Source organism: Mirounga angustirostris, unplaced genomic scaffold (assembly GCF_029215605.1).
Source record: "Mirounga angustirostris isolate CCGP_5_RB_7025 unplaced genomic scaffold, mMirAng1.0.hap1 SCAF_12, whole genome shotgun sequence".
NCBI lineage: Eukaryota > Metazoa > Chordata > Mammalia > Carnivora > Phocidae > Mirounga > Mirounga angustirostris.
The window spans coordinates 105,461,481-105,580,200 of record NW_026991720.1 but is presented as its reverse complement, the minus strand read 5'-3'; the positions used below and the strand labels follow the sequence as shown (position 1 = coordinate 105,580,200).

Here is a 118,720-nt window from a genome sequence, read left to right as displayed (position 1 = left end):
CCCTTTTTTTTTTTTTTTTACCGTTCAGCACTTTGGTCCTTACGGGACTTGTTTTTTGTGGGGTGTGAGGTAGCTGACTAATGTCTGATGGGTAGGTGATCGTTTCCCCACTGATGTGGCGGCCCAGGGTTCATCCTGCACCGTCTGATTTTTCTTTTGTAAGGGAACGGCTTGGCTCTGGTCACCTTGCAGGAGTAGCCCCAGGCTATGAAGTCAGGTCTGGAACCGCAGCTAAGCTGAGCCTGTCACGTAACTCTGTGCTCCTCCAGGAACTGAGGACAGACTAGCGACCGGCTCAGAGACCACTTCCCACTCTCTTCCCAGTCTGCCCGGGAGGCGGTCCGGAGGCTTTCCTCTAGTCTCTGGGCCTGAGATGTGAGGCTTTCTGCCCGTGCCCTGTGGGGTGTGGCTGCTATCTAGAATGGGCTCCCAGTCAGGGGAGATGCTGTGATTTGGGGGGCAGGCAACTGTCCCCTTTAGTTGGGATGTTGTCCTCGACAGGGCACAGGACAAGGAGTGGTCTCTTTGGTGCTCCTTCTTTGCTGTCAGTAACAAATTGCCTGAACGCAAACGTGGCTCTTCATACTCAGCCTGGCCTCAGCTCTGCCTGAGTGCAGGACGTCTGTCTGTGCATTTGTTAGGCAGGAAGCTAGACCGAGTAACAGGTGGATGGACCTCAGACGTCCTGGGGTCCTGCTGGAGAGCCCCAACCGAGGACCGCCCAGGCACCACCCCAGTCCACCCATCTAGCAGTCAGTTTGTGGTTACAACCTCCCGGTGGCGGAGGAAGAGTTAAGTCTGTTGTCTTGGTGCACTTGTGTAGAAAGCAGCCGTTTGTCCTTATCCCACCTGTGTCTCCAGAACAGAAACACTGTTGTGGTTTCCTACCCCTTGCAGGCACTTTGAATACTTCTAGAGAAAGGACAGTGCTTAGTTGGCTAACGATTATATAATCCAGGCCTGTCACTCAAATGTTGCAACCCTAGGACCCAAGCAACAGAAACATTGATATAAGCCCACACCCTAGACATTCCCAGCCTTTGTCTCTCTCCACCTGCCCCGCCTCCCTTGGAGTGTACTTTAATAAAACTTTGCTCTGCTTTCCCACCCTTTCCTTTTGCTGTCCTGTCATCCTTCCCTGGGGCGAAAAGAACCTTTCCTTTCCCATCTCACTGGCAGCCAATTCACACTCTTTCAGCTGGTGTAACTTTGTAACTGTCCGAAAACCCGTAGGACAAGTATCCCTTCCCCCCCCTACATTTTCTTTACCATAAACCTTTCCTCTTTCATATAAATCTTCGAATCTACTCATCCTCCCTCACAAAATAATGCTGTTCATTATTTGTTGAAATGCACACAGTTCGTGGACTTAGGCATTTGAGGGAGCAGACGTCTGTGTGTCGCATCTCCGCACTCAAATGTGGCCCGTTCCGTTTGTTCAGGTCTGCCTTCCCGTCCTTCGGGTGAGTTATTTTTCTCACACAGATCTTCCACCCTTTCTGTGAGATTTATGCCCAAAGAAAAGCCATGTATTTATTGGAAGGGTAGTCGTCATTACAACCCATGCTGGCTAAAACGTGAGATGCACAAAGTCCTGCTGTATCCAGCCGTCATTTGGTGAGAGGTCGGGGGGCAGCGAGCGCGCAGGGATGGCGTTAGGATCACCCCTTTCACACGAGGTCACCGAGGCTGGGCGGGTTGAAGGATTGGGCTGCAAAGGCCGGCCTGGGGCCGTCCCCCCACCATTCCTGGCGCAACTGCTACGCACAGAGGAGGCCGTCCCTCGCGCAGCTTCTGCGGCACCTGCCTGGCAGGTCACCCGATCCGGCCCGCCAGAGCCCTGGGGTGGCCTCCCAGGGGACACGTGCCCTAGGGGGGTCTGGAAGCGGCAGGACCTCTGCGCAGTCAACTCCCCGCCTCCACCCCCGCCCCGGGGCAACCCCGCGCCCTCCTCCCCCGGGGCTGCTTGGCTCTCCGGGGCTCCCCGCGCCCCTCCCGGCTCGCCCCCCGCCCGGCCTGGGAAGCATCTCCCGCTCGTGCGCGCGCTCCCGCTGTTCTTTGCGAGCGGACGGTTTGCCCGCGGTGCTCACACGAACACACGCACGGAACCCTGCACGTTTAACCGGAAGCGCGCCTCGATACTGCCCGTGGTTCTCGGACTTTCCGCAAACCCGGGTGCCTCTTGGAGGCCCAAACACCGAGTCCTGGGTCTTGCTCCGATTGGACGGCCTACCCCGGAGGGGCTGCGTTGATTGGCTGAGGCTCGAATCACGTGACAATCTGTAAACCAATTGCTGCGGCAATAGGGATGGGCTTTTGATTGGCTGAGATCGCTGGGTGCCCACGTGCAAGCAGTGGGGCAGGGCTGGGGTCACTCAGAGGGGGGCTCAGGAGGGGGGATGCTCAGCAGTGGGGGTGCTGGGGGCACTCAGAGGGGGGTTCAGGGAGAGGGGGTGCTCAGCAGTGGGGGAGGGCTGGGGCACTCAGAGGGGGACCCAGGGGGAGGGGGGTGGTCAGCAGTGGGGGAGGGCTGGGGGCACTCAGAGGGGGGCTCAGGAGGGGGGATGCTCAGCAGTGGGGGTGCTGGGGGCACTCAGAGGGGGGGTTCAGGGGGACTGGGGAGGCCAGGGAGCCTTCAGTGGTGGGGGCACTTAAGCCGCAGCTGGGGGGGAGGAGGGCTAGGTGTGGTATTCAGAGTGAGACTGAGGGGGACTGGGGGGTCGGAGGGCGGTCTTGGAGGGAAACCCAGAAGGCACTGCTGTGGGCTCACCAAGAGACTCACATGGGGTCTCTGGAGGGCTAAATAGAAGGGGGCTTCGCTGGGGCAGATTTAGTGGGGGGTGGGGTGGGGAGAGGGCCTCAGGGGGCCCTCGGCGGCGTGTGTGGGAGCTTAGGGAGCCCAAGGAGGGGGGCGCTCAGCATCTTCTCAACCACGCCCCTGCTTTTCAGATCCTTCCTGACCACTTTTCCTTTGTGATGACTCCCATCCTGCTTTTTGTTCCCGGGAGTCCTGGAGACCAGCTGCTGTGGGGCCCAGATTCCCCTCTTGCAGGGCTCTACCTACCCCCTGGCCCCCTTCCTCCTCTGCAGACTTTCCTAGGTCCTGTGCAGGGCAGCTCCTCAGAAGATCAAGCCCCCAGCCTAAATGACCGTGTGTCCAGCCTGGGCTACACACCCATCCCTAGCCCCTGAGCTGGGGAGGGGTCTCAGGGTACAAATAGAGCTTCTGAGAAGCCCCTACAAGGGAGGCAGTTCTGAGGGGCCTGTCCCACTATTTCCCAGCTGACTCACATGCCTCTGGTCTTCCCCGGCTGTGGTCCCTTCCTGGCCACTGCCTGCCTCCAGGCGAACCTTCTCGTAGTATACCCCCATCCTCTCCTGCTCTGACATCTCCTGTTCCCTCTGGGCTGGTGGCCTGGGGAACCCACTGGGAGGGTTGTGGTAGCGAGCAGTGCTTCTGGGGGCCGGGGCAGGCTGATGGCATCAAGTCTGTGCTCCTTAGGCTGGTGAACTACTAAGGAGGTGAACAGGATACGTTCTCTGCCCTCTTCGGGTCTCCAGCTGCGCCTAAGAACTAAGCTGCCATCAACAGGAGAGAAGCATACACGTTCTACTAAAGTCTTTACAGGTGCACGGGAGCCTTCACAAGAGAATGAAGACCCAGAGAAGTGACCAGAGCAGGAACGATCAATAGCAAACACTCGGGTGACAAAGAAACGCTTAGTGAAGAAGCGAAGTGACAGAGGGGTTGGGGCAGGGAGAGAATGTTGCTGGGAGTCACTGCAAGATGAGGCTTGTTTGCACAGATTTCTCTCCGCCTCATTCATCTCTGGTGGTAAGAATGTCTTCCTCCTGTGACCCCAGAGGGCACCTTTCATGTGGGAGTTCAATCTCCCGCTTTGAAGAATAAAAAGGAGGGTCAGAGTGGGCTTCTTGCCTCTGCTGTGTGTCGGGTGCCACTAACTCAAAGCAGTCGATATGTCAAATTGGCACATTTAGGAGTGACAGGCTCTGAAACTCTTTAGGAGGCCTGATCACATCTGTGGTCCCTTTCAAAGGGTTCCTGTCCTGGGTACGCTGCAGAGGTTCACGTTACAATTACAGGGAAAGCAGCCCTGGCCTTGGCTGACCGGACAAGGGGGTAGGGGGGCCAAGGCCACGGCATGGCCGGGTTCCCCCTGCAAACCCCCGGCATGCCCCTCAGCTGGCTTTGATCCAGCTCCGTGGGGGTTCCGCTGTGCAGCTAGAAATGGGTCCGTTCGTGAGCTGAGCAAGGCCTTGAAGGTGGGTGGCACCTGCCTGCCCAGCAGGGGTGAAGTCACAGGCCTGGGCCGCTGGTCGTGAGCCAAGACATCTGTGCTCTTCCCTGCAATCTTTCCTGTCCCCGTCGTTTTAGACTTGCAGAACAGTACAGAGCATTCCTGGGTGCATCCCGACTCCTTCAATTTACCATTTGTGCGTTACCCTTCGTATACATCCTATACACATCCAATTCCTGCAACCAAGAATTCTCTTACGTAACCACAACACACTGATGGAAACCAGGAAATTATAAGACATACGGTAGTATTTTCCACTCTGCAGACCTCACTCCGCTTGTCAGATCTCTGCTTCGTGCAGGGTGCCTGATGCATTTAACCCGGGATAATCTCTCGTTTTTGTCATAAATGATAACAATGCCTGGAAATATCATGGTTTTTACTTGTTAAACATCTACTAAGACAGGAGCTTGGAATATAGTGTATTACCATTCCCAGCAACACACCGATGGAAAGGGTTATATTTCCAGTTTTACAGTTGAAAAAAGAGAGAGACTGAGAGAGGTTAGTGCTTTGTTCACCTTTATGCTTCGGGGCTTGTGGACTGAATCTGAGTTGAGTGACGGCTGGGTGCTGGAGTGGAAGGTGGGCTTGCTTCTCAATAAGAGGGATGATGGGGTTGGGGAGTTTGCAATCACATAGAGAGGTGGAGGTGGGCCCAGGCCAGAGGGGAGGGGAGAGCCTCTGGGAGTGGAGCTGGGCTGTGCTAGGTGTTGTGTTGACTCGCAATTTCCTTGACCTGAATCTGTTTCTGTGTCAGTAAGGTGCTGATAAAATCCTCCTCTCTTCTGTGAGGACTGAAGGAGGTAGCACGTGGGGAGTGCGTGGTGTAAGGCCAATGGTAAGACATCCACCAGCATGGGACAAGTGAACACATTTAAATCTATTCCAAGCAAGAACTGCCCTCCTTGTCCCTTTGAACAATTTTCAGTGGAGAAGGGGAAAAGGGGCTCCGGGGAATTTCTCCAGCAACGGCTGTCGCCCGCCCCCTATAGGACAACGGTGTCAGCACAGCATCTTGGGACCCCCGCCTGGCCTGCTGGTGAGCCTGTGTCTGTGGGTGACTGGCCTGGTGTGGGCCGGTGTCTGTTCTTGATGTTTTGCACCCAAACAGGGGGGATGTGGAAAAGTCCTCTCCACGCTCTACACTTGAAAATATCCAGGGAAGAGGGCTGGTCAGGGGGTAGGTGGCAGGACCTTCCTTCAGACACAGAAACATCTTTCTCTGCTCCTCGGGGCACATTTGCCAACGTCTGGAGACATCCTTGCTTGCCAAACGGCGGGTGGGGTGCTACTGGAATCTACGAGGCCTGAGATGCTACCTGCATTGCATGGGATGGCCCCCAACCACTGGGGACAAGCCCCCATTATCCAACCAAAACATGAATAGTGCTGGGGCTGGGAAACCCCGACTAAGAGTAATGTGTAGAGTGATGCTGTGGGTTCTTCAAACAGGCTGTCTCTTTCCATCACCTCAGATCTGGCTGCTTCCAGCATGATTGTGTAAGCTTACTGCCAAATGCCAAAGACCAAGGTCCCTTTTATGTGGCCTGTGAGATGCCGATTACATAATGCCATTTAATAAACAAGAAATGGGCAAGACATGGAACTCTTGTGGAACTCTGCCTCATTCATCCCCACCCATTGGCAAAGCATTATTTCAACATCTCAAGGCAAACGAGGCCTTCTAAGTCACTGTGCGCCAGGCTGATCGCGAAGTGTGGAGCGGATTTTCTGCCCTTTTGCAGTGACGCATCCCTGCTACCCTTTGAGGTCAGCAGCCTCCTACATCAGTGCCTAGACAGGTAGACAGGTAGCGGGCCAGCCCAGGAAGCCCGTGGCCCTGCAGGCTGGTGCTCATGGGTCCTGCGTGAGCAGGGACGGGGCGGGACGGAGAGCTGGCAAGGACGAGAAGTTTGCCTTCACATCCCTGCAGGAGCCTCTAGAAGAAGAGTGTCCTGCCCTTCACCTTAAAGGAGATTTGATTTACAAAATACAGGAAGGCAATCCTCCCATAAATCCCATAAATCCCAGCTCCTTTCTGGGGTTCCCAGAGCACTGGTGTGTGGGTGCTGCTCCGGGTATGTTGTCAGGAGCTGCCCAGGAGGGCTCGGGGCAGTCTGGGAGGGAGGCAGGGAGGGCCTGAGAAGGGAAGGACTCAGAGCACCCCAAGAGGGAGGGGTAGCCTGGGAGGGCAGAGGGCACCCCAGGAGAGAGGGGGGAGGCCCAGGAGGGGCCGGGGCACCCCACGGGGGAGAGGGGAGGCCCCGGAAGGGGCCGGACCCCCCGCAGGCGGGAGAGGGAGAAGCCTGGGAGAACTCGGGGCTCCGCAGGAGGGAGAGGGCGGCCCCAGCCAGGCCGGAGGGGCGGGGCCGGGCGTGCACGCAGGCGCATGCGCCGCGCTGTCTTCCCCCCGCTCCTCCCCTCCCACCGCCTTCGTGTTTCCGGCCGCTCCTTTCTGCATCCGGGGCACGAACACTCTCCGTTGGGGCTCGGGCGGCGGCCCCCGACCGGAACCGGAAGTCGATCCCGAGCCCGGCGGGGTAGCCGGCGTCCGACCCGTCAGCGGCGTGTGGCGGTCCCCAGGGGCGGCGGCCGCGCTGCTCCCTGCGACCCGGTCCGGCGGGCGGGCGGGCGGCCCGAGGGCGCGGCACCATGAAGCTGTACAGCCTCAGCGTCCTGTACAAAGGCAAGCCCAAGGCGGTGCTGCTCAAAGCCGCGTACGACGTGTCCTCATTCAGCTTCTTCCAGAGGTCCAGGTGAGCGGGCCCGGCGGCGAGGCCCCGGGGGTCGGGGAGGCCCGCGCGGCGGGGGCGGGGGCCTGGGGGTCGGAGGGGGCCTGGGGGCGGGGGAGGCCCGCGGGGCGGGGGCGGGGCTCCTCGGGTCAGGAGAGGCCCGCGGGGCGGGGGAGGCCCGGGGGTCGGGGGCGGGGACCTGGGGGTCGGAGGCGGCCTGGGGTCGGGGGAGGCCGGCGGGGGCGGGGGCCGGAGGCGGCCTGGGGGCGGGGGAGGCCCGCGCGGCGGGGGCGGGGCTCCTCGGGTCAGGAGAGGCCCGGGGGTCGGGGGCGGGGACCTGGGGGTCGGAGGGGGCCTGGGGGCGGGGGAGGCCCGCGCGGCGGGGGCGGGGGCGGGGTCCTGGGGGTCGGAGGCGGCCTGGGGTCGGGGGAGGCCCGCGGGGCGGGGGCGGGGACCTGGGGGTCGGAGGGGGCCTGGGGTCGGGGGAGGCCCGCGGGGCGGGGGCGGGGGTCGGAGGCGGCCTGGGGTCGGGGGAGGCCCGCGGGGCGGGGGCGGGGACCTGGGGGTCGGAGGCGGCCTGGGGTCGGGGGAGGCCCGCAGGGCGGGGGCGGGGCTCCGCGGGGCGGGGGAGGCCCGCGGGGCGGGGGGATGGGGTCCCGGGGCTCGGGGGAGGGTCGGGGATGGCCCGGGGGTCGGGGTGGGGTGGGCAGGGGGCTCTCCCTCCCGCATGGAGCCCTGAAATGGCCTCTTGCTCGGTGTGTGGACTGGGCCTGCGAGGAATCCTCCTCCTTTCGTTGGAGAAAGGCTGATGCTGTACTAGACCATTGGTGTTGTGCTCAGCGCTTTCCAAATTCTCGTCGTAATAGAATCGCAAGGAGACTGTGAATAAGTACAGATTTCCCAGGTTCACGCTCAGATGTGGTGAACTAGTAGGTGGAGGCCCAGGAATGTGTACTTTAAACCGACGCCTTTCTCCCGGTGATTCTAACCCGGGCGGCTTAGGGGCCACACCTGGAGAGCCAGTTTATGTTATCTGATGGGGTTTTTCCCCAGTTCGGTAGGAGAGGTCTTGTTACGCTCCGTTTATGGATGAAGTCATGAGGCCGCAAGAAATTATACCACGGCCAGCCAGGAGTCAAACCCAAATTTTATGTTTTTTCTGATTAAGCTCTGATGGTGCAAGAGGGTGTGTGCTGAAGATTTGGAAGGAAGCATGGGACGTGTAGGGCTTACAAGCGTCTTCAGTATTTCTGGACACCTTAATTGCAAGGAGGTGTGTGTGAGGAATGCTGCAGACGCCTCAGCCCGTTGGTGGGAGGGGTGGGATGACTCAGGCACCGACAGAGAAGGACCCTCCGGGCTCCGAGTCCAGTGGCCGCTGCCATCTGGCTCTGTCCTCACTGCTCCTGGGCAGTTGTTGTTCTTGATCAGTGTTCTGCTGGCAGGATCGAAAACAGTTCCTGTTCTTGTTTCGTGGAAACGTTTAGCTTCTTTTGGGGCCTTTGGGAAGTATCTTCTTGACGCTTAGCTTTTTCTACCACGGCCTCTGCTCTGCGTTCTGTGTCGTTGCGTTTCTGTGATGGAACGTCTGGTGCCAACTTGGGTGTTTTTTTTCTTCGCTGCCCGTGTATACCGAAGGTGCTCGGGGGTTTTACTGTGGGACCTTTGCCTCACTGCTTTGGGATACCCCTGCCAGTTCATGATGGTTGACACACTCAGTACTCTGGGCTCGCCCCCACCAGCACCTCTTAAAGCAGCATGTCGTCCAGGCCTCTCACCTCCATTCTTCCTGCCTCGTGGCTGCCAGACCCTGAGCTGTAAAACCTTCAGATGGGTCTCCAGCTTTTCTTGCCCCTGTGTGCAGACTTGTGCAACGAATGTAAGTCCCCCCTGTGTCTGGACACCGTCGTGCTGTGAGCTGTGTCTCTGCTTGGTTTTATTGCAAGGACGTCCTTATTTGGAGACTTTTTCTTGGTGGGATGATTTTGATCACATCACTCTCGAAGGAATGCTGGGCACCAGGTATTGTGCTAAGTGCCATTCACTCCTCCCAGCGAACCTGGATTTTGTGGGTTTGGCATGGGGCAGGAAGTAACGGGCTTGGGGGTCACACGGCTCCCAGCCGGGGACGTGCACTCCATGGCCGGAGGTCTTCACTCCACAGAGGGGCTGCCAGAGAGTCTCGTGAGCCAAGCTGTTGTCACCTGTGACTCTCCCATTCTGGCCCACTTCTCTGTTGGGCCCATGAGTGTCCTCTTCTCTCTCAGCCTTTGTACAAGTCACCTCCTCTTCCTCCTTGGCCGACTGCTTGCCTTCCAGAGTGCCCTGGACGGGATGCCAGGATGAGCCAGCACGCCCGAGGCCGTGTTGCATGCCGTAGCCCGCATTCACCGCAGACGCGTGTCACCCCGCAGCGTGTGGCCTGCGCAACAGCCGTGTCTGGTTGTGCACACGCTGGCTTCTGCTGCTCCCCGTGTCCCAGACTGTGCTCTGACCACAGCGTTACCTTGACTAAAGCCTGTAGAAAATCCCCACAAGGGTGGAAGTGAGTTGTCCTGATGAGCGAGGTAGCAAATAGCTGTGGCTCGAACGGCTGTGAGGATTTGTAAGAAAACAGCGTCTCTCCTTAGTCACTGAGGTCGGGAGGGAAAGGAACGAGACCCAGAAGCCACAGCCCCTTGGTGTCTCCACTCGGAGGCCACCTTCCGCAATGCTGGGGACAAGGTGACAGGAAGAGGTAACATGTGTTATGTTTCTTAGCGTTCAGGAATTCATGACCTTCACAAGTCAGCTGATTGTGGAGCGCTCCGCGAAAGGCAGCAGAGCTTCCGTCAAAGAACAAGGTAAGAGGACCCGCTGCCTCGTGCCTGCGCCGTCCCACTTCGGGCAACCCGGAGCTCCCCACAGAGGCGCTGCCCCGCGCGGAGGCTGCCAGGACCCCGCTCCTCTGCTGGCCGGTTCTCTCTTCCTCCTCTTTGTTCTGTTTACGCACAATTCTGTGCCCACTGTTGGAGTCTGAGCTGCCTGATTCAGTTTTTACCCTAAAGCTTAGACTTGCTTCAGATCGGGGTCTAGCTCTCGTGGAGCAGTAAGTGGCCTTCCTGAATTCTTCTCTTTTCGCCCACATTGGACACATCGCAAACAAGGATTCCCAGCGGATGCGGTAATACCGCATCCTGTGCTGCTTAGGTTTTTGACCAGGAATCCGAAAACTCGTTACGTTTTCTTCTTGGTTCTTACGTTCACTTTTTCATAACTCCGGTTTCCTGTAAGAGTCTTGAGGCTCTTCTTTGGGAAGCCTGTGTGACACAGACGACCCAGGAAGGACAGCTGTGTCACACAGATCGCGGGAAGCTCACTGGGCAAGACTAGGGCCCCAGCCCCGGGGGCCGTGTGTTGGTGATGCAGATGTCCGTTACGCTCGGGGGAGGGGGGCCCCCCCGTGTGTGCCCTGCGCAGCCTCCCTGTGCCGCCCACACCGCAGAGGTGAGATTGGACCGTGAACAGTGGTGTGTGGTCAGTCTCGCTCCGGGCCTGCCTCCCTGGCGGTCGCCGAGAGCTGTGTCCTCCAGCACTGACCCAGCCTCTCCCGTTCTGGGGAGTGCGTGCGCATCGGCAGCACATTTGCACCTTGCTTACTTGGGGACGTAAAGACAGAACCCACAGAGCGTCAGCAGCGATCCTGACCTCCCCGGCCCTGCTCTCATTTATCGCTGCCCTCGTCTGACTTCAGGAGCTCACGTTCTCTCTCTACTCTTTGTTCCTGCACGGTTAGCATCAGGCAGTTCTGCGTGAGCGTGAGTCGTTGGGATGAGAAGTTTCTCATTTGTCAGCTGTAATCCTTACGTTCCTTTTTCTCTGGGGGTATGGTTAGCCGTATCCTGTCTGAAGCCTTTTGAAAGTGACAAAAATTCATACCAGGGAATGAGAACTATTTTGTAGAAGACCTGTAGAGACTGAACCTCTGGATAATTTGATGACTTTTCGCACAGTCCTACTGGAGAGCAGGGTCAGCAGGACTGAATTTTTTCTGTAGGTGGACCTTCTCTCTTCTCTTCTTCCCTCTCCTCTCCCTCACCCCTCCAGCCCACCACAGCAGGAAACCTGATGCCCCAAGAGGCCTTATACGGGGCCACTCTTGTAGGAACTTTTTTTTTTTATATAAAATTTTACTTATTTATTTGACACAGAGAGAGACAGCAAGAGAGGGAACACAAGCAGGGGGAGTGGGAGAGGGAGAAGCAGGCTTCCCGCCGAGCGGGGAGCCCGATGCGGGGCTCGATCCCAGGACCCTGTGATCATGACCTGAGCTGAAGGCAGACGCTTAACGACTGAGCCACCCAGGCGCCGCCTCATAGGGATTTTTAAGCAGTTGGAGGCTGCTCGTCTTGTCCGGGGTCTCCAGCTCAGGAGCAGGACAGAGCGTCTGAGAGTTGTGGCTCTCGGAGACACGGCCAAGCCGGAGCTGGGGCTCCAGGATGTGACTGGGAAATGCAGCCGGGACTGCGTCCCCTGGGCGGTTTTCTGCACCCTTGGTGGCTCCTTTAGAGCCTGGCTCTGCGCACCAGGCCTCTGGGCATTTACTCGCCTGAAGCCGGTGTTGGGCCCTGCTGGTTGCAGCGCTTCGTCCTGCGCTGTCCTGTGTGAGTCTCCCTGAGCGACAGGCAGGGGCTCAGCAGTGTGACACTTTCATGATCACGGTGAGGATGTCCAAAGCCCTCACGTCACCATGCGCGTATCTAACCTCTCCCTAGAATATCTGTGCCACGTCTACGTGCGAAACGACAGTCTCGCGGGAGTGGTCATTGCTGACAGCGAGTACCCATCCCGGGTAGCCTTTACCTTGTTGGAGAAGGTGAGTTGACAGTGTGGCCGGGCTGGCCTTGGCCACCACTCTGGCCACTCTTCCTGCCTCTGCCTTCCCCCGGGGTGACTGTGGTTCCTGCGAGCCACGGCCGACTCTGTGCTCGGCCCTCTGGCCACCCCCCTCGGTCAGGCCATCCCTGCACCCCGGGCGCTCCTTTCCCCCAAGTGGGTCCAGCTCCGCCATGGGGCTGAGTGCCACAGTGCTCGTCAGAAACCTCTCGAGGATGCTGGCCTCTGGCCTCGCTGAGCACTGATCCTTTCACAAGCACGTGAGATCTGCTGGTTGCTTCAATCCAAAGGATCTAGCTCCCTTTTTGAAGAACTATTTGGGAAAATGAGAGGGAAGGGACCTTTTGTCCTAGAATCGTAAAACCTGATAGAAGTGGAAACAGGTAGTTTAAAATTCTGATACTTTTATTTTTCTCCAGATGAGATTCGTGTCAGGTTGGGTACACTTCATTTTTAATTGCCAGAAATCTTAAAAACTTGAGCCTAGATTTGCCCCTGGCCGTGAGCTGTGCTCCTCCCTCTGGAGCCTGACAGCCTCTCTCGGGCTGTCCGTTCAGGCTCCGTGGCTGCAGGTGCTGATGGGCTCCTCTGTCCTGCAGGTACTGGACGAATTCTCCAAGCACGTGGACAGGATAGAGTGGCCAGTCGGATCCCCTGCTACCATCAACTACACGGCCCTAGATGGCCACCTGAGTCGGTACCAGGTAGGGTGGACAGAAGCCGCCAGGAGTGGCCCTGCGGGTCATGGCTCTGGGCGACTTCCTGGCAGCCTTGGTGTTGGTGTCCCCCTGAAACACTCAGGGCTCACACTGAGATCTGGAACCCGAGCTCCACAGCGGGCTTTCCCTTTTTTGCTGTGTGTGTGAGCAGCCTGTGGTTGGTGAACTTGGCAAACCCTGTCCGGCTCCCTTGGTTTGAGCTTTGTTTCCAGGTGGTCCCTGTACTCCTGATGTTGTTTTGGGCTCTTCCCTAGAACCCCCGAGAAGCTGACCCCATGACTAAAGTGCAGGCTGAGCTGGATGAGACCAAAATCATTCTGGTAAGCGGGAGCAGGGGTGAGTGCATCCTGGAGCTGGGTGGCGGGGGGGGATGGTGCCAGGTGCACAGTCAGGCTTGGGGTTGGGGGAGCCCTCATGCAAATGCTTCGCTGGAAGGGGTGGTGCCTGCCTCTCCCCAAGCGTCTGAGGCCCCAAAGCCAGACCACCCAGGCGACCTCGGGTCTACGCTGCCTGCACCCATCTGGGTGCAATATCCCTGTTGCACGAGAGCCCTAGCCGAGACCTGCTGTGGCCCTGATCCCTCCCCGCTGTGACGGTCTCTCTTCTGGGCTTTGCTTCCGTGCCGCTGCTGCCCGCCCCCCGCCGTTGGTCTCCAAGCCCAGCAGGTGCCTCTCTCCAGGGTGTGGGCTCTGGGGGGCAGGAGAAGCCGCCCGTGCTCGCTAAACACAGACCGGGGGTCCCCAGGCCCGGTCAGGAGAGCAGGAAGCCCGCGCCTTCCCTGAGCGCTCTGCTGGTCTGTAGCTGCTGCTTCAGCGTCTCTCTCTCCCTGTGTTCCTCCTTCTCTCTTTCTAACTCCAAGTTCTCTTTGGCACTCGCTGTGTCTGTTCTCTCCGCAAGTTTGGTCCCGTGGCCTCTGCCTGGTCACTGGTCCCTGGCTTCCCACCTGCCACCATTGTGTCCGGACAGTAGCCACCGATCTGTGGTTCTTCCGCTTACTGTCCCCCAGGATCTCCCAGGAAAGCTCTGGGGTCAAGTGCACACTGCCTGGCGCTCACGCAGGTGCCCCACGCGCCGGCCTCCCGACGCCACCGCACGGTCACGACCAGTATACGCGCCTCCCTGACAGGCGTGTGAGCCCTCGGGGCCGGGAGCTTGTCCCTGTCCACCCCGCTCCCAGTAGGTGGCATACGTGGGACACCAGTGCCCAGCAGCTAGTGAACCTTAAGTGAGTGGCAGAGGGGCCCAGAAAAACGCTGCGGGCTCTGGCTCGGCCTTAGCGCCCCGCGCCGTCTCCGGGGCTTGGACACTGGCCTGGGCAGGACCCAGGAAGCTGCGTTCTGTGGAAACCATCGGGGGGTGCTGCAGACGTCCCGCTGCGGATGACGTGGTTTGGGGGCTGTGGGTCGGAAGTGAGGTGTGAGGGTCTTCCGGTGTCTCCGTCTCTTCATGGGCTTCTCCGCGTGTTCTCCCCGAGCGCGGACAGCTGGCATGGCGGTGGCTCCCAGTGCCCTCAGAAACGGGCTTGCCGGCCGTGCCGCCTCCCCGTGCGGCCCTTCGCCTCGTTCACTTCTCGCGCCGGCAGCCGGAGTCGTGAGCTCTGTGTAGAGAGAGACGACTCGTTCCCCCTCCTGGGCCGGCCCCCGTCCAAGGGCCCAGGCTTGCGCTCCTTGCTCCAATGAAGCCCAGGAGGGGCTCGCAGGTGCTCTGGCGACGGCCGTCCGCGCGGGCCCTCCCCGAGTGCAGCGTTGGAACACGGGGCCCTTCAGGCAGCGGGAGGCGGTGTGTCCAGTGGGAGTCCGCGTGTCTACCGTGGCTGCGAGCGGGGTGGTGTTGAGCCTGTGCTCGGGGTGCCCGGGACGGGCTCCGGGTCCTGCTCGGCTGGGACGCTCCCGACGCTCACATGGGGGCAGGAGCCCACAGGAGAAGCACCTCCCGTGACGGAACCGCAAGAGGGGCTCGTGTCTGCTTGCTTCGTGGACACGGAGCGTCTGCTTGTTTCTGTGTCCAGCACAACACCATGGAGTCCCTGCTGGAGCGAGGGGAGAGGCTAGACGACCTGGTGTCCAAGTCCGAAGTGCTGGGAACACAGTCCAAAGCCTTCTATAAGACAGTGAGTGCCAGCCCTCCCGCGGGCTCCCGCCACCGACGAGTTCCTAGGACGTTGGGTGACGCGTGGGGAGAGCAGAGGGGGTGGCCCAGGCCAGGCAGTAGTGCAGGGTCTCGGGCACCGGGGGAGCCAACGTGGGCAGAGGCCTGTCCCCCCCCCCCCCCCCGGCTCCGGCTGCTCTCCCTGCGCCCCCGGCCTCGCTTGTTCCTGCTGCACGCTGAGCGGGGAGGCCTCCAGGCTTCCCAGAGCAGCCCTTCCACCTCTGTTCTCCTTGACAGAAGTGGCCGGGCACGCACCTGAGTTTTCCTGTGAGCCTGGGAGGGACACGGCCATGGGGCTCGGCGGGGGGCGCGCCTGTGAACCCGTTCTCTGAGGACATTCTCAGAACGAGCCCTGCGCACGGGGCCGGGTGGCGCTGGGGGACCCAGGCTGGTGCAGAGCCAGACGCTCGGTCCACCTGCAGGTGCTCTCCGTCCCCCCAGCCCACTCCGTGGCCCCTGCCTCCCGGCCCCCACCGCCCACCCCGGCCTGTGGGCCGCCGTGGCGCTGCCTCCGCCTCTCCAGCCCCGGTGTGTTTCTGTCCAGGCCCGGAAACAGAATTCGTGCTGCACTATCATGTGATGGCAGCCCGCGGAGGCCCCCGTGTCGAGATGGCCCGGACACCGGCATCAGACCCGCAGCCCCTGGAGAAGCAGAGCCGCCATGGAGAGACCCACGTGGGGACATATTTTCACTTGGGAGCTCCTGGCAGGAACTGAGGGGTCGTGGAAGGGCCCGGGGCTGGGGAGCATTCAAACTTACGTGTCCGGTGATTTTTGAAAAGCTCGTTTGAGGCCCCCAAAGGTGTATTCTTGGGCCAGATGAAACTATAAACTCTGAGTGACTCATAGACGCTGAAGGGGCTCGTCTCTAACCCCTGGGAAACCTGTGGGCCCGCGACTTGTGCGAGGCCCCCGGGGAAGTCGGAGCCAGGCTTGTTGGTCCTCGGTCCGCCTTGGGGTGGTGTTTGTGCGCTGACCGTATTAACACTCTAGTAAAGCCAGGGTGAGCCCCGATCACAGGACGGAGGGGGCGGAGCGGGGGATGGACCTACGGCGGGCACAATCGCGGGGGATGAGCAGGCCAAGGCCCGCGCTGGGACGAGCCAGGCGCACAGATGCACTTGTGCTGGACTGACTGCTTGCCGAGGGCGTGGCTCATCCACAGGACACAGATGCCTGTGGGGTGGGGGATGTCGGCCCTGCCTCACAGCTTAGTTTTGCCTTCCGGGTCACAGCAGCGGATATTGTCTCTCTCAGCCCGTGTTCACCTGCCTCTCTGGCAACAAGACTGTGTTAGCGACCACCTGGGGCCTGCGTGCCTTAGCAAGTGGCCTTTGCCGTGGCCACCGTTCCTGGCCACCAAGACCAGGTGCCAGCCATCCTGAGGACTCCCAGTGCCCCACGTGTGGCCTGATCTCCGCAGGAGCACTGCTGAGAGCGCCCCCCCCCCCCCCCAGCAGCACGAGCCCCAGCCCTGAGCCCTGCCCACTCCCTCAGGCCCCACTGCCATGGTCCAGACTGCCTTCCCTCATCTTGCAACGCTTCCTGAGGATGTGAGCCTGTGATGCACTCTTGGGACCTGGTCCCTTCAGAAGCCCCTGCTGGGGCTGTGTCAGACAGGGTCTCGTCCTCTGGGGTCCTTCCCTGAGCATGCTGGTTCTTGCCCTACCCAAGAGGTCCCGTTGTCCTGACACAAAGTGCCGGGCCCTGAATTCCCTTGTTTGGACCAGAAGGTGGCACCTTCGTGGCTTTGGAGGACCCCTGCGCCCCACCCCAGCAGGTTTACCCACCGGCTATCCTGCTCTGGGCACTGTGCTGGCCAAAGGAGTTGGCCTACTCCTAAAATAGCCTGCCCGAGGGACCCCCCTGGAACGCGCAGGCCCAGTCTGCTCACTGGTGCCCAGGGGGCTGTGACCTCCCCTTAGGAAGGACCGTGGTGTCTGACTCCAACTTTGGAGGTCGCTGGGGCAGAGCTGCAGGGAGGGCCATGGGGGGGGGTGGGGGGCTGGCTCAGGCCCAAACCAGCGTTTCCCCAGCTCCTGCGGTCCCACGTGGAAGCCTTTGGCAAAGAGTGTATTTTAGTAACTGCTGCCTAACTTCTCTGTTCTATCTGAAAGATTCTTATCTGGATAAAGTTGTCTTTTGAAATTCCAAAATAGTCCTCTGCTTTGTTCCAGCCTCAGGGGCCTCTTTCCTCGGGAAGCCTGCCCTCCCTGTGTGCACCTGCGGGGAGCGCCTGTCCAGGGGAGGTGGCGGCTGCCTAGATCCTGCCCCCGCCAACGGCCTTCCTAGCAGGAGCCAGGGGAGCCCTAGAGCCGACCTAGGGGAACCGGCCTGGGGAACTACTGCACAGCCACGGCAGCCTGCGCCATGTGGATGGAAACTCCTCGGGGGGGGGGGGGGGCAGCCCTGCAGGTGTGGGGGGGCATCCGTGCCTCCTGGGGTGCGTGCAGGCCAAGGAGTCTCCAGTCTGCTCCCAGTTTAGGGAATGAGTTTGCTCGCTGATCATCAGAGGGTCTGAAGACTTCTCTGCCTGTTTCATTGCTGGCCCTGGGCCTTGCTTTCAGCCTTGTGACCCTGGAAATGAGAAGCAGCCTTGGGATTTCTGGCTGGACCAAGGGCACCAGCTTTTTAGTATGGGGTCTTCTGAGGCCCAGGGAGCTTTGCTCAAAGCGGGGTGCCACTTAACAGGGACCAGCCGAAGGCTGTCTCATGGGCCCGGCTCCGTAGTTGCCCACCGAGCCCGCTGCGGGTCGCACCCCACACCTCTGGGCTCAGGAGCGTCCGGGGCGGGGCGGGGCTGCGCTGTGCATCCGTGGGGAGGCCTGGCCTGGAAAGTGTCCTCGGATTACAGCTGATAGGTGAGTGGAACCCTAGATACTGTGCCGGGACCCACTGCCGCTCGCTTGAGGGCTGTGTCCTAGATTCTGCGCCCTGCTCTCGGATCCTCTGCACTCCCTGGCACAGCCCTCCCTCCTGAGAGCACCTGCTGGGCACCAAGAAGCCGCAGTCAAGGGCTCCTGTCTTAGTGACCCCCAGGGCGCCCTTCTTACCAGAAGTCACTTGCACACACAAGTTGGGAGTGTTTATATCTCGGGTTGTTTTGAGGCCCACATTTCTGTCCCAGGAAAGCACGAGGCCTGAGGTACAGACAAGCATTGGCAGGGCCTGGGGAGCCAGTGTGAAGGGGAGGCTGCCCATCTTCATACGAGGGTGCACCCGGGTTCTGGCAGGGCCGCGTGGGGGAGCGGCTGGGCTGGGGGCTGGGGCTCGGAGGGGCCCTGGCATGAAGCCCCCAGCTGCACGTGAAGCCGTTTGTCCTGTTTTTCTTTTATTTGCAGTTTCCCGAGACAGAACAAAATAATGATTTTTTACACTTACAAGGCTCAGAAAGAAAAGACAATGGAACTCAGCAAAAAGAGAGAAGGGGGGGGGCCGGCCAGCACTGCGGGCAGCCGGCCCTCCGCAGAGTGGCCACACCTCCGACATCTAGCTAGACGAGCAGGTGTGGCCTGCTCGAGAGGGGTCATGCAAAAGAACTATCCCCCAGAAAAAATCCCCAAATTATCCCAGACAGGCAGCTCCGTGGAGATAACGGGAGGGGAGGAGGGGAGGAGGGCCCCGGAGGGGAGGGTGGTCAGGCCACACGCTGTCCCCGGTGAGCCCTGCCGCTGCCCGCGGCCCAGGGAGCCTGGCGGATGTTTACCCTGTGTCCATGGGTGGGGACAGCTGTCCCGAGCACAGCCGTGGACGGGCAGGTTGAGTGTCCATTCTGAGTGTCTGCTGATGGACAGTCCCCTGGGAGACCAGCATCCTGTGCCCCGTTCCCCACTCTGTGCCCTCCCTTGGCTTAATTTGTGGGGGAAGATAAAGAAAATCCTTGTTGCAAATGGGAGTTAAGGGGCAGGTATTGGAACAGCAGGGTCCCGCACCCTCTGCGATCACAGCCCGACCACCCCCCTGGCCAGCTACCCTGGGCGCTCTCTGCTGCCATCTGACCGCAGGGCCCATCCCCAAGCCTCGCCACGGTGCCCACCAGCACGCAGGGCATGCCTCGCGATGGGCCCAGCCTCTCTTCTCATCCCGTGGTCCCTGTCCCACCCTGCAGCCTGGAGAGGCCTGGTGGGGGTGGGGGGCCCGCCGCACCCTGCCCTTCAGGCCCGGGGCAGCCGGCCCTCCCTCTGCTCTGGGCCAGACTCCAAAAGCACCGTCCGCAAACACGTGCTGTGCCCACCGGGAGCCCAGGGTGCCACTCACCCGCTTTCTGACCCCCCTCCCCTTCCTGTGTCTTGACCAAGCCCGGAGCCCCTCTGTGGCCGCACCAGCTGGCGAGGGGAGAGGTGGGCAGAAGGGGAGGCACCCCGAACAGGAGGGAGGCCGGCCCGAGGGTTCCCCTCCCCAATGGGGCTGCCGCCAACAGTGTCCTCTTGGCCAGTCTCCCGCCAGGCGTGAGGTCTGCACCTCCCCGGCCCTAGAGGGACCGGAGTGGGAGCCCTGGGCCCGCGGGGGCGTCTCAGAGGGCTCATCGGGGCCCCGGGGGCCGGCCCGGCCTCTGCACTGCTCGTCCATGCTGGGGGCATGAGAGGAAGGGAGGGGAACAGCCGTGCTCAGGTCCCCCTGGCCCCAGGTGGCCGGCACTCCTGACGGCAGCCATGCACGGCGGGGGATGCAGATCTAACACACGCGGGTCCTCAGCCCGGCCCCTGTGGATGCGGTCACTGCCCCACCGGTCCCCGAGGGGCCAGGGGCGGACAGACACATGGAGCATGGGGGGGGTGCCCGTCGGTTCGAAGCCCCACAAATGCCAGTGATTTGTACAGCTTTTTCCTTTGTTTTGTTCTCCTGTTTCATCCAACATCAATTGTGTGTGTGTGTGGTGGTCGTCATCTTGGTGTTAAAAAGAAATTACGTCCGGTCTTGGTTTTCTGCAGACACAGGCACCAGGGGAGGAACGAGGCAGACACAAACATGCGACAGGCAGGCCACGGGAGGGCGGCCAGGCTCCAAACACCGAGTCTGTCCCGCGAAGCCGGCCGCAGCTCTGGAAGGGGGGGAGGAGGAGCGTGGGGGTCACCTCACGTTTGCCCCCCCCCCGGAGGAGGGGGAGGCGAGGGGTCAGCTCTCGTCTGCACCCCCCAGGGAGGAGGGGGAGGCGAGGGGTCAGCTCACGTTTGCCCCCGCCCCGGAGGAGGGGGAGGCTAGGGGTCAGCTCTCGTCTGCCCCACCCCCCAGGGAGGAGGGGGTCGGCGGGGGGGGCGGGTCAGCTCTCGTCTGCCCCACCCCCAAGGGAGGAGGGGCGAAGGCGGGGTCAGCTCTCATGTGCAACCCCCCCCACCACAGGACGGGGAGAGCAGGGATGGGGTGCTGCCTGCCTGCAGCCCGGGGGCGCCTCCCCCGGAGCCCCGCGGCGCCCCCCGGGGAGGGTCTGCGCCAGCACCCACCTTCACTGCAGCGGGGCCACGGGCGCGCCCGAGCAGTGGAAGTGCACGTTCTGCCACTTGCCGTCGCGACGGTGCCACACGCGCGTCTCCTCGGACTGGCTGGTGCGGGGCCGGCCCTGCCCGTCGATGTACTGCGTCAGGCGGATGTAGGCGATGCACGCGGCGTCCTCCCCGATGACGTGCACGTGCGGGTTCAGGATGGTCGTGTGGATGGGCTTGCTGTTCTTGGCGAGCACTGCGGGCAGGGGCAGAGGCGGGGGCTCGCGGGGCGCCCCCGGGAACCTCCGCTCTCGGCAGCGCACGGGGGGGCGGGGAGGGGGCCTGGGGTGGCCTGGAGGTCTTGGGGAGCCCTGCGTTGCTGTCGGGGGCGCGCCGCCCACGCCCTGCACCGGCCCCCCGACTCACGGTTCTCGAAGTAGAATCTGTGGAAGTCCATCCCTTCGACCAAATTGCCCAGAGCTTCAGGCTCGAACGAGGTCAGGCCTGGGTCACAGATTTTCCTGGGGGGCATACCCAGGTGAGGAGAGGCCCCTGCCGCGGCCCGCCCCTCCCTTCACCGCAGGGAAGCCCCCACCGCCCACCCCAGGCCTCCCGGGACCCAGTCCAGATGCCCCGCTCACGCGTAGGCCTCGAAGTCCCCGTTGTTGACGGCCTCGATGAGCTGCTCGGTGATCTTGATGACCTCCTGCTTCCGCGCTGCAGGGACACAGCCGCCCAGTGACCGACGACCACCCCAAGCGGCCCTGCAGAGGGCCTAGGGCAGAGCGTCCCCAGCCCCCACCCGCCTCTCCTCCCCAGGAGGGACCCGCGCCCAATCGGTCCAGCTCACATGGCTCCCTCCAAGGTCACCCACAGCCCCCACGTTTCCAAGTCCACCAAGCCGGGTCTTACATAGAAGGTCTGGAGAATGCAGAAAGGGAAGCAAAGCCCGCCGTGTGGCCCCCCAGTCCCTCCGGCCGTGTCCCCTGGGACTGGCCCTCCTGGCTCCTGCCCACCTGGATTCGGCTCACAAGCCCTTTGCGAATGCAACACGTCTTTAGAAACATCTAGTAACGAACTATAGAAATGATCCCTGTAAGGGCCGGCTGTGAAGCAGTGAGGGGACGGGGTCTGCAGGGTGAGGACTGGGAGCAAAGACCAGGGAGTAGGGCCAGAGGGGCCCGAGGAGGAGGACGCGGAGTCTCTCCCTGGAAGCCCACGGACAGCCGGCTGGCCTCGCACCTGCTCCAGTCTCCACCTGCGTGCAGTCCTGGGCCCGGGTGCCAGCTGCCCCCCGCCCCCCGGGCATCACCAGCCCACCTCACACCCTCCGTCCCAGGGCTCTGGGCTCCTGCCCGCTTGGCCTCTGCACCGGGACAGGCCCGGCCCCAGGGTGCTGGCCTGGGGTCCCTGTTGTCTCTTGAATCACAACTTATTTCAGAGAATAACATAGCCCCACACCCTGCGGATTCAAACCTGGACCGCTTTCATTGCCGCTGAGACTTTTTTAAAGAAATAAGCCCTTCCAGATACAGTTGTGAATGCCCGTGTCCCCCTAAGTCTCGTTCTTCACTCCCCCTCCCCAGAGAAGGACTGTCCTCAGGTGGGGGCTTAGCCGCTTCCGCGCAGATGTGTCCACCCTCGAACGTGCACACACGTCGGGTGTGCGCGCACACGGATCCCAGGGATCTCTCCAAGCAGCAGGCTGACGGTAAGCCTCAGACCCAGCCCGCGCAGGATGCCCGGAGCTCCTCCCCACGGGCTCCCTCCCGGGGCACGGCACGTCCAGCAGCTTCCCTGGCTCCCTAGCAGCTCTCTGCCTCTGCGGCTGGGCATCTGTCTGCACTCCGGCCACCAGTGCCATGGGGAACGGCACACGCGTGAGGTGATGCGCGGGCTCAAGTCCCAGAGCACAGGTGGCAGGGTCTCCAAGGGTGCACTCCGCGTTCTGAAGCATGTGCCCACAGCCCTGGCATGGGGCTGCCCGCGCGTCCTCCCCGCCGCCAGCACCCTCGGCTGTCCGCGTGCCCCCTCCCACAGATGCCCGCCTGAAGGGCGCCGTGTGCTGCACGGAGCCTGCATGGTGAGGGCAGCAGGAGCTCCGTGACGGCCGAGGGCTCGGGTGCACGCGTGTGCTGGTGTCACGGGGGAGGGCACGTTTGCACGTGGAGATTCGTGTGTGCACCGCCCTGCGGGTTTCTCCTATCTTGGAAAACCCTCCCTCTGGACCCAGCTGCATTTGCGCGAAGGTCCCGTTTCCATTTCTCACCGAACTCTGTGTCCGCACCGTGGCAGGGTTTGGGCTCCGGGCGGTCTCTGTGCAAGCCCAGGCCCCCACTGTCCGGTCGGCCCTGAAGCTGGCCTCCAGTACGGTGGGCTGCAGGCTCCAGGGACCCCACGCCCACCTGTCCCGACACCTGCCATTCTCCTCTCTCCGTCTTGGGACCCAGGGCAGGACAGTGTTGGGCATCTTGGGTCCCTCGGCATCACCGGTCTATGGCCTCCCAGCAGCCTGCCCACCTCTCTGCCCTCTGGCTGGGCGTTTCTGCTTCGGGGACGCTCATCCGCCCTCCCAGGTCCCTGTCACCACTGCAGTCCAGCTTTTCCCCGGCGACCCCCAAGCCAGCCCCCCCCGCCCGTGTGAGGGTGGACAGCGCCCGCGTGTCTGACACCCAACACCGGTCGGCCCCCCTTCTTCACCCCAGCAGCCCACGGGAGCCCTCCGCCAACAGCCCTGCGACCGGAACTGCCCGACACGTCCTCTCTTGTGTCCCGTGCACCCCGTACTGTGGTAAGTCAACCCGATCTTCCACTTAGTGAAGTCGTGTGGAGTGTTTTAAAGCCAGTTGTGATACAAAATGAGAGTATAAAGTCACCCAGAGGGAATCAGGGTGACAGCACGCATCGCGGAGCCTGGAGTTTGGGAACCAGCGTCACACGCATTCTGCAGACAAGCGAGGTGAGATCGCAGCAGGGCTGCTGCCCAGACCCACCCCTGCCCTGCATGGCAGCCCTGCCTCCCCCAGGGGCGCGCAGCGCGGGGGGCTCCCCGGGAGGTGAGGCCGCGAGCTGTGACCCCGCCCCAGGCAGCTCTGGCAAGGGTGTGGCGTGGGAGGGGTCCGGGGTGGACCGGAGCCCCTGCACGCCCTCTCCCGGGACGAGCTAACAGGCCAGGAGGCCAGGCTGCTGGCAAAGGGTCTGGGGGACCCCAGTGACCCCAGGCTGGCCCTAATCCGTGTCCCTTGGCAGCTGCAGGGGCACCGCGAGCCCCCAGCCACCCCAGGCGGGCAGCTGTGCAGGATCAGCCTGGATTGGGTGTAATCCCTGATTATGGGGAACACGGCCTGGGCCAGTGGGCACCGAGCCCATTTACACATGACGACAGCTGACGGCTACATGCCCCTAACCCACCCCAGGGACAGCCCCCCGCCGCCTGCACCTCAGTGCTGGGTGAGGCGGACCCGGGCCCCAGAGGTGGAGCTGGGGGCACCCCGGCTCTGACGCCCACGGCCGCAAGTCTGGAGAGCCAGTTCCGCACAAGTCCCCTCTCGGGGCTGATTCCACCCCCGTCCTTCACCTGCGGACCCCCCAGCACTCGAAGGAGCTGCGGTGCTGAGGACTCAGGGGAGGGCACATGCCGGAGCAAGGATGCTGCTCCCTGAGGGGCCTCAGCCCCCCTAGCGCTCACCCCCTCCCCCGCCAGTCCTGCCCTCCGCGCCCCCCCACACCCCTCCCTTCAGTCCCGCTCAGGGCCCCTTTTTGTGGCCCCCACGTCTGTAGTTTGGTTCAAGGCAGACCCCCAAGATCAGCCCAGGGTGCTCAGCGCTCACAGCATGCCCTGTCCTCAGAGCCCCCAACCTGGCCTCCTCTGCAGACTCCAAGGGCAGCCCGCAGCCCTGGGCGGGGGTCCTGTGGCGGGTGGCCCCCGCTGGGGGCACCTCTCCACGTACCCCAGCTTCTGCTTCTTCATCTGTGAAACCAGGGCCAAGAGGGGCCGGGGAGACGGGGACATGGATGCTGCCGACCCCTCCCCAGGCTCTGCTGCGCACCTGCCACAGCCCCCCCCCCCCCACGAGACCACCCCGCCTCTGTGACGGACCTCCAGTCCCCGGCCAAGCCAGCCCGGGAACCCGCACCTGCCCTCGGCCCTCTGGCCAAGCACAGAGCGCTCCTGGGGGGGGAGGGCGGGGGGGGCACTGCTGTCCAGCCGCCGGCCCATGCCCTCGCGGCCGCTGGGGTGGGCTCAGCTTGCCCGCAGCCCCCATGCCCCCCCACCGCTGCGATGCTCCGCTCCCCCTCCGCCCTGCCCTGGCCCCCAGGCCCGGCACTCACCCAGCCACTCCCCAGCCATGCCCAGCCCCTGGCCCGCAGCCTCTCATCCAACAGCACCTCCCTGCCCGGTGTCTCCCGGCAGGTGGGGGGGGTGCGGCCCTGGGGTGTCACCCATCCCTGTAAGTGATCCCGGTGGCAGTCGGCAGGCGGGCTGGGGCAGCCGGCTCCTCCCTCCCTGCCTGGGGAGGGGCCCCAGCCCAGCGCCGGCCCCTCACCCCCCCCCCCCCCGCCCTGGGCCCCAGCAGTCAGCATTGTCTGCGTCACGCGGGCCCACAGATCACAGGCGTGAGGCTCTAGTTCGCCCCGACTGCTTCTGATTCCTTCCTACACACACATTCACACATGCCCGTCCTCGGCCACAAACTCACGTTCCGAGGCCAGATGCCTTCATGTGGACCTCCCTGTGCTCCCCTTTCTGTCCCCTCCAAGCTGGCCCCTTCCCAGAGTGAGGGGTCCCGTACCACAGCCGGGGGTTCTCCACACCCCTGTGAGCCCCCAAAGAGCAGCTAGGGGGCCACTCAAGGTGCTACCTACACAAGGGGCCTGGGAGAGCTGGAGATAGGCAGGGTGGGGGGCCCTGGGCTTCCGGGGCCCCTGAGCCCCTCCTCACCGTGTTCAGGATGTCAGAGAGCCTGGGGGCTGGGGTGGAACAGACCAGACGTGAACAGGAGGCAGGTGGGGGCACACAGGACAGAGAAGCTATGGGCTGACGAGCCAAGCCAGAGAGAGGAGGGGGCAGAGTGGGACATGGGGGGACACGGAGGGCCGAGGGGAGACAGAGGGGGACACTGGGGGGATACCGGGTATAGAGGGAATGTGGGGGGATGAAGGCGGATGTGGGGGACACGAGGAATGTGGGGGCACAGAGGGTGACGTGAATGGACATGGGGTGAAGGTGGACATGGGGACAGAGGAGGACGGGGGGACACAGGGACACAAGGAATGTGGGGGCGTGGGGATGTGGATAGATGTGGGGGTGAAGGTGGACGTGGGGGGATGGGGGGACGTGGACACGAGGAATGTGGGGGCACAGGGGGATGTGGGGTGAAGGTAGACATGGGGGGACATGGAATGTGGGGGACACGGGGAGCATGGGGGACGGGAGGATGGGGGGACAAAGGGGGATACAAAGAAGAATGTGGGGGTACGGAGGGGGGACGTGGGTGGATGTAGGAGGTGAAGGTGGACATGGGGAGCATGGGGGACAGAGGAGGATACAGGGAAGAATGTGGGGGTACAGAAGGGGATGGGGGATGAAGGTGGGGGAGCGTGGGGACAGGGGGCACAGAGGAGGAGGCTCCAGGAATGGCCGGGCAGGTGCTGCGGGCAGAGGGTATCCCCCCCCCGCCCTGAAGTGGACAGAGGCAGCCCAGCGTGTGCAGAACCCAGTGGAAGACACAGCTGGTCAGGACGGCCCGCCTTCTCCCTTTCAGCCTGCAGGCCTGCGGTGGGGAGAGGCTTCTGAAATGGCGCCGTGTCTACACCTCCCTGGGGCCCCGCTGAGTGCTGTGACCGGACGGTCAGGCAGGCGGTCTGAGGAAGGCAGGAAGCACTGTGGACGGCCCGGGAGACCCCGCGGGGGGGCGGCGGCGAGGCCTGGGGTGGACTGCAGCGCAGGTGGGAGGGGAGGTGCGGAGGAGGGTGGCTGGGAGCTGCCCTGCGGAATTAGTGCCAGGCGCCCAGCCGGGCCGGGCCGTTAGCCTCGGGCAGCCGGGCGGGGCAGCTGAGGCCGTGCGTGGCAGGGGCAGCAGGCCCGGGGGCACTACTTCCACAGAGCAGGCAGGAGGCCCTCAGCTTCCAGGGCCCCCGAGCCCCTCCCCACGGAGCTCAGGGTGTCAGGGACCCTGGGGGCTGGGGTGAACAGGAGGCAGAGCGTGAGCAGGGGCGGAGGACGGAAGGCCCTGCTCGCTCCCGCCCCGGGGCCGGTCTCCGCAGCAAGAAGCCCCTGGCCAGAGCCTGGAGCTGGGGGCGCGGGGGCGGCCCACGGCCCTGCGGGCCAGGGGAGAAGCCCCCGCGGAGGGCTGGCTGGAGAGGCAGAGGCAGCCCCGAGCCTCCGTGGGGCCGAGGGGGCCCCGGTGGAGCCCACGCTCAGTCTGCTCTGAGGAAGCATCCCTACAGAGATGGGCTGTGGGGGGGCCCTTCAGGGAGACCCCGCCCACAGCAGGGGCCCACCGACTTACGCGGAGTGGGCAGGGGGCGACCGGGAGGCGGACATGAGGTGGGGGGGTTGGCTTCAGAGCTCGCCGAGCCCCTCCCCGCGGAGCTCAGGGAGTCAGGGACCCTGGGGGCTGGGGTGGACAGGTGAGACGCGAATGGGAGACAGGAGGGGGCACGCGGGAAAGACGGGGACAGGACAAGGACGAGTGGGGTCAGGCTGGAGAACCCCAGGCCCAGCTCATGGTGGGGTCCAGGGGCAGTGGGGGCACCGGAGGCGGGGCTGGAGGTGTGGGGGGAGGGGCCGGACCTGGGCCCTTCGGGGCTCGAGGGACGCCCCCCGCCGCTGCCCCCGAGGTTGCTCTCCCAGCCAGACAAGGTGTGGCTGGGGTCTGGGCTGGGCGACCCTCCTGCAGGCTCCGGCCACCTAGGCCCCCCGCCCCCCCAGGGCTAGGGGGGCAGAACTGCAAGGACAGGGCCTCAGGGAACACCTGAGTGAACACCCACTCTCCCTTCATCCAGGGGCCGGTGTTCCCCTCACTGCGTCCCCCAGACTGGCAGAATGGCCGGCCATCAGGCCCTGGGGCTGATCTCTGTGAGCGTGTGGCCCAGAGGGTCAGGTGGCCCCGCACGCCACCTGCCCTCCCTGGGGAGGCAGGCAGAGCTGGGAGCAGAAGAGGGGGTGCCTGGCCAGGCCACTGACCCTGCATGGGTGCAGCCCACCCGCCCTCACTGGCCGTGGAAACAGCCGGAACCCCGGAAAAGCCCCGTTGCTGGCCGTCTACCGAGCAGCTGCTAGCCAGGCAGTTACAGACTTCAGGAAGTCCCAGAGAAGAAACCGAGCAAATTCAACCATGACCTTGGTCCCCCGCAGGGTGGGAGCGCCCCCGCTGGTCAGGGCGCCCGCCTGTCGGCCCGCACGCGCTGGGCAGGCCCCGGGGGCTGCAGCCAGGCAGGGCCAGCCCCCCGTGGACACGCCATGCCTGCATCACAGATGCCCTGCCGCCCCGCCCTCCCCACGTACCTTTTGTGTCCTCGTCCTCTATGGTGGTGTGAGTGCTGTCCGATGACTCCTGGGGGACACACAGGGAGGCAGCGGGTCAGGACGTGGGCTCTGTCCCACCCGCCTCCATGGGGCCTGGAGGTGCCCACCCCAGCATCCCACGGCGGTCACCCGGCCCCAGCCCCAGGCCGCTCACGTCCCCAAGGGCCAGGGGCCCGGACGCGCCTTCTCCCGACCAGACACGCCTGGAGGAAAGACTCCCTGTGCTCAGACGGCTCTCATAAGAGGTAAACGGGCTCTCTGGGACCTCCAGTGAAATGGAAAGGCACCCCCAGCCCGTGTACTTGGGCAGACAGGACCAGAAGCTTCCAGGAGGTCCTCAAGAGCCTTGGCTGGCCCAGGCAGGATGCAGCCGTACCCACAGCTCCTGCCCTGGAAGGGGCCGCCTGCCCCTCATGCCTGGACTGTCCAGCCAGGCCCGGTCTCTCCCGAGGGGGCCTCCGACGGTAGACAGGCAGCCCCAGCACCTCCCGCCCCACTCCAAAACCAGGTACCGATCACCTGTCACGGGGTTCCCAGGAGGCCTGCTTGCTCCTCAGAAAGAGCATCCTAACAGAGTCCTCCAGGGCCTCCCTCTGGTCCCCTGACTGAACGCCCTGCTCGAGGCCCTGCCCAGAGATGGGGCGGGGGGAGGTCTGCAGGTTGTAGGATCAGGGCTCATACCACAGCCCCAGAGATTGTCTAGAAGCCTCTTGCAAGGAAAACATGAACCTCACCCCAGACACGGGGTCCCAGGAACGCCCGTCCCGAGCCACAAAGCAGAAGGACACCCAGGCCCTTCTTGGCACCTTGAGTCTGGGTTGGCTGAGAGGCAGTGGCCCATGGTCCCCTGGTCCTGGCCCACAGCCAGGGTGTGGGGCGCCCTTTGGGCAACCCAGGGCTGGGTGGGAGTCTGCGAACTTGGAGGGGGCGCCTGTCCTAGAAACACAGCTCAGCTGCCCGCCGCCCCTCCCGCCACCCCAAGAGCCAGCCCCTTCTCCGGCCCCGGGCACAGGTGCCGATGTGGTGGGAGATGCCAGAGCACAGAGCAGCAACGGAGGACGCAGGCTAGCTCAGCAGGAAGCACTGGGGGCAGAGGTGAGCAATGCGGGGGGCGGGCAAGGGCATCTGTGCTGCTCCCTCCTCCCGGGGACCCCCTGAGGCCGCCCCGCACGCCTGGCCCCCGGCTTTGCTGGGCCTGGCCACGGCCAGTGCCAGACGGACAGCACGGAGGGTCCTGAGGAGTGGACCCTGCTCTGGGCCCCCACCGTCGACGGACGGCGGACCCGGTACAGCCAGGCCCGAGAGGGCAGGACCTGGGGCCTTGTCCCGAGGGGCGGCCGTGGACCTCTGAGGCTCTGTCCTGCCTCGAGAGGGGTCCCTGCACACCTGCCCCCCCAACTCTTAGCCCTGGGGCTTCCCCGGGGCAACGCCCCAGACCTGCCCCTGGCCAGGGGGCCTGCCTCCTGCCTGAGCGCAGGCTCCCAAGGGGGCGGTGAGGGGGCGGCAGTACCTTGATCCCGTCCACGGGGTTATGAATGACGGTGGTTTGAGGCTCCTACAGAAGAAGGAAGCACAGAGGAAGGAAAGAGGGAAGTGAGAGGCGGAGGCGGCGGCTGGAGGGGAGGAGGGCAGCCGGGCGCGGATGGCAGGAGGTGGAGCGGGCCGGAGAGGCCCGCGGGCCCAGGGTGGCCAGAGAGAAGCCTGTGTGCCCACAGAGGGCGGCAGAGAGCGTGGGGGCCGCAGGCGGGGAAGAGGTCCTCCCCTCCCTTTGCTGCCTGACCCCCTGCCCCGGGCTGCGGGGGACACGGTTTTGAAGATGTCATGGGGGTGGGGTGGCATATGCGATGGACGGGGTCCGAGACGGGGCTGGCTGTGTGGGACCCACCCCTCCTGGGCTGAGGCCGCCCCCACGTGCGGGACGGCCACCTGGCGAGCCTAGCCTTCCTGTGGGCCGTGTGCGGCTGGGCTCCCTGGAGACCGCGCGCGTGCTCTGCGGGGCTCGGAACCTGGGCGCCAGCCAAGCCCGACCTCTTGGGGCGGCCGGCTCTACGCGGGCCGCCATGCGCACACAGCGCCCCCGCACCAGCACAACCCACGCCACCAGCTGGGGGGGGCCCTGACACAGCCAGGAGGCTCCTCTGAACTTGTCTGCCTGCCCCTGCCCGGAAGCCCCCAGGCCTCTCCCTCCCAGGCAGCCACAGGCCAGCACGGCCACAGGGCTGCGTCCCCCTGGCGGCTTCGGGACTGAGGGGCACGGTCTCCCACGGAGGCCGCCCGGCCTGCTGCTGGGTCATCCCCAGGCCAACTGCCAAGCGGGCTTATCTCCCTGCAGATCACCGGGGGTGGGGGGCTCCATAGCCAAGACCAGCCCCACCCATCGTCCTGGCAGAAAGCCAAGCCCCCACTTCCCAGATGGCGCGCCCCCCGCGGCAGCCGGGCGGTGTCTCCCCGCCGGGCCAGGCCCCTGCACAGCCCCGAGACGGCCCGAATGGGGCTCGGCCCTCAGTCCACACCCGCGCGGCAAGGGGGAGCTGGAGCGCCAGGTGTTGTCCATCGGGTTAGGCTGGGGCTGCAGCCCACCCTCCCCCCAGGCCTCCTGACAGGTGGCCACCGCACAGCCAAGGTGTGGGAGGGCCGGGAAGCAGGGCGCGGAGGGGCTCAGTACCAGGGCGGCCGGAGGAAGTGTCCCCTTCGGGCTGGTGGCAGCGGTGCTGTTTTTGGTGCTGTTTGTAGGGGGCTGTGGAGAGAGCAAGAGGAGGTCGGGGAGATGGCGGCAGCCGCACCATTCCCAGGGCAGGCCCAGCACGGAGGGAGGGAGGGAGGGAGGCCCAGCCGCAGGGTGGGCCCCAGGGCCAAGTGCACTCACCTTCACCGCGTCAGCCTTCTTGTTGAGTAAACTCTTGGCTGCTGCGTTGGGAGGAAACAGGCAGCATGAGCAAAGGGCTTGGGGCCTGCTGCTTCCCGCCCCCGTCAGTGTGAGGTGACCTCAGGGGCCAGCCAGGCTCTGGGCATCCCCAAGACGAGTGGGCAGGCAGGCGGCCCCAGGGACTGAGGCAGGGTGGCTTCTGTGGTCAGTGGGGCGGGGGGGTGGGGGGTGGGAAGCAGATCTGTCCCCAGTTCTGAGCCTGGCTGTCCTGGAACAGGCCCATGGGAGACCCAGGGCTGCCCAAACCTCTCATCCCCAGTACAGGCCCCTTCCCCCGGCCATTCTCCACGACCCTGGAGGACACCGAGATTTCCCCTCCCACCTGGGCCCCGCGGCTCGTGGGCAGTGTGCAGGCTCTGCCAAGAAGAAGTCAGGGTGCTCCCCCCTCCCCGGAGAGGAACACAGGATGGGGTACCAGGTTGGGGTGGTGGGCACCTGCCTGTCATTCTCCATGTTCTGGGGCCGGGGCAGGCTGCAGCTGGTCACCCACCCAGGCACGGGAGGGGCTTGTCCCGAGCTCGGGTGCCTGCCGGCGATCAGCCTCCTGGCCCCCTCCCACAGGCCCAGGCCCCCGGCTCAGAGCACCAAGGGGCTGCCTGGTTCTTCAGGAACCAGTCCTGGAAGTCCTGACCTTGGGGTCACTTTCCTGGCCCTGCCCTGGCAGCACCAGCCCCAACACGGGCCCCTCTGTCCACTCCTGAGGCCCCTGGGCTCTGAGTGGGCTCAGCAGGGGGACACCCACGGGGAAGGCTCCAGAGGGCCACCCGCGTCCCCGGCTCCCCCCACCTGTGGGACGCCCCAACGCGACCGCACAGAGGCCAGGGCAGCCCGGCCCCTGCCTCACCCTCCCCCAGCCCCCCGGCATTGGGGCCCTCCACAGCGGTCAGCGGCAACGATGGCTGCCAAACCAAAGGAAGTCCGCTTACCTTCCAGGAAAGGAAAGGTGAGGAGGGAGGGAGTAGTAGTGAGGGAAAGAAAGAAAACAAGATTCGTGTGGTCAGGCAGGGGAGCGAGTGTGTGCGGCCCAGGACCCCACCTGGTCCTGCCCACCCCACCCGCGCTCCCAGCCAAGCGCTGCCCCGCCCGTGAGGCCGATGTGGTGGGGGTCACCCCGCCGCAGGCTCCACAGCCCCCAGCCAGCTAGCCAGCCCTGCAGCGGGGCTGCCTGCCCTGAGGGCCCACGGTGGTCCACGGGGGGCGGAGGGGGCCCCTTGACTGCAGGACACATCCCTGGAGGCTGTGACATCAGGGCGATGTGCACACCACGACCCAGGGAGGGGCAGTGGTTCTCAAAGTGGCGTCCCCACACCAGCAGCACCCAGGCCCACCCCAGACCTCCCGGGGGTGGTGCGGCATCCGTTCTAGGAGATCCTAACCCTGCTTTGGCTTGAGAACCACTGTCAGGGCCCCACGGCCCGCCTCCCTCTCTGTGAAGGTGCCTTTTGCCGCCCTCTGGGCTCTGTCCAGGGACATGGGTGATGTGCTCGGGCAGAGAGCCCTGTGGGGCCGTCCAAGTGCCACCCTGGGCGCGGTCTCCAGCCCCACAACCTGTCAGCTCTCTCAAAGGCTTCCCCCGCAGGATCCACGGGGCCGTGTGTCACCAGAGGCCTGCCCGCTGGCCTGTCCCCCTGGTCCGGCAGGCCTCACCCCGTGAGAAGTGTCACAGGATCCCAGTAAGCAAAGGGACGACCGGCGCCCCCTCCCTTGCCCGCCAGTCCTGGCCGCCCTGCAGCACATCCCCCCCATCCTGGGGAGGCTGGATCAGGACCACGCCCGGAGGCCCGGACCGTCCCAGGCCCAAAATGCCACCTCCCCAGGGCCGCTTCCACGGTGGGCACCCTGGAAAGCTCGCTCCCCAGGGGGCAGCTCCAACCCACCTCCCAGTAACTCACCACAGTAGAACAGGCCAGCCCTGCAGACTCGGGGGCTTTCGCTCCTGACCCCCACTGACCTCACCCCTCTGCTCCCTTCCCCGCATCCAGCGCACACCTGGAGCCCACCTCCCCTGAAGTAGGAGTCATGCTGAAGGCGTGGAGCCCCGGTCCCCCATCCTTGCTGGCTGACCAGCGGGGGCAGGGCTCCTCCAGGGGCCTGGAGGAAAGAGGCACCCATCCCGAAGGCACGCGTCTCGGCAGCTGAGCAGGCAGGCAAGCTGACCCCACACCTGATTCAGGCCGGGCCCGCGACACCACGCGGCCTCGGCGTCTGAGCCGGTGTAGGCCGGGGCCGGCCCAGCACCCCGAGGAGACACAGCCAGCCCTGCCTGGCCCTGGGCAGAGGCAGATGGAGACCCTCGTCTCGGGAGGGCCCCCCTCTCAGTCCCTGACTCTCAAAGCCCACTCTCCAGACCTTGCTCCCCAGACGGCAACACCCCTCCGCGGACTCAGACGGCTCCACTGGGGCCCAGGCTCCAGAAAGCCTCACAGCCGACACCGAGCCTCTTAACCAATGCCCAAACACTTCCCCTGAGGAACCCCCTTTAACCAGCGCCTGCGAGTCCGGGCGCAGTGTGGACACACAGCCGGGCCCCTCCTGAAAGCGGCTCCCAGAAATTCACTGCCTTCGGGGCCCCGTGGACCCCGTCTACACTGGCAGTCAAAAGCACAGCTTCGCGGCAGGAGCCCCGGGGGGCCGAGCAGCTGCCCCAGACCCCTGGTAGGCAAGCAGAGACCTGTTTCCGCACCCGCCAGGGTCTAGGCCGGCCACGGCTGCCCCCCACCCGCACCCCCAGCTCTCCCGTCTCCTCTCAGGGAAGGCCAAGACGCTCTGTCGACCCGCAGCGTCATCGTCTCTACGGAGACCCCGCGGGCTCCTCGGGTGGGGGCGCTATGTCACCGGGGAGGCTGTCCCCTGCGGAGGAGCGATGGCCTTGGAACGGAGCCCCCCGCCCAGTGCCGCTGGCTGAGATGGGCTGACCTCTGCCCAAGGGCCCAGCCTCTGCCTCGTCCCCTCGCTGGTGGCCCGAGACAGCCATGCTGGGCTCCGTCCACATGCACTGACCGCCCCCGGGACAGAGCAGCCCTCGGCGGCCAGGCGGGGGGCTGTGCATGCACACGGCCTCATGCAGTCGCTGCACACCGACGACAGGCAGGTGGGCTCAGGCAGGGGCCCTGCAGAGAGCAGCCCGGAGGCCTCGCTCGCTGCGCCGGGCAGCTGCGCTTCAGCAGCGCGCTTCAGCCGAGGCGCCCAGGCTCCCTGCTCCCTGGCCCCTGGTCCTCCCTCCCCTCATGCGCTCCAGAAAGGCTCTGGGAAGGAAGCCAAGGACGGCCCTCCGCGGGCCTTGCCTGCCGGACACGTCCACCGGGCTCACAGGGGGGGCGCACACCGCCCTTCCCGAGGGTGGCCCTGCCCGGAGTACCCCCAGGAGGAGGCCGCTAGGGAAGGCAGCCCCTGTGGGATCTTGAGGCAAGCGCTGGGATGGACGGCTGGCTGGGCCGAAGCACAAGGCCCCCGCAGAAAACTACGCCCCACGGCTCCGTCTGGGGAGCCCTGGGATCGGCCTTCAGCTGCAGCGGGCCCCGTGCGCCCTAAGCCTGCACCGCCCTGGGCTCAGGCTGGTCCCCTGGCAGGTCCTGCGGTCCGCTAGCCCTCAGGGCTTCTGGCTAAGCTCACAGCGAGGTGGCGGGAGCAGGCCTGAGGCCCCCGGGGAAGAGCTGCTCGGCAGAAACAGCCTCTCCCCTCACGTATCTGGGAGGAGGCCAGGGGCCTCGTAGAGAGACCAACAGGACATTCTCGGGGCGGGGGGCCGAGGCCCCCCTGTACACGTCAGGCCCAGCACAGACCACCAGCTCCATGCGAGAGCCGGGGAGAAGCACGGTGCAGGTGCTTGGGAGCAGGGGCGGCCCAGGCAGGGCGTGCACGGGGCTGGCAAGAGGGCCCTCGTGGGGCAGGGCCTCTGCACCCATGCCTTTTTCCCGGGGCTCCCACTCAGGGTTCGGGCCCAGCAGCAGCCCTGAGGCTTCCTACGGGTGGCCAAGGTCACTCTGAACGGGGGTCGTGACGGACAAGCGGGAAGAAAGATCACAGAGCACAGGGCTCTGACCAGAGGGGTCTCCTGACCCCCAGACTCAGGGGCCAAGACCAAGGTTGGGTGAAATGCATGTGGGAGGAGGCATGGCTTAGGAGTCACCTAGCCCGGCCCCTCCTTTAGCGCACGGGGTCCGAGGCTGCTGGGACAGCGGGGGCTGCCGCCCTGCCCTCCGTGTGGGACCTGTCCACGGCGGGAGCGGGGGCTCCCGGGGCCTCTGGGGCAGCTCTGGAGGCCCGGCCAGCAGCTGCGTGCAGCGAGGGGGCTGCATGCCGACAGGCGGGACCCTGGTCAAGAACATCTACCTTGTTCCACCAGCCCCATGGTGGTGCCGGAGGCCGCGGTGGACATTGTGGCCGGAGCGGTGGTCTGTCTGCCCACTGTTAGCACCGGGTTAGAGACGAGGGAGGGGCGGACACAGACGGGGGGTGGGCAGGGGAAAGGGAGGGGAGAGACAAAGGAAGCAGAAGAAGATTAGAGTCCACAGTTGGGTGGCGGATGGCTCCAGAGTCCCGTTCACAGGAGAGTGGGAACAGGACCGGGACCGAGCGACAGTTGGAAAGCGTCTGCCTCCTTTCTCCTTAGAAAACCCCAGCGGGGGCTTCTCGCGCCCAGTGGGCGTGCGCACAGGATGGGACCCGTTAGTGGTGTGACACATGGCCCCCCGGTCCCAGCAGCACGGTATCACAGCCAAAGGAAGAGGATGGGGTGCTGGATGCAGACGAACAGGGACGGACCCCAGACGCTCCCGCAGCCAGTGACGCGGGCGACAGACAACCACAGGACAGCCAGGGGCCACCTGCCCCTCGGGTGACGCTGGGCCAGGGCCCTGGCCTTGGGTCGCTGACAGACACCCCCCTCGAGCAGCCACACGCCCCCAGCCCCGCCCACGCCCAGCGCCCCAGGCGGGCGGCCGCCAGCGAGTCCGGAGCTCGGCGGAGAGGTCCCGGGTCCTCCGCTGCCCTCCCGCTCCCACACACAGAACGGGTGCTCAGGGGGCTCAGGACAACAAGGCCACAGAGGTGCCAACCAACAGCCGGACAGACACACAGCTGCGGCCCAGGCGGCGGCAGCGAGGACACAGAGACCCAACACGCAGGGACAGGGGCGTGTGCCGGGCGGCCTCCCGGACCGGGCTGGATCGGGCTGGGGGGCGGCCCCTGGGGTGCTGCCCACAGAGCCCAGGCCTCGAGGCCCCGAGCGGGCAGAAGGCCAGGCCGCTGAGCGGTGGGGGAGAAGGGCCGGGGGTCGTGAGAGAGGGGCAGGCCGCCGGCGGCGGCGGGTCATTCGGAAGCCTTCTCTTCCAGGAGAAGACCGTTCTCACCTGAGAAGTTTCTCGTGGCCAGCATGGTGGTGAGGATCGCACCCTGGGGAGAGACACGCAGCTGAGACCGGGACACCCCGGCCTGGACCTCAGCCTGGGGGGCGCCCGCCGGGACCTGGGCCACGGCCTCGCAGAGCAAGTCCGCAGGCTCCCCGACTGCACAGGGACCGGCTCCCCACTTCCGGAGTGAAACCAGGGGCCGCCCGCTGAGCACAGCTTCTAGGGGGCTCAGGACCACGGGCTCCCCGCCGGCCTCCTCCTCGCCACCCACCCGCCCGCAGCCAGGCTGCTCTCCGCACCAGACCTGCGGGGGGCCGGCACTGCCCACTCGCTCACCCTGAAGCAAGCGGCAGCGACCAGGGGCACCTGCCCCTCCACAGCCCCAGGAATGGGGGACCCCGAGTGTCGCTGCCGTGCGGGGGCTGGGTCCACCTGACACGTGTGCTCTGGGACCGCGGTGCCTGCCCTCGCCCAGCCTGCCGGGACCCCTCTGGCCGCTCCCAGCCTGCGGCCCTCGAGGACACGGGCACCCCCGGGGCGGCTGAGCAATGGGGGCCGTGGGGCTGGTGGGCGAGGCGCCGGGGCCCCCGTCTCACCTTGAGCTTCCTCCGGGCATTGAACTTTTTCAAGCATTCGACGGTCTCCTGCCTGTGCATCATGGAGGCCACGGTGGAGCGTTGCTGTGGGGAGAGGGGCTGTCACACCCGGCAAAAGGCTCCAAGGGGGGTCAGCTCCGGCCCTCAGCGGGAGGGCTCAGGACAGCAGGGCCGCGGCACCCCCCGGGGCCACCCACTGCAGCAGGGGGCCAGCTGTGCCCCCTGCTGCCCAGCCCCGAGCCCACCACCCCTTTCCGCCTGTCTGCCCCCACCTCACCCTCACCCTCCTGGCCCTCCTGACGGCTGTGTCCCCCACCCAGGCCCCCGGTCTGCCTCGACTCTCCGTCCCCTCACATACAGGACGGGACCCCCTCTATCTGGAGCCCCCACCTTCCCAGAGACGGAGGCCTTGCAAAACCCCCAGTGGGCCCTAAGCCCCAGGCCGCGCAGCACCCAGGAGACCCGGGGGGACCCGTCAGCGGTGAGGAGAGGACCCCAGGGCGCGCGTGCTGGGGGGACTTACGCAGACCCACGGGTGTTTCAGCGCTTCGTGTGCTGTGATGCGCTTGGCGGGGTTGATGGTCAGCATCTGGTTGATGAGGTTTTTGGCTTCAGGAGTGACCGTGTCCCACTCGGGGGACGGAAACTAGAAGAGGAAGCAACGCACGAGGGAGTCTGAAGCCCCCTCTCCAGGCAGGAGCCAGAATCCCGAGGGCTCTCGTGGGTCCTGATTCTGGGACACAGGTGGTGTCACTCACTCCAGGCCTCCCCCCGGATGGGGAGGGGCACAAGGGTCCCAGCACTCACGTCGTAGGCTCCTGCCTTGATCTGCTGGTACAGCTTGTGCTGGTCCTCGTCCCAGAAGGGGGGGTAGCCCACAAGCAGGATGTACAGGATCACCCCTGTGCGGAGCAGAGCGGGGGGGCCTCACGCTGCCGCCCCGCCCACAGCCCCCACTCTCTGGGTCCCCTCCCCCACAGCCTCGTCCCCACCCCCACCCACAGCCCACCCCTGTGCCCCTGGAACACAAGGGTCATGTCCAGGGCTCAGCTCCACCCGAGACCCCCACCAAGGAGGCAGCCCTGCCACAGTGGTCTGCGTGCCCCGCCCCCAGCACCGAGTGCTCCCTCTGGCCCAGACCTCTCTTCTGGGTGCGGGGCGGGCACTGGGGTGGTGGGCTTCTCGGCAGCTGCCAGGATCACGTTAGCAATTCTAGTCTGTGTGGGGAGGGGGCTCCTGGCTGGTGGCAGCCCCGTGAGTCGGCCCAGGGGCAGGCCTGGCACGGCGCACGTGGCGCAGGGCTCCCTCCACCGTGGCCCCGTGGCCCCACCCGCCTCCACGGAGGTCTCACCGCACGCCCAGATGTCCACCGGCTTGCCATAGGCCTCCTTGCGCAGGACCTCTGGGGACAGGTAGCCTGGCGTGCCGGCGAACCCTGGGGACAGGGCAGGGGCGGTGTGAGGGCCGAGGCCGCAGCGGACCCCGCCCTCGCTCCGGCCGGCCGCCTGGACACTCACCAAACCATGCCTGCTGGTCCCCCTGCACCTCGATGGCCAGGCCGAAGTCCGCCAGCTTCACGGCCGCCCCTTTGCACTTGCTGGCCAGGAGCAGGTTCTCGGGCTGCAGGGAAGGCGACCCACCAGTATGCGTGTGGTTTACACCCGGGGGGCACGGACGGAACGGGGCACAACAGATGGGACAGCGGTTTGCAGGCTGGGCCCCACAGCTCTGATGCCCCACCGTGGGGCTGCTGCCCTGGCGGACTCGTCGTGAGCGCCGGGGGCAGAGGAGAGCTGTCACACCCAGGCCGAGAGCTCAGGGTGCAGTGAGCAGACCCGAGCGGTGCCCCCCGATGTCCCACATCTGGGTGCTCAGGCACGGTGGGGGGCTGCCTGAGGGGTGGCGCCCCCCCGAGGGCCAGGAGGAAGGAGGCAGCGCAGAGCGTCTGGCCGCCCACTCCCGTGGCGCCCACAGATGGGAAAGGCCCCCCCACTCCCCCCTGCCTCAAGGAGCAGCGCCCTCGGGCAAGCTGAAGGGCATTCGTCCCCTGTCCCACGGGAGCACCACGGGGTCCCTATGCTCTGTGTCCTGGCCACAGGGCCCCTCCCATCCCGGCCTGGCCGCCTCCAGCGGTCAGCGGGGAGCACACAGAGCTCGCAGCCTCTGGGCTTCCTCGTCCCTGACCGCCCGGGGCCCCCTCCCCGGGCCGCCCTCCCGACAGGCAGGCCCACGGAGACCACGCCGCCATTGCAGTGCCCCAAGAAAGGCACACGTCTCCGAAAAGACCGTGTTAACACTGCTCGTAACCCTGAGGTGCTAGAAGGTGACACGCGGCCCTGGGAACCTGTGAAGGATGCCAGCCCCGTGGCAGACACCGGGGCTTCCCCGGGCCCCACCCAGCTGGCCGGGGACGAGCTCCGTCCCCGCAGGTGACACGTGCTGGGGACAGGTGGCCCTGCCTGCCCAGCACAGCCCAGAGGCCCCTCAGCATCTCCATTTTCCCAACGTGAGCGGGGCTAGGGGGCCCCCACCTCCCCTTGCACCCACATCGAGGAGTCTGAGGTGGCCGGGCAGGCCTTCCACAGATGAGGGGCTCAGCCCCAGGGAAGGGCTGGGGACCCCTGCCCCCCCACAGCCCTCTGACATGGTGCCAAACCCCTCTGCTCTCCCCTCTTCCCACCTCGGCTGAGAGCAGACCCACCACTGTACTGTCTCGGGGGTCTGTCCCCATCAGGAGACAGGGGTCCTCTTGGGAAGAGGAGAGGCCGTCTGCCCTCCACACCCCGCAGGAGGCAGAAGGCCCACTGTCCTGCCCTTCTGTTCTTTTCAGCAAGGCTTGCTTGCCCCGGGTCACACCTGGGTGGGGGTGAACACCTATGTTCATTCCTATACCGTGGCTTCAGGGTGAACTATGAATCATGGGGTCCAGGGACAAGGTGGGGATGCATGCCTCCATGTGACGCTGCTTCAGACCAAACGGGGTGACAGACGGTGAGGCCCACAGCCTGGGCACACAAAGCAGGCCTGGGGCGCAGGTGGAGGGACGCAGGACCATGTGGGACGTGCAAAGAGGGCGTGGGAAGGGGGTCCCGGCCTGTTTCTGGTGGGACACCATCCCCAGAACAGCCCCTGCAGAGATCAGCTCACGTGCACACCCCTCGGTGGCCCAAGAGAGGTGTGGCCCCATTCAGCGTGGAAAGGTTGGTCTCAAATGCCACCTAGGGACTCTCGGCAGGAATGACAGGCCCCCCCGCCCAGCCCAGCTAAAAAGGGGACAGGAACCCAGCTTTGGAGAGCCTGGGAGGCAGGGAAGGCGGAGGGGGTGCTGTTCCTCCTGAGGCCACACTGTGCCCTGGGGGGTGACAAACCGCTTTGCCCAGAGCTGAGCCAGGGGCAGCAGAGACTTGCAGGATGGGCTGGACGCTGGCAGAGGCCAGCAAGGCCAGCCCCTCACCCCTGCTCCCTTGGCAGCAGCCCCACCTGCACACACATCGCCTGCATGCCCCCTGCCGGGTCTGTCTCACCTGGAGCCCAGAGAGACACCCCAAGTGGACATGTGCTGACAGGCTGACTTTTGACAACTGCCCTCTCAGTCCTGGAGCATGGAGGCGATGGAGGGACGTGTGCAAACACACACACATGCGTGCACACACACGTGCATTCTCTCACACATGCACACACACATGAATTCTCACATGCACACCCACACAAGTACACACATGCACACGTTCTCATGCACTTGCACGCACCCCCACATGTGCTCGTGCACATTTGCACACGTGCTTTGTGCACACTCACACGCACATGCTCGTCCACACACATACTCGTGCACACACACAGGTGCTCATTCACACACACGTATTCGTGCACACTCACACACACGTGCTCAAGCACTCACAGGTTCTCATCCACACACGTGCTCGTGCACACTCATGGGTGCTCACACACACACGTACTCGTGCACACTCACAGGTGCTCATCCACACACACATGCTCGTGCACACTCACACACAGGTGCTTATTCACACACGTGCTCGACCACACACGTACTCGTGCACACTCATGGGTGCTCACAAACACGTTCTCATGCACTTGCACGCACCCCCACATGTGCTCGTGCACATTTGCACACATGGTTTGGGCACACACGTGTGCTTGTGCACACTCACATGCACATGCCCATCCACACACGTGCTCGTCCACACACATACTCGTGCACACACACAGGTGTTCATCCACACACGTGCTCGTGCACATTCATGGGTGCTCACAAAGACATGCTCGTGCACACACACACGTGCTTATTCACACACACATACTCGTGCACGCTCATGGGTGCTCACACACACGTGCTCATGCACCCACACGTGCTCATTCACACACACGTACTCGTGCACACTCACAGGTGCTCACACACGTGCTTATCCACACACATGTGCTCGTGCACACTCACACGTGCTCATGCACGCTCACAGGTGCTCATCCACACACGTGCTCGTGCACACTCATACATGCTCGTCCACACGCGTGCTCATGCACAGCCCTACACACGTGCTCGTGCACACTCACAGGTGCTCATGGACACTCATGGGTGCTCACAAACACATGCTCGTGCAACACACGCATGTGCTTATCCACACACGTGCTCGTGCACACACACACGTGCTCATTCACACACACGTACTCGTGCACACTCATAGGTACTCATCCAAAACATGCTCGTGCACACTCACACACCCGTGCTCACACACACACGTGCACACTCCCAGGTGCTCATCCACACACGTGCTCGTGCACACTCATGGGTGCTCACGAACACATGCTCGTGCACACACGTGCTTATCCACACACACGTACTTGTGCACACTCATGAGTGCTCACACACACGTGCTCGTGCACATAAACGTGCTTGTCCACACACATGTGCCCGTGCACTCACGTGCTCGTGCACACTCACAGGTGCTCATCCACACACGTGCTCGTGCACATTCACACACACTCATCCACACACACGTGCTCGTGCACATTCACACACAGGTGCTCATTCACACACGTGCTCGCCAACACACGTACTCGTGCACACTCACAGGTGCTTATCCACACACACGTGGTCATGCACACTCACACATGCTCGTCCACACGCGTGCTCATGCACAGCCCTATACACGTGCTCGTGCACACTCACAGGTGCTCATGCACACTCATGGGTGCTTACAAACACATGCTTATGCACACACACGCATGTGCTCATCTACACACGTGCTCGTGCACATACACGTGCTCATTCACACATACATACTTGTGCAACTCACATGCATGTGCTCATCTACACACGTGCTCGTGCACATACACGTGCTCATTCACACATACATACTCGTGCACACTCACAGGTGCTCACACACACGTGTTCATGCACACACACATGCTCATTCACACACACGTATTCGTGCACACTCACACACACGTGCTCGTGCACACTCAGAGGTGCTCATCCACACCCATGCTCGTGCACACTCATGGATGCTCACACACACATGCTCGTGCACACTCAGAGGTGCTCATCCACACACGTGCTCGTGCACACTCATGGATGCTCACACACACATGCTCGTGCACAGACACATGCTCATTCACACACACGTGCTCGCGCACACTCACAGGTGCTCATCCACACACACGTGCTCGTGCACACACACAGGTGCTTATTCACACACGTGCTCGTCCACACACGTACTCGTGCAAACACACACAGGTGCTCATTCACACACGTATTCGTGCACACACACGTATTCGTGCACACACACGTGCTCATGCACACTCACAGGTGCTCATCCACACACGTGCTCGTGCACACTCATGGGTGCTCACAAACACGTTCTCATGCACTTGCACGCACCCCCACACGTGCTCGTGTACATTTGCACACGTGGTTTGTGCACACACGTGTGCTTGTGCACACTCACACGCACGTGCCCATCCACACACGTGCTTGTCCACACACATACTCGTGCACACACACTGTTCATCCACACACGTGCTCGTGCACACTCATGGGTGCTCACAAACGCGCTCGTGCACACACACGTGCTTATCCACACACACGTGCTCGTGCACACACGTGCTCGTGTACACACACGTGCTCATTCACACACACATACTCGTGCACAAAAGTGCTCACACACGTGCTCGTGCACACTCATGGGTGCTCACAAACACATGCTCGTGCACACACGTACTTATCCACACACGTGCTCGTGCACACTCACACGCGCTCATGCACACACACAGGTGCTCATTCACACACATGCTCGTCCACACACGTACTCGTGCACACACACAGGTGCTCGTCCACATGCGTGCTCACGCACAGCCCTATACACGTGCTCGTGCACACACACAGGTGCTCGTCCACATGCGTGCTCACGCACAGCCCTACACACGTGCTCGTGCACACACACGTGCTCGTCCACATGCGTGCTTATCCACACACACGTGCTCGTGCACACACGTGCTCGTGTACACACACGTGCTCATTCACACACACATACTCGTGTACAAAGGTGCTCACACACACGTGCTCGTGCACACTCATGGGTGCTCACACATGCTCGTGCACACACGTGCTTATCCACACACATGTGCTCATGCACACTCACACGTGCTCAGGCACACACACAGGTGCTCATTCACACACACGCTCGTCCACACACGTACTCGTGCATACACACACACAGGTGCTCGTCCACATGCGTGCTCACGCACAGCCCTACACACGTGCTCGTGCACACACACACGTGCTCGTCCACACGCATGCTCACACACAGCCCTACACAAGTGCTCGTGCACATTCACTCACAGGTGCTCGTGTGCACACAGGTGCTCGTGCACACTCGCGTGCACACAGGATCTCCTGGCACTCCCCCTGCCCCTCCAGGGCCTCCTTTTGCAAGACATGCAGGCGTAGACAGCTGACACAGAGCAGGGTGGGGGACTCACCTTGAGGTCCCTGTGGACGACCCCCATTTGGTGGCAGTGGAGAACCGCCTCCAGGATCTGCTGGATGCAGTGACTGTGGCAAACAGCAGGTGTGTTAGTGAGGGTGGCCTCGAGGGGCGGGGGTTGTGCAGGAGTGGGGTGCTGTGTGGCACTGGGGTCGCAGGGAAGCAGAGAATCAAGATGGGGCCTGCCATACAGGAGAGGAGACGCCGGCTAGGAGGGGCCCCCCCACTGGCCAGCACAAGGCAGGGCCACCCCCTGCACCCCACACCCCACTTTCTCCTCTGACCAGGCCCAAGGAAGCCACACTCAGAGGACACACCTCTGTTCCCGGGACACCCTCCCCAGGCTCATGCCGAACCGAGCCCGACCCTATGCCAGGTGTCCTCTGAGAGGGGGCCAGGGCACTGCGGAGGAGGGTGGCGCCCCAGCCCAGGCCCCGCTCTGTTCTGGGGCAGGGCCAGTTCTGCAGCCGGTCCCTCAGGTGCTAGAGCAGGAGGGCTTCCGTTTTACCGGCCCCAAGCGTCCACACTGGCTGCCCAGCTCCAGAGCAGCCCAGCGGTCCTGGTAGCTCTCCTGCCTGGGCCCCGAGCCCTGAGCCAGGGAGACAGACGTCTAGGGCCTTCCGGGCACGACTGGCTGGAGGGAGAGGTCAGGGCTGCCCGCAGGCTCCTCGGACACCTGCGTGTGAGCAACACCACCCACGCCCCAAACCCCGATGACCCCCAGCTTCTGCACACACAACACCCTGGAGCCCGAGCCTGCCTCCCCCAGATGGCCCGCAGGGTGCACGGTTTCCAACTGCCCCCAGAGCCAGGCACAGGCTCCTTGAGGTCCCAGCCACCCCTGCAGCATGGCCTGCCACAGGCCGCCAGGAGCCCCCTGCCCAGGACTGCACTCGCTGCCCCTCTCGGTGGGGGCGAGACGGGAAGACAGACTGCTTCAGGATCCCTCCTGCCACGGCTGGACCCTGCAAGGTGACTGAGGGTCAGCTGGAGGTGTGGGCTTTGTCTCCCTAATAGCAAACTCGGAGTGGGGGGGAGGGACCAGACCTGTTCCTCAAGTAGCTCTGGCCACACCTGGAGATCCTCCTCCCACGGCATAAACCTGACTTTCCTCCCTGCACATGCCAGGACCTTGGAACCCTAATGATGACGGCTCCTGAGCTCTGGGGGGGTCAGAAGGAGCCAGGCCCAAAGCTGTGGGACACAACCCCTTGACAGCACCACCAGGGGCTGGAGCCACAGCCCCCTCCCGTGTCCTGAGTCTCCTGCCCTTGTGACCCGGGGGTCTCCTGTCCCCGGGTCCTGACCTAACTCATCCTCAAAACCTTCCTTGTTCTGGGCACCTGAGTGGCTCAGTCGGTGAAGCGGCTGCCTTCGGCTCAGGTCATGATCCCAGGGTCCTGGGATCGAGCCCCGCATCGGGCTCCCCACTCCGCGGGGAGCCTGCTTCTCCCTCTCCCTCTGCCTACTTGTGTTCTCTCTCTCTCTCTGTCAAATAAATAAATAAAATCTTTTAAAAAAAAAAAAAACCTTCCTTGTTCTTGTGACTCCCATCTGCCTGGAACATCCCCTGTGATCCTCATCCCTGTCCCGGTGGCGCCAGCCCCCGTTACTGCAGTCAGGGGCTCATACTGCAGTCATGCTGACCCCCACGGCAAGCTCGTCGGGGGGACCTACTCCGCCGGAGCCCCTCCTCTAAGGTCAGGGCAGGCAGAGGACAGGCGAAGCCCCCAGCACTTGCCACTGAGGTCGCTGAGCCAGGGTCCAGGGCCGGGGACGGCTTTCCCAGCCTGCAGAGACCCACCCCTCACTGCCCACCTGGAGCCCCGGGGCTGTCAACGCTCATGCACGGCACTCCGTCGCAGGTCCCTAGGACCACCTATGCACTGTGGCATCCGCATGGAGTCGGCGGGGCGGTGGAGGGGACTGGCAGACCAGCCCCCTCCTGAGCTGCAGCAGCTCGGCCCTGGCCTGCACCCAGCTGAGCGCCCTGCTGTCCGGCAGGAGCCCCTGGCCACTCCCCACAGGCCCCGGGGTGACCTGGCTTCCGGTCAGACCTGCTGAGCCTGTGCACATCCTGCTTCAGCTCTGGGTCAAGCCCGTCTTTCCCCTTCCCGCTCAAGACCCTTCCTTGGCTCTGACCCCTGACAACACCCTCTGGACTCCGCACCGCCGTCCCCTGGTGGCCACGGCCTCTGTGTGGGTGTCTCTGCCTGGACTGTGGCCTCCACCACGGTATTGACGGGGCTTCCTCCTCTTGATCGTGCCTTCCCCTGACCCCGCAGGAAGATGTTCTGAGAACGTCTGTCGGACCCAGGGGTCCATGTGCCACAGGACAGACGGCTAACATCGGCTTGGAGTTGCGGGGCTGCACCCCTGCCCTCCTCCTTGTCCCCTCCTGGGAATGCAGGGCCCAAAGCAGCACCAAAGATGCGAGCCCACCCCCCTGGAGCCAGCAGAGGGTCTGCATCTCTCCAAGAGCATCGCGGGACTTGGCTGTCTCCCTGCTACTCTGAGGACAGACCCTGTCCGCCCACCCGCAGACCCTGCTCCAGGGCCTTCACGGCCACCGCGATGGAGAAACTGGCTGGGAGGACACAGACTTGCACTGGCTTCCCCCCAGGGCCAGGAGTGAGCTGGCTAAGCAAACCGGGCCCCCACGAGGAAGCTGTTGGGGAGCCTCCCCAGCCACGTGGTGGTGGGAGCCTGTCTCCGCACCCCACAGGTGCCCATTCTGGGCAGCCCTGCCCGGGGGGGCTCCTGGGGACCACTGGCCCCCCTCACCACTCCAACCTGGGATCGCGGCCTGGAAGTCCTGCCCGCCTTCCATCTTCTGCTCACACTGTACCATCTTCCTTGTGGGGCCTTTTTGTGGTCAGAGTTATTTCCAAGCGCATTCCAGACGCTGGCTGGGTCCTGGACGCTATTCTCACGGTTCTGGGCTCTGGGGTCACCTCAGCTGCACGCCTACCTCCTCCTCCTTCTTGGCAGGGTAGTCGGATTCTCAGGGGGCCTTTGAAACATTTCTCAAGAGCCGCCTAACTTTCTAGGCTTTTAAAAACTGGGTTCTAAATGTTTTGACCTTTGCTTTCCCTGCTTTGGAAACAGACCCTCCAGGTTCCCCATAAACCGCCAAGTTCTTCCGAAGCGGGATTAGGAAAGAGCTCAGAAAAGCAAGGCCTGCCTTCCTCCCGCCCCCTCCAGACACTCGCCACGGTGGAAGCCACGAGATGCTCTGCCATGAGCAGCACGGCCCTAGCAGGCCACGGGGCCGGACTTCCCCGCCCACACCGCGTGGCAGGCATCCCGGGTCCCGGGCTCAGCACGGCCTGACCCCTTTCAGTGGCGGGTCCCCAGAGCCAGGCAGCCCTCCCAGCCACATCTGCCACGGTTCCTGATGATGCCCCCGGGTGACCACCGTGCCCGTGTCCACAGCAGACCCTGGCAGGCCCGCCTGGCCGAAAACAAAGCACCAGCACAAACATCCAATGCAACCCAGGGGCCAGAGCCCCTGGGAGAAGAGGCAGCTGCAGGCTGCCTCCCTGAGAGTGTCCCCTCGTCCCCTCCTCGGAGCTGGGCTCTGAGCAAGGCGGGCTTTGTGAGAGAAAACTGGGCATTTGTGGGGGGGACCCCAGCCCTGTCTCCTCTGGGCCAGTTCCAAGGGGCCCAAACACCAGGGGAGCCCTCCACGACCGGGTCCCCGACAGGAGCATGGCAGGAGGGATCCACGGGCGTCCAGCGGTGGGGCTGGGGGCTGGAGGGGGTGTTGGAGATGAGGCCGAGAGGCAGGCAGGCGGGGCAGGTGGGTGAGGGAGGAGCTCGGAGGCCACAGGTGTTGGGGTGCGCGGGGTGTGTGCACGGTCGGGGGCGTGGGCGGGCACAGGAGGGAGGCACTGTGGGCAGGCTGGGGGGGTCCAGGGGCTCCCAGCCAAGAGGGGGCTGCTGTCACGGGCCATAGCACCCCTCAGCCAAGCACCTGCTACGGAACACAGGCAAGGGGCCAGGCCCCACGCAGTGGGGGATGCCAAGGACTAAGCCCCAGGGCAAGGAGTTCCAGGCGGGGAAACAGACGGCTGTGAAGGCCAGCTACCCAGACACAGTCCTCCTCATGCTGGTACTGCCCTGGTGGTGGTGGGCCCCGGCACCAGACCTGGGGACAGCAAGCCGGGACCCTGCCCACCTGGCCGGGACCCTGCCCACCTGCTGGCCGGGCCTGCACCTGCTGAGCGGGACCCTGCCCACCTGCTGGCTGAGCCTGCACCTGCTGGCCGGGACCCTGCCCACCTGCTGGCCGGGCCTGCCCCTGCTGGCCCCTGAGCTCCTCTAGCCCTGGCAGAGGTCAGGACAGCCCAGGCCCAGCAGGCAGGCACCCACTCTCCAAACGTCCCCACTCCAGCACCACAGAGCCAGGGGACATAGCTCTGCTCTACTCTACTTTTCTTAAAGGAGGAACTAAGAACCGGATCTTCCTGGTACTGAAGGGGACCGGCCACTCCCAGGCGAGCAGGCAAAACGAGGGTCCTTCTTCAAAGAGCCTCAGGAGAGCAGCCCGTGCCCCTGAGCCCTGTCCCTGACACCCCCAGCCCCGGCCCTGACCCTGGAGGACCCAGGAGGCCCTGACTCTGCTGCGGGACTCGCTCGGGCCGTTACTAGCAGGTGAGTTTGCCCATGGGTGCAGAAGCAAGCCACAAAAAGCTACTTTTAAAAAAAATATTCAAGGGGCGCCTGGGGGGCTCAGTCAGTTAAGAGTCTGCCTTCAGGTCAGGACATGGTCCCGGGGTCCTGGGATCGAGCCCCGCATTGGGGTCCCTGTTTGGCAGGGAGCCTGCTTCTCCCTCTGCCTCTGCCGATCCCCCTGCTCGTGCTCTCTCCAATAAAAATCTTTTTAAAAAATTAAAGTAAAATACTAATATCCACTTTCTTGATTATAGAAAGAATACATGTTCACTAATGAAATTCTTAGAAATAAACAAGTAACAAAAAATTAAAAGCATCCATAGTGACCGCCAGCACCTAGAGCTGGATGGCCAGAGTGGCCTTTATCTTTGTCACGGGAGGGGTTCCCGGCCCCAGCAGGCAGGGAGCGGCTGGTCTCAGCTGTCCTCCCGCGGAGATGCATGGTCAGGAGTCACTCCAGCATAGGCCACAGCAGGCCGCGGACGGCCTCCCCTTCCAGGACGGGGGGCCCTGCGTCCCCAGCAGTGCCCCTGGGCCCCTCATCCCCTGTGACGGCTGACCCCAGGAGGAAGGGCTGCCCAGGGGCCCACACGGAAGCCTCACCCGGAGGGAGCCCGAGTCCCCGCATCCCTGCACACAGGGCCCCACGAACGAGAGCCCGCAGACGCGGTCCCGGAGGCACAGTCCCCCCCACCCCCTTGCCTTCCCTTCCTGCCTCCAGCCCTGGGAGGATGGCATGGAAAGGGATCCCTGCCCTGTGTTCGGAAAAGCATTTGGAAACTGCCCATCTCCTTGAGGAAGGCCCCGTGGGGGCGTGCTGCGGGCCATGGACAGACGTCCAAGGGGGGGGGCACCATGACTCCCCCTTCCACCACGCCAGGGAAAAAGCCCCTCTGTGGGGAGCGGAGCCGGCCCGGGCGCTCCCCGACTCCAGCCTCGCCTGCAATCTGGGGCAGGACACTGCTCTGGGACCTGCTCGGGCTCCCAGCAGGGCTCGGCTGACCGTCGGCCCAGGCCGGGTGAGCCGAGACACCCGCAGGAGCACACGTGGGCCACGGGGGCAGGACGGGGACCAGGCGAGGCAGGGCTGGGGCGAGAAGAGGCCCGGAAGGGGTGAGGGCTGCACACCCACCTGGCGTCCGCCTCGCTGTAGTACTCTCTGGCCACGATGTCCTCAAACAGCTCCCCGCCCGTGACCCTGCAGGAGAAGCACAGGTCACAGACTCTGGAGACCCCACAGCCTCGTCACGTCCACCACTGTGCTCACCGCGGACAACATCACCTCCTCCATCACCTCCTCCATCACCTCCTCCTCCTCCTCCACCTCCTCCTCCTCCATCACCTCCTCCATCTTCTCCTCCACCTCCACCTCCTCCTCCTCCATCACCTCCACCTCCTCCTCCTCCATCACCTCCTCCACCTCCTCCTCCATCACCTCCTCCTCCACCTCCTCCTCCATCACCTCCTCCTCCACCTCCTCCTCCATCACCTCCTTCTCCTCCACCTCCTCCACCATCACCTCCTCCTCCACCTCCTCCATCACCTCCTCCTCCCCCACCTCCTCCATCACCTCCTCCTCCCCCTCCATCACCTCCTCCTCCTCCATCACCTCCTCCATCTTCTCCTCCACTTCCATCACCTCCTCCTCCATCACCTCCACCTCCATCACCTCCACCTCCTCCTCCTCCATCACCTCCACCTCCATCACCTCCACCTCCTCCTCCTCCATCACCTCCTCCATCACCTCCTCCTCCATCACCTCCTCCTCCACCTCCTCCTCCATCACCTCCTCCTCCACCTCCTCCTCCATCACCTCCTCCTCCACCTCCTCCTCCACCTCCTCCTCCATCACCTCCTCCTCCTCCTCCATCACCTCCTCCTCCATCACCTCCTCCTCCTCCATCACCTCCACCCTATTTTCCTTGTCTCCTAGGACTAACAACTGACCAAATCCTCACACGTGGTATCACGTCCCGTTTTCACTCTCACGCCCGCTGCATGACGTTGGCACTACCGTGCTCAGAACATGCAGTCTCAGCTGAGTGGTGTGCCTAGAGTGGGCAGCACGGGAGTTTGACCCAGGCCTCTGCAGCGTACCCAGGCCTGAAGCGATCTGAATCCCTCCTCAGGTCCCCCGGAACCAGAGATGTGTCCCTGTCCAGAGCCAGGGGCCAGAGAGACACTGCCTGGATCTGGCCTCCCTGGTAGGTGAGACCGTGAGGAGGAGGGCGGGATTTCTGTCCACACACCCACTTGCCATATGTCCCTGCTCAGTAAGGCCCTGAAGGCCCCATGATCAGGCTGGACACCCAGACAGGAGCCACTGTCTGAAGGGCCTCTGGAAGACCAGAAAGACTCCAGGCTACCTGGGATCCCTTGGGCTGGAAAACATGGGTGGACAGAAAGGTGAAAACAACAGGGGTGAGGCACAGATGCAGGGGGAGCAGGGAGGAGCCCTCCCGAGGCTTGCCCAAGCCCCCCCACCCAACTCAGCAGGCTCTGAGTCCACCAGGCTTCCCACCCCTGAGACGGGCAGGCCCAGGGCCACCTCCCTCTGCAGCTGTGCGGGCCCCAGGGGCTGTGTCCTCTCCATCTGTGTGTCTGTTCTTGAAGATGGGGCTTGGGTCGGCCTCGTTTTTGTGCCCTGTGGTCGGGGCGGGGCTGGCCTGTGGCAGGGGCATGGACCCTGCTGAATGGGTGTCCCTGGCATGGGTGGGCTCTCCCTTAAAGTTGGAGGGAAAGAAAAACAGGGTGTGTTGGGTGTTAGCATGCCCCCACCCCAGCTACACGCCTGCCTCATGATCTCATTGGACACGCCAACAACTCTGGGAGCAAGGTGCTTTTAGGGTCCCAACCTGCCACCAAAAGAGCCTGAGGCTCAGAGCCCACTGCCTAATGCAGGCACAATGAGAGTGTGTGCCTAGGTGTGCACCTGGGTGTGTACGTGTGCCTGGGTGTGCAAGGAGGGAGTCCTCGCCCAGGGCTGGGGACAGGCCCTCGGGGTCCCTGTGTCCACAGGAGGCTTCCGTCTACACTGATGGGCACCTGGGCCATGCGGTCCAGAGCTACAGGGCAGGGACTGGTTGCTGGCGGGGGGGGGTGGCGTCTCACGTGGACCAGGAGGCCAACATCTCCTCCTGTCCTCCCTGTCCTCAGCGGGGCAACGTGGCTGATTCTGGGCTGCCCCAAGGCCTTGGAACATTCCCAGGGGTGGGAGTGGGGAAACCTCTCAACTCCTGAATCCGTATTTCCCCCAAACTTGGGGCCTCCTGAAGGTGATGCCAAGCTAGGCGAGAAGTGTTCCCCAGCTCTGGCCCCGCAGACCCGCAGCCGGTGTGCAGCGTGACCGGGAGGGCTGTGGCGGGGCAGGGCCTGTCTCCACTCTCCCCCGTTCCCTCCCCGCCCACCCCAGAAACGGCTGCCTGAGGCCCAAGGGCATCCTGGGTGCCCGGCAGCAGGGGCCTCCGCGGGGTCAGGACCACCACAGGCCTGTGGGCCCCAGTGGCTTTCGGCGAGGGCGTGCAGGACCTGGGCCCTTCCCCTCCCCCGTCCCCATCCCCGTAGAAACACCGCCAAGTACTTCTCGCTGGCCTCCCAGAGCTCCCCAGGCTTGCCTGTTGTGTAGGCCAAGAGACGTGAACCCACACGTACACACACACATGCATGAGCGCACACGCGAACACACGGACACCCACAGCCCAGTCTCTCCCTCCTGCCTTCTGAATCACACCCACTGGCCCGTCTGCCGCCAGGGCCTGGGCATGGCCGTCCTCCAGCCCCGTGGCCCCTACACTCCCTGCAACGCTGGGTGGCTCTGGGGCACCCGGGGGCAAGCCTGCCCTCCTCCACAGGGACCATGGGACGGACGTTTAAGGCACAGCCTCGGCCTGGGGGTGGCAGTTGTGTCCCAGGCCAGCCTGGCCGCCTGGCAGGCGATTCAGAGCGTGGTCTGGTGGGACACTGGGGCATTGAGAGGGGACCGAGCCCCTTCAGGGACAGTCCCAGCCTCTCTCGACCTGGGGACCTGGAGGGCACTGAGGGCTCCTCAGGCTCCGTGTCCCATGGCCGTGGCGGCATCTGTCCTCGGGGGAGGAGACGCTGCCCAGGCAGGTGTCCCGTCACATGGGTGACAGCGCCCTGGCCCTGAGGCCATCCAGAGGCCACTAGGGGCCGCCCAAAGCCTGCGGCCCCTGCCCACCCTCTCCCGGTCCCCCAGCCGCGGTGACTCACGGACAGCTAAATATAGCTGTGTAGTGGGAGCTGGCAGGGAAAGACGGGGATGAGCTCACTGCTCCTCGATCCAGCAGGAAGTAAGAGGCCCCAAGGCCCACACACGCACACACGCGTGGACGCACAGACACACATACACATATGCACCCCCGAAACCACACGTGCTCGTGTGGACACACACGCTCATGCCAGTCGGCTATGATGAGGACCCCAGGGGAAGGCCGGCAGAGGAAGGCTCCTCGGGTCCTCCCCTTCCCCCCGCGTCTGCCCCCCAGTCATGCAGGGGAGCGTCCCCAGCTCAGGCACTTACAGATCAAAGACCAGGTAGTGGAACCCTTCCTCAGAGATGCTGTCATGCAGCCGCACTGTGGGGACAGAAGAGGCCGTGAGGGGCTGGCCCAGCCCGGGACCCGCCCTCGCTGCGCAGCCCCCCTCCCTCATGGAGGGGGCCCACCCATCCCAACAAGGGCCTGGGGCTCCCCACGGTGGGGGTGCTGCAGGGCAGAGCCCAAGGGGAGAGCCATGAGTCCCAGGCGGACATCCACAGGGCCCTAGGTGTCCGCTGTCCCCTTTCGTCTGTCCGAGGGAGACCCAGGCCCCTCTCAGCCCGCGGCCAGGGCGCAGGGGGTCTCAGGCGAGGTGGGGCCACAGGGTGGAGGCTCGCTGGACCAGGCCCTGGACAGGAGCCGCTCACAGGACCGTGACACGAGCCGTGGGGCCCGGTTGCCCGCCTCTCGGGGCAAGCGAAGGGAGCCCAGTGAGGGACCACTTCCAGAAGCTCAGGCCCTGGGTTTGGGTTCCAGGTGCTCCCCCAGCCTGTGTGTCCCTGAGCCTGGAGCGCGCCCCGCCCGAGGGCGCTGGCTAGCCTGTGACGAGCGAGCGAGTGGACAGCCAAGGAAGTGCTCTCAGCACAAAACGTCGCCGCCGCTCCGTGGAGCTGGAGACGCCCCCGGCGCTGAACAGCAAATATTTCTAGGAACGGTGCGTCCTGGACGCCGCCCCTCCCGTGCCAGGTTCTGCCTCCTGCAGGCGCTGCTCGGAGCGCTCCTGCCACCCAGAGGCCACGCACACGGTGGAGAGGCGCACGGCTCCCCGAGGGCCAGGCAGCGAGTGGAGCAGGGCTCGGAACCCCCAGGGCCTGCGGCTCCTTGGGCCTCTCCCCGCAAGGAGGTAGGGAGGCCCCGGCCTTGCGCCTTTAGTTTCCACCCGCCAGCAGGCCTCCTTCTTCCTCCCGCTGTAACCCTCCCAGGGGCCCGGCCAGCAGCGTCTTCACGCCACGAAGCCCAGTTCGGCCGCAGCGGTTGCGGACACGGGCCAAAGCCTGGCACCGAGGCCGGGCTCCTGCCCGAGCAGTTGGGGCGTCTGGTCGCCGACTCCAGGGGCCGGCTCCTCTAGCCTGCTGCCCTCCCGTTTCTTGCTCTGTGCCTCTGCTCAAGGGCCCGGCATCCAGCCTTCTCCCCTCCGCCCTCAGCAGCCCCGTGGCCACATGCTCACGAAGCGAGGTCTTCCCAGGCCCCGGGCCTCCACCAGCTGCTGGGCTCAGTCACCTCTCCCGGGGACGTCCCGGAGGCCTCCGGGCGCGCAGAGCTGACGCTGACCTGCCTCTCCCCAACACCCAGCAGACCCCTGCTCACTGCAACCTCCTTCCGGGACCCTCCGTGAAATCAGCGCGGTGAAGAAAAGCTCACCCCCTCCAGGTGCGGGCTCCTCTGCCCCAGCCGCCTCCCCTGGACTTCCAAGCAAGAAAGGCCTGAGGGCCCCTGAGGGACATTCCTGGGGGCCTTACTCTCCTTCCCTGGGGAGTCCCAGGGGTTCATGAAGCTGGGGTGCTGCAGGGGGCCCCTGCCCCCCAGTGCTGGTGGGAAGGGGCCGGGCTCCTAGGTCCTGCTGGCAGGTCTACCTCCTCGCCCGGGAGACACAGGGGGTCTAGGGGGGAGTGGAGGCTACGTGCATGTGGACACTTTTTTTCCCCAACATTTTTAGCATTTAAAAAATAGATGCACGGGGCGCCTGGGTGGCTCAGATGGTTAAGCGTCTGCCTTTGGCTCAGGTCATGATCTCAGGGTCCTGGGATCGAGCCCCGCATTGGGCTCCCTGCTCCGCGGGAAGCCTGCTTCTCCCTCTCCCACTCACCCTGCTTGTGTTCCCTCTCTCGCTGTGTCTCTCTCTCTGTCAAATAAATAAAATCTTTAAAAAGAAAAAAAAGAGGGCGCCTGGGTGGCTCAGTCGTTAAGCGTCTGCCTTCGGCTCAGGTCATGATCTCAGGGTCCTGGGATCAAGTCCCGCATCGGGCTCCCTGCTCCTTGGGAGCCTGCTTCTCCCTCTGCCTCTCTCTCTCTCTCATGAATAAATAAATAAAAATCTTTAAATAAATAAATAAATAAATAATAGATGCACGTTATTTTAATGGTTTAGAAGGAAACCTATCTAGCATACAAGACCGTGATTTCTAACAGAGCCCAGGGAGAAAGCGACTTGTCACAGAATCTACTTAAATAAAGCAGGAAGTACGTAACACTGAGCAGGATACGTAGCGACGACAGCCTGCCCCGCCGGCGCCCGAGAGCCCAGCCTGGGAGTCCCGCGAGGCCGCCACACAGAGGACACAGGCGTGCACCCAGGATCCTCCCCTCGCCGGGGCCTCGGCTCTTCCAGGGGCTGGACCTGAGTCCCAGGCCAGGGGCTCTCGGGGGGCCCCTCCACCCTCCCGACAGCCCCGGACCCCCTTCCTGGACCCCGTGCTGGCTGTGATGGCAAGGCCCAGCCCGGATGCACAACATCTGGAGACCTTTCTCCTCTCCCGGACTCGCACTGGCCTCCGCTGTCCAGGCAGGAAGTCCCCTGGCGTCCAGTGCATGTCCTCCACCGTGCCCAACTGCCAAGCTCAGGGGTGAACCACCCGGCAGAGGAGGTCAGTTCCAGCCCCAGAAACCAGGTGGGGATTTGCCCTCCCTGAGCCAGGCCCTGAGTAGAGGGTCAGTATGCAGAGGGGAGGCTGAGTGCAGGTTGTGGGGAGGCTGGGGGAGGCTGGGGGAGGCTGGGGGGAAGCTGGGGGAGGCTGGGGGAGGCTGGAGGGAGGCTGGGGGAGGCTGGGGGGAGGCTGGGGGAGGCTGGGGGGAGGCTGGGGGAGGCTGGGGGAGGCTGGAGGGAGGCTGGGGGGAGGCTGGGGGACACTGGGTGAGGCCCATCCCAGACACCCAGGCCTACTCCCCGCAGAAGGCACCGCTGAAGCCAGGCCACACGGCTGCCCCCTCTGCCCTGCCCAGGGACCTCCTTGTCTCTGAAGAGAAACTGTACCAGCTGGGGAGGGCTCTGCCTGGGCAGCTGGTGATGGGAAGCCGGCTCTGTGCACCTCACTCCCAGTGTGACAGCTCAGCAGAGGCCCCACATGCTCATCGCGGAGGGCAGAACACACCCCATGCTCTGATGCTCCTCTTCAAGAGGAGAGCTTAGGTCCCTCAGCCTCGCGTGTGGCCGGCCTTCAAGAAGAGAATCGGCAGGGTGATGGCGTGGCCCCTCCTAGACTAGGCCTAGGAAGCATGGCGGTTCCTGCAAAAGTGGAACACAGACCGGCCCGTGGGCCGCCACGCCACTGCTGGGTGTGTGGCCAGAGATGTGAAAGCCGGATCCACACAAATACTCGCACACCCGTGTCCACAGCAGCAGTCTGCAGCGGCCGACAGGCGGCAAGAAGCCAAGGGTCCACTGTCGGGTGAACGGAGAAGCAAACTGGTCCGGCCACAGGGCGGAATATTACGTAGCCTTGAAAAGCAAGGAAATCCGGCAACTTGCTTCAACACGGACGGTGAGGACGTTATGCCAAGCGAAACGAGAGTCACAAAGGGACCGATGTGTGATCCCGCGGCCATGCGGTTCCCAGCGGGGACCGATCCACGGACACAGTGCGTGATGGATCCCGGGCCTGGGGGGCCCGACGGGAGGTAGTGTTTCCCGGTGCAGACTTCCCACCCAGGATGACGGAAAGTGTGAGTACAGATAACGGCAACGATCACACGTGTTGTGAATATACATGATGACGCTGAACTATGTACCTTAAAAACGGTTAAAATTATAAATACTATGTGCATTTTACTACATTTTGGGAGGAAAAAGCAGCTTCGTGCCCCTCGTTCTCCCTCCCTACCTCTCTGTCTCCCTCTGAGTCCCTGTCATTATGCCCTCTGGGGACCCACTGCCACGTGAAGATGCTCAAGTGGCCCCGACGAGACGCCCAGTAGGGAGGGACTCCAGCCTCCCACCGATGGCCACGTGAGCAAGCCCTAGAAGCAAACGCTAAAGATGCAGGCAAACATTCAGAAGATGCAGCTCGGGCCAGTGCCCACACCGCACGGGAGCCCTGGTGGAGCTGCCCGGGCCCGGGCCCAGGAGGCCTGTTCTGCTGTCTTGAGTCCTGCATTTTCATTTTGCACGGATCCCGCAGGTTTTGTAGCAGCCCTGACCACCCAGCCCCACGGCTCTTGAGTCCACAGAGAAAATCAGTGCGCACGGGTTGAGATCTGCTGCGGGTCAGGCAGCGCGGGTGACTCACGCGGGTTAAGAGCCCCAGAAGTGTGTGGCCTGTGAGGCCCCGCTCGAGGCACAGATCCTGGGGGAGCTCAGAGCCACGGCAGCTCGCCAGCCACGACGGACTCCGAGCCTCCCCAGGTCACCTCCACAGGGAGGGCTCAGCGCTGCACCCTCCACCTGACTCCTCTCAGTTCCTCCTGGGCACTCCCTGTGAGTGCCCTTCTCCACTTTACAGATGGAGAAACTGAGGCTCCTTCCCTCCCCACGCCCCAAACACAGCTGCTCTGAGGAAGCGGCACAGGATGGGGAGCCCCAGAGCCCCCGCCCTGCACCTGGCTGAACGAGGTCCCACTGCCTCTCCCGGGGCACCAGGGGCACTTCTGTCCACAGTGGGGCTGGGCAGACCCAGGCCCGGGAGCAAGGGGACCCTTTACCTCCCCCTTGACGTCTCTCCCACTACTCCCCAGAGAGCCCCTCCTGAGTCTACAGAGAATGTTCCCTCTGCACCCGAGTCTAGCCCTGCCTCCCCATGTTCTGGAATGTTCCCTCTGCACCCCAGTCTCAGTCCTGCCTCCTCCTTGTTCTGGAATGTTCCCTCTAAATGCCCCAGTTTCAGCCCTGCCTCCCCCATGTTCTGGAATGTTCCCTCTGCACCCGTCTCAGCTCTGGCTCCCCATGTTCTGGAATGTTCCCTTTAAATGCCCCAGTCTCAGCCCTGCCTCCCCCGTGTTCTGGAATGTTCCCTCTGCACCCCCCAGGCTGAGCTCTGCCTCCCCCATGTTCTGGAATGTTCCCTCTGTACCACTCCGTGTAAGCTCTGCCTCCTCCTTGTTCTGGAATGTTCCCTCTGCACACCGTAGTCTGAGCTCTGTCTCCATGTTCTGGAATGTTCCCTCTGCATCCCCCTGTGTCAGCCTGCCTCCTCCTTGTCCTGGAATGTTCCTTCTGCAACCCAGTCTCAGCTCTGCCTTCCCGTGTTCTGGAATGTTCCCTCTGCATCCCAGTCTCAGCTCTGCCTCCCCGTGTTCTGGAATGTTCCCTCTAAATGCCCCAGTTTCAGCCCTGCCTCCCCCATGTTCTGGAATGTTCCCTCTGCACCCCAGTCTCAGCTCTGGCTCCCCATGTTCTGGAATGTTCCCTGTAAATGCCCCAGTCTCAGCCCTGCCTCCCCCGTGTTCTGGAATGTTCCCTCTGCACCCTGCAGTCTCAGTTCTGCCTCCCCATGTTCTGGAATGTTCCCTCTGCACCCCAGTCTCAGCTCTGCCTCCCCGTGTTCTGGAATGAAGCTGCTATGAGGACTTCAGGGACTGATCATAACTGACCAGGAACAACACTGGGCATCCAGGCAGGGAAAGGAGATGTCTTTTGAAAAACTGTCACAAAACACCAACCCAGAGAACACCTGGGTCCTCCCCTATTAAAAGGGAATTCCTGACCCACTCTCGGCTGGTGCTCAGATGATGCAGGGAAGGGGGCTGGCAAAGGCAGGGAGGCGGGCAGACTTGGGGTGGTGGTGAGGGTGAGCAGGCGACTGGTGTCCGGGGCAGTGGAAGGTCGGACTGAAGCCCACCGTGTGCCCACGCACCCCGCCCCCACCCCGCCAGTGAAGAGTGGCTGGGGTCCCTGTGGATGCCGGCATTGGAATCACCAAGCACACTGGTGAAGCTCCAATTCCTAGGCCCAGGCCAGGCCTCTGAGTCAGGACCCTGCATGCCAGTGGGTGCAACACACGCAGCTTGAAAAGCTGGAAGTAAAGGCCCGTGCCCAGGGCTGAAGCCGCCTGTGGGCACGGGGGGGGCTGCCCAGGAAGTGGGGGGTTTGCCTTCACCGCCCCTCCCACGGGTCCTACAGGGCCACGGGCCTCCAGGCAGAGCTCCCAGGGCTGGCTGAGGCTTCCTGCAGCCTCCTGGGGCTCCCCGAGGCTGAGGCCCTGGCCTGGGAGCTGGGAGTGGCATGCATCCCCCAGGCCAGGGGCTCCAGAAGTGGCTGAGCCACCCGGCCTGCCATTCCTATTAAACAGAGTCCTGGGCCCTGTCCTGGCACAACTGAGTGGGAACCGTGGAAGGAGGGGCCCAGACTCCACCCTGACAAGCTCCCTGGGCACCCCCCGAGGCAGCAAACCCAACGGCCCGTCAGTGCCTCCCAGCTGCTTCCCGCGGGGGGCTCCTCAGAAGTCCCTACAGGGCCGGTGGTGGAGCAGGGCAGGCAGGAGGACACACCTGCGCCCCAGGGTAGCAGGCAGGGAACACCCCAGAGCCGCTGGGGTGAGGGGCAGGCATGTGGCTGCGTGGAGGTCGAGCGGCCCGGGAGGCCCAGCGGACTTCCAGGGGCCTGTGGGTGCACAAGGGGGAGGATCTGGGCTTTCAGAAAAAGGGCGACCGTCCTCGAGGCCGAGGCCCCAGGCTCCCGGGCCTCCGCAGCCCCTGCCGGGACCAGCGTCCCAGGCCGCAGCGGCGAGGACCAGCAGGGGACAGCGGTGGTTCTCCAGAACCAGACCTCAGACATCAGGCCAGGACGGCGCTTGGCGTGGCCTTTGAGGTTTTCCGTTTCCAACCGTTTTTCGTCTTAATTGAGCTGTCTTGTGGCTTTTCTGAAGCCACAGAATGTTTCTGCCAGGATCACAGCTGGGAGTTAGAGCAATGGGCGGGGACCCATCCAGGCGGAGCTGCCACGGGGGGCTGCCCAGAGCCCCCAGGGTCCCCGCCGGTCAGGAGGGAGAGCCGTTGCCAAGTGCCTGAGGGTGGGGACACTTCTACGGAGAAGGAAAACGAGGCCTCTGGGTGTCCCTCTGCAAGCGTGATCTTCGGCAGAGAAAGCCTCTGGCCATGGGGCAGAGAGACGGGGCCCCCGCGCCCGCCCCTGGGAGGGCTGCTCACCGATGTTGGAATGCTTCAGAAGACGGCAGATCCGAGCCTCTCTCTCCAGCTTCTGGTGATCTGCGGACAGAGAGCAACACGGTGTGACCTCGTGCCCCAGCAGCCATGACCCCCCGGGCCCAGCACCAAGACCAGTGGGTGCCAGACACACTCACGGCCCGGGAGGTGCCCGCCGACCGCCCGGGTCCTGGCCGGCAGGGCCGGGGCGGGAACAGGCTGCCTGGTGTTGTGGCGAGAGGCCCACGGAGGCAGAGGCGGGGAGCCCCAGGGGGTTCGGGAGGACAAAGTGCTGTACATTTCACGGCAGAGCTGACAGCCCCAATTTATCCTTCACTTATGTGTCCTAATTCCAGACTCGTAGGAGCCTCCTGCTGAAGCCGAGCGTGTTCGTCGGTGGCCGTGGGGCTGGAGGAGGTCCTGGGGGCCCTCCTGGCCCTCCTCCCTGCCCCTCGAGGCCAGCGCTTCTGTTCCAGAGGCTGGGCCTCTAAGGACTGAGCCATTTATCAGAAATGTTCTATTCCACACAATCAGGGTACCAGGAGGATTTTTAAATTTGATGGAGGCTTTAAGAGCAAACTACTGAAAAAACCCACCTTTCCATTGACTAGAGAATGCAGAACTAACATGATTACAGCTGCATAACAGAATGGCCCATCGGCAGCGCGGGCACGCCACCCCAACTCCCTACACAGGCTGAGTCAACAAGCCACTTACAAAGGAAGACCCAAAATGTGCTTTCTTTCACAGAGATCAATACACGCAGGTCGCTGGGCACACATGTGTGGCCAGACCTTGGAGGCAGGGGGGTCCCAAGGTCAGGATGGCAGCTGCCCCAGGGTTGGACGCGCCCAGGGAGCGGGTGCCAGGGGTCCTGAGCCCCCACCCAGCCCTGCACGTGCTGAGCCCCTCAGAGCAAGGGTCTGGGGAGCACGTTACTGCACCAGCAGGTGGGTGCTCTCTGTCTGCCGATCCCTGGTGAATCAGGAAGGCTTTGTGGCGTGCAGCAAACGTACTAAACTCCGCAGGCCTCCCCAGACCTGCCGGGCCCTGGTCCCCGCCTGGGCTTGGGGGGAACAGACCCAGGCACCAGAAGGTCTTTCTGCTGCCTCATCTGTGGTCAGCTCTCCCAGGGCCATGTGACAGTGCTGGGCTGGGACAGACTTGCAAACACGCACGTGCCTTTCCTGAGCGGGAACGTTACGCCTTACACACACTTACTTTTCCTGAGCATCTGAGAGAAGCCCCACGCTCCACGTGCTCCTACCAGGCGACAGCCTGTGAACATGTCCTGAGAACGAGGACGCTCTCTGGCCCGATCTCAGTGCCGTAAGTCGAACGCGATACAGAACGTGAACCTAACCTGCAGTCCGTATTCCGAATTTGCCAACCGTCCCAGGACTGTCAGAGCTGACTCCCCCAACGTGTGCATGACAACCGAGAAGCCCTTCCGCGTGTGGACCAGGGTGGAGCGAAGCCCAGGCAGGGAGAGCTCAGGGGGGTGGGGAGGTGGGAGCCGGGGTCGTTTTCAGACATAAAAATCAGGAGAGGGCGCCTGGGTGGCTCAGCTGGTTAAGCGACTGCCTTCAGCTCAGGTCATGATCCTGGAGTCCCGGGATCGAGTCCCGCATCGGGCTCCCTGCTCGGCGGGGAGTCTGCTTCTCCCTCTGACCCTCCCCCTCTCATGCTCTCTCTCTCTCTCTCTCTCATTCTCGCTCTCAAATAAATAAATAAAATCTTAAAAAAAAAAATCAGGAGAAAAATGCACGTGGGAACCCCCTTTTGGGGAGTAAGCAATACAGAAAAGACTGTATGTTATTCCCGAAAGCTGTCCCCGAGGGCACAGCCCCATCCCAAAGACTGACCAACTGCCGAGCGCACTGGGGGAGAGAAATCACTTGTGTGGCACCAGGAAGGGGAGCCTGGCCACCGGGCCACATGCCGGCACCCACCCATGGCCCCAGCAGGTCACTGACCCTCCGAGCCGTCCCCCTCGCTGTCAGGCCGGCCGCACGGGGTGGGGAGAGGCTGTGACGCGAAGTCTCACCACGCACGAGCCCCAAGGACCCGCACGTGCACACCGCATCCAGGCCGTGACCACACTTCCCCCTCAGAGGCAGAATGACGGGATTGTTAAACAATAAATTACTTTATTCTTGGTATTTCCCCCAACCCTGACAACAATCTTGTGTTCCTTTTATAATGAGACAAGATATTGTTTTTTAAAAAAGGGTTTGATTCGTCTCCAATGAGCAAAAGCCATGGACTAATGAAGGCATGTTCCGAAAACCTGCCACGGTGACATCTGCCCGGAAAGTAATCGTCTAAGCCGATATTCCCTAATCGGGATGGGAAAGGGAAGCTGTCCCCCTTCTCACGAAGCCAGCTTCCTCACCCTGCCCACAGCTTTCATTCCTTCCTGCAACGGGGCCCAAGCCATCATTTAACTTCCAAACTAACATCACGAACCCCGTCGTGGTCATAGTGAAGTGAGTCAAATTTAACCCAGTCTGGTCCACAAGAAGCATGTCCCGGCCCTAAATTGTCAGCTGGATCAGGAAGGACACCTGCAGCTCACCCAGTTCCCCGGCGGGCAGCAGGGTGTGGGATGGGCCAGTGATCTTGATGAACCCCGGGACCTCGCTGCCCCTGCTCATCCCTGCACCCGCCTCCCTCCTGGGGCTCTGGCCGCCCTAAGGGGCTGTGGGGACTTCAGACACCACAGCAGCGATCACTGAGCAGGCCTGGGGGGTGCAGCTGGGACCCGCCCTGCCCAGGGCCCACCAGCACCCCAGGGACCCCAGCCAGCGCCCCTCCTGACCATGTCCGTTGTAACGACGTCCTGGCTGGGCGGGCAGCAGGCTACCCCAGGAGGGCTCACCAGGCGCCTGCTAGGGCCGTGGGGGCTGCACAGTCCAAGGGACCAGGCCAGCCTTGAGACCAGCCGTGAGGCTCAAAAGGGCCCTCCCAGGGCTGTGGCCAGGCGTCCTGAGTGGCGGGGGCACCTGGAGCTGCCCTGCGGCCCCGCACCTGCCGCTTGCGGCCCCGCCCCCCCAGGTTAGTGTGCTGTTAGGGAACCCTGGCACCTGTCACAGAGCACACACGGCAGCTGTGCTAAGGATGCAAGAACCCCAAGAGCCTGCCCTGCCGACACCCCACATGTCCCGCCCCCAGAAAGGGTCTCCTTTCCCGTCTTCCGTGTCAGACCCAGCCTGCACCCCCCCCCACATGCACTAGCCGCAGGGACTGCAGCTCTGAGGTCGTCTTCCATGGACAGGGTGGGGACAGAAGTGGGGGGCCCAGGGAGCGAGGGCAAACTTGCTCCCCCAACTTCTGGGAACCCCACCTCAGAGAGGGGAGGCCCCTCTGCCCTCTTCCGTCCTGAAGACCCGAGCAAGGTCAGCACTGACTGTGTCCACGACCCAGGGGACACGCGTAGGTCCCGGGTCACACGGAGCAGGTGCAGCTGTGCTGTGAGCCCTGGGGACAGGGGACTCGGCAGAGCCGGGCCACCCCCCACGGGGACAGCACTTCCCAGACCCCAGGAGCCCCCCGCGAGTGGGAGGAGGCAGGGGCTGCTCGGGGCTGTCACTGGCATGCCAGGAGGGAGATGGGCAGGGGCCCCAAGGGGCAAGAAAGGACAGGCACCTGCCACACGTGGCCACATGTGGGTGCTGTCTGTTCCACGTACACAGCAGGCCTCACCCACCTCACTCCAATAATGCCCCAAGAAATGGCAGCGGGAGACGGCAGCCAGCTCCACACAGCAAGTGCCCCAGGCAGGGCCCCCCAGACACGGTCTCCCCCAGGCAGGGCCCCCCAGGCAGGGCCTCCCCCAGGCAAGGTCTCCCCCAGGCAGGGTCTCCCCCAGGCAGGGTCTCCCCCAGGTAGAGGCCCCCAAGCAGGATCTCCCCCAAGCAGGGCCCCCCAGGCAGGGTCTCCCCCAGGCAGGGCCCCCCCAGGCAGGGTCTCCCCCAAGCAGGGCCCCCCCAGGCAGGGTCTCCCCCAGGCAGGGCCCCCCCAGGCAGGGTCTCCCCCAGGCAAGGTCTCCCCCAGGCAGGGTCTCCCCCAAGCAGGGCCCCCCCAGGCAGGGTCTCCCCCAGGCAAGGTCTCCCTCAGGCAGGGCCCCCCAGGCAGGGCCTCCCCCAGGCAGGGTCTCCCCCAGGCAGTGCCCCCCAGGCAGGGTCTCCCCCAGGCACGGTGTCCCCCAGGCAGGGCCCCCCCAGGCAAGGTCTCCCCCAGGCAGGGTCTCCCCCAGGTAGAGGCCCCCAGGCAGGGTCTCCCCCAGGCAGGGCTCCCCCAGGCAGGGTCTCCCCCAGGTAGAGCCCCTCAGGCAGGGTCTCCCCCAGGCAGGGCCCCCCCCAGGCAGGATCTCCCCCAGGCATGGTCTCCCCCAGGCAGGGCCTCCCCCAGGCAGGGTCTCCCCCAGGCAGGGCCCCCCCAGGCAGGGCCCCCCCAGGCAGGGTCTCCCCCAGGCAGGGTATCCCCCAGGCAGGGTATCCCCCAGGCAGGGCCCCCCCAGGCAGGGTCTCCCCCAGGCAGGGTCTCCCCAGACAGGGCCCCTCGGGTGGGTCACCCCAAACGGAGTCAGGAAGCCGAGGGAGGTGGGAGGCTGTACCCACAAGTGGGAGAGAATGCCTGTGGCTAGCAGTCCCGGTCACTGAAGCGGGTGCACAGAGACACTCAGTCCCCAAGGCCAGGACACGACCCCAGGCTGCGGCTCCTCATGGCCCTGCAGGGATGCAGCCCTCCCAGCCCTGACACCAGTCCCGCTAGCCCCACCCGCTCCCCGGCTGTGGGTGACTCAGAATAGAGATGGGGTGGGGGGGTGCCAGGAGAAGGGGGACAGGAGGGCGTGGGTGGGCGCCTGGCCCCTCACCAGCTGCCAGGAGCCGCAGCCGAGCTGTCAGGGGCAGAAGGACGCCCGCAAGGCACTGGTGCAGGCGGAGGAGGGACGGGAGGGGGGACAGGCCCACCTGGCAGGAGGACCTGCTGCCCCCCACCGCGCCCTCCGCCCCCCGCCCCGAGGCTTGGCCTGGGACAAGCGAGGCCACCTCCTGGGAAAAACCAGCAGTCGTGCTGGATGGGACATGAAGTCCTGCACGGAGAGTACACACGGCCTGGCAGGAGGCGGGGGCTGAGAGGGCAGCCGCTGGACCCCCGAGGACCCCTGGGATGGGATGGGCGGGCTGTGCTCACTGGGGAGCCCCGCGGGCATCCGGGGCTCCATCAGCTCCCCCACCCTGTCCGCAGGATGACCCGGGGACGCAGGCACGGCAGAAGGCTCATGCCTGGGGGCAGGGAGGCTGGGACACGTCATGAAGTCGGCCGAGGTCACAGGCCACGGCAGCGGCTGCCCAGGAGGCCCCACCAGGTCCAGCAGCTCCTGGATGGAGCCCATGGGGATCTGGGTCAAGGTCCGGCCCCTGCCCCAGGGTCAGCGTCCACTTCTGCATGGACACATGAGTGCCCACTGAGGCCCCAGGAGAGAAGAATGGCCAGCCCTCAGGCTACAGGGTGTGGGAGTGTGTGCGTGGCCTGGCCCCAGGTGGAGATGTGGACCAGCACTGGGGGGGCCTGGTGGCGTGGAGGGGTGGGCAAAGCCGTGGGGAGTCTGGCTGCAGCCCAGGCCCTTGGCTGCCTCTTTGTCGGCTGGGAGCCATGCACCTGCCAGAGACAGAGCTCCCCCCCCTGCCCCCCAGGAGGAGGCCAGGTGCTGACCACCTCAGGGGACTTGGGGGAGCCATAGCCTCCGGGGGGAGCCGGCCCCCTCATCCCATCCTGCATCCAGCCATTGGCCACGCAGGCCTGGGCTGCTCAGGCTCCTGCTCCCTCCAGGCTAAACCAGCAGGGAGCCCAAACCAGGGTCATCAAGCTGGGGGACTGCCTGTGTGCCAGCCTCTGGTGGCCATGGGGGACACTGGACATGGGGACCCTGAACTAAGCCAAGCCTCGCTCCGAGTCCGTTTCCCATGTGGAAAAGGGTGGGGCGGTCCCAGGGAGAGGACTTGACAGACAGGAGGCCCCGGCCCCCAGTCCTGCCCCCACCTCCATCCCCCCACTCCCAGCCTGCCCTGCAGAGCTGGGCACCTGGCCTGTTTTCCTGCTTCCCTCCACCAGCCCCATCCCACAAGACATTCCAGACACTGGCAGGTGTCCCCACTCCCCTCACCGGGGGCTTCAGCGAACATAGATGAGAAGCTGTCGCCCCAGGTGACCCACTGCACTGGGCCCTGGGACGTCACTCAGAGGTCCCTCTGCTTTCCCACCCATCTCCACGCCTGCACCATCAGATGGCAAGAGGGAGCCTTCCAGAATCTCAGGAGGCTCACGGATATCCACATCACCCATCGCCCTAGGCCCACTCCATGCAGCACCCACCCTGTAACTCTCATGTTCCCGAATTCTTAAAATCCCCAGGGACAGAGCTGGGGAAACCAGGCTGGCCCCCCTGGGGCTCTGAGCTGCTTGACGTCCTGGACATTCACACCTGCAGGGTCTCGAGGAGCTGGGGGGGGGTGGCCTGGGGAAGGAGCGGGTCAGGAAGGCAGGCAAGTTCGGGTTGGAGCGGCTGCACCTGCTCACACTGGGGGCGCCCACCTCGGCTCTGTCCTGCTAACGGCGTCCTGTCTGGGTGCTGAACTGCCAACTGCCGGGGAAGAGACTGCTCTCAGGAAGGACGTCCCCAAGCTGGAGCTTCCACAGCCTGAGCCTGCAGATGGGGCTCGTGGGGAGACTCCAGGGGCAGCTCGGGGTCCTGCCGGGCCATCTGGGACTAGCGCTCTGCACAGGCCCCCAAAGCTGCCAAGGGCTCCCGCCAGGTAGAGCTGTGATGACCGTCGCCCCAACTCTGACATGGGGTGTGGGGCACAGGGAGGCTGGGGGGGAGTGGAGCCGGGCTGTCACCGGGGGGACCCAGCACCAGAGCCCACGTGCGGGCAGCCGTGGGGGGTGAGGCCCCCGCCAGCCCGCGGTGCTTCCTGTGGGGCACCCCGTCCTGCTCCAGGCGCCCCGGGGTGCCGGCAGAGGGAGGACGGTGAAAAGATGCCCCCGCTCGCGGACTTCTGTGCGCGTTTTGTTTTAAAAAGGCAACGCGGCAACCAGCAATTACTGCGCCAGCGTCAGGCAGCTCCCCCACCCCACAAGGGTGTCTTTGCCATCCTGCAGCTGCCCCGGGGACAAAGACAGCCACCAGGCCCTCCCCACACGACAGCTCCCGGCCTCGGAGCTGTCTGCGGGCCACGTGGGGCTGGGTGGCAGCTGGGCCCCCAGAGCCCTCCCTCCCCGCCGTCAGCTGGCCTCCCGTGGACGGAGGCCTTCCTCACTCCCTCCTCAGGCCCAGAGCCATCACCCAACATGGGCGCAGCTCAGCTCTGAGACGGGGCCTGAACGTGGGGCCCCAGCTGTGCCGCCCCTCATCCAGCGCAACCTGGCTGTGGGCTTCCTGCCCCTCGGCTGCCAGAGAAGGAAGGTCCCCCCGCCCCAGCCACCTCCCCGGGCGCACGGGGCACAGTGCCCTCCTACCCCCTGCCAGAGAGGAATTATTCAGAGAAGCTGACCACATCCCGCTGTGGGGACCAGGGACTCCACTCTCTCGTCACGACGATGCCTGCCTCCGGCAGCCCAGGCTGCTCACGCGTCCCCAAGGACAGCATGCGGGCCTGCGTGACGTGCAGCCCTCCCGGGGCTCCGAGCCTGGGTAGTGTAGGCTGCTGTCCGTCTCAGCTGTCCGGGATCTGGGTCCTGTGCTGGGTCATGCCCGTGACCGCAGGGCAGGACGCCCACCCTCACCAGTGGTGACTAACCTCTGGAATGCTCAGTTTTGTCAGCTGTAAGACGGGCCACTGTCACCTTCCAGGACAGGAGGGTGTGGTGATGGGAGATCCCAGTGGCTGCCTCCTTCCCTGCTTCTTTGCCCAGCCCCAGTGCCACAGGTCCTATAGGGTAGGGTCCCGTCCCAGCCCACCCCCAGCAGCAGCCTTGATCCTGCCTCAGCCGCACAGCTGGGCCATGCTCTTGGCGTGAGCAGAGACCGCACGCCTTCCTCGAATGGGCACGGCCCCCACGGTGCAGGGCTCACCCGTCGCAGTCCTACTCAGAGATGACACCCAGAGCCCGCAAGACCCCCAGGACCCACTGAGCGAGAGGGCTGGGGCCAGAACCCGGGTCCTCAGACCTAGAGTTGCCCTTCTGAGCCTGCACCCACCTCCAGGGGGCTCTTGGCGCATGTGGGCATGGGCAGGGGTGCCGGGAAGGGTCCCTTCAGATTTGCGGAAGGACAGGGCTGATAAAACCACCCCATAGGGCACAGGAGTTCACAGACATTCCCTCCTGCTGACCCTCCCAATCACCACCCTGGGCCAGACCTCCAGGGACCGACTGCCCCCTCACCCCCCCTGCCCCCCACAACCCAGTGGGTGGGGAGCACCGCAGCTTTCTGAGCTCCAGGAGCACAGATACCACTCAGATCTCCAGGCCCCAAAGCCCCGGGGGCCTGACTCCACCTTCACAAACGCGGCTGCACCCCAGAGTCACCCCAACCGCAGGTGGCCATGCTCTCCACTTCAGCTGTGAGCCCACCAGGAACCGCCCACCCCCCTGGCCTGGCCTCAGCTCCTTCTCTGCCCTTGCCCTGGGCCCTTCTCCCCCCACCCCCATTTTCAGAAGCTTTGACTCAGCCTATCTGGTTGATGAATTAATCACAAAAAGCTATTCTTATCAACTGCCTGATAAAACACAAAATGCCCAGTTAAATTTGAACTTCAGATAACCAACAAGAACTTTTTAGTATAAGTATGTCCCAAATTCAGACGAACAACAATCCTTTTCTAGTGTAACTATGGCCCATTCGATTTGGGCCGCATTTGTATTCAACTTTTTTTCTTGGTCTATTTGAAATCCACGTGTAACTGCTAAATCTGGCAACCCAGCCTGTTCCCGCGGTGCTCCCCCTCCTCCTCTGACATGGGAATGAGCGTCCCCCAACACAACCTGAGAGACGGGGCTGGGAGGGGGAGGGCGCAGAGGGAGAGGCCCCCCCTTCCCACCCACCCTCCAAGTCCCCGCGGGACCCCTCCCACTGCCCAGGGTCCCCTGGATCCTCAACATGACAGCAGAGTGGACTGAAAGTTGGTTGGGGGTCTGAGACATACTTATTCTAAAAAAAAAAAAAACATTGTTTATCTGAAATTGGGACCTGCTTACGCTCTGAGGCCCTTGCTCAGGCCCCAGGGGGGGTGGGCGGGGGAGGGGGTTCCAAGCGGAGCGGAGGGGGTGCCCAGGTCGGGAGGGGTGCCGGAGCAGAGGAGAGGGAAGCTGTTCCGGAGCTGGGGAGGGGAGGGGAGTGGGGAGGAGGGAGGAGCAGAGGGAGGGGAGGGGTTCTGAGCCCGGAGGGGACCGTTTGAGAGGGGAAGGTGGAGGGGTCTGGACGAGGGAAGAGGAAGGGAGAGGAGGTGGGGGGGACAGGAAGGAGGGGAGGGGACGGTGGGGAGGGGTCCCCCACTCGCAGCACAGGGGAGGAGAAGGGAGGGAGGGGCGCCGGCCGCGCATGCTCAGCCGCCCCTGCAATGCGGCGCCGCGTCCTCCGTTAACCCAGTTCCGTTCCGCGGAGCCCGGGTCATTTTCCGGGCTGTGCAGGTCATGGGGGGTCCCCGCGGCGGCAAAACCCCGGTCCCGCTGTGCGAAGGGGGCCTGGGCGGGTTCAGGTTTCTCTGGGGAGAGGGGGTCGGGCTCACTCCTCCCCATCATGCTTTCGCGCAGGGGCGCCCCAAGGCACATGGGGCCACACGGACCCTAGGGAGAGGGTTGCCCAGCTGACCCAGGAAGGGACCTGGGGGTGAGCTGGGCATCAGCTGGGGGGTCGCAGGAGGCCCAGAGGTGAGGCCCGATCTCCTCACTCAATCCCCTCATCTAGAGATCGCCCCCCACCCATGAGGGGAACCCCACTTGTGAGCCCCACCTGTGAGGTCAGCCCCATGCCTGACCCCAGTCAGCCCCCTCAGCTGGGTGAAACCTAAAGCTGGCCTTGCCCCAGGCTCTGCTCAGCACAGCTCTGGGTACCTGATCAAGTCTGTGCTTCGGTAGGACTTGGTTTTCTCATCTGTGAAATACGGTGCCCAGCCCGACCTCAGGGGGTGAGGAAGGTCACTGAGAAGCCACATGAAGATGCGGTGCTGCTGAAGGTCAGGGCACGATCGCTGCTCCAGGCCCCTTTCCTCAGCAGGTCCTTCCTCCCCCACATTTAGCCGCCCAGGGTCATTGCCATCCCCTGCTTCCCGGGTGCTCTGGGCTCATGCCCGCAGCATGCCCTCCAAAGCCAGCAAAACTTCCCCCAAGAGCAGCCACTTGGTGCCGACAATGAGTGGGGGGTTGGGGGGGGCAACAAGACGTGGTTTTAAGACTCTCGTGCCCAACGACCACCTTATCCCAGCCAATTAATTTCCCTTGAACTGCTTTTGTTAACAGTACTTCAGTAATTCTGTTCACAGTCCCCTCCTCAATGACACAGCAAGCTTTACACTCTAGCCCCTACAGCCCGCAGCCCCCTCTCCACCCTCCTCCCAGAAGGACAGCTGGGCACAGATCTCGGAAATGGGCTTCCTGGCAAGGGAGTCGCTTTGGCGCTTGCCACAGAGCAGGCTGGGAGCCCTTGCTCAGGACACTGTGATCCTGTGGGGTATGTGTGCAGAGTGGCCGCCAGGCCTTGCCTCCCTGCTTCCCCTCCACAGAAATGCACCTCCCCAATGCTCAGGTGTCTGGGCGTCCAGATGACCAGGGGCCTACCCCGCAGACCCAACGCTGCAGTCAACCCTCTAGACACCCTCCACCCCCGTCCCCACCTTGGCCTCACACCTGGGAGCCTAACCCATCTCCAGCATACACCGTACTTGCCCCTTGTCAAAATGCGTCCACTCAAAGCATGTGTTCATCCCCTCAATACCAATTTCTGGAGCGCTCACCACCAGGGTGTGGGAGACATGGCGGTGAACCGAGCAGATCAAGGCCCTGCCCACAGGGCCCGGAAGTCTGGTGGGAAAGACAGCCCTAAAGTACAAACGGGGCGCTTGGGTCCCAGATTCCACTGGAGGCCGAGGGCAGATTCGTCCGAGGAAATGCCACCAACGGAAAGTTGGGGAAAAGCGTTTCCAGAGAGCACACACATGCAAAGGCCCCAGGGGTTTGAGGCACTGGAAGAAGCCAAGGGCCTGCGGAGAGTTCGTGGGAGGGAGAAGACAGGGCCAGACGAGAACTTGGGGCTTGCAGAAGCCAGCCCAGCAGCCTCACAGAGGGGCTGGGAGCAGGAAGGGCCCAGAGCCGCAAGTGCTCTCCAGGAGCAAGCGGTCAGTGGCGAGATGCCTTCAGGCTTGGGGGTTTCCGAGCTGTGCGGGAAGGCCCAGGCAGCTTCATGGAGGAGGGGGCCTGGGGCCTGCAGGCTGGGTGGCCAGCAGGGGAGCTAGGCAGAGAGGGGAGGTCTCGGGCAGCACTGTGCCTGCAGGCCACTCCTAAGCATGCTACTCCCTGCATGGCTGGAAATAAGCACACAGTAATTTTATCCCTATTAGGGCTGGGGACACTGAGGCACGGGGGGGCGGGGGGTGCCGAGCCCCAGCCCATCGCTGGCCCACACACAGCACGAAGGTGAGAGTCCACGTGGAGACCCTGTCCCCTCCCTCCCACTGGCCCCTCAGCTAGGAAGGCTGGGAGGGGCTGAGGAGGGTCCGAGGACCCCCTAGATCCCCGCACAGGGGAGGCGACCAGTTGTCTGTAGACTGCTTTTCCGTCAGAGAAACATGCTGAACACCATGTGCAAAATGACAGGCCGTCTGGGATGCGCTGCGGGATGGGGGCGGGGGGGTTACAGATGGAGCAAAATTGGCTGAGAGTCGATAGCTGTTGAAGCTGGGGGATCATTCTGTCACTTTCTCTATATTTAGGGATTTTGAAATTTTCCATCATGAAGAGTGACACAGGAAACAAAAATGTCCCAGACCCCCCAGTGCTGGGCAGTGCAGAGGTCTGAGCATGGAGGGCAAAGCAGCAGGGCCCCCCCGCCCCACCCCGAGGGAAGGCAGGACGGGGCGGGCCAGCCGCTCTGGCTCCCCACAGGCCCTGGCCGCGGCCCTGCTCCCGCCACCCATCCCAGGTGTGCCCAGCAAGGACACGGGCCCGGAGCAGGGCCGACAGGAGCCCCAGGCTCTGCACGGCTCCCCAGCCACACCACTGTCAGGGGCTCCAGGGACCTGGCCTCAGGGACACAGAGGCAGCAAAGCAGGCCGTCTGGTCAGGAAGGGGCGAGCAGGTGCGCTCCTGCAGGGGCAGAATGAGCAAGTGGTACTCTCCCAACACACCTGCGTTTTAGGCTTCTGCTGATCCTGACCCTCCCTACCTGTAGAACACTTTGGGGGAACCCCCGGTGTGGGGTGAGGGTACTTCAGAGGAGCTGCATGATTCCACAGAAACATACCCACATCCTTCTCTGCTTGAGCCTCACAAACTCCTATTCATCCCTCAAGACCCTCCTACTGCTCTGTGCCCTCCCCTGTGCTCACGCCCCACACATGGAGTTGCGGTGGCTCATGTGGATGTGTGCTCAGTGCCAGGCACGTGGGAGGGGCCCCCTCACCGGTCTCGGGGACATCTGAGGGGGGCTCCCTCTCCTCCTGTGGCCTGGAACAAGCCTATGTTCTTCCTGCCTTAGGGACTCCACACCTACACACATATCCTCCCAAACCACTGCAAGCCGGCACCCACCAGTGCCCCCACCCAGTGTCAGGGACCTCGGGAGCTCCCCTGCGCTCCAGGAGCACTGTGTGTGCGTGCCTGCATGCATTAGGACACGCTCCGCAGCAGCACCTCGTCCAGGCACGCGTGCCCGGGGGCTGCCCTGGCTCACAGAGTCACCTGGAGATCCATGGCATTCCCCCTCCCGGCCTGGCCACCACGGCCAGGCCACCGAGGCCAGCAGAGCCCACTACAGTCCCCCAAGCAGCTCCCAACGGTCCTTTGTCTTCAAAGGACCGTTGGGAGCTTATGCTTCTGGATCTGCCCAGAGTTTCCCTGCTCACACCCTCCGCACGGCCCTCGGGCCCCAACAGGAACAGCAAGCACTGAGGACGTGGGACTAACCCACCTGGGCACTGCAGGCCCCTCACCGTGAGCTGGGACAGGAGTGCCCACCCCTGGAAACACTGAGGCCTGAAGAAATCGCACAGGGTGGGCTCAGCTGCATGCCCGGCAGGCCACTGGACTGACCTACAGACCCCACAGACTGGACCCCACAGTCTCAGGCAGGATCCAGGCCAGCACTGCTAAGCTCAGTGTCTCTTTGGCCAGAGAAGGAGCCTCTCAGCTCAGACTCATGACTAGACACTAACTGGGGGTCCCCTGGCAGGCGAGATAGCACCAGGCCAGGGGCTTAACTTGACTCTCTCTGCCCAGGGGTCGCCCGGCCTCCTCCTGTCTGACCCTGGGGTCGGAAGACCCATGGGACCCCCCAGGCCACAGAGCAGGCTGGGTCCCTTGGTGCTAAAGGTCCCTTGGGGGGCCTGCTGGATCCCTGCCCCAGATCCCAGCCCCTCGCCCCCTTGAGTCTGTACTCAGAGTCACCTGCTCAGGGTAGAACCCCCACCACACGGAGCACTGTCGGACCCCAAGAGGGCAGGGTTCTATCTGCGTGCCCAGCCTGGGCCGCCACCCAGCAAAGGCTCCAAAGGGGCAAGGTGGGCAGGGTGAGGCCGCGTGCCCAGGGCCGACTCCCGCCCAGCACCACACTCACCCCTGCAGACCCAGAGCCCTGCCCTGCGCTGGCAAACTGTTCCCTGGTGCGGAAGACCTGGAGGGGTCATTCCGGCAGCCCCATAGCATCGGTCACTAGAAGTCTTCAGACCTCCGAGTGCCCCCACCTCCAGCCCTCCGTGAGCCCCGAAACCAGAGTCAAGGAGTGAGCCCCGGTCTGAGGGCATGGGTCCCTCTCCCTGCTGCCGGCCCCACTGGGCCAGAGGCACCACTCACGTCCCGCTGAGCTCTGGGCCTGCAGGAGCCCGGCCCCCGCCGACACAGCCCATGCCTACCTCTGGCCGACAGCTTCTTGGTGTTGATGATCTTGGCTGCATACTCATGGCCGGTGCAGAGCTTGACACAGCGCCGGACCACAGAGAAAGCCCCCCTGGGGAGGAAATGGGGGACAGAGAGAGAGAGGAGAGCCAATTAATGTCCCTGTGAGCACCCAGCACCCGACCCCAAAGCCCAGCCTGGGCAGAGATCTGTTCGGTGCAGGGGCACCAGATGCTCCTGGCCTGCGTCCTGGGCGCCTGCGAGGCCGTGGCCTTGTGGTCCTTGCTGGACCGAGGACCTGCCTGGGCCCTCCCAGCATGCGTCTTCTGGCTCCCTGCACCAAACTGTGAGGCCCAGCAAGTCCTCCCCAGAGCCGGGAACCGGCCTAGCTCCAGGCAGTGCAGGAGGGACCCGCTGCTCCTTCACCTCTGCTGACTGTGGCTCTCCCTGAGCCTAGCCTGGTGGGGGTGGGCCCCCTATGCCAGTGCCCTCCTGCTCTGCTCAGGGCGCCCCCGCCCCCGGCCTCAGCCCCTCAGGAAGCGCCCTCCACCCCTCCGCAGATGCCCCCCATTCACTCATGCTGCCTGCTTTCCGCAGTCCGGCCCCATCCCAGTCTCTCGCTCTTTCTGGGGGCCGCCCCTTCCTCTCCATCCGCACAGGCAAGCCCACTCGTCCCACGGGGCAGACGCAGTGAACCAGCAGGCCGCCAGGGGCCCGTCAGCGCAGAGGCGTAGGGCTCGCGTCCTCACTGACCTCCCTCTCCTCCCTGCCCGACCTGTGGCCCCAGCAGCAAGGTCCCGCCCGCGCTTTCCTCCAGTGTCTGAATTGCCCCCACATGCCCGCCCCCAAAATGCCACATGCAACCTGCCCCTGACGCGCATCACCTGTGGCCGCCACAGCGCCGGCTCCCCGCCGCACCTGGCCGGGAGGACTTGCCCCTCCCTGTTCCGCCCGCACTGCCCACCTGCGCACCTGCCCACCTGCCCGGACGGAAACAGCCTCTGCCGGCCCCGCCCCTTGGCCCGCCCTGCCCCCTGAAAACCACGCCCCCGAGGCCCCGCCCCGCCTCTACTGGCCCTGCCCCCTCTGTCGGCCCCACGCCGCCCCGCCCCGCGGCCCCGCCCCCGCCCCTCAATCCCCGCCCCCGCCTCTCCCAGTCCCGCCCCCTGCCCCTGTCAACCACTCACCTCGCCCCTGCTGCTCCCGCCCCTGCCCCTGCTTCTCAGCGGGCGGCTCAGCTCTCACCCGGTTTCAGGGCAGACACTGGGGGGCAGCGGCGGCCGCCTCTCTCGGGCCGCCCCCACCCGGGCCACTCCCCGCCTCATTCCGCCCTCCACGCCCGGGCTCGGTTGCACTGCTGAGCGGCGGGCTCGCCGGGCTTCGGAATGAGTCGGAGGTCCAGCCGCCACCGCCTGGGTGCCCCCGCCCCCCGGTGCCCCGGGCGACGGGCCTTCCCCGCTGCGACCTTAGCTACGGCCCCCGTCCGGACCGGCCTCAGCCCCTGCAAGAGGCCGCTGTATTCCCGCGGGGCCTCAAAGTTTACAGCCTAACAAAGCCAAAAGCCTTGAGTCAAAGGAAAGGACAAAACCGTTGTTTGTTTGGTAAAGGCACCCCACAGTCGGGGATGGGGGTCCGCTCTGGATGGAAACGGCCCTCCTGAGCCCACGGCCGCCGGCAGATCGCCGAGACGATCTTTCTGGAACAGGCAAGGCCGGCAGCAGAAGCACCTGCTGGTCCTACAGTTTTATCTCCCACTGCAGACTCCCAAGTGGGTGATCGGAAACCCGCCTGAGACTGTACCCGGCCCTTCTCCCGGGCCTGGCCGGCCCCAGACAGGCTCAGCTCAGGGGGGTCCCGGCCAGAGCCCAGGCGCAGCCCGACGCACCAGCCAGGGAGACCCTTCACTTGTTCATTCTCCTTCATTTAAACTCAATCAAGCTGCTATTTATTTGTGTGTCAGCTTACTGCTCTTTCCCTATCTCTGCTTGAAATGAGCTCTTGGGAATGAAGGGACAGGGGTCCCTGTCCCTTTTATAGTTTCAATCTTGACTTAAGTAATTGGGTGGAAAACATTAACTTCTACATGAAAGGGAGGGCTGAGACTGCCGTTTTTTATGTATTTTCCTGCTTATAATAATAATGATATAATGACAATAATAATAAACATAATCCATGCCTCCGGCAGAAAACGGAATAAACAAGATTAAAGAACACGTTGAAGGTGCCCCCAACTTCGTGACCTGTTGGTGGAGTCCCACCTGCTGTTCATGTTTTGCTTTCTCCTCCCTCTAGAAAACTCTCAACAACTCTTCCACAGCATGATGCGTGGTGACTGCAAACTGCTTTAGCAGAGGATACCGTCCCGGGGACGCCAGGAGGGTGTGTCAGCCTCTCCAGCCTCCCCTGCCTCCCCTGCCCTGGGGTTGGGTCCCCAACAGGATTTGGGCGAGCATGTGTCCCGCTGGGCAGGAGCTCCAGGTCCAGCTGCAGGAGTGACATCCAGGGCCCAGGCCCACGAGGGCGGCCCATCCCCACCGATAGGATGGCTCTCACTCTGGGGACCGTGCCCACTGAGGGAGGAAACGGGGAAGCGGGCCTAAAGAAGCCTGGCTGGAGACCAGCATGGACAACATTTCATCCTATTTGTGAACACCCACATTCCCGTGGCCTGGGCAGCATCCACGCAAGCCACGTGTGCGAGAGCCTGGTTTGTGGACTGCCTTCCGTGTTGCGCATCACCTCACACACAATCCCCGCTCTCTGACCTGGATCATGACTTGTCCTCTTGGGAGCAGAGAGCATTCCTTCCAGGGGTCGCCGAGCACTTTCTCATCCGCAGGCATCCGGGATGCGTCCAATTTCCCTCCTCATAAATGGCCTACCGTGAACATCTTGGTTATTTCCATAGGGTTATTAAGGCACAAGAGCTGGGCTATTTGTTGATTTGCAACAAGTTACACCACCAGTGATGGAAATGCTTGCCCTTCGGTTGCCCCAGTGTCCACCCCTGGCCTTTCTCAGGCCCTCGGAATCCCGGACCTCTGAACCCCAGCAAGAAACTAAAGCCCTGCCCAGGGCCTGCTGTGCCAAGTGTCCTGGGGCCACCTTAGCCAAGCACCACAGGCTGGCGGCTTAAACAGCAGAAAGGTATTGTCTCCCAGGTCCAGAGGCCAGAAGTCCAAGATCAAGGTGCCAGTTCCTCCTGAGGCCGTGGGGGAGGGTCAGCGGAGGCCTCTCCCCAGCTTCTGGGGGTTTGCTGGAGATCCCTGGTGCTCCTTGGTTTGTAGAAGCATCACCCTGATCTCTGCCTTCATGTTCACATGTCATTCTCCCTGTGTCCTTGTCTCTGTCCAAATCTCCCCTTTTTAGAAAGACACAGTCATATTAGATGAGGGGTCATCCTACACCAGGATGTTCTCATCTTAACTCATTACATCTGCAACGACCCTGTCGGGGGTCACATTCTGAGATCCCGGGATTAGCACTCTAACATGTGAATTTTGAGGAGACACCATTAATTCAACTCCCAACACACACTGGCCCTCAAGTCTACCTTATGCACCACTGTGTGCACCAGACAAACATTTCCCAAATGATGTTCCTCAAGTATTATCTCCACAGGAAGTTAACAGATGGTAGGTACAAACGGGGCTCTGTAGGCAATTAAGTTTGAGAACTAGTAAGTTAAACCGTGTTTTCCTTCCTTCCTCCCTCCCTTCCTTTCTTTTTTTTATTGCAGGACTTCTCAGAGCCTTTAATATGGTCATCTGTACTAGGAGTGTCCAACTAGGGAGTATGAGGTGCAGCCTTTCCCTAATTATTTCACCATAGAAATCTTATTCAAGAAGTCTCACGAGGGCCTCAATATTGACCCCTTTCTGAAACTTATGAGATGCACTGATGTCCAGCAACAGACATCTTATGAATGACACTGAAAAGGAGTAGGTGAAGTGCCAGGAAGGGGATGAAGCGCACATATGGGCAGAAAGCAGTAGGTCAAGTAGGCTGGGATTCCGTGGGAAGTTCTTACCCTCTGACTTCTACTTCTCCCAGCCAAGCCAAACCCTACAGTGACATATATCTTTTTAGTTGTGTTTAATTAGCATCCAATTAACAATAGCCAATTTGTGCTGTTTATCATTTTATGGACCTATTTGCTTTTGTCCTTTACCAATGTACCATATCAATTTATCTTTAAGCCTCTGAGACTCAGCCTTTAGAGGGAAGAGTAGTCTACTCTGAGTCAGAAAGACTGGGTTCTGCCCTGGGACTGTCATTTAAAAGTGGTTTGACTTTCTTTTTTTAGACTGTCTCCCCATCTATAAAGTGAAGATAATAATATTATCCACCCTCTGACCACACACGTGTATCGGATAATGACGCAAAAGCAGTTGTGCGAGATATATATTAGTCTTTGAGGGAAGAAGACCTCCACAAAGTAAGAAACGTGAAGGCAGCACAGAAACGCCACCGGCCAGCCAGCCGGTGTCCACAGCGCACCCACGGACACATTCCCAAACACTTCTCAGAGCAGTGGCTTCTCCTGGAGTCTTGTGGGCGCAGCTCAGAGGAAGAACCCAGCAGGGCCCCGCCTGGCCACTTGCGCTGCATGCCCTGACGAGATCAGGCTAAGTACGCACGGTGGGGACTAAGCATATCGGGACTTCATGCAGTCACACCAAGTTGGTACAGTCCCGCCCAGATGAGGAGCGCCCGACCTTGACACGGTTTCAGTCCCATGGCTCGCGCCACCTCCCGCAGTACAGCCCAGGGCCAGCACCCTTCCCCAGCACAGCTGCGCTCCCCTGGGTCCCAGGCTAAGATGTCCTTGAGAAGCTTCCCGGAGGGCTCAAGGCAGCAGAGGCGGCGGGACTGAGACGGGCACCAGCCCAGCGGCGCAGCGAGGTCTGGAGGGGTGGAACACAATGGGGCTATTTAACGGGGACAGAGTTACTTTGGGGAGACAATATGCAGCACTTCTGATGTCCTTCACGCGCCTGGAACGGGACGCTCAAACACAGTTAAAAAGGTAAATTTTGTGTTATGTGTCTTTTATCACAAGGACAAAAAAGTAAAGGGATGCAGAACACAGGAGCAGCCATACTGATTTCAGAAAGGGCAGACTCGAGCGAGGGGAGTTACCAGGATAAAGAGGCGCCTCACACCATGATCAGGCAGTCATTTCTCTACGAAGATATAACAGCCCTTAATGTGAACTGAAAGAGAGGGTGTCAAACTACACGAGGCAAAAACTGATAGAACTGCAAGAAGTCGATGGATCCACGATCATGGCTGGAGACTTTGACACCGTCCATCAGAAGCGGACGTGCCCATCAGGCAGAAAATTGCAAAGGCCATCACCGAACTCACCGGCACCATCCATCAGCTGGATCTACTGGACATCGACAAGACGACTTCACCCAGCAAGAGCAGAACACACGTTGTTCTCAAGCTCACATGAACATCCACCCAGACCGCATTCTGGGCCATAAAACACACCTTAACAAATTTATAAGAAGAGAAATCATACAAATTTGCTCTCAGATCACAGTGGAATTCAATTGGAAACAAAACCAGAAAGATAGCTGGAAAACCCCAAAATACATGAAGATCAAACAACACACTTCCAAAAAACACATGGGTCAAAGAAAAAAATATCAAGAAAAAAATTGTAAATATTTTAACTAAATGAAAATGAAAATAAAACTTAAGAAAATTTGCAGGATATACTAAGAGCAGTGCTTAGAAGAAAATTGTGTCATTGAATGCATATAGTAGAAAAGAATACTTAAAATCAATGATCTAAGCTTCTGCCTTCAGAAACTAGAAAAAGAAGAGCAAATTAAATCCAAAGTAAGCAGCAGACGTAATAAAAGAGAAGAAATCAAAGAAATTGAAAACAGGAAATAGAGAAAATCAATGAAACCAAAACTGATTGTTTGAAAAGATCAATAAAATTGATCAGCCTTCAGCCAGGATAAGAAAAAAGGAGAGAGGGCACAAATTACTAATATCAGAGATGAAAGGGGCCAACATTCATCCCATAGAAATTAAAAGGATAATAAAGGAATACTATGAACAACTCTATGCCCAAAAGTTGATAACATAGATGAAATGGACCAATTCCTTGAAAGACATAATCTGTCAAAACTCACACAAGGAGAAATAGACAATCTGAAGACGCCTCTATCTATTAAAGAAATTGAATCAATAATTAATAACCTTCCCCAAACAGAAGGTACCAGGCCCTACCAGTGGTGTTTGGTAGAATACCAAATGGATAGTCTAGTGGGTTCCAGTGGGTTCACTGGTGAATTCTACCAAACACTTAAGGAAGAAGTTATGCCAATTCTCTACAATCTCTTCCAAAAAAAAAAAGCAGCAAAGGGAATATTTCCTAACTCATTCTGGGAAGCCATCACTACCCAAAAACCAAAACCAGACAAAGACATTATAGGAAAAGGAAACTCCAGACCAATATCTCTCATGAACAGATGCAAAAATCCTCAAAAAACTATTAGTAAATAGAATCCAACAATGTATAAACAGGATTATACGCCATGGCCAAGGAGCATCTATCCCTGGTACGCAAGGCTGGCTGGTTCAACATTTGAAAACCAACTAACATCACCCATCATACCAACTGATTTAAAAGGAAAATCACGTGATCCTATCAATAGATGCAGAAAAGCATTTGACAACATCCAACATCCATTCGTAATAAAAACTCAGCAAACTAGGAACAGAGGAGAACTATCCCAACTTGATAAAGAACACTGTATTATCTCCAAATATCACAGTCTGCGTGGCTTAAAAAACAGGAATTTATGTTCTCACAAATCTGGTGGCTGGAGGTCCAAGATCAAAGTCCAGCAGGGTCTGGGTTCTTACATGAGCTCTCTTCTCTTGACTTGCATGTGACCACCATCTCCCTGTATGCCAGCAAGGCCTTTCTTCGGTGGGGGCGCATGGAGAGAGAGCAGGTGAGCTCTCTGGTGTCTCTTCGTATAAAGACACGAATCCTATTAGATCAGGGACCCATTCTTAGGACCTCAATTAACCTTAACCTTAAAGATCTTATCTCCAAATACAGTCGCGTTGGGGGTTCGGGCTTCAGCCTCTGAATTTGGAGGGGTGGGCCACACTTTAGTCCCTACCAAGAAGCTACAAAAAACCTACAACTAACCTCATACTTTTGGAGAGACAGTAGATGCTTTCGTCTAAGATCAGGTACAAGGCGAACATGTTCCTTTCCATCACTCCTTTTCAACATCATACTGGGAATCCCAGCTGATTTGCTAAGACAAGAAAAGGAAATAAAAGGCCTGCCCTCCATCCAGCTGGTCCAGGCTTCCTGCATGCTGCCTGCTCACCACCTCCGTCCGCCGCTGTCCTTCCCCCCCTTCTCTCAGGTAACCCACACCCTCCAGGAATGTCCAGCCACAACCACACTGGGGCCTTGCCGAAGCCACGGACCGAACCCGAGCACTGGGTATGCATCAAGCAAAGACCAAAATAAGGACAGAGGTGGGGCGGGAGGTGCTGTGTCTCTGAGGTTCCTCTCCTGCGGGCGCGGGGAGGCCTCAGCCAGTCCAGGGCCCCACGGCTCCCAGGGCCTATGTCCCCGGCAGCAGGAGCGCTGAGCCTGGAGGCCGGCGGCTGGGCCACCCGGGAGGAGCGTCCGTGTGCCTGAAGCCCGCGGTGGACTCGGTGAGGCGGCATGGCTGGGGCTCCACCAGGAGCTTGCACTTCTCGCCCTGCGAGCTGCCTGCTTGCACCTCAGCCCCATGTCGGTGGGATCTGGGCTGTGTTCTTAGGAGCTGAAGCAGCTCCTCTGCGGGAGGCCATCACCCCTTCACCGCGGGCAGCCCCTGGGGCCCCACCTGGAGGGGGCAGGTTCCTCACACGCTCCAGAGGGAGGCAGCAAGGTGCGTTTTGTTCTGTCCCCTAAAATGCACTTGGACACTGCAGAGGCAGGGCCTGCGTCTGCTCCTCCTCGCTCCCAGAACCCGGACAGCAGGGATTCCAGCTCGCCGAGGAAGCTGGTCATCAGCCGGGGGCCAGGTGCAGACGCAGTGACCGCTGGGACAGGACAGGGAAGCCCCGCCAGGCCTGCAGAGGCCCGGAACCTTCACCGCACCTGCGTGATGGTGGCACCCACCCTGCCTCGTCTTACCCCGGGCCCTCGCCCTGCCTGGGGGGTGCCTGCACCCCTCCCTGGCATGTCCCCATGTCCACTCTGCGAGGACAGGGTGGGTGGGAGATGCGGAGAAAGGGGCATGCGGTGTCCCCGGGCCCTGCCTGCGTCCAGAGGCACAGAGAGACAGCCTTGCCTCACCAGCCTCCTGCACACATCTGGGGTGCCAGGCGCCCCCACCCCCAATGTGCCCCATTCAAGCGCTACAGGGTGCTGCCTGTAATTGCCGGGCGAACCCTCATGGCCCACAGGCAGAGGGCAGCCCATCCTGAATTACCAGGGACCGAGGACCACAGAGGTTCCTGGAAGCACTAGACTTTCCGTGTTTCCCGCGGGCAGAGCGGGCTTAGAGCGGGCCGGGCCTGACCCCGACGCCCACACCCACCCTGGCTCCAGCCGTGGGGGTTTCGGGACGAGGCCGGGGTGCCACATCCTGGGCCTCCATCTTGCTCGGGGCTCAGACAGAGAGCACCAACTCATTCTGCCCACAAGTTACTATAAACACTTCTGTATTTTTAAAACACGGTTAATCATCATAGAACCATGTGACCGCGGAGCCGTGACCTCACCTGAATCTTGGTGGCGCACACCTGGGGGACTCTGGGACCTGCCACGGCATCTCCAAAGAGGTGCTCAGGGGGTAGTTTGAGACATGGCACGTGGGAACCCCAAAAGGTCCTCCCCCTCGAAAGCCTGGTCCAAAAGGAAAACTGCAGTGGGGAGTGTCCGAGGGGACCCCCATGGCAAGGGCACACACCCCGAGTAACCTGCCCATGGTCTCTGCCCTCCACGGACTGCCAGGCCCGGTGGGCCCAGGACGGTCCAGCAAAGGCCCCGAGGGAGCAGGTGCAGGAGGCCACAGAGGGTCCTGGGCACCTCATGCTGAGGCTGCCTGCCCTGCCTGGGGACAATGACATCATGTCCAGGCCACTGGGCTCTTGAGAGAGGGCACTCCCAGCCTCCGGCCCACCCTGTGCCTCCATGTCCCACTGCATGCCCAGGGGCTGCCCCCGACAGGGCCTGAGCCCGGCTCCGTGTCCCCACCCTTGGGATGGGTCTGGCACCCCTCCCTGGAAAGAGGTCTGTGTTGCTGCCCCACCAGTGTGACCAAGGACAGATCCGAAAGCCCACCAGGAAGAAACAGGACCACCGCAGTGATGGCTCCCCACAAAACGGCACCCGGGGCTTCCTTCTGGCCGGGGCTCCATGGGGGCCAAGCCACAGCCGCCCCAGTGACCCAGTGCCAGGCAGTCAGGTGAGCATCTGACAGGTGAGCTCTGTGGCAGGTCTCGGAGCAAAGGTGTGGGTTTCCACAGAACCAACACACAGGGTCAGGAGAGACCCCAGAAAGTCTCTGCCCCAACCCTCCTGGTTATAGATGGGGGACTGAGACCAGAGAGGTTTCATGGAAGCCCACGGCCGCACAGCCAGTATTGCGAAGTTGTACCCAGAAGGAGGAGACCACGTGAGTGTCTTTTAAAAATGTCCTCTGCACAACGTGAATGGTGGCTGGGAGACAGAAACAACCAGAACGTCCACCAACAGATGAACGGAACGTGGCCCATCCACACCGTGGCCCATCCTCAGCCTGGAAGAGGAAGGACCCCCTGACACCTACTCCAGCGTGGATGAACCCGGAGGACGCGGTGCTGAGTGGAATGAGCCACACACACAGGACACACGGCAGGGTTCGCGTTCTGGGAGGTGCTGAGAGGCGTCCAGTCCACAGGGACGGAGATGAGACGGCGGGCAGCAGCGCGGGGCGGGGGATGGGGGCTAGCGTCTCACGGGGACAGAGCTTCAGTGCAGAGGAGAAAGTTCTAGGCACGGCCTGTGGTGGTGGCCGCCCCCCAAGTGAATATGCTCAATGGCACTGAAGTGTGCACTTTGAGCTGGGGAGGACGGGAGTGCTATGCCGTGTGCATCTCACAGAAAACTGTCCGCGTGGGGTAGGCAGCCCAGTCTGAGAAATCATCAAGAAGGAAGGAAAGAAATTTGAAATGTTTTGTAATGAAAGTACTTGTAATGCTTTCTTGACAACCAGTTTTTTTTTTTTTTAAAGATTTTATTTATTTATTTGACAGAGAGAGACACAGCGAGAGAGGGAACACAAGCAGGGGGAGTGGGAGAGGGAGAAGCAGGCTTCCCGCGGAGCAGGGAGCCCGATGCGGGGCTCGATCCCAGGACCCTGGGATCACGACCTGAGCCGAAGGAAGACGCCTAACGACTGAGCCCCCCAGGTGCCCCGACAACCAGGTTTTTAAGACGTCTTCCTTCCGTACACGTGACAAGCCCGACCTGTGCTCTGCGCGCACGCATCTGAAGAACTCGGGGAGGGTCCGGGGCCCAAGAACACGAGAGGACGGATAGGAGCAAGTGTCTGCGGTGGGCGGCCCGGCACGGGCGTGGCCGCTGCTCGGCCCCAGGGGCTCCCCGGTTTGGGCGCAGAAGAGCGGCCGGTCCACAGCGCCAACCACGCCGCACTGGGGGTCGGGGGGCGGGTCTCCGGCGCTGAGCTGGCTCCTCCTCCCAGCCCCGGAGAAATGCTGCCGCCACCGGAGACCTCGAGACCGGGATGGCACGCGGGGGACACGGGGGGAGGGCCGTGCGTGGCTGTGCCCTGCCGCAGCCTGGACTGGGACGGGCGGCCCCGGGGCTGGCTCCCTGCACACTTGCACCCACCCTGACGACAGCTGGGGCTGTGAGGGGTCCCAGGCGGCCCGCCGCCCGGCCGCCGGAGGAGGAACCAGCCCCCGCCTGGGCGTGCCCCGCGAGGCCCCGCCCAGCGGCGGGCTGCGCGGAGTCTGGGCCCCGCCCACCGGCGGGCTTTGCGGAGTCTGGGCCCCGCCCACCGGCGGGCTGCGGGGAGTCTGGGCCCCGCCCAGCGGCGGGCTGCGCGGAGTCTGGGCCCCGCCCACCGGCGGGCTGCGCGGAGTCTGGGCCCCGCCCACCGGCGGGCTGCGGGGAGTCTGGGCCCCGCCCACCGGCGGGCTGCGCGGAGTCTGGGCCCCGCCCACCGGCGGGCTGCGCGGAGTCTGGGCCCCGCCCACCGGCGGGCTTTGCGGAGTCTGGGCCCCGCCCAGCGGCGGGCTGCGGGGAGTCTGGGCCCCGCCCAGCGGCGGGCTGCGCGGAGTCTGGGCCCCGCCCAGCGGCGGGCTGCGGGGAGTCTGGGCCCCGCCCAGCGGCGGGCTGCGCGGAGTCTGGGCCCCGCCCACCGGCGGGCTTTGCGGAGTCTGGGCCCCGCCCACCGGCGGGCTGCGCGGAGTCTGGGCCCCGCTCGCTGCTCTGGGCCCGGGAGGGCCGGGCTGGCTTCCCACCGGGGCTCTGAGGCAGGATGCACCGCTGTGGGGACAGAGGCGGGGACCCCACGTGGGACAGCACAGAAGACGCGGACGAGGCCGGGGAAGCGGACGTCCTGACCCTCGGAACAGCAGTTCAACCCCGAGGGAGGACCCTCAACGCCCCGCCCACGGTCAGGGGCCACGAAGCCCGCCGCGCCCCTTCCCCAGGGTCTGCTGAGAACTGGGGGGCAGGAGAAGGCGTGGTCCCTAGGACGTCATCAAGGGGGACCCCGAAGGACCCTTCAAGGTCAGGGAAGGCGGAGGGGGAGGGACAGAGAGGGACAAACCCGGCCCCGCCCAGCCGGACCCCCAGCAATGGGAGGGGACCGCCCATCATCGGTGGGCACCGCAGAGCCTGGCAGCACACGCAACAGCCAGGGGAGGTCTGAACCGGGGTGGGGGTGAACACCCCGCACAAGGCAGGCCGACCGGCAGGCCGTTACGACTGGCTTTTGCTCCCGTCCTACAGAAAATGCACCGTGCCGTCCTGGCTGGCCACAGGGCTGACCCCACAAGTCCCAGTGTTGCCAGGAGGGCCCCACGCAGACCCGCCGGGGAGGGCCCCCGAGGCTCAAGGCCCTGGCTCGGGAGTCCTGGATGGGACAGTCCAGGGCCACTGAAGACAGAAGCCAGTGGAGCCCCAGAACGCAGGGCTGTGTGTGTGTGTGGGGGGGGGCGGCACAGTACCCTGGAAGCAGAACCCAAAAGTGAAGTGTTTCAGACGTGCCCTCCCCTACGTGGGTGTCCAGAGGGGCTGGAGGACCCTCATCCCACGTGGCACCTGGCAGCTGGATTCGAGTTGAGAGCACCCCAGCCCAGGCCCTGCTCCAGAGGGGCTGGGGGTTCCTGGGCCTTCCTGGGTTGGCAGGCACCTTGGAGGGTGCCTGGGGACAGCGGGAGCCTGGAGGATGGGCGGGGGAGAGGGGAAGGAGGTAAGGAGAGGCACAGGAAGGGAAGAAGGGAGAGAGCCCCAAGAGGACCCGGGTAGGCGGCCACATACTCAGGAATAACAGAATCTGGGTTCTGGGGTCCCCGCCGGCCCCACTCCGGCCCTCCTCTACTCGTCATGGCCAACCCTGCTAACAGCAGGTCCCCCTCCACTGCCCACGCCTGTCACCACACCCACTGGGACTCCCCCTCCCCGCCGCCTCCAGGGGAGCCTTCCCTCCAGAGGCAGGAGAGCAGGCCTCCCGCCAGCACGGTGTCTTCCAGAACCAGGCGCGTGGGCCTTGGCCCCCGTCACGCCGCTCTGTTTGCTCTGAGACCGCTGTGGACCAGCGCCAGCCGGGCCGGCGTCAGAAACACGGAGAACTAGAGGCTCCAGCCTCTGTCCAGCCTCTGGGCCTCCGCCCTCCGCTGCCCCCACAGGTGCCCCAGCGTGGGAGACAGCGAGCGGGCGGAGGGCCACGGGGGCGGCCCACGCGGTTGGGCCACGGCCCCGCCTCAGGCACCGCGGTGACAGCACCAGGGAGCGGCCAGCCAGAGCCGCTCTCCCTGCGAATCTCACTTCCCAGCAATTTGGGGGTTGAGAGCCAGATGCTAGAGTTCTCTCTTTTTTTCTACATCGGTTTTATTTAGGTTTAAACATCTTTATTGAGATATAATTCATGAACCAAACAATTCACCCACTTCATGTGTATAATTCAATGGTTGTTACTACAGCACAGAGCCGTCCGTCCGTCACCACTTATGGTGTAAGCTAAGCTTACATTTCCATCACCGGGGATGCACCGCACCCGACTGCCGCCCTCTCCCCTGCACCCCTGCGCCCCGCGCTGCCCTCTGTGCCCACGAGCTGCCTGCTCTGGATGGGTCAGGTAACGGGACCATATGACACGTGGGCCTCCAGACTGGCTTCTTTCCATGCTCCCCCAGGCCAGGCCATGCACCAGACGCGCTAGACCTCATCTCTTTTTATGCCCAGGTGCTTCTCCATCATGGGGGCACGACCCGTTCTCTTCACCCATTCAACAGCCGATGGGCATTCGGGTGGCTTCCACTCTCTGGCTGTTAGGGTTCCGGCTACTAGGAGCAGGATTTTGTGTGGACCTGGGCTTTCCTAGCTCTTGGGTCCATGTCTAGGAATGGAACATTTGGAGGAACGGCTTTCCACGGCAGCAGCGTGTGTTCCCACCAGCAGCGTGTGAAAGCCCCAACCCCACACCCTCACAAACACTGGCCACCATTGGCCCTCATGATGCTCGCCATCCTGGCGGGAGTGAGGTGGTATCTGCTTGTGGTTTTCATTGGCATTTTCCCAAATGACTATCTTTTCTTCCGCTCATCGTGCACTTAGACATCTTTGGAGAAATGTCTATTCAGGTCCTTTGTCCAATTTCTAATTGGTTGTTTGTCTTCTTACTGTTAGATAGTATGTTCTTGGACTAGTATAAATACAAAGTCCTTATCGGATATGTGATGTGCAAATATCTTCTCCCATTCTGCGGATTGTCTTCTCGTTTTCCTGAGGGCGTCCTTGGAAGCACAAAACTTTTTAATACTGATTATGTCCTCTTCTTCTTTTGTTGCTGGTGCTTTTGGTGTCGTACCTAAGAAACCATTGCCAAATCCTGGATCACAAAGATTTACTCCTATGTTTTCTTCCAAGAATGTTATGGGTTTAGCTCCTACAATTAGGTCTATGATCCACTTGAGATCATAGTGTTATGGTGTTAGGTAGGGTTCCAACTTCATTCTTTTGCACATGGACACCCAGCTGCCTGTGTGTTGAATGGATCATAGTGGGGAAAGACCATAATCTTTCCCCATTGAAGTGTCTTCTTGTCCTTGTCAAAAATCTAATGACCACAAGATGTCTGGGTTTATCCTAGACTCTCAGTCCTTTTCCACTCATCTATGTGTTTATCCTTATGCCAGTACCCACACTGTCTTGATTGCTGTGCCTGTATAATTAGATTTTTTTTTTAAGATTTTATTTATTTATTTGACAGGGAGAGACACAGCGAGAGAGGAAACACAAGCAGGGGGAGCGGGAGAGAGAGAAGCAGGCTTCCTGCGGAGCAGGGAGCCTGATGCGGGGCTCGATCCCAGGACGCTGGGATCATGACCTGAGCCGAAGGCAGACGCTTAACGACTGAGCCACCCAGGTGCCCCTAGATTTTTTTTTAAGTACTCTCTACCCCCAACGTGGGGCTCAAACTCACAACCCTGAGATCAAGAGTCGCATGCTTCCCTGACTGAGCCAGCCAGGCGCCCCTAGTTTTGAAATTAGCAAGTGTGAGTTCTTCCACATTGTTCTTCCTTTTCAAGAATGTTCTGGCTCTTTCTGGGTCCCCTCACATCTCTATATGAATTTTAGGATCAGCTTGTCGATTTCTTTAAAGGCAGCTGGAACTTTGACAGGTATCATGGAATCTGTAGGTCAATTTGCAGTGTCCCACTGTCTTAACAATATTCAACATTCCAGTTCATGAACATGGGATGTCTTTCCATTCTCTTAGGTCTTCTCAAATTTCTTCCAATAGTAGTTTGTGGTTATCAGTGTTCAAGTTTTTGCACTCCTTTTATCAATTTATTACTCAGTATTTTATTTAGATATTATTGTGAATGGAATTTTCTTAATTCCTAATTTTATCTTGGGATCAAATATTGCTAGTGTAATAAAATATAATGGAACTTTGTATCTTGATCTTGTATCTTGCAACTTTGCTGAATTTACTTTTTGTCCCCATAGCCCTCCTGGGAGTTCCTTAGGATATTCTATATATAAGACGATGTCAACTGCAAACCCAGAGATAGGTTTACCCATTCCTTTCCAATATGGGTGCCTTTCCTTCTTCTTGCCTAACTGTCCTGGCTAGAACCTCCTGTAGCACGTTAATAGAGGTGGAAAGAGCAGATATCCTTGTCTTGTCCTGATCTGACATTGACCTTGGGAGAAAGCATTCAGTCTTTCGCCGTTCAATATGTTAGCTGTGGGTTTTCCATAGATGCCCCTTATCAACTTGAGAACGTTCCCTTCTATTCCTAGTTTGAGTGTTTTTACCAGGAAAGAATAGTAGATTCCGTCGAATACTTTTCTGCATCTATTGAGATAATTATATAATTTCTCTATTTATTCTATTAATACGCTGTATTACGGTGACTGATTTTTGTATGTTGAACCAATCTTCCATTATTCCAGGGATAAACTTTCCTTGTTCATAATATATAACCTTTTCCTATGTTGCTAGATTCATTTTGTTAATATTTTCTTGAGGATGTTGCATCTACATCCATATCAGTCCATAGTTTTCTTTCTCATGGGACCTTTGTCTGGTTTTAATATCAGGGTATTATTGGCTCCATAGAATGAGTTGGGAAAAAATTCCCTCCTCTTCTATTTTTTGAATGACTTTGTAAAGGACTATTCTATTAATTCTTCTTTAAATGTCTGATAGAATTTACCAGAAGCCTGGGCTTCTCTTAGTGAGACATTTCAAAATTTCTCACTTACCAATGAGTCTCTGTTGTTGTTATAGGCCTATTCAGATTTTCTGTTTCTTCTTGAGTCAATTTCAGTTGCTTGTGTCTTTCTAAGAATTTATCTGTTTCATCTAGGTTATCCACCTGGCACACAGTTGTTCACGGATTCCCTATCATCTTTTCATTTCTGTAGGGTCAGGTGTATTGTCCCTTTTCCATTCCTGATTTTAGCACTTAGAGTCTCCTCTCCTTTGACATAGCCTGACCACCCCTTTTACAGCTGCAGCCTTCCTCCTAAATGGCACTCCGGGGTTTTGTAATTATTCCCGGAGCAGAGGCATTAATCACCTTCCACCCATCATAGAATGTGTTTAGTGTTTATGTTTGAACTTGCCTCCCCCACCACCATAAGCTCTGTGGGAGCAAGCATGCTTTGTTCACAACTGCTCCCCCCGTACCTAGAGAGAGCCTGGTAAACAGTTAAGTGTGCAAGCAGACTTACGGGATGAGCGAGTCTACAGAAGAGCAAAAGAAACCAGAAAAACTGCCAAATAAATAAGTAAATAAATAAATGGCCCTGATGCTCTAGACATGCCCTATTCAGTGTGGTGACCGCGGCCTACAAGCAGCCATAACCGCCTCAGATGTGCCTGGTCCGAACTGAGACATGCTGTAAAGTGCACAACAGATTTCAAATACATAATATTTTTAAAGATATAAAATAGCTTAACAATAACATTTGCATTGATTTTGTGTTGACATAATACTCTGGATACACTGAACTAAATACATCTATTAGTTAAGCTTCCTTTCACCTGTTTCTGTTTAAGTAGTAGAAAAATTTTAATGACAAGTTGACTTACATCCATGGTTCGAATTTTATGTTTCTTCTGGACAGCACTGCTCTAGACAAACAGGATCAGGAGTAACATGGCTGAGTGTACGGAAAAAGGTGGCCAATTCCACACCCACGGTCGGGCGAGGCTCATACAGAGCCCAGGGACGGGGAAGGAGCCTGGGCCTGGCCTCGGGTCTGTGTCTGTGCTGCCCATTGCAACGCCCCTGAGACCTCATCCCCCTCGTGTCTGACTCAGCGGGTCTGGGGAGGGGGTCCCTACTGTGTAGAGGGCTGGGAACCACTGCGTTGGTCACCTCTTCGGCAGGTGCATTCCTCACTAGACCAGCGCTCTTTATCCAGAAAGCCCTTAACAGACAACCTGGCAAGGGGCGCCTGGCTCAGTCGGTTAAGCATCCGACTCTTGATCTCGGCTCAGGTCTTGATCTCAGGGTCGTGAGTTCAAGCCCCGTGTTGGGCTCCACGCTGGGCGTGGAGCCTACTTAAAAAAAAGAAAAAAAGAAAGAAACAGAAACAGATGGCCTGGCTCAAGCCAATGACTCTGAGAACCAGGAAGCACCTCAATATACAAGAACAGGACCCACATGAAGAACGTTATGAAGACATGGAAAGAACGCTGCAAACTCTTGGCATCAACCCCGCGGCAAGCCCCTCAGAGATGCCTGCCCCGCAGCCACACCTCACCAGGTAACAAGACAGGCGACCACTCAAGCCAGGTGTCTGAGTGTCCCCGGGACCCGCAGAAAGCATTGGAGGCCGCTCTGTAGGGCACCTACCACGTGCCTGGCTCAAAGCCCTGGAATTCAGGGTGGGCTGGGTGATGGAGAGGCAGGGGCTGCCCCTCAGCTCCTCGCTGGAAATGGGCATCACCCTGGACGGGCTGGACCCGTGGAGGGCGTTACCTCAGGGGACCTGGTGACTCTCCTGTTTGAGGTCAAACCTGCACCGGCTGCTTGTCAAGTGGGAACGGTGGTGGCCCTGAAATCAGTCGTCCCCCACCCTGCCCCCCCGTAGAACAGTGCGGTTTATGCTTCCTCCATAAAATTTTCTTAAATCTTCGCCCAGAGATTGCCAATCTGTTTCAGAATTCAACAAATGCTGTATCTGGCTTAACAAAGAATCGTTGCCTTAGTTATGTTAGGATCATTATGTCTGAACGAAAGGATGACGTGCAGCAGGAGCAGAGCCCCTGGCCAGGCTAGCGACCCTCCGCACACCAGGGGACAAGGGGCCCCGGGGCTTGGCAGCGAGTCCTGCCACTCTAACGTACAAGGATGCTTTTATTTTAAGTAGATTCAGACTTTTATATGAATAAAATATACATTTCTATGTAATATGCCAATATGATAATTTTTGGAAAACCAAGTTGATACATAATGCATTTTTATGTTTCTCCACTAACAAAGTGACTCGCAGCTGTGAAAGATGCTTTAAAAATCAGATTCCATTTTTGTGGGAGAGGAAGAGGGAATTAAATTTTTTTTAAATATATTTGCAATCTCCAGAAAGGCCACATCTCGTGCCTTGAACCAGGGCCTTGGAGAGCAGAGGGAGGATCGGGACGTGTCCAAGGAGCAGACACCATTCACCTCTGCCCGGTTGGTCCTGGTCAGCACCTGTTAGACCCCCGTGGGGTCAACACGGACTCTCAAGGGAACGTCTTTTTCTGTGGAAGGAAAACAATATCTCTCCCTTAGACGAGAGAAAAGGTGGGGGGGGCGGATATGGTCTTGGGTTCTCTCTGAAGGAGACCCCTGCGCCCGGCCAAGAACAGACGATGCCTATCCTCCTCCCTGCACAGTAATCACGTCCTCCAAGAAAGCCTGGGAACCCTGACATCACACACGGGCCCTCTCATCCCCCGTCATGCTTATCAGAGGACGGGGCCCATCTTCGGCTTAAAAACTATGACCGGCACACGCCGGTGTGACAAGGAGCACGGACGGGCCCTGAGCTGTAGGAAAACGCTCCGACTGGAGGGATCGCTGTGAACAGGTGTTAGAGCAAACAAAACGCAGAATCACATACACGGTGATTCCATCTGTGTTTTTAAAGTCAGATACATACGTGACCTGTACGTGCGTGTACGTGAGCACGTGTGTCCTTACACCAACGCTAGTCCGCCCGGGCTCCTCCGGGCTGAGGAAACTGTCAAAGAGTCACCTTTACTGCACATACATGTATATTTACTTCTCTTTATAAGACGATACTGTCCTTGCACTTCGTTTAATTAATGCCATAAAATCTCAAGCCTTGCTGGTCCAAATGCGGCAGAGTGTTGGTTGTCACGGAAGGACGACCAAAGGAAGCAAGGTTTTTACAGAAAGAAACCAGGGCCTGGAGAAGCACAGCAGGCGTGGTGAGCGGCCTGCCAAGGACAGGTGAGTCCCGAAAAGCCGAGGGTCGAAGTCGACCACAAGCGGGACGTGAGTCAGCGGGTGGAAAGAACAGAGTGGGGGCACGAGCTTCTGCGAGGAGCAGAAGGCGGACTCCGGCGCCCACTGTCCAGATTCGAATCCGGGTCCACGTGGCCTTGGCCCCGGATGGAGCGTCTCGGCGCCTCCGTCCACCTGTGCCATGAACCGGGAATGGTCACAGGGCGGATTTCACAGATGAGCACGCTGATGTAATAAGCACCACTTAACTGCTGGGACCGTTACCAGGAGAGAAAGAGTGCAGGTAGCAAGTGCGAGAGGTATTCTTAGCTCCCGGCAAAGTAGGTTATGGTATAAAAATACCGCTCAATAGTAACTACAGGAGCGTCACCTTCATGTGCATCCTGCCGCAGCCACGCGGGTGTGACTTCTTCCCTAAACACCCTCCACTAAGGATGGGACTCCAGCTCTAGGGGCCAGTTTGCTCACCCCTCCCTCGAATGTGCAGCCCCGGGCGCCGTGGGCAGGCCTGGTGCCTAAGGGGCCTGCACCCCACCCGCAGGCTAGTGGGGGGCTGCCCGCGTGTCGGAGGGGCCGAGGGCTCGGGCCAGCCAAAAGCGGGGCGAGGGAGGGGTGGGCCCCAGGGGGGGTGTCTGGGGGTGCAGCGAGGGCAGAAGGCAGCGCTGGCATAAGGCTCTGGGGTGGGAAGCGCTCGCTGGAGGGGAGGCGAGAGAGCAAACAGCTCACTCCTCCTCCACCAGCCCTCTCTTCCTTTCCTGGCAAGTGGCTTCGCAGCTCAGGAGACTCAACCATCAATCTGCTCTGAATATCCTGTTTATCTATTAACTCCCTAGCAGGTCACTCACTGGCTGAGACAAAGGCCCATCGCCAGCGAGGGCTCACGCCCCAGGACAGGGCCTCCTCTCGTCTGACCGGCGGGCTGCAGTCAAGGACACACCAAGGTCAGCTCTGGGCCTGGCAAAGTTCAGGGGGAGCTGGGAGGGGTGGGGTGCCCTGGACTGGAGGCCGGGCCTCCTCGCTGCTGGGACACACGGCCCATCCTCCCTGAGCCATGGTTCTGGGTCTGTAAAATGGGGCAGGAGGGCGGCTTCCTGGTCAACTCGAATCAAGTGACGTGAACTTTGGAGGTGGTTACAGCGGGGCCACCTTACCCCAGGGAGAGCGTTCAGTACCCCTGAAACCCGAACCTCGTGGGAGTTACTTTCTTCTGTAGAGATCTCCCACATTTTAAAGGAGATGACCCCCCAAAGTGGAAGATTCGGGAGCCCGAACACAAAGACCTCTCCCTACCCAACCGACTGTCCAGCAGCTGAGATCTGCCAGTGCCGATGCACATGGACACACGGACCCCCACCTGCAGCCCCACCGCCCGGGGACCAAGCCTGCAGAAGCTGTCGCGCCTGTGCACCAGCGAGCTCGCAGTGGGCCTGGAGAACGCGGCACCGGGAGCAACGTAGGCCTCCATCCAGAGGCTACAACGGGCCTCAGGCCAGCAGCCACTGCGGTCGGGTGCGCTGGGCACGGAGCTGAGTGAAAACACGGATCAGAACAGTTCTGGAAAGTTACAACAAGTCACACCACAGAACCCTACACGTTCGATTCGGGTGCTCCTATCTGTGTGTAAATGAAGCAAAAAGTCTGGAAGGATCAACTGCAAATACGGGACAGTGGTTGCAGGACAAAGCTTACTGAGCGCTTTTTCCAGCTTTGCTGGGATGTAATCGACACACAACTTTGAGTACAAGGTGTACAGCGTGATTGATAGGTGTGTGCGCATCATGGGACGACGCCCATCACGGTTAACACGTCTGCCACCTCACGGAGTCACTGCCGCGTGCATGCGCGCGCGTGCAGCGTCTGTGTGCAATGTGTGCATGCGCGCGTGTGCGTCTGTGCGTGCAATGTGTGTGCGTGTGTGCAATGTGTGCATGCGTCTGCGCGTGTGCAGCGTCTGTGCGTGCAATGTGTGCGTGCGTGCAATGTGCGTGCGCACGCATGCATGCATCTGTGCGTGCAATGTGCGCGTGCGTGCGTCTGTGCGTGCGATGTGTGTGCGTGCGTGCAATGTGTGCGCGTGCGTGCAATGTGTGCGTGCATGTGCGCGCGTGCAGCGTCTGTGCTTGCAATGTGTGCGTGCGTGCAATGTGTGTGCACGTGCGCGCAGCGTCTATACATGCAATGTGCACGTGCGTGTGCGTCTGTGCGTGCAATGTGTGTGCGTGCGTGCAATGTGTGCATGCGTGCGCGCAGCGTCTGTGTGTGCAATGTGTGCATGCAATGTGTGCGTGCGTGTGTGCACGCGTGTGCGCGCACATCGTTAGAATTTTTAAGACCCACTCTCTCAGCAAATTCTAGGTACACGACATGGTACCGCTCCCCAGGATCACCGAGCTGGACGTCAGGGCTCCAGAACTTACTCGAAATTACTTAACACTTACTTGTCGTGCTTTCTTGTAATAAAAAAAAAAAAGAACTTAAAGCCAAAGGACAAAAAGTAAAAGTTTTCAGTTCTTGGTAGGAGAGATACAAGTGTTCTTTTGTTACTCCCGGAATTTTTCTCAATTTTTAAAATCTATCCGCCATAAAAACGATGAAAACCGCATGGCTGCCCAGTCGACGCTGTGCCAAGCACTTCGCTCCCTTGCTGGGTGCCTGTCTGGGGACCTCCAGCTCCAGGTGGCTCTTGACCCAGGTCGTGGGCCTCCTGGCGGGCGTTCACCAGCCCTGGTCTGGCGGCCCTGCCCCACTAGACCAGGAAGGGCAGAGCCACAGAGAACAGCCCCCTTGGCCCCCGAATCCTGCTCCCCGGGGCCCCCAGGGAAGGATTCTGAGCGGGGCAGGGAGGGGAGAGGGGGTGGCCACGTCTCACAGGCAGCTGTGGGCCCGTGGCCCGGCCCTTCCCGGGCACAGAGCTCCGTGTCCTCTGACTGGTGCCAGGGGCTGCAGCTTTAAATAAACTTGGACTCATGCACCTGGGGCCAGGGCAGCAACACCCACTGCCTCAGGCAGGCGCTGTCAACAAGCCGCAAGCGGGCATCATGGCCACCTGGACCCCAGCCCTGGACGGAGGGGGGGGCCTTCTGCTCCCTGCCCTGCCGCGGCTCCCCCTGCACTTGCTCGGCCTCCCCTACCCAGGATGCCCCAGCAGGGCTGCGACAGGCCCCCAGGGCCCTCCCTGGGCCCGCTGCCTGAGGGGCTCCACAAGGGAATGCTGGGCTTGCCGAAAGCCTCCTGGTCCCAGAGGCGGGGCCCCAGGTCCTGGGGCGTGTTCCCTTCCCCTGCCAGGCCCCTGCCCACCCCGACGGCTAGGGCGCCTCACCCACTCACCCTCGGGGCCGGCTTCACCGCCCGCAGGCAGCCACGTGGCTCCCTTCTCGAAGCTGCTCCAGCTCCTGCTGCTGGGGAGGAGCCTGGCCTCCACGCGAGGTCCCCTCCTGGCCCCTCCCCAGGGCAGTCGAGACCTCCACTCCCCGGCGTGGGTGTGGGTGGCAGTGGCCAGGATTAACAGCGGCTGCTGGAACCGGACGGAGGCCTGCAGTTGGGTGGGCCACCCTGTGCCGTGTGGGACCCACAGAAGCTCGCAGAAAAGTGTAGGGGTGTCAGCTTGAGAGAAGTGGTGCCTGGTTTAGGGTCTGCATGCTCCTGGGCAAGCAGAGAAATGGCAAGAAGGTCCCCTAGAAAGGGTGACTTCCTCCCACAGCCACCCTCTGCCTGGGAGAACCGCTTGCCTCCGTCTGGGGACCCCCAGCCCACTGCCCCTTCTAGCTTCTTCCCAGCTGTATTCAGGGCCTCAGGGCTGCGCACAGTGGGGGTGCCAGACCCTCCCAACCATCTGCTCGGCTCTCCAGGCCCGCCAGCCTCGGGGCCAGGCCCCCAGACAGCACCCACCGGATGGAAGGGAGTCTCTGGGCCTGCAGGGCACGGCCTTGCCCCCGACCCCAGGCCAGGGCGTTCCTCCATTCGGCCCAGCTCCCCAGCCCTCAGGCCTGACCGCATCCTCCCCCACATCCAGGGAGAACTGGGGAATCCGCAAAGCCCCTCACTCTGCCCAGACCAGTACCCACCATTACCAACCATCTTCAGCCCTCACCAACACAAGCTCTATCACAAACGCTTTTCAGAAAAGGAAAAATAAGGCTCGGCCGCTGGATGTGTAAAAGGAATCTTCGCCAGCGCCCCCACCACGCGGGAGGGCTGGAGGAGGATGGAGGACGACGGGGCTCTGGCCGCGCCAGGCTGGAGCCCGAGGACTCAGGAGTTCTGGAGCCCGACTGAGGGAGGCCAGGTGCAGCCGCCCCGATTCAGCCCGGGCCAGAGGGCAGCCCCTGACGGACTCGAAGTCTAGGCGCCCCACACCGCGCGCGCTGCACGCCAGACCCCACGAGCCACCTGTTCCCCAGGGGTGAGGCCCTACCTGAACAGAGCCTTCAAAGCTCCTCCCCATTTTACCCCCCTCCCCCCTCCCCACAGGCGCGTCAATAACTCTCCGAAATCCACCCCCCATCGCCCCCACCCCACCCCCGCCGACTTCGATGACCCTGAAATGAGGAGCCCATCCGGCTCCCCACCTCAGCCCCTCATCTCCACCCCAGGGACCTGCCAAGCTTGCTGACCTCAGCCCTCAGCTCTCCTGCCTCGGGTTTCCAGAAGAATCTGGGGGAAAATCCTCCAAAACCCTGATTCCACGGGGGACCCGCAGCAGAGGCTGTTCCCACGCGGCCAGGAGAGCAGCGGGCACCCCCCGCGCGGATGGAGCCACGCGGAGGAGCGGCGCTGAGCAGGTCCCGCCGCCCCCGCGCCCGGCCGCCGGGGTGGGGGTGGGGACAGCGCGGCCAGCGCCAGGGGCGACCCTCAGGCCAGAGCCGCCCCCTCCCCCGCGCTCTAGGCCCCGCGGCCGCCCCCGCGCGCCGCTCCTCTCTGACCTCCCGCCGCCAAATGCGTCACGTCTGCCCGGCGCTCCGGGGACACCTGCTGCCGCCCCCGCGGCGCCGAGCCCCGCGCCCCGAGTCCCGGCCTCTGGCCCGGCGGCCGCGCTGAACAGGGCCCGGAGAGCTGCGCGCGCCGAGGTCCGGCAGCCTGGCCCAGGGCCCGGGGGTCGGCGCCGCGCGGGGCCGTGCGCTTCGGGCCCCGAGCCCGGAGGAGCCGGGGGCGCGCGGGGCCGCAGTGCGCCCGGAGCCAGCGGCGCGGAGGGTCCTGGTCTCCGGGGTCCCAGCCCTGGGCGCGCGGCGCCCTCCCGGGTCCCCGCCCGGCCCGCACGCGCCGCGGCTCTTACTTGCCAATATCCTCGTAGAGCTGGTACTCGTCGGTGAAGCGGGTGCAGGTCACCGTGGTGGCCATGGCGGCGACAGACGGGCTCGGCGTGCGCTCTGCTGCGCTCGGGCGGCGGCGACTCCGGCTCCCGCTCGCGGGCACGGCGGCGACACGGGCGCGGGCGCGGGCGACACCTCGGCTCGCGGCGCCGGGCGGGGGCCGGGCTGGGCTGCGCCGGGCGGCGAGCGCACGCGAGATCTGCGCGCTCCGTCCCCGCCAGGAGCGCGCCGCACACCTACGCGCGGGGAACGCGGGCGCGGCTATCGCCGCCGCCGCCGCCGCCGCGCCCGCCGCCCCTGCACGCGCCCTGCACGCGCCCTGCAGCCGCGCAGCTCCCGCGCCCTGCACACGCACCCGCACGGCTCCCGCACCCCTACCTTGCCCCCGCACCCGCGCCCTCGCCCTGCACACGCACCCACACCGCTCCCGCACAGGCACACGCACCCGCACCCTGCACCAACACACACACTGGGCGCATCACCTGCACCGCTCCCGCACCCGCGCCCGCACACGTGCCCTGCACCCAGGTCCTCTCCCTGCACACGCTGCGCCCCGACCTGCGCGCGCACGCACACACACAAACACCACAAGCCCCCTAAGTCAATTTCTCTGTTCCCTGCTGGAGACGCCCTTGAACACACACAGGGGACTGCACACAATGAGCCCCGATCCCCCTCTCTTCCCTGAATGCCCACCTCGCGACCACCGGAGGAGGGGACTCAGGCGCCCATGGGTGGATGGGGCACGTGTGTCACCCTCCACAGGACTCATTCCTCATGCTGCTGCCACCCTCCTGTCCTGTCTCCAGCTCTCCCCACACCGCACAGCCTTGTCCCCCCCAAGCCCCCCCACCCCCGGCAGAGCTGCCGGGGGCCTTCCAGACCAGGCATACACACTGGGGACAGCGGGTAGGAGGACGAGAGGGTGCGGGCTGCCTGCTCGCCGTGATTCCAGGGCCCTCTCCCTGGATCCCTGGAGATGGGCCGCTGGGGTGTCCCAGTGGAGGAGGGAAGGCAGAGGGCCCTTGAGTCAGGGGAATAGGGCCGCTTGGGCAGTAAGTCAGGAGTCGTGAGCATGCACAGCTCTGTGCCCAGTTAGGGGCACACATGCTCCCCTCCCAGGCCTAGTCCACCTGCCTGGCCCTGCTCTGGCCTAGAAGAGGGTCCTTCCTGAAAGTGACCCTGGAACAGAGGAGGCGGAGAGAGCAGGAGGGAGGGGCAAGAGAGGCTGGGCTGACCCCATTTCCGACAAAAGAGCCTTCCCCTAGGGCCACACCCAGGCTGCTGCCTAGAACGGGGACTTCAGAGCCAGCAGAGGACTCACTGGGCTCTGGCGCCCACACTCTTCTGAGGGGACAGAGCCGGGGTCTGTGCTGGGCAGGCCCTGAGCACAGAAGTTTCCAGCAGCCAGCTCTCGATCTAGGTCGTGCCGCCGCCCTGATCTGAGCTACTTACTGTACTGAGAGCTCCCCAGGCATAGGGTGCGGGCCTGTCCTGCGCATCTCGCTCACCTGGGTCTGGGGCTCACCCCAGAAACCACAGTAAGTGCTTCCTGAGTAAAAAATCAGATGAAGGGACTCTGGGGTGGGGCCGCCAGGGCCTCCCCAACCTGGGGGCCTTGGGCACGTGGCTGTCAGACAGAGGAGCAGACCTGGTGGTAACCAGTCCTTGTTCTGGGTGGTTTTGCAGAACCGATGGGCACCGGGAGGTGGCCAGAGGCTGAGGACTACTCTGGCTGGGAGCAGGGGGCACCCGGGGGGAAGGAGGGCCTGACCTTGACCTCAGCGGTGCCAGGCCAGAGGGGAGACCACTTTCATGCCTCAAGCCAGGACCTGGGCACCTCCTAATGGGCAGATGTCCACCTTTCTTGGGGAGGCAGGCGCTGTGGGTGTTCAGCCTCACCCGCATGCCCGGAGAAGGAGACAGTCCCTCGCAATAGAATACAATTAGCAAAACAAACAAAACAGAATTGCACCCCTCGGCAATTCGGCCTCTCCCCTGGCTGCCGCTAGACCCTTTGCGCTGCCGAGGTCACACTCCTGCTAGCACGAGTCCAGGCCAGGGTGAAGTGATATCAGAATCATGGTGACAGCTGACGCTGATTTGCTTACGTGCATTTTACACGTACTCTCTCATTTAATTCTCAACCCCACAAGGCATATACCATATTGTCCCCATTTCTCTAGATGGGACAGCGGGGAGACAAAGGTGAAAGTCACACAGCCGAGAAGTGGCTGGGACTCAAACCCCCCCTGCCCAGAGACCCTCCCTTGTCTTGTTTATTTTCACACACATGCACGCATGCACACACAGAATACACACTCACATGCACACACGCACACGTCCTGCAGCCCTGGGCAAGGACACAGCAGCATTCTGGGTGGTCTGCATTAAAGTCCCTCTTTTCTCTGGTTGGGGAGGCTGCCCGAGACCCAAGTTTCCCCAAGAAGTCAGGATCACTAAAGGGGTGTGGTTTAAGGCCCCTGTTCTACTCCTGTCAGGAACTGGGGTTCCCCCAAGTAGCCCCTCATCTGGGCTGGAATATTCAAGGAGTGATGTGGAAGGACGCAGAGGAAGGCAGGAAGGGCAGGCTGATCAGGGCACCACAGGGGGGAATGGTTGAGCTACTGAAGGGACCCAGACGACCCCTTCCTACAGAGCCCAACCCTCCACCCCACTCGCAGAACAACCTACTCTCCGCCTCCAGACTCAGAGAGCTCCTCCCCAGCAGAGTAGAGAGCTGGAAGGGAGAAGAGCTGCCAGCCATGACTCCTTCTGGAGTCCCAGGCCCCAGAAGCCCTGTCATCTGGCTCCATCCCCCCAGCCCTCCTTCAGGAAGGGCCCTCTTCCACCCGCACCCCCGCATCATCTCTGCCTCCCACCTTATCCTCTCTAGCTGGTTTCGTCGGCGAGGAGGGCTCTCCCTCCCAGGTGGCAGCTGGGGCGGGTGTGGGGAATATCAGTTCTGGGAGGTTATTGTTAGGACAGTCACCATGGCAACAAGCATCACATCTGCAGAGCCAAAAGTGCTGCACGTGGGGCTCATTTTCCCAAGGAAAGACACAGCCTTCCCTGTCCCCCTCACCTCCAGGAACCGATGTCACTGCCACCACCTCTCCCAGGCCCGGCCATCTGCCTGGAAGAGCAGGCTGTGGTTTCTCAGAACAGGAAGATCCTAATCCATCAGTCTCCAATCACCTGGCCCTTGACAGGGCAGCAAGACGCTATGGCAGGTATGTGGAGGGATGATGGTGATAATGGTGGTGATGAAGGTGATGATGATGGTGGTGATGGTGATGAAGGTGATGATGGTGGTGATAATGGTGATGATGGTGGTGATGATGATGGAGATGGTGGTGATGGTGATGATGGTGATGATGGTGGTGGTGATGGTGGTGATGATGGTGATGATGATGATGATGATGGAGATGGTGGTGATGATGATGATGGAGATGGTGGTGATGGTGATGATGGTGATGATGATGATGATGGTGGTGATGATGGTGATGGTGATGATGGTGATGATAATGGTGGTGATGGTGGTGATGATGATGGAGATGATGGTGAAGATGGTGATGAAGGTGATGATGATCGTGATGATGATGGTGATGGTGATGATAGTGACGATGGTGATGATGGTGGTGATGATGATGGTGAAGATGGTGATGAAGGTGATGATGGTGATGATGGTGATGGAGATGGTGGTGATGGTGATGATGGTGATGATGGTGGTGATGATGATGGTGGTGATGGTGGTGATGGTGATGGAGATGGTGGTGATGGTGATGATGATGATGATGATGGAGATGGTGATGATGGTGATGATGATGGTGGTGATGGTGGTGATGATGATGGTGATGATGATGATGATGGAGATGGTGGTGATGGTGGTGATGATGATGGTGATGGTGGTGATGATGGTGGTGATGATGATGATGATGGAGATGGTGGTGATGGTGATGATGGTGATGATGGTGGTGATGATGATGCTGGTGATGGTGGTGATGGTGATGGAGATGGTGGTGATGGTGATGATGATGATGGTGATGATGATGATGATGATGGAGATGGTGATGATGGTGATGATGATGGTGGTGATGGTGGTGATGATGATGGTGATGATGATGATGATGGAGATGGTGGTGATGGTGGTGATGATGATGGTGATGGTGGTGATGATGATGATGGTGATGATGGAGATGGTGGTGATGGTGATGGTGATGAAGGTGATGATGGTGATGATGATGGTGGTGATGATGATGGTGGTGATGGTGATGAAGGTGATGATGGTGATAGTGATGATGATGGTGATAATGGAGATGGTGGTGATGGTGGTGGTGATGATGGTGGTGATGGTGATGATGGTGATGATGATGATGGTGATGAAGGTGACGATGGTGATGATGGCGATGGTGGTGATGATGATGGTGGTGATGATGGAGATGGTGGTGATGGTGGTGATGATGATGATGGTGATGGTGAAGATGATGATGAAGGTGATGATGGTGATGATGATGGTGATGATGGAGATGGTGGTGATGGTGGTGATGGTGGTGGTGATGACGATGGTGATGATGATGGTGGTGGTGATGGTGGTGATGAAGGTGATGGTGATGATGGTGATGGTGGTGGTGATGGTGGTGATGAAGGTGATGGTGATGATGGTGATGATGGTGATGATAATGGTGATGATGGTGATGATGATGATGATGATGGAGATGGTAGTGATGATGATGAAGGTGGTGATGGTGATGGTGATGATGATGGTGGTGATGGTGGTGATGATGATGGGGATGATGAAGGCCATAGCTACAATTTACAATGCACCTGCTACATGCTGGAAACTTCTAAAGTTTCAACACCCACCACTTCATATAAACCTCATAGCAAGATACACTTATCATTTAACCTCCTTTTACAAGTGAGGAAACTGAGGCACAAAAGGATTCTGTAACAGGGCTCAGGTGACACAGCCGGTCTGTGGCAAGACCAGTATTGCCGTTCAGATCCGCATGACTTTATAGCTGGTGCTTTAACCACTGTGCTCTGCTCATGGGTGACCACTGGCCTTGTTGGTGTGGCCACCATGTGCCAACTCCATGCCCGGCTCTGCCCAGGCACTGGGTCACACCAGGGAATGAGGTGGACAAGGTTGCTGCCTTTGCAGGGCTTACGCCCAAGACCAACAAGACGCAAATCAGAAACCATTGAGTAGTCATATGTAGATTTAAAACAAAATGGTTTGCTAGATTCTGACAGGGTGGCAACTTCAGAGTGCGTGCTCAGGGCCGGGGGGTGGACCTCTCTGAGGAGGTGACATTTCAGCTCAGATCTGAGTGGCAGAGAAGGGGTGAGGGCAAAGGGCATTGCAGGCAGAAGCAGCAGCTGAGCAAAGGCCCTGTGGCTGGAACCAGGAATGAAGAAGGTGAAGAAGAGGGGGCTGCAAAGGTACCCCACACCCTGGCGTTTGTCCGTCTGCATCTTCTGCTCAGCACCTGAGTCCTGCAAGGGGGTGTGAGCCATCTGAGCAACTGACAAGAAAAGAAACAAAGTTCTAGCCAGCAAGCCGGCAGGACATGGGCGATTTCCTTGGGCCTGCACAAAGTTCTGCCCAAGACCTGGAGAGCAGAGCCTCCAGATCTCCTCCTGTCTCACAAGGTGGGTGGCACTGTGTGTCGGGAAGATGCCCACTCTCTGGGCAGAGGGCGTCACTCCCCAAACTCCTACTGAGCCCACTCCTCGGCCAGGGGGTGGCCCTGCTCCTGCTGGCTTCCTGGCACCCCTCTCAGGCCTCTGGCTGGCCCCCAGCAAGGGGCCCTTCCTGTCGAATTTCGTCCTAGTTGGTGTCCCTGCCAGCCTCCTAGAAATGCCTCAGGCCCTGGGCCCCAGAAGGCCAGGGATCGTCCCAGCCCAGTGCCCCGACCCGGTGTCCAGCTTGCACAGGTATCCCCAACAAGTGGGGCCACTCAGGCCAGCAGAGACAGGCAGCATAGCAGGGGTGTCCCCAGTGGCCAGGAGGGGCCAGGGACGCACCCCCAGCTGCTGTTTCCCTCACCATGAACACCCGGGACTTGTCGTGGGAACTGCCTCCAGGCATGAGTCAGGCGCCCCCTGCACCGTGCCCACCTGCTCACCATCCACCCTCAAGCTTTGTGGGCTTGGGCTGCAGGCCTGGGGGTCCCCGTGCGGATTGGCCTGGGGCTTTTATGAGACCGACAGAGGTGGCACCCCTGGGCACAGCCGGCTGGGCTCTGACCCTGACCCCAGTTAGGAGACTCCGCATTGTCAGGATTTACCAATGTGGACAGATGCAACACACGATAAAGAAAACGTGCATCAATATGGGACAGCCTCTCTGGAGAACCATTTGCTAGTTTCTTCTAAAACTAAACGAATACCTTCCCCGCGACCCACTAATTCCTCTCTTAGGTATTTACCCAAAAGAAGTAAAAACATAAATCTAAAAAAAAAAAAGAAAGAAAGACATTTATACAAAAATGTGATAGAGCTCTGTTCAGAGTAGCTACAACCAGAAGGGAGGTAAGCGCCCATAAACAGGTGCGTGGCTCAACAAATCGGTGTACGTACGTGAGAAAGAAGGACTCCTGGCTCACACAGCGACACGTGAGTCTTCGGAAGGAGCCAGACACAAACACCACACTGCAGTGTCCCGTTCCACGTAATTCCGGGATAAGCGGAGGCTGCCGAAATCGGCACAGTGGCTGTGCCCACAAGGGGCTCAGGCTGTGCTGGGATGGACTCGGAGCGCCCAGGGGAAGCTCCTGGGATGGGAGAAATGCGCTGTGTTTTCGAGGTGGATACGTTTGTCAAAAGCCCAGCACGCCGCCCGGGGACAGCGGGTGCGTTGAGTGTAGGTGTATTTCCAGGCCAGTTGCATCGGTGTTGGGGTCCCCTGCGGAGGAGACCCCTCCCCACAGTCTCGCGGAGGAGGCTCCGTGCTTGGCCCGGCATTACGAGACAAAGGACATCTCACAAAATCCTACAAAAGCAGGCATTGGTGACAGTCGTGCACTGAAATAAAAAATAAATAACCAAAGGAAGCCAAATAAATACACCCCACAGGAAATTTGAATTTCAAACTTTGGAAACTATCAAAGTGTAACTTAGGAAGGGCCCAAGCGAGACCACCAGGCGCCATGCGTGATGGGGACGCAGCCGCGCCCCGCTCAGGGCGACTTACTAGCAAACAAGCAAGACTGAAAATAAACCAAGGTTTACAGCTGAAGAAACTGGGAAAATATAACAAAATAACCCCAAGAAGGGTAAAGGGAGGAGTTTCATAAAACCAAACAGAAATTAGTGAAATGAAAAACAACCAATAGCACAGCTAACTGGTAAGACCAAAAGCTAGATCTTTGGGGGGAAATTGTTTTTTTTAAGATTTTCTCTTTTTAACTCATCTCTACCCCCAACGTGGGGCTTGAACTCACAACCCCAAGGTCAAGAGTCGCACGTTCCTCCGAGTGAACCGGCCAGGAACCCCTGAAAAAAATTTTTTAAACGGTAAAATAGACAGATCTTGGACAAGTCTGGTTAGTAACAAAAATAAGCCCCCAAAGTAGGTATGAAAAGGGGGGCAAAAGCAAAACAAAGAGATGAAGATTATAAAACAACAGTATGCACAGCATTTTGCCAATAAGTGGGGGAAAAAACATAGTTGAAATGGAAATTTTTCTAGGAAAATATAAATACTCATATTGACTCAAAAAAAGTAAAATGCCGTAGAAGAATGTAGAAGCCGTGACGTTTGCACAACAAGAATGTCTTCACTTATTATATTTGTAAGGAGTGCAGAGCGTGGTTGAGGGAGGTGAGCACGGACAGCCCACAGCTGTGAGGAGGGAGCCCGGCCTCTGCCCGGGTGCGCCGTGACCTTCTCCTGAACATGGACGAGTGCAACGTCAGCAGACCCTGGGTGCTTCTCCTTCACTGTTGATTCAGGGTCACGTATGCCCATGAACCTGGAAGAGCCTGCACTCCTGGCCCCCCACCTCGGTCCAGCACCACGAGGGGCCCGCACAGCGCGGGAGGGAAGGGCCAGGGAGCTGCGCTCGCTCCCTGAGTCCTAGGCACCCGGGCGGGTGTGGGGGGGTGCTCAGTTATTCAGGGTTTCAGAGGAAAGAAGGATTTGTAATAAAGACATGAACAGAGGTGCTATTTATAACCAGGAAAACTGGAAACAACCCAAATCGCCCCCACAGGGACTGGCCTGGCAGATCCACAGACGGGGGGCGGGGGGGAGGAGATTCTGGCCACGTGACGCGTGGGGAGGGGGAGCTCAGTGGCGACAGGAGCCTCGTGCGTGGGGGGAGCCGAATATGATGCAGTTTGCACACAGCGACCGTAATTACGGGACACTGCAGCCTCACGCTGTCCTACAGGTGTCAGGCCAAGGCCGAGCCGAAAGCAGCCTGGGCAGCTCCGGGGCGGCCCTCGGCCCTCAGGGACCCTGTCACCTCCCCGCTTGGCAGAGGCGGACACGGGGCTCTGAGAGCCGGGTCAGGGGCGAGGGAGGCCGGCAGCGTGCCCCGGGCAGCCCCAGCCCTCGCGGGCGGTTTGTGCAGCAAGCCACGGGCAAGGTCCGCGAACGACGGAAACAGACGTTAAGATCCTGGGCCTTGGCTCAGGGAGGCAACGCCCGCCTCTGAGCTCCCCGCCGCCTCCCCGGCAACGGGGGTGGTGGGTGTCCAGCAGCAGGAGAGGAGGTAAGACTCGAGGCTCCCCTGGAGAGGCTCCCCTGCCCCGCCACATCCTGCTGGAACTGGCCCTGCTCTGAGGGGCACCCCAGGCTCAGAGTTCCTGCCCTGACGGTCTTCACTCAGGGACTCCAGGCTTCTGGACACGCGTCCATCCAGGGGTCCTGAGGGCAGTGGTGGAGGAGGGCCTGGCAGGTGGACCCCAGCCAAGGGGTCTCGGCCTCTGCGGGCTGCTGCCTGCAGTTGGCCTCCCCCGGGCTCAGCGGAAGCTTCCCACGTGGACTCGGCCCTCCCGTCCCAGTCCCCAGGCCCTGCCCCAGCCACCCCACCAAGCCAGCTGCCGTCACAGCACCACAGCTCCTGGGCCTGGCGGGCAGGGGCAGCCCGTTGCCCCCACGGTCAGGCCTCTATCAGAGTGTCTGTAGCCAGGGCTCTCTGCCCAGCCGCTGACTTGCGTGGGGACCCAGGGTCTCCTGAACGCTCCCCGCCTCCCCTAAGCCTCCCCTGCCCCCGAGGGAACCCGGCAGGCGGGGACCACAGCCTGGAGACCACCCATCTCACCTCCTTCACGGTGTTGCGGTTAAGACTACTAACGGGGGAGCCTAGAAGGATCCATCTGGAAGCGTGCTTCGGAACCAAGGCTTGGGGGCCGTGCCCCTCAGCAGTGAGTGTGGGGTCCTGCTTTGGGCAGCGGGGTGGTGAGAGAGCAGTGAAGATGGGAACCGAAGGGACACACAGGACCGTGGACGTGGGGTCAGGAGCCACAGTGCTGGGAGCCACCAGCAGGAGAGAGAAGAGGGGGCGCCGGGGAAGCTGGCGTGGAGGGGAGGCCGCAGGAAGGGCGGACAGAGGACGAGGGGGCCAGGACGGATGCGCACGGGGAGCCCAGGCGGAGGCATCTCTGGGCAGTGGGGCCAGGGCGCATAGGGGCAGTGGGTGGATACGGAGCAATTTCCTCTCCGGCACGAAGTGGATGCGTGACTTCCGCTTACAGACATTACAGATTCGCTGGTACCAGACCGGCCCTCCAGCGGGAGGGAACCATCACCCCGGCAGAATGCAGGAGACACCTGCTTTCAGGCGTGAACGCCAGACAGTGCCAGACTGGGGGCCCCAGGGGGGCCACTTACAAACGCTGTCACCTGGAGGCAATCCGTGGCGGGGGAGTGGGGGGCTCGCAGCACCGGAGGGCATAGGTCATGTGGACCGTGGACCGGACAAGGACCTGACGAGGGGCCGTGGCAGCAGTGGGGATGTGAGGGGCAGGACATCGGGGAAAGGGTAGCTGTGGGCGGGGTCCCCAGACCTCCCCTGGGGATCCGTGAGTCCTCGGCTGCCCATACACGGGGCAGATCTGGGTTGCACCAAATTACAGGGCCCGGGAAGCACCTCAGATTTTCCGGGATCTGCGATAACAAAGCACAAAGCCAAATGCAAGGTCAGCAGCCAGGACTGAACTACCTACAAAAGCAAGCGTCAACATTCTTCAGAGGAAGTTAACAGAATCTTGAGCTTCACGTTTCAGCCACCACGTCCATCCACTATTCAATTAAAAAAAAAAAATCATTTAGGAATACAAAGAAACAGGAAGATGAGAGCCCCAGGCAAGAAAAAAGTCGTCTACAGAAACTGAGACACTAACCCAAGATGATGAGATGCTAGACTTTGCTGACTTTAAGGCCGTTGTTACAAATCTATTTGAAGAATTAGAGAAGCTGCAGTCTTAGTGAACGGGTGGGAAATCTCAGCTCCCACACAGATCAGTGGGAATGATGTAACCTGCAGATGAATGAGCACACGGGCTGACCTTGAAAAACAAGGTCACCCGGTCCCATGCTAGGGTCCCTGGAGTCTCCAGACAAAGTGTGAAATTGAGGCAGAATAAATATTTGAAGACACGATGTCTAGGAAACTTCCCAAATTTAATGGAAAACATGCATTTACATATCCAATAACCTCCACAAGCCCCAGTGAGGATAAATATAAAAAGAACAACAGTCACAGAAAGTTCCGAAAGCCAGAGAAGATCCTGGAGGCCGCCAGAGAGAACAGACGCATCACTCCCAGGGGATCCGTAGGAATCAGAACTGACTTCTCACCAGAGGCCACTGAAGCCAGATGGTGACAACAGGGCATCCTCCCAGTGCCCCCCAAGTTCTCATCCAGTAAAAATGTCCCTAAAAAGCAAGGTTGACATAAAGGAGGCTAAGAGAAGGTGCTGAGCAGCAGTGCAGTCCAGGCCGTGGACGGCCCTGGCTCGAGGTGCATCTGCAGGAAGGAACTTCGCTGGGAGCAGGACAGACGGACATCACCACCACTGATGAGGAAGCACGGGGGACGTGAAACAGGACTCGTCCGCTAGGCAGCTGACCTCCGCCCTTCAAAGCCCATGAGGCCCGTGAGGCCGGGACAGCTGCTGACTCACAGGACAGCCACGTGCAGCGCGGGGTCCTGGGCTGAAAGCTGAGCTGGTCAAGGTCACAGTGAAGGCACCATTGATCCTGGCGTGGGGTCTGCGGAGCTGATGGTGATAGCGGAGCCAGATTCGTTCCCAGTTTTGACAGCTGTACTGTGTTTATTTATTTTATTTTATTTATTTGACAGAGAGAGACACAGCGAGAGAGGGAACACAAGCAGGGGGAGTGGGAGAGGGAGAAGCAGGCTCCCCGCGGAGCAGGGAGTCCGATGAGGGGCTCGATCCCAGGACCCTGGGATCAATACCTGAGCCGAAGGCAGACGCCCAACGACTAGCCACCCAGGTGCCCCAGTTGTACTGTGTTTATAAGGGAGAGGATCCTTGTCCCGTACGAGGGCATGAGGGAATAAGGGGTGTCATGCCCACAGCTCATTGTCAGACAAGTCAGAGAAATGCTCACCCACAGAGAGAAGGACTTAGAGGGCAAATGTGGGGAGATGTTAACAATTGGGGGGTGTGGGGCAAAAGCATATGGGAGCTCGTCTGCATTTGCAACTTTCCTACACATTTATTTCAAAAGAAGGCATTTTACAAAGCAGCAGCTTCCTTGGGGCAAGAAGGAAGAAGAGAAAGCAACAGAATGGATCAGGGGCCACAGAAGGGTATTTTTGCTGAGGTCTAACGTCTGCACAGACGAGTGCACAAGTCACTGACCCTCCGCCTGCTGGTCTGGTCTGGGAGAGCTGAACAGTTGGAACTGCATTTTCCCTCGTGTCTGGCTTTTCCTCCTCGAAGTTATGTTCATGAGACGCAGACATGCTTCTGTGTCTAGGAGCAGCAACATTTTTGTTGGTGCAAAATGTCTGATCGTGTGACTACATTCGTGCATGCATTGTGCTGCTGGGAGCATCCTTGCTCATGTCTCGGGGAGCACACGTGTGCAAACATCTAGGCGTGAGATTTCAGGGTCGCTGGGCACGAGTGTGCTCACCTTTCATGGACCCGGCAGAAACTTCCTGAAGCGGTGGCACGGAGTTACGTTCCCACAACACAGCGTGGGTGTCCCGGCCGCCCCACCATCTGGCCCATGAGTCCTGGAGCTGCCGAGGTTGGGACATTCAGCCAAGTATATGTCACATGGCGATCTTAGCTTCCATTTCCCCGAAAACTCGAGGGTGAGCACCTTCTCACGGTTTTGGACCATTCGGGCCTTTTTGTGAAGTGAAGCTGACGTCTTTCCCCATTTCTCTACTGGTTGTTTCTCTTTTTCTTAGTTTGTTTGTTTGTTTTTTTAAAGATTTTATTTATTTATTTGACAGAGAGAGACACAGCAAGAGAGGGAACACAAGCAGGGGGCGTGGGAGAGAGAGAAGTAGGCTTCCCAGTTTGTTTGTTTTTTAAGTGGGTTCCACGCCCAGCACGGGGCTTGAACTCACAACCCTGAGGTCAAGACCTGAGCTGAGATCAAGAGTCAAATGCTCTACCAACTGAGCCACCCAGGCGCCCGTTTCTCTTTTTCTTATTGACGGGTACGAGTTCCTTATATAGCGTGGATCAGAGACAGTTGTCAGATTATCTACTGCAGATGCTTCTCCCAGCTCTGTGGTTTGCCTTTTCACCCGCTTGCACATGATGAGTCATCGTTGGACATATATAAGTTCTTAAGTTCAATGTGATCAAATTCACCAATGTTTTCCTCACTGGCACTGTGTTTGTATGTTCTATCTACCGACCTACTATCTGTCCTCTAGGTCTTAAAGACACTTTTTTTTTTTTTAAGATTTTATTTATTTATTTGACAGAGAGAGACACAGCGAGAGAGGGAACACAAGCAGGGGGAGCAGGAGAGGGAGAAGCAGGCTTCCCGCAGAGCAGGGAGCCCGATGTGGGGCTCGATCCCAGGACCCCTGAGATCATGACCTGAGCAGAAGGCAGACGCTTAATGACTGAGCCTCCCAGGGGCCCCTTAAAGACACTCTTAAGTGTTTTCCCTACTGCTTCATTGTTTGTGCCTCCTATTGACTTCTATGACCGTTATGAATGAGGTGTGTGCCCCTGTGTGCGTGCATGGATGTGTAGTAAGAGTAGGCTCAAGAATTGCTTCCCACACATGTACTCAATAATTTTGCAAAAAACACTTCTTCCCCTAATTATTAAGCAAGGGTCAACTTTGCCCACGTCTGGATTCCATTCCATTGGTCTCTTGTCTGTCCTTGACCAAGGACCAATGCCACCTTATAAATCACTGTGGCTCTGCTGTGTGACGCCTGCCGGCCCACGTCCTTCAGCTGAGCTGCTCTTGTTCCTCCTTATCCTCTAATTCATCTTATCTGTTCTTGGTCCTTTGCAGTATCAGGTAGATCCTAGTATCAGCTCGTCATGTAGACACACACACACATCAGTATTCTGGGGGAGTAGTGTGCATTAAATTAGCTCAGGTGGTAGAGAATTAAAATTATTTCCATATCGAGTCTTCCAATCCACAAGACTGGTATATACCCTTCCATTTATTTAGGTGAACTTCAGTTTACCTCAGTAAAGTTCATAATTTCCTGTGTAGACGTTTTGCACATCTTTGTTAGATTTACTACTAGGTATTTTATGTTTTTAAAATCGTATTATAAATAATTCCTTTTAAGTTTTTTTTTTATTAAGTAAACTCTACACCCAACATGGGGCTCAAACTCATGACCCCAGGATGAAGAGCTGCACGCTCTACCAACTGAGCCAGCCTGGCACCCCATTATTATCAATAATTCTTGACACATTTATAATTATTGCTAGTACATATAAATAAAAATTTCAAAAGACTTACATTATAGACAGCAGCCCTGCTAATTTCACATATCCTAATAAGTTGCCTAAAATTTTAGGGGATATTCCATGTACACAATAATGTCATCTGTAAGTAATGACGATTTTATTTCTTCCTTTCCAAACTTTTGGTCTTTTCCTACATTTCCTTTCGCACTGGCTACATTCCCTAAAACAATGTTGAGTAGTAATGGTAAGAATCTCATCGCGAATCTCAGGGGGAACATTTCAGAATTTCATCAAGACATACACAGAAGGAGCCACGACATATGTGGCTCATGTTTTCTACCCCTTTATTGCCAACCTCTCTGCGTCCTTCTATTTAGGGTAGGCCCCTCATAGCAATGCACAGTGTGCTGTTTAGTTTTGTTCCAATACAGTCTGTCCCAGCCTTTCATTGAAAGTAATTAGTCCACTTACGTTTAATGTTGTTCCTGATATACTTGAGCTTACACCTACTGTGTGAGTGCTTGTTTTCTATTTATCTCACCCGTTTTATATGATTTTAATCCTCTTTCCTGCCTCTTCTTGTTTTTTATTATTCCATCCCCCCAACTAGTAGCCTAATAGCTGTGCACCCCTTTGCTATTACTTCACTATCTACTGTGCACATTCTTTTACTACTCACTTAGTGGTGGATGAGAACATGCACCCTTTACTTATTAGGGTCTGCCACACGCCGGCATGCTTTCTTTAACCTCTTCCCAGGCCCTAAAACATTCTATTGGCTGCATTTACATCCTTCTCACTTCTGTTGTTGCTACTGTCACACATTTTATTTTTACATATTTTCCACCACGGGCGGCATTACTATTGTTATTGAATCAATATTCATCTCTGTTCACCCTTTCTGTCTGTTGCTCTTTATTCCGTCCTGAATTTCCACCTCCGCTTTTGAAGAGTATTTTTGCCGCAGAATTCTATAGAAGTCTATGTTGTCAGGGTTTTCCCCCGGTTCTTAAAAAGTGTCATTTTATTGCCTTCTGATTATGCGTTCGTGTTGGAGAGTCTGAGCTGATTGTTACTCTTTTGAAGCTGCTTTGTAGTCCTTCTTGTCACTCTAGCTCCTTTGAGACAACTTTGTGCTTCTCCTGGTGGGGTTCATGAAAGTGCTTGAATCAGTGGACTCATGGCACTCTCTGGTTTTCAGAATTCTCAGCTATTATGTCCTCCAACATTTCTTCTGCTCCAGGAAGAAATCTTTCTTTTCTCGCTTCTTTCTGGGACCCAGAACTTTTCAACATGTTCCACAATCTCTTACACTCTTCTCCGTATTTTCTCTCTCTCTTCCATATCTATGCCATCAGCCTTGAGACTTCCTCCAGTCCCATCTTAAAACCACTCATTGCATTCTAAATATAAATTACTGTGTTTTCAGCTCTAGAATATATGTTATTGAAATTCTTCATTTTATTATTTTCTTTAAAATATTAATAGCAGGGCGCCTGGGTGGCTCAGTCATTAAGCATCTGCCTTCGGCTCAGGTCATGATCCCAGGGTCCTGGGATCGAGCCCCGCATCGGGCTCCCTGCTCAGTGGGAAGCCTGCTTCTCCCTCTCCCACTCCCCTTGCTTGTGTTCCCTCTCTCGTTCTCTGTCAAAATAAATAAAATCTTTAAAAAATATATTAATAGCAATTATTTTAAAGTCTGTCTGATAACTCCAGTATCTGTGTCATCTGAGAACTTTTTCCCTGTTTTTTTTTCTTGGTGTGTCTAGTAATTCATAATTGAAAGGTGGACAGTGTCCATGAGAAATTACAGAGGCTTTCTCCAGAGAGGGTCCACCTCGTCCTCAGGGCACAGCTGGGTGTGGGCAGACTCCCTCAATCCAGGTACATGAGGCAGGACTGCAGTCCTGGTGTCTCAATCTGTCCATGGCTCATGCCTGTCCCTAATGTGTAGCTGTCCCCAGGTCCCAACTCAGTTTCCAAACTCCAATTTTTATCTCTTCATAAGTATGAAATCATTGAAAACACCACTCAGCTTTTCACCAGCTACCTTATTAGCTTCTTACCATGTGTATTTGGTATGCAGGTGAAGGCTTTGGGGGAGAAACGCCCGAGTTTGGGGCCTCCAGCCTCTTCAGTCCTAGCCATTTCAGCACTGTAATTAAATCATCTCTCCTCCTCCATGAACTTGCTCAAGCTCTGCTGGCTTCCTCACCTCTTGCAGGGGTAGCCCTAGGCTCAGCTTCCTACCTCTCTAAGTTAAGAATCAGTAAACACCCGGAGGGGTAGATAGTGTGCAAAATGTCCACTCACCTCTCTCCAATTCTCTTCTCTTTGGAGACTGGGGTCCTCAACTCCTGATCATCTGCAGCTGTCTGATTATCTAAACCAATTTTTTTTTCTCATCTGGGTTTACTAGTTGTTCTCTGTGGAAACGGTAATCAGCCCAACTACTCCACCATAACTGGAAATGGAAACTCAAGGAAGGGTCATTTTATAGATAGCACAAAATTGGATGTCTGTCTAGACGGAGTAAAAATAATAAAAATGATAGGGGCGTCTGGGTGGCTCCATCAGTTGAGCATCTGACTCTTGGTTTTGGCTCAAGGTTGTGAGATCAAGCCCTGAGTCGGCTCCATGCGAGGCAGAGAGTCTGCTTGAAGATTCTCTTCCTCTGCCCACCCCCCTCCTCAGAAAGAAATAAATCTTTTTTTAAAAATATTTTACTTATTTATTTGAGAGAGAGAGAAAGTGAAAGAGCACAAGCAGGAAGAGCAGCAGAGGGAGAGGGAGACGCAGGCTCCCCGCTGAGCAGGAAGCCCAGTGCGGGACTTGATCCTAGGACCCCGGGATCATGACCTGAGCCGAAGGCAGATGCTTAACAGACTAAGCCACCCAGGTGCCCCTAAAAGAAATAAATCTTTAAAAAATAATAATAATAGGGGCACCTGGGTGGCTCGGTCGGTTAAGCGTCTGCCTTCAGCTCAGGTCATGATCCCAGGGTCCTGGGATCAAGCCCCATGTTGGGCTCCCTGCTGAGTGGGGAGCCTGCTTCTCCCTCTCCCTCTACCTGCCACTCCCCCTGCTTGTACTCTCTCTAATAAAAAATTTAAAAAAATCTTTAAAAATAATAATGATGACAGTTCTCTTTATGGTGTCCTTATTACATAACAGACTTTGTGTAAGTGGTTACATGTGCTATGCTATTTGATGCTTACAGTAACTTCATGAAATAGGTAATACGTCTGTTCCCATTTTACAGAGGTGTAAACTGAGAGGTAAATTAATTTGTACGGCAATCTGTCTGTTCCCAGGAGCCAAAATACACAGGAAAAATTTCAAAGTCTTTGTTATTGTGATAAAACAATATGTAACCTAAAACTTGCGCTTTCAATCATTTTTAGGTGTACAGTTCAGTGACAGTAAGTATATTTACGGTGTCATGTCACCACCACCACCTCTTTCCAAAATATTTTTCTTGCCTCAAACAGAAACTCCTCACCCCTTCCACCATCCCCCCAGCCCCTAGGGGCCTCTAACCTACTTTGTCCCTATGAAGTTGTCTGTTCTAGATATTTCAGATACGTGGAACCATGCAACATTTGTCCCTTTGTGTCTGGCCGATTTCCCTTTGCACAATGTTTTCAAAGTTCATCCATGTCATAGCAGGTGTCTGAAATTGTAGTCCTTTTTACAGCTGAGCAATATTCCATTGCATGTCTACACCACGTTTTTTCTTTCCATTCATCAGTTGATGGACATTTCAGTTATTTCCCCGTTTGGGCAACTATAACTAATACTGCTGTGAGCAATGATGTGTGATCATAAGTTTGAGTCCCTGTCGGTCCATTTGGGTAGATACCTAGAAGTGCAGTTGCTGGGTCACAGGGTAACTCTGTGTCTAACTTTTAGAGGAACCACAATGCTGCGCCATTTTCCCCACCAGCAGCCCACGAGGGTCCTGATTTCTCCAGGTCCTTGCCGACACTTCTTTCTTTTCTTATCTTTTTTTAAAGACTTATTTATTTGAGAGAGAGAGAACCAGAGAGCATGAGCAGGAGGAGAGGCAGAGGGAGAAGCAGGCTCCCCGCTGAGCAGGGGGCCCGATGAGGGGCTCGATCCCAGGACCCCGGGATCATGACCTGAGCCGAAGGCAGATGCTTAACCCACTGAGCCCCCAGACGCCCCTGTATTTTTACTTTCTTGAGAATACCTTTTGATGCACAAGAATTTTAATTTTTTTTTAAAGATTTTATTTATTTATTTGACAGAGAGAGACACAGCGAGAGAGGGAACACAAGCAGGGGGAGCGGGAGAAGGAGAAGCAGGCTTCCCGCGGAGCAGGGAGCCCGATGCGGGGCTCGATCCCAGGACCTTGGGATCATGACCTGAGCCGAAGGCAGACGCTTAACAACTGAGCCACCCAGGTGCCCCAAGAATTTTAATTTTAATAAAGTCTATTCCTTTTGTCATTGTTGTTGCTTATGCTTTTCTTGCCATATATAAGAAGCCATTATCAAATCCAAAGTTAGGAAGATTCATGTTTCCTTTTAGGAGGTTCATGGTTTAACTCCTATATTTAGGTGGTTGATCCATTTTGAGTTAATGTTTGTGTGTGGTGTGAGGTAGGGGTCCAATTTCATCCTATGAAACATGCGGATTCATAGGGACAGGAATTAGATTAGTGGTTGATCAGGCCTGTAGGTAGATGGGGTGATGGGAAGTGACTGCTGATGGGTGTGAGGTTTTTTGGGGGGTGATGAAAATATTCTAAACTTAGACAGTGGTGATGGTTGCATAACTCCATGAATACATTAAAAACCACTGAATTGTACACTTGAAAAGGGTGAATTTTATGCCATGGGAATTATACCTCAATAAAGCTGTTATTAAAACAAACAAACAAAAAAGAACAGCTGGTGGCCCGTAGGAGGGGACAGGCCTGGCAGCCCCACCTCCTGCTTCCAGGGGAGCAGACATGCTGCCCTCCCGTGGCCCCCCGTGGCTGCTGGCCAGGCTCCTGCCCTACACCAAACACGTGGCCCAGGCCCGAGTCTTCCTCCTCCTCAGTGCCACATGTCAGGCAATAAAGGGTCTTCTTTCATGAACTTTCCTCCCACTTTGGCCTCAAGCCCAAATGCTTTCAGCCCCATTATCCTGGCAACTCAGTCCAGAGAGTAAAAGAGGCCACAAGCAGCCGCTCCCGTGCCCACCTCCCTTCCTGGGGTGTGGATGGAGTCCGAAGGAAAGGCAGGGGCACCAGTGGTCCACTGGATTCCTGGGCGAGGCGAGGCGTGGCTGGGCCCCGTGTCCCATCTGTGCAAGGCGGGGCTGGGACTCGGTCTGTCCCCTGCCGTAAACAGAGCTGGTGAGCTATCTGTCTTCCTGCTGCCAGGGCCAGCCTGGGACTGGGCATGGGTTCAGTTGTGACCAGGCCACCTTGAGTTCCAACTGGGATCTGAGCATTTGGATTTGTGGGCATCTTCTTGGGAGCCCGCACTTACACCGGTCAGTTGCATGAGGCCTCTCTGTGGGTGCTTTTGGGGGTGGGAGGATGGGAAGTTTTCTCTGTGCAGGGCACAGCGTGGCCCCTGGATGTCGAAGGCCATGGACAACCCACTGCCTTCCTGCACTTGGAGGGGCGGGGGCTCGGGCAGGAGTCAGAATCCCCCCCCACACACACTTAGCAGAGCCCTGGAGAGGTGACATTGGTGGCTTCCTGGGGAGAGGAGGCTGACAAGGGCTAGAAAGGAGGAGCTAGGGCACTGGGTGAAGGCTGTGGCCAAGAGACCATGTATGGCCCTGGGCACACGCTGGCCCCCTTGGCATGGCAGAGGCCCTGGGGTGGGAGCAGAGGGCCCGAGCCAGCCTGGCTGGGCACTTCCCTGCCGGGCCCCAGGGGTTCTGAATCCTCTCAGACGTCCTGCCTCCCAGCAGGGTGAGGCTCCGAGGTGGTGCAAATGCAGGCTCAGGGAGGAGGTCCTAAAACTGCCCCTTAAGGCCTGTGAGGTCACAAAGAAGCGGGGAGGGCTGCTGTCCCCAGCCCCAGGCTGGCTCTGTGTCTTTTGTCTCCAAGCACCTGCTGCTCTTCATTGGGGTTCAGCAATCGGCGGGCCACTATAGACCTGCCTTGGCATTTTAATTGCAGTCATTAAGATGCCTCCCCTCGCTGTGGCCACGTCGGCAGTTCCTGGCCTTTCTGTGCAGAAGCCACAAGCACGCAACCTCAGCGGCCTCCCCGCAGGGCTCCCAACCTGCAGCACCAGCCCCTCCGGGCACAGGCTGGGTTCCCAGGCAGAGCGCCTGGTGCACCTTCCCTG

The 118,720-nt window shown here is 60.5% G+C and overlaps 2 protein-coding genes across 12 annotated transcripts; one reads left to right on the top strand and one right to left on the bottom strand.

The window, feature by feature from the left end:
- The first annotated feature begins 6,149 nt into the window (after window positions 1–6,149).
- Window positions 6,150–16,952, top strand: YKT6 (YKT6 v-SNARE homolog). 3 transcript variants are annotated; one of them, XM_054505377.2, is made up of 8 exons: window positions 6,150–7,078; window positions 8,223–8,327; window positions 9,815–9,897; window positions 11,809–11,909; window positions 12,529–12,633; window positions 12,903–12,968; window positions 14,657–14,758; window positions 15,341–16,952. In XM_054505377.2, exons 3-8 carry the CDS (start codon window positions 9,828–9,830, stop codon window positions 15,374–15,376), a joined length of 480 nt encoding a protein of 159 aa, XP_054361352.1. In that variant the 5' UTR covers window positions 6,150–7,078; window positions 8,223–8,327; window positions 9,815–9,827; the 3' UTR covers window positions 15,377–16,952. The 3 variants fall into 3 exon arrangements, with proteins under 3 accessions (XP_054361352.1, XP_045720959.1, XP_064431643.1); XM_045865003.3 differs by lacking the exon at window positions 8,223–8,327; XM_064575573.1 differs by lacking the exons at window positions 8,223–8,327; window positions 14,657–14,758.
- A 1,154-nt stretch (window positions 16,953–18,106) lies between these two features.
- On the bottom strand, window positions 18,107–98,653 carry CAMK2B (calcium/calmodulin dependent protein kinase II beta). 9 transcript variants are annotated; one of them, XM_064575561.1, is made up of 21 exons: window positions 98,468–98,653; window positions 73,998–74,092; window positions 59,932–59,991; window positions 52,839–52,893; window positions 49,431–49,496; window positions 43,617–43,689; window positions 38,138–38,240; window positions 37,972–38,055; window positions 37,428–37,522; window positions 37,144–37,266; window positions 36,621–36,704; window positions 36,025–36,067; window positions 35,006–35,080; window positions 30,614–30,654; window positions 30,413–30,484; window positions 29,258–29,302; window positions 27,727–27,775; window positions 20,858–20,933; window positions 20,643–20,737; window positions 20,238–20,472; window positions 18,107–19,837 (listed from the first exon to the last, which is right to left on the bottom strand). In XM_064575561.1, the coding sequence occupies exons 1-20, from the start codon at window positions 98,530–98,532 to the stop codon at window positions 20,240–20,242; spliced, it is 1,632 nt and encodes a 543-aa protein (XP_064431631.1). In that variant the 5' UTR covers window positions 98,533–98,653; the 3' UTR covers window positions 18,107–19,837; window positions 20,238–20,239. The 9 variants fall into 9 exon arrangements, with proteins under 9 accessions (XP_064431631.1, XP_064431632.1, XP_064431633.1 ...); XM_064575562.1 differs by having other exon boundaries at window positions 30,614–30,651; XM_064575563.1 differs by lacking the exon at window positions 29,258–29,302.
- Window positions 98,654–118,720: the final 20,067 nt, after the last annotated feature.

Coding starts and splice junctions, on each gene's coding strand:
- CAMK2B (XM_064575561.1), bottom strand. CDS start 98,532: ATGGCCACCACGGTGACCTGCACCCGCTTCACCGACGAGTACCAGCTC. Junction 37,267..37,427: donor TCAAGGCAGGAGCCTACGAC/GTGAGTGCTGGG, acceptor TTCCTCTTCTAG/TTTCCGTCCCCCGAGTGGGA. Junction 29,303..30,412: donor CACTTCCTCCGGCCGCCCTG/GTACTGAGCCCC, acceptor CTTCTTCTGTAG/GAGCCTCAAACCACCGTCAT.
- YKT6 (XM_045865003.3), top strand. CDS start 6,975: ATGAAGCTGTACAGCCTCAGCGTCCTGTACAAAGGCAAGCCCAAGGCG. Junction 7,079..9,814: donor AGCTTCTTCCAGAGGTCCAG/GTGAGCGGGCCC, acceptor TATGTTTCTTAG/CGTTCAGGAATTCATGACCT. Junction 14,759..15,340: donor CCAAAGCCTTCTATAAGACA/GTGAGTGCCAGC, acceptor GTTTCTGTCCAG/GCCCGGAAACAGAATTCGTG.